Source organism: Oncorhynchus mykiss, chromosome 18 (genome assembly GCF_013265735.2).
Source record: "Oncorhynchus mykiss isolate Arlee chromosome 18, USDA_OmykA_1.1, whole genome shotgun sequence".
In the NCBI taxonomy this organism is placed as follows: Eukaryota; Metazoa; Chordata; class Actinopteri; order Salmoniformes; family Salmonidae; genus Oncorhynchus; species Oncorhynchus mykiss.
In genome coordinates this window covers 39,451,820-39,595,998 of record NC_048582.1, presented here as the reverse complement: position 1 = coordinate 39,595,998, position 144,179 = coordinate 39,451,820, and the positions used below count along the sequence as shown (strand labels likewise).

Sequence of the window (144,179 nt, the reverse complement as noted above, 5' to 3'; positions counted from 1 at the left end):
GCTTTTTTTTTTGAGGGAATCATCAGTGAATCACTAACAGCCCAAAACATCTATTAATCAATTGAGGTAGATGTCTCGTTTGTTATTGATTGTATATGTCTTATTTTCAGGATCCCATTATCACTGTGGCAATGGTTATCCTTTCCCTGGTTCACTGTGCTGTGTTTGCTCTGAGCGGTGCAGCAGGTAACTCACACAGCAAACCAAGAAAACACCTCATCCTCATATGACATCTAAAATGATACAGCTCACATTATATACTGGGAAAGTGACATTTCTTCATAGTAGTTACATCTCTTTTCTAGAGGATACAAATGTCATGGAAACCCACATGGAACAGAGCCAACCTGCTGGTAAGTGCTCGATGTTGTTACATCGTCTTCAATGAATGAGCAACTTGTGATGGCTTTTTCTGAGTGCGGAACTACAACACCGTGATGGGTGAAACCTGGTGCATGAAGAAATCAGATTTCTCAACTTGCTCAACACAGTGCATTGGTAATGTTAGGCTTCAATGAGTTGGTTCTGATCATGTCTTGCCTCATCACAGAGACGGTGGGGAGGATGAGCAGGAGCTCCCCCCCTCCTCGCTGGCTCAAATACGGGGCACTGTGTTTTATGTCTGTCCCTTCCGGGAAGATGTGGATGAATGCTGAGGTGCATTTTAACCTGATGCACCCTTGAAATGTTTTGGCGTAGCTATATCAGACTGATCATATAGACATACACCAGGTATCACCAATCACAGTGTTGCAGTTCCACACTGGATTATATGTTGAAAATGCATCCAATTTCTTCTTAACTGACTTGCCTAGTTAAATGAAGGTAAAATATAAATTAAAAAAATCCATGTGGCAAGAACACAAAATCCATAGCTGAAATTATTTTGTAGTTAAAAAAAACAACTTCCATTCTAAAATATATATGTGATATTATATCCTGTCCTCTTTGTCTCTAGTGGGACTGTGAGCAATTCGGAGCAAAACTTGCATCCGTCCACACCTCTGAAGAGTGTAGTTTTGTGCACAAGGTGATCAGACAGAGGACTTTGCCCCTGCCTGGATTTGGAGGATCTGATGCTGTTCAGGTAGAATTTGTTTATTTAACTACACAAGTCAGTTAAGAATTCTTATTTAAATTGTAGCCTAGGAACTGTGGGTTAACTGCCTTTTTCTGGGGCAGAGCGGCAGATTTTTACCTTGTCAGCTCGGGGATTCAATCTTGCAACCTTTTTGGTTACGCGCTCCAGCAGGTGTATCTCACTGATCATCCCTAAAGCCAACACCTCATTTGGCCGCCTTTCGTTCCAGTTCTCTGCTGCATGTGACTGGAACGAATTGCAAAAATCGCTGAAGTTAAATAGCCCACCCAATTTACCTACCTCATCCCCATACTGTTTATATTTATTTACTTTTCTGCTCTTTTGCACACCAGTATCTCTACCTGTACATGACCATCTGATAATTTATCACTCCAGTGTTAATCTGCAAAATTGTAATTATTCGCCTACCTCCTCATGCCTTTTGCACACAATGTATATAGACTCTCTTTTTTTTCTACTGTGTTATTGACTTGTTAATTGTTCACTCCATGTGTAACTCTGTGTTGTCTGTTCACACTGCTATGCTTTATCTTGGCCAGGTCGCAGTTGTAAATGAGAACTTGTTCTCAACTAGCCTACCTGGTTAAATAAAGGTGAAATAAAAATGAATAAAAAACTAGTCCAACGCTCTAACCACAAGGCAACCTGCCGCCCCAGAATGTTCATCAATGCAGTCAGATCTAAGTTTGGGAAATCTTAACACAGTATTCTAGGCCAACACTAGAGTTATTTTTGCCTATGTAATATCTACTGGCAACAATTTGATTGTTTCTATTCTATGGTGATGTTTCTTTGACACTGAGATGACGTTTTCCCCACAGAACCAAGAGTGACGGCTCCAAAATTTGACTACAGGAAGTGGCTCAAAAGGGCAACCAAGTAATGTTAGTGGCAGTGAGCCATGCATGATGATGAACTGACGAGGTACAGTAATCATACAATGTGAAACCCTTAACACTTATCACCCTATCCTTAAATTACATTGAACTTTTATTTATAGTGTGTTTACCAAACAGGTCTGACAAGGACGTTAAAAACAAGACTAAATCCGCCATTGTCTGTTAAGTCCATTTCCATTGCATCAGCAGTACTATTTTGGGAAGTCTTCTGCGAGTCTAGCTCGTGCCCTTGTAATCAAGTGAAGAGAGCATGTATATCCCTTGTAATCCTCTTCAGTTGAAAAAGGCCGGAATGATGTTCACTGAGAACGTGTAGGTCCATCTGTGTGCTCCAAAACGACATGTTAAATCTGCCAACTAGACCTTTTGTAATACACTTTTTTTTCATGAAAACTATACAGTATTCTTATAGAATGTGAATATGTGGTGGGCTTATGGTTTTTAGGAATCATAGTCAAGCATGAGGTTTAACTTAAGGGGGCTTTTCCGATCATGTAAGTAGGCTCTCGTCAATCTTGTCAGTTATGCTAATCACGTCAAATGTCATTGTGAAATTCTGCCGATAATACATAAATAATATCCCTAATATTTTGTGTAGATGTCCCGCTGTGATGTGGGTGCATTTGAAGATTAGGTACAGTACATTGTAACACTAAGTGCTGTTTTTGGATGCGGTCTTCATTGTTGCACATCAAGATAAGTCAAGCCAATGAAGAGTGGTACAGTGTTGGTGATGCAGTGCACTATTGCATCACGAATAATTTACTGTACCCCTCTTGAGCCGTTCTCCCCTCAGTGACATATAGACATTCGACCTACAGAGGAGCGGCCGTTGTACCATAGGAACCACAAGTAAAAGTGTTTCTGAGCTCGATGGCGTCGCAAGCAACTCCAACTGTCTGGCTTGCAGTACAGTCAGGCCACGTTGACACAATAAAGCAAATAATGCAGCTACTAAGAATACCTGCAAATGTTTTAGGTAAAAATGGTAAAAATGCATCCATAAGGAATGATGCTTGACAAGACAAAGACAATATTCATTTCTAATAGATAAATTGTGTCAATATCTCTAACAAAATCGGGGTAACCATCTGCACAAAATAATATTTGAACGTAAATGTCGATCTACACTTAGGCCCTCGACTATTTCTTTCCACGCTCATCTTTCCACAAGTTGTGAGGTTGTATCTAGCACACCAGGGGGCGACATTGCATAAGGTTGAAATGGATGAATAAATCCCGGCGCTATATTGAAGAGTTTCACTTGTTAGGCTTGGATGGATATCACAGTTAATTTATTTATGAGAATGTTTATAGAAAGGTTAGGCCACTGATTTTACAAGAGACAAATATGTACCATGAAATGCACTGAAATGTTTAGGCCTGTGTAATATAGTGCTGTTTATTTGTTCATTGCATCATGTAGACTACTCATTCATAGCTAGGGCCTGAATTGCCAAATAACCCTACAGACAAACAGAAGAAAATCAAGGAGGACTAAGGTTTGAATAAACCTAGGCCAGAGATGGTCTATAATTTTGTAACATGCTTTGCCTAGAACTTTGTCATACACACAGTAACACCATACAAGAAGGCCCTACAGCACGGATCATCAACTAGATTCAGCCGCTGGCCAATTATTTTTTGGAGCGGATGGTCTGGTTTCCGGAACATTATACATTATATTTTTAGACTGCATATTGGCCGCAAGAAGCCTAAACAGAGATAGTATTTGACTAAAACATCATTTCAAACCTTGATTACATTTGGGAACATTGTCCTGCGTAGGGTGCGGTCTTTCGGACTGGATGCTAAAACAGGTGTCCTGACTCTCTGTGGTCATTCAAAATCCCATGGTGCTTATTGTGAGAGTAGGGGTGTTCATCCTGGTGTCATGGCTAAATTCCCAACCTGGCCACCTAATCATCCCCCTCATTCCTAATGGGCATATATCACTCCTCACCCCTCCAACTGATAGCTGATGTGTGGTGAGAGTTCTGGCACAAAAATGGCCACCGTGCATCACTGAGGTGGGTGCTACACATTGATGGTGGATAAGGTGAGTTTCCCCCGTACTATGTAAAGCACTTTGAGTACCTCAGTTGGTAGAAAAGGGCTATACAAATCCAATCAATGATTGGATGAGTAGGTGTTCTAAAACTTTTGACCGGTAGCCAGTTTCATCATAGCGCTTGATGGTTTTTGCGACTGCACTTGAAGAAACTTTCAAAGTTCATGAAATTTTCCACATTGACTAACCTTCATGTCTTAAAGTAATGATGGGCTGTCATTTCTCTTTGTTTATTTGAGCTGTTCTCACCATAATATGGACTTGGTCTTTTACTGCCTAGAAGGCCAGCATCCCGGAGGAGCCTCTTCACTGTTGACGTTGCGACTGGTGTTTTGGGGGTACTATTTAATGAAGTTGCCAGTTGAGGACTTGTGAGGCATCTGTTTCTTAAACTAGACACTCTAATGTACGTACTTGCCCTCTTGCTCAGTTGTGCCTCCCAAGTTTGCGCTGTTCTGTGAAGGGATTAGTACACAGCGTTGTACGAGATCTTTCGTTTCTTGGCAATTTCTCGCATGGAATAGCCTTCATTTCTCAGAACAAGAATAGACTGACGAGTTTCAGAAGAAAGTTATTTGTTTCTGGCCATTTTGAGCCTGTAATCAAACCCACAAATGCTGATGCTCCAGATACTCAACTAGCCTAAAGAAGGCCAGTTTTATTTATTCTTTAATCAGGACAACAGTTTTCAGCTGTGCTAACATAATTGCAAAAGTGTTTTCTAATGATCAATTAGCCTTTTAAAATGCTAAACTTTGATTATCTAACACAACGTGCCATTGGAACACAGGAGTGATGGTTGCTGATAATGGGCCTCTGTACACCTATGTAGATATTCTATTAAAGAAAATCAGCCGTTTCCAGTTACAATAGTCATTTACAACATTAATAATGTCTACACTGTATTTCTGATCAATTTGATGTTCTAAGTGACCCCAAAGTTTTGAACGGAGGTGTATACTGTATATATATATATATATATATATATATATATATAATTTATTTTTATTTATTTTTTGCTCAGAAAACTTGGGCCAAATAAAATGGGCCGCCAGTAGGGGAACCTTGCCCTATGTACTTTTTTTCACCCCCAATTACTTTCGGACACCTTCAGTCCTGCAGGCCAGTTCAGTGTTTCTCCACTCAGTATGTAAAGATGTTTTGCCTGGTTACAACCTGAGCATGCGTTTTACTGCTAATGTTCCCCCCCAAAAATATACAAATAAATATCAGTAAAAGAAGATCTGCCCTCAAGTACAGTGTTAGAGAGGACAAGCAAGCTCGAGTGCCAAACCTTTTAGAGGATTAAAAACAAACTGGTTTCATCTCCTTGGAAATTCCTCACCGTTTGCACATTACAAGCCTGGGGGCCTCGTTGCACAATCCATCAGTATTGGCTTTGCACGCTGAAGGCTGCTGTCAGCAATGGTGCCAACTGCTTGTCATTCTGTAACTCTGTCAGCACAGGTGTGATGGAACAGCTGTCTACAATATTTCAACCTTTCTCTGTAGTTTTATACAACCTTCTACGAACTACAAACAGCTTTTTGCCAAGATGCAAAATCAAAGAAAAGGCTTATATTCAACAAGACCCACCCCCTCAGGTCACAAACAAGTTCACGGGCAGCACTTTTGACTGGAAGAGGAATGTAAGATTAATGTAGTGAGTGATTAGTGATCAATGAGTAAATAGATGAAACATTGTTGACAGACATGCTTTTCTCTCACACTGCCACACATATTAGAATTCACCCAACCGAGGTGATCAAATATTGGCATTGAATTTAGGCTTTTAGACGTGTCGTCGATGTCCACTTTGTTAAACAGTGAACCCCTGGGAGCAACACCGAGCTCTGAGGTTAAGATGACATTGTCAGTCAACACAGTCAAAGCATTTTGAGCTGGGAAACATATCAATCTCAGATCTCTCACATCCCATTGGAGTTGTGGCTGGTATTGCGCTCGCTTGTTACATGGGAACAGGAAATGACCTCTGTTCCACAGCGTTTAAAACACATTTAGCTCCAAGATTCCCGAGTCCTATCAAGGGCACAAAGTGGAATTGTTATTAATGGCACCAGACACGTGCAGACGCTCATGCATGCGCACGGGCACACACACACACACCAATGGAAACCAAATGGTGCAGCATGTGTCTGTGTGATCCACTCTGCTGTCAGGGTCATAGTCTGTGTATTGTGTGTGCATGATTGCGTGTGTGTGATTGTGTGTGTGTATGTGTATACGGAGGCACAGGCAGAGCGGGTCCCTAGCCAAACAGTTAGCGAACTGCCATCTGTTTTACCCTCACACAGAGAATCCAAGGAGGGAGCAGGGAGGAGGAGACAAAAGATAGAGAAATTCACACGGACTGTTTCACACCCACTGACCCCCTAAAGGGAAACAGCTAATATGCAGCCAACCTCAGTATGTCAGCTTACCAGCATTATACATCACTAAGCATTCACTGTGATAGGGAGGGAGAAGGCTGACAGCTGTATGTGAGCCAATTTAACTGTGTGTCTGTGTGTCTGTCTGCCTCTGTGTGTGTGTGTGCGTTTTAATTGGATTGCAGTCTTGTGAGTGTTTGTGTGTGTATAATGTGTGCATTCCTCTCAGACGTAGGTATGGACCACTCCTCCCTCTACTTGTTCTCCACCTGCTGCCCGATATTCAACTCTCTGGAGGTGGTAATCTCCTCAGCTCATCTGCCAACCTGTCAACACACAGGAGACTGTCCCTGTAGCCCCTCCTACACCACAGGCTGAGGTACTGCACTCAAAGGAGATGTCCCTCGATGGCCATGTTTGAAAGGACCAAAACGGCAACATCGACAGACTTTATGATCAAGATTACGAACATGAGCTATTTGTTCTTTGTGTAGGATTAGGAATAGCCCCTCTTGGGGCTAGGGGGCAGAATTTTCCCATTTGGATAAATAGCGTGCCCAATTTCAACTTCCTGCTACTTCATGCCAGGAATATAAGATATGCATATTATTCATATATTTGGATAGAAAACACTCTGAAGTTTCTAAAACTGTTTGAATCATGTCTGTGAGTATAACAGAACTTATGTAGCAGGCAAAACCCCAAGGACTAACTGTTCAGAATTATTATTTTTTGTCATTGCCAATGGATGTTGGGGCGGCAGGGTAGCCTAGTGGTTAGAGCGTTGGACTAGTAACCGGAAGATTGCAAGTTCAAACCCCGGAGCTGACAAGGTACAAAGCTGTCGTTCTGCCCCTGAACAGGCCGTTAACCCACTGTTCTGTTATCGAAAATAAGATTTTGTTCTTAACTGACTTGCCTAGTTAAATAAAGGTAAAATTAAAAAGAATATATATATTTCTTAGGAACCTGTTTTCAGTTCCTACCGCTTCCACTGGATGTCTTTGGAATTTGGTTGAGGTTATTCCTTTGTGCAATGAAGAAGTAGGCCAACTGGGTACACTGTTGAAAGTTGCGCAAGACGTGAAAAGTGGTGCTGGTTTGTTTTCATTCCTGTATTGAACACAGATTGCCCCGTCTACAATTTGATCGATTATTAACGTTTAAAAATACATAAAGTTGTATTACAAAAGTAGTTTGTTTGTATTTTGGCAAAGTTTATAGGCAACTTTTGAAATATTTTGTAGTGACGTTGCATTTTTTGTAAGGTGTTTTTTTCTGGATCAAACACGCTTTATAAATTGACATGTAAAAATTAAATTGACATGTAAAAATTGACATGTAAAAATTAAATTGACATGTAAAAATTCAATTGACATGTAAAAATCGGACATGTTGGCTAGATTCACAACGAGTGTAGCTTTAATTGAATATCTTACATGTGTGATTTAATGAAAGTTTGAATTTTATAGTATTTTATTTGAATCTGACGCTCTGCATTTTCCCTGGCTATTGGCCAGTTGAGACATTTGCGTCCCGCCTATCCCTAACTAGTTTAAGGGTTAAAATCATGGAAAGTGGTTCAAATTGGATTTGTTCGATAAATCCGTCCTTTCTAGCATGGTCAGATATCGTGATGACCAAGAACTCTTTACAAGGAAAAAGTGTTGGTATCATCCTAGCCTGCTTTCATCAGATTTTAGACCTTGGGTGTGTCCCAAATGGCACCATGTTTCCTTTATAGTGTACTATTTTTGACCAGGGCCCTAGGGTGGCATTTGAGATGCAGACCCAGATGTATGTAATCTCTAGTCACTGACATGAATCGATCATGTAAGTGTCCGTGAGGGAGAAAAAAGAAAAAGTAGACCCGGCAGCCCTTGAGGACTGTGGTGCGTGACACACCCTGAGCATTGTGTTGCTATGAAAACTAGCCCCTAGCTACCTATTATCCTTAGCAACAGACTAATCAGCTAGCGACAGGTTTGCACTGATGATAAGCGCTCAAACGCCTCCGTAGCATCAAAACACTCATTAAGCGAACACAAAGGAAACTCCAGGGTCTCACATTCGATACACTGTTAGCGTATTAGAGTTTGGGTCCGGGTCTTGTTCTGGTTCTGGGGGCTGTTGAACTTAAACAGAGAAGATCCAAGATAGAGTCTGGAGTCAGTCGGACGCCCTGTCACTCTCTTCTCCATGAGGTTGTGCAGGTAAGGCAAGTTTGGGTTCATCGTGAAGGTTCTCTTTTGGGGTCTATGTTGGTGCTTGAATGGTGCATTTTGAGATTGAAGCGTCACTCCGGAACTCTAGGACATCACCACAGACATACAGTAGAGTAATAAAATAAATACTTGAAGTTGCTTTCAGTCGAAACACAAACAAAATATACCTTCACTGGAGTGTAGTGGTGGAGGAGGGAAGGGTCTTCTCTGGAGTGTAGTGGTGGAGGGGGGAAGGGTCTTCACTGGAGTGTAGTGGTGGAGGAGGGAAGGGTCTTCTCTGGAGTGTAGTGGTGGAGGGGGGAAGGGTCTTCACTGGAGTGTAGTGGTGGAGGGGGGAAGGGTCTTCTCTGGAGTGTAGTGGTGGAGGAGGGAAGGGTCTTCACTGGAGTGTAGTGGTGGAGGGGGGAAGGGTCTTCACTGGAGTGTAGTGGTGGAGGAGGGAAGGGTCTTCACTGGAGTGTAGTGGTGGAGGAGGGAAGGGTCTTCACTGGAGTGTAGTGGTGGAGGGGGGAAGGGTCTTCTCTGGAGTGTAGTGGTGGAGGGGGGAAGGGTCTTCTCTGGAGTGTAGTGGTGGAGGAGGGAAGGGTCTTCACTGGAGTGTAGTGGTGGAGGGGGGAAGGGTCTTCTCTGGAGTGTAGTGGTGGAGGAGGGAAGGGTCTTCTCTGGAGTGTAGTGGTGGAGGAGGGAAGGGTCTTCTCTGGAGTGTAGTGGTGGAGGAGGGAAGGGTCTTCACTGGAGTGTAGTGGTGGAGGGGGGAAGGGTCTTCTCTGGAGTGTAGTGGTGGAGGAGGGAAGGGTCTTCTCTGGAGTGTAGTGGTGGAGGAGGGAAGGGTCTTCACTGGAGTGTAGTGGTGGAGGGGGGAAGGGTCTTCTCTGGAGTGTAGTGGTGGAGGAGGGAAGGGTCTTCACTGGAGTGTAGTGGTGGAGGGGGGAAGGGTCTTCTCTGGAGTGTAGTGGTGGAGGAGGGAAGGGTCTTCTCTGGAGTGTAGTGGTGGAGGAGGGAAGGGTCTTCTCTGGAGTGTAGTGGTGGAGGAGGGAAGGGTCTTCACTGGAGTGTAGTGGTGGAGGGGGGAAGGGTCTTCTCTGGAGTGTAGTGGTGGAGGAGGGAAGGGTCTTCACTGGAGTGTAGTGGTGGAGGAGGGAAGGGTCTTCACTGGAGTGTAGTGGTGGAGGAGGGAAGGGTCTTCTCTGGAGTGTAGTGGTGGAGGAGGGAAGGGTCTTCTCTGGAGTGTAGTGGTGGAGGGGGGAAGGGTCTTCTCTGGAGTGTAGTGGTGGAGGGGGGAAGGGTCTTCTCTGGAGTGTAGTGGTGGAGGAGGGAAGGGTCTTCACTGGAGTGTAGTGGTGGAGGAGGGAAGGGTCTTCTCTGGAGTGTAGTGGTGGAGGGGGGAAGGGTCTCCTCTGGAGTGTAGTGGTGGAGGGGGAAGGGTCTTCTCTGCCACTCATCCCAGCTGAAAGAATTATGGAAGTCAATTGTGTAAAATAATGAACTTATAAGTAGGTAGGCACAAAACCCAAGAACACTTTTTGAAACGGAAGGGGTGCCCCAGGAAATGATCCAATCAGAACAAAGATTAGCATTTTCCGTTTCAAAATGGTTTGCTACGTTGTACTCTACTGAACACAGTTTCTTTAGGAAGCCTACCGTTGTTGCTTTTCAACTGGAACCGAGGCTTAGTTATATTGCTGCCCACCCGGTGTGTGGAGCCCTCTGAGTCCCCTTCCCCTCTGTCTCAGTGCTGCCTGCGGTGGTATAGGTACTTGATAGTGTTCATAAAGCTCTCTCTCCACACGTCACAGTGATGTAGCTCCCCCGCCAAGCCGTGGCAGCTTCAACGCCAAATCAGTGCTGAAGTCACAGGCCGTGCAGATGGAGGTCTGGCTCGAGGAGGAATCAGTTGGATTGGAACTACAGGCAGCAGGGTTTGTAAACATGGGAGTGTTGAGGAAGGAATACTGTTTTTGATTCTAATTCAGTCTCAATGCTATCCATGGCTTGGCGGGGGCGCTACATTACTGTGACGTGTGTGGACAGAAATGTTTGAACACTACCAAGTACCTCTACCACCGAGACAGAGGGGAAGGGGACTCAGAGGGCTCCACACATCATGTGGACCGCAATATACCTAGGCCTCTGTTCCAGTGGAAAAACAACAACGGTAGGTACTAGGTAGGCTTCCTAAAGGAGCATGGAGAGCTGTGCTGTGTTCAGTCGAGTACAATGTAGCAAAACATTTTGAAACGGAAACGCAAATCTGTGTTTTCGTTGGATAATTTCCTGGGGCACCTCTTTTTTTTAAAGGTTTTCTCACATTTTGTGCCTACTTATTTATGTGGATGAGTTTATTGACCGTAATTCTTTCAGCTGTGGTGAGTGGCAGAGAACAGACCCCAACCCATTCACCCCTCACCACCATAACTACCTCCATCCTCCCCAACCCTTCCACTTCCCTAAGCTGCCGCTTGCGCACCAACATCCAGGCCCACACTGGCCTCAAGCCCTTTAAGTGTGACCTCTGCCCCAAGATGTTCGCTTGGAACAGATTGTCTACAGCGCCCGCAAGCCAGACACCTACCTACCTGCGCTGCGGCAAAAGCACGCTCAAAGACCCACCACCTGCTCCACGAGTCCCAGGACTCCTTCAACCAAGATGGCGGAGTGGTGAAAGAGGAAATGGTCAAGTATGAGGGCATGGAGAAGGGGCACAGTGTGGTCAATGATGGAGACCCAAAGAACCGAAAGTACCCAAACAATTTTCGATACAAATGGCGCAATGTTTCCGATGTCCACGCTGCTTCCGATTGTCCTCCCAGGTGCCTGTTCACAGGTATGTCTGGCCATCAATTCAATTCAATTAGGCCTGAATTCAGTTCAATGCAATTCAACTATATGTACCCCTTAAGGGCAATTATGCCCCTCTCTCTGCCTGTTGAGATGTGGCCTCTTAGTTGAGGTGTTTAAAAAAAAAAAAAAAACTGGTAATTCCATTGTAACACGGCACAAAACTAGGTTGATTAACGATTGCTCTTCATTCAGACCAGTACAATACTCTACCGCTTTGAGGCAATTAAGAAGGTGTTATCATGGAGAGCACAAGAGCATAATTACATATATCCTTCCCAGTGGTCGTACAATACAGTTGAACACAAAGGCAAGGCCTGTGTTCATACATACAGAACCATCAGACTGTACCTTTGACAACATTCTGTATGAATTCATGTGCACTGAGATACAAGGTGGCATATGCAACGACGAAATGGGAAAGTGCTCAGTCAATGAGGGAATTCTACAAGTAATACTCTTATTATTACTAGACGTATGACTCGATGGCTATGCAACATTACTTCCCCCGCCATCATGGACAAATTCCAGTCTAATACGACAAGCAAAAGGAATAGATTAGAAGTCGATGTACAATTCCTTGCCTGTGGTCAAACGTATTTCAACAGTGATAGGTGTACTCCAATGCCATTCTTTGATTTATCTTGCCCGCGGATATGATTTGACAGTGTAATCACATTGAGAGACCAGTCTGGTGGACGCGCCATCACATGGCTACACAGGACACAGGCCGCACACACACACACACACACACGGACCTACCATTACATGACTAGCCCCTTAGCAACATGGCTGAAGGCCGGGGGTTTCTTTTTTTTGCTCTTCCCCACCCATCATAGACACCAGGGGCGTATTCATTATGGCACACGGTAGCAAAACTTTTTTTTTTTTGAAACGGAAAACAAATCCAAGCCGTTCTTGTTAGACTACTCCATGTAGTCCCTCCCCGTTTCAGCCGGTTTTCTTCTATTTGGTGCCTATTGAACACAGTCCCAGCACAGTGCCAGGGCCTGCCCACAGCTCTGCCCGAGCAGAAATAACCCCCAACCGACCTCTCACTCAAGAGTTACTGTGTAGGGAGGTGGAAGGACTGACACTGCGCCGCGACTCATTGACTTTCATTGAGAAGGTTTCTGATTGCGCTGCAGCAACTAGCTAATAGCTAATGACGTCCCTTAACAAAGAGTTGCAGTCTGTTTTGGAATGAGTGCCCAGTAATTAACTGGTCCTGATGATCTCTAAAACTAAGAGCATTGTATTTGGTAGAAATCATTCCCTAAGTTATAGGACTGAGCTGAATCTGGTAATGAGCGTATGGGCTGTTGAGGAGACTTGGTGTTACCTCAAGAAAGCGGACCGTGTTATATAGCGCTATGTTGCATGGAGCTCCCTTCCCTCTCATATTACTCAAATGAAGAGCAAACCTGGTTTCAAAGAACAGATAAAGAAACACCTCACAATGTCTCTCCACCATTTGACCTAGACATTTTGTGTGTATGTGTTGATATGTAGGCTATGTGTGCCGTTTTAAAACGTATGTAGTCCTGTCCTTGAGCTGTTGTTGTCTATTCATGTTCTGTATTTTGTCATGTTTCATGTTTTGTGTGGACCCCAGGAAGAGTAGCTGCTGCTTTCACAACAGCTGATGGGGATCCTAATAAAATACCAACTACCAAATTAGACTGCCTCATCATCCACTAAGACAGTTTACCACAAACACACACAGACAACAACAACGCCACTTTAATTACACAGCACTGTACTGTATATTCGAGGCAGTGTCAGAGGAAGACCCAGACATTTTTCAAAGACTCCAAGTCTAATGACTTAAATCATAGTCTGTTCTCTCTGCTAAGTCTCCTCAACAGCTTCTAACCCCAAGCCATAAGACTGCTGACCAATTAATCAAATGACCACCCAGACTATTTGCATTGGCACCCCTACCGACCCTGACCTACGTGTACAAATGACCTTGACTAACCTGTACTCCCGCACATTGACTCGGTACCATGTTAATATTTACTTTTTTCGTTTTTTACCTTAGTTCACTGAGTAAATCTTTTCTTCAGTCTATTTTCTTAAAAGTGCGTTGTTGGTTAGGGGGCTTGTAAAGTAAGCATTTCACGGTGACCTGTTGTATTCGGCACGTGATGAATCTGTTGTGTTAGTCAACAGAGCCATGACCTGTGGAGCAAAGCTTCAATAGAGCTAGGGCCTATTTTCCAGAATTTCCGCCTGGCTGGCACAAACTCAGTCTGTTGGCACACAATGAAGGGGACAAGCGCTTACTCATTTGACTTTTCTATTGAACATACTTCTTTCCGTATGAAATGTTATAGTTGATTTACATTTGAGGATACTTGAGGATTAAATAGAAACGTAGATTGACAAAGTTTAGCGGTAGCTTTTTTTGACTCCTTCGTCTGCATGTTGAACGAGTGGATTACTGAAATCGGTGGCGCCAACTAAACAGACTTTTTTTGGATATAAAGAAGGATTTTATCTAACAAAACGACCATTCATGTTGTAGCTGGGACCCTTGGGATTGCAAACACATGCTGGCTTATTGTGAATTGCATATAGGACCATGATTAGTGTCGGGAGTATTTCCTGGTCTGGTCATGTGGTAAGGAAAGACTCCTGGCATTATGTTGAATTGGAAATACACTACATGACCAAAAGTATGTGGACACCTGCTCGTCGGAACATCTCATTTCAAAATCATGGGCATTAATATGTAATTGGTCTCCCCTTTTCTGCTACAACAGCCACAATTATTCTGGTAAGGCTTTCCACTAGATGTAGGAACATTGCTGTGGAGACTTGTTTCCATTCAGCCACTAGCATTAGTGAGGTCGGGCACTGATGTTGGGCGATTAAGGCTGGCTCACAGTCGGCGTTCCAATTCATCCCAAAGGTGTTTGATGGGGTTGGTCAGGGCTCTGTGCAGGCCAGTCAAGTTCTTCCACACTGATCTTGACAAACCTTTTCTGTATGGACCTCACTTTGTGCATGGGGGCATTGTCATGCTGGAACAGGAAAGGGCCTTCCCCAAGCTGTTGCCAAAATGTTGGAAGCACAGAATTGTTTAGAATGTCATTGTATGCTGTAGATTTCACCTCACTGGAACTAAGAGGCCTAGCCCGAACCATGAAAAACAGCTCCAGACAATTTTTCCTCCTCCACAAAACCTTAGTTGTCACTGTGCATTCAGGCAGGTAGCATTCTCCTGGAATCCGCCAAGCCCAGATTTGTCCGTCGGACTGCCAGATGGTGAAGCGTGCGTGATTCATCACTTCAGAGAACGCATTTCCACTGCTCCAGAGTCCAATGGCTGCGAGATTTACACCAATCCAGTCGATGCTTGGCAATGCACATGGTGACCTTAGGCTTGTGTGTGAATGCTCGGCCATGGAAACCCATTTCATAAAGCTCCCGACGAACAGCTCTTGTGCTGATGTTGCTTCCAGAGGCAGTTTGGAACTCGGTAGTGAGTGTTGCAACCCAAAAACAGATGGGTTTTACACGCTACGCGCTTCAGTAGTTGGCGGTCCCGTTCTGTGAGCTTGTGTGCCTACCACTTTGCGGCTGAGCCGTTGTTGCTCCTAGACCTTTCCACTTCACAATAACAGCACTTACAGTTGACCGGGGCAGCTCTAACATGGGAGAAATTGAACGTACTGACTTGTTGGAAAGGTGGCATCCTATGAAGGTGCCATGTTGAAAGTCACTGAGCTCTTTAGTAAGGCCATTTTACTGCCAATGTCTGTCTATTGAGATTGCATGGCTGTGTGCTCAATATTATACACCTGTCAGCAACAGGTGTGGCTGAAACAGCCGAATCCACTAATTTGAAGGGGTGTCCACATACTTTTGTAAATATAGCATAGGTGCTTTTCACTTGAAACATTATCTTCATATTTCAAAGTGTCTCTTTTTCCCCATCAGATACTCTCACATGGGGAAGCAACCACTCACCTGCTCCATCTGTGGTGAACACTTCTTCCACAAGAGCAGCCTGAAGCATCCTCTGACACACCATGCTCAGAGTAATACTAATGGTGTGTGTGTGTGTGTGTGTGTGGATTTCTTTACCAGTCGGTGCCCTCAAATCTTGATTTAATCTTTTATCTGCATGGTGTTGATAGCCCTGCGTGATGTCATCTTGTGTGTTTGACTTTGCGTGGGTGGCTCTTCAAGATGCTTGCCTGTTGCTTTGCGTATGCACCCGTATCTACGCCAGCCTCTGTGCCATATGCACCTCCCTACGTCTAGTCTGTCTTCTGTTCCCTCGGCTAAGCGATGGATCGTGCCCGCACTGATAAAGTCAGCTAGCATTCACATCCATTCATATCCATATGAGCTGTTATCCGCTAACTAAAAGTATAAGAGAAAAGACTTGGAGGAGCAGCAAATCCGAGCGAGGGCGCCCCCACTTCCCACAATCCCGTACAACAGCCGCCATCCCTGCCGCCCTGTGTCACAACACACAATCTATTTTAATACAGCGCATTGTGCGTTTCACAGGCCGTGACCTGACGATTTTTACGTGATTTATTTTGTTATTTTGCTGTCCTTATTAAATCACGCCGGCTCGGGCCCAGTAAGCGAGGTCGTCGGGGGCAATGTTGCAACACAACTTACAAGGCCTCACGCAGTCACCTCGTTCTTGTGCATATTCCCCCTTTTCACTTTGACTAATGAATTTCCCCACCACCACTTTATTCACCCCTTAATTAATTACGTTGGTGTATCTGGTAGAAGTTGTTGCCTGAATAGACGGAAGATTTTATACCTTCACCTATTTCAATGCATTGACGTCTTTGACCTCTGACCTGAAAGGGACTCTCCCCCGTGTGGATTCTAAGGTGGGCGATGAGTGATGAGCGGCTGGGGAAGTCCTTACCACAGTAATTGCAGTGAAAGGGATGGGGCTTAGGGACGTTGGCGGTGGCCACCGGTGCCGGGCAGTGGGTGAGGAGGTGCTCCTCCAGAAGGCAGCCGTGGCGTAGCGCCGTCTGCAGGGGATCATGGGGCAGCGCAGGAAGGGGGAGGAGTCTGTCCGGCGTGGGACAGTCTGTGGATGTCCAGGCCTTCCTGGGTGACACAGTGGTAGCGGCAGATCTCACAGTTCAGAAGCCCTGTGGTCCTCTCTCGCCTTCCGCCTCGGCCATGGCCTCTACCTCTGTCCTGGCCCCTACCTCTGTCCTGGCCCGTTTCCCTAACAACCAGGCCGATGTCCACCTTTCTTGCACGAAGAAGTCAGTTAGTGAGATTACATGGCACAGGAGAACCCATGTTAAGTGAGCATACGAAGACAACAGGGTTAAGGGTTAAGAAAGCCGTTTACAAACGTTGACATTTCTATGGGCGACAATATCAAAGAACTCTACATCATACAATGACAAGGAACAATTCCAAAGTCCTAATTAAACCAAAAGAGTACACAGGCTAGATCCTAATACAATAAGATGTTATGAAAACACTTCGATAGGTTTAGGGTGGCAAAATTCCCTGCTGATTCCAGAAATCCTCCAACTGTAATTTCAGAAATACAAGGGAATTTTGGGGAATTTTTAATGATTTAAAACAAGCTGAAACAAAGTCAACCGAAATGCCAGTTACAGACAACCAAATTGTCTGTCTTTAGTCCCCTTCAACAGCTTGTTGTACTGGCGATTTATAGAGAAGAGTATTTGGTAACACTCCAGGCTTTGGGTGTCGAGTATAAAGCTCTTAGCAGCTCATTAGACCCCTATTAATCGTTGAACACTCTGGGCCAGTGTCTAAAAGACATTTTAAGGTTGCTAAGGCCTTGTATTTTTATTTGCAAAGCTTTTCGGTGTTCACATGAACAATAACCTATCAGTTTTATGTACAGATGTGTAGAATTCCTTTTGAAGGAAGTTATTTCTAACAATGTTTTGAAGACAACCCTCTAGGGCGGTGGTATTCAAAACGCGGTGGGGTCGGCCCATCCAAAAATTAAGAGTACAGATTAATGTATGGGACAATACACAAACGTTTTTGAGAAAGATAATTTGACAAATAGAATTGAGTAAATGTTTTTTTTTCTCTTCATTTTTATAAGATGAAATATAATTAATTGAATTTAAGGACCCCTTTAGGTATCCCACTTTTTTCTGTTAAAATAATTTGCAATTACCGCATTGAAACTCACTGAATACATGAAAAAACAGTCAGGTGGAAGTATGTTTTGAAGTGTCTGAAATATGAGAAATATAAGACAGCTCAGGAATATATATACCCTAAACAAAAACATAAATGCAAAATGTAAAGTGTTGGTCCCATGTTTCATAAGCTGAAATAAAATACCTCAAATGTTCCATATGCACAAACATTATTTCTCTCAAATGTTCCATCCCTGTTAGTGAGCATTTCTCATTGCTAAGATAATCCATTCACCTCAGAGGTGTGGCATATCAAGAAGCTGATTAAACAGCATGATCATTACACTGTTGCACCTTGTGCTGGGGACAATGAAAGGCCATTCTAAAATGCCACACAACACAATGCCACAGATGTCTCAAGTTTTGCGGTAGTGTGCAATTGTGGCATGCTGACTGCAGGAATGTCCACCAGAGCTGTTGCCATAGAGTTTAATGTTAATTTCTCTACCATAAGCCACCTCCAACGTCATTTTAGAGAATTTGGAAGTATGTCCAACTGGACTCAAAACCGCAGATCACATGTAACCAAGCATGCCCTGAGACCAGTCACCCAGACAGTTTCTGCAATTTCTGCACAATGTCACGTTTCTTCAAAATCAAACCCAGAAGCAGACCAGGACAAGGAGAGTAGGAAGAAGGTGAGTATTTATTTACAAGTGAATGTGACTGGGTAGATATATCCAGGTGGCGTAGCGGGCAGCGGTGGTGAGTTGATGGGAGTAAATAGGTGGATCCAATGGGGAAGCGGAATCCTCCGACGACCAGGCTGGAATGGGGTAAATGATCCAGGTGAGTAACTGAAGACAGAACAAACGGAGGTAAGTTTAAGGCAAGCAATACGTAAAAAAAACAACAAAACAATTTCTATCCAACTTGAGGCTGAATCTATTGCACAACATACTGTTCATGGCTAACGATCCAGCAGGGAATGGATGTCAGGTCCGGGCTTATGAAGAGGAGAGATGATGATCAGGACCAGGTGTGCAGATAGCTGATGGGATACAGGTGCGGGTAATCAGAACTCCCAACTGGCTACATTGCCCGGCAACCAGACAGGGTGCGTTCCAGGACGCCGGAAAAAACACTCCAGGACAGAACACAGGCAAAAAACAGATTCAGGAAACGGGATTCGTGACACACAAACTGTCAGAGTCTAATCTGCGTGCCATCTCCTCATGTTTCAGGACGATAATGCACGGCCCCATGTCAACAAGGATCTGTACACAATTCCTGGAAGTTGAAAATGTCCCTGTTCTTCCATGGCCTGCACACACACAAGACATGTCAACCATTGATCATGTTTGGGATGCTCTGGATAAACGTCTACGACAGCGTGTTCCAGTTCCCGTCAATACCCAGCAACTTCGCACAGCCGTTGAAGAGGAGTGGGACAACATTCCACAGGCCTGATCAACTCTATGTGAAGGAGATGTGTCGCGCTACATGAGGCAAATGGTGGTCACACCAGATACTGACTGGCTTTCTGATCGACGCCCCTTCCTTTTTTTTTAAAGGTGTCTGTGACAAACATATATCTGTATTCCTAGTCATGTGAAATCCATAGATTAGGGCTTAATACATTTATTTCTTTATATGAACTATAACTTGTTGCATGTCGCGTAAATTTTTTTGTTCAGTGTACATATATACTTACATTTGTACGTGGAACTGCCCTATATTTTCATGAAGACACATTTTCGGGATTTCTCCTGGTTTGATAAACACAGCCGTAGCTCTGCCATCCTCAACCACAGATGGGGAAGGCCAACATCGGCGGATGCTGTGGTTTGAGACACAGCCCATGCAAATACGACATCTGATATCTCTAGCTAAACAGGCTGATTTTGATGGGGATTTTGAAATCATTAGTTTTCAAGCTGGATTTGACACGGTGCATTCAGAATCAGTTGTATTTCTTTTAGTAAAACACTCTCTTTCCATTTAAATGTTCCTCCCTTTTGTAGGGAGATAGCATGGCAGTTGGCCTTAATCTGTCTGTCAAGAGATTTAACGTTTTCTTTGGCAAGACAAATGTAAGCCAATCGCTAAAGTACTTGCTTGACATTATTTGTCTGTATCTATATAGTTGTACTATGTTACCAGTCAACAGGGGCACGTGTTCCCTTTGCTCCGAGTGAGAATTACGAACACGGTGAGCTGAAAGTCTGTGAATCACAAAGCCCACTTACGAAAAGAGTCCCCAAAGGTAGGTAAACTAGGCCTCGGTTCAAATAGAGAGAGATTGTTTGGCATGGAGAAGCTATTTGGTGGTGTATTTGTGGTAACAAGTCCACTGACAGCAGTCGATGTGGTGCAAGGAAGGTGTAAAGGTGCTGACTTTTGGCAGCTGTCTTGGTTAAAGAGGCAACCAAGCCCTAATGGTGTCAGTCCCAGGCTTAATTCTCAGAATTCTGAGCCCTGGTCAGAGTGGAACTCCAATTGACCCGGGTTTCTTTTTCCAGGAGCATGTCTGCAATGCGGGCAGGTAGACAGTTAAGTCAATGAGACACTTGTACTTCCAAATGAAGCATCAAGCTCTAAGTGCTTTCACTTCCTATGGCTTGTATGGATCGCGGGGGCGTTGATAAAACCAAATTGCCTCTGTTGAACTGATATTCCTGAGATTAAGGATACGGGTTTTATTTAGTGAGATCATGAATGAATGACTCTAAAGTGCGGACATATTTACCTGTTTCACACTAACGTGCTGACATATTTACCTGTTTCACACTAATGTGCGGAGATATTTGCCTGTTTCACACTAACGTGCGGACATATTTACCTGTTTCACACTAACGTGCTGACATATTTACCTGTTTCACACTAACGCGCGGAGATATTTGCGTGTTTCACACTAACGTGCTGACGTATTTACCTGTTTCACACTAACGTGCTGACGTATTTACCTGTTTCACACTAACGTGCGGACATATTTACTTATTTCACACTAACGTGCTGACATATTTACCTGTTTCACACTAACGTGCAGAGATATTTGCGTGTTTCACACTAACGTGTGGAGATATTGACCTGTTTCACACTAAAGTACGGACATATTTACCTGTTTCACACTAACATGCTGCCATAATGACCTGTTTCACACTAACGTGCAGACATATTTACCTGTTTCACACTAACGTGCAGACATTTACCTGTTTCCCACTAACATTCTGCCATAATGACCTGTTTCACACTGACGTGCTGACGTATTTACCTGTTTCACACTAACATGCTGCCATAATGACCTGTTTCACACTGATGTGCTGACATATTTACATGTTTCACACTGACGTGCTGACATTTACCTGTTTCACACTAACATGCTGACATATTTACCTGTTTCACACTAAAGTACGGACATATTTACCTGTTTCACACTAACATGCTGCCATAATGACCTGTTTCACACTGACGTGCTGACGTATTCACCTGTTTCACACTAACATGCTGACATATTTACCTGTTTCACACTAACATGCTGACATATTTACCTGTTTCACACTAACATGCTGACATATTTACCTGTTTCACACTAACGTGCTAACATATTTACCTGTTTCACGCTAACATGCTGACATATTTACCTGTTTCACACTAACGTGCTGACGTATTTACCTGTTTCACACTAACGTGCTGACGTATTTACCTGTTTCACACTAACGTGCTGACGTATTTACCTGTTTCACACTAACGTGCTGACGTATTTACCTGTTTCACACTAACGTGCTGACGTATTTACCTGTTTCACACTAACGTGCTGACGTATTTACCTGTTTCACACTAACATGCTGACGTATTTACCTGTTTCACACTAATGTGCTGACATATTTACCTGTTTCACACTAACATGCTGACATATTTACCTGTTTCACACTAACGTGCTGACGTATTTACCTGTTTCACACTAACGTGCTGACGTATTTACCTGTTTCACACTAACGTGCTGACGTATTTACCTGTTTCACACTAATGTGCTAACATATTTACCTGTTTCACGCTAACATGCTGACATATTTACCTGCTTCACACTAACGTGCTGACATATTTACCTGTTTCACACTAACGTGCTAACATATTTACCTGTTTCACACTAACGTGCTGACATATTTACCTGTTTCACACTAACGTGCTGACATATTTACCTGTTTCACACTAACATGCTGACATATTTACCTGTTTCACACTAACATGCTGACATATTTACCTTTTTCACAGTGATCACCCGAAAAACACTGTGATGGTTTGGATATTTTCTTTTCACATTGTCATTTTAAAGCACGGTTCCAGCAACTATGGTGAATGCGTAACCTGGCCAGCTCAGTACAGCTTGGCTCGGTTTGGCTCAGTAGTGTGGAAATCTCTAAAGAGCATTAAAAACAACTATTTTGCTGTGTCTTAATCTGAATGTTCTGAATGTTCAGCAAACGTCAACAATTCTTGGATACAAACATCGGTGCCTTGAGACAGGGCATGATGAACTTGAGACAGGGCATGATGAACTTGAGACAGGGCATGATGAACTTGAGACAGGGCATGATGAACTTGAGACAGGGCATGATGAACTTGAGACAGGGCATGGTGCACTTGAGACAGGGCATGGTGCACTTGAGACAGGGCATGATGAACTTGAGACAGGGCATGATGAACTTGAGACAGGGCATGATGAACTTGAGACAGGGCATGATGAACTTGAGACAGGGCATGTTGAACTTCAGACAGGGCATGATGAACTTGAGACAGGGCATGATGAACTTGAGACAGGGCATGATGAACTTGAGACAGGGCATGGTGCACTTGAGACAGGGCATGATGAACTTGAGACAGGGCATGATGAACTTGAGACAGGGCATGATGAACTTGAGACAGGGCATGATGAACTTGAGACAGGGCATGATGAACTTGAGACAGGGCATGATGAACTTGAGACAGGGCATGATGAACTTGAGACAGGGCATGATGAACTTGAGACAGGGCATGATGAACTTGAGACAGGGCATTATGAACTTGAGACAGGGCATGATGAACTTGAGACAGGGCATGGTGCACTTGCCACTTACTCCATGTTTCTACTAAATTAAGTAGTGAAAGCCTCTAACAACTCTTTCCACTGATTTGTGTGACAGATTTTTGTTGTTGTTGTTGATTGATTAGGATCTCCATTAGCTGACTCCAATGTAGACATCTAGTCTTACTGGGGGTCCAACACATAACGAAAAATACATTACAGACAAAAGACTTTACAATTGACATACATTTAAAAACATTAACATGTAGCGTGTGTGTGTGTGTGTGTGTGTGTGTGTGTGATAATTAAATGCACCCACATGCGGTCCCAGGTCTAAATTAGGCCCAGATTAATAGTGGAACAATGACAAATCGCAGTGGAACTGGCTTTGAGGTCCAGAGTTGAGTTTGAGGGATCTAGACGGTGGTGAGACGGAGTGTTTAACCTCCCAAATGTTTGTGCCAAGTCTTGTCACATTTCACGTAACCATTTTGTCCATGTAAACATCAATGTTGCAACTCCTTTTTGACATTTCGGAGCTTCAATGAATCATTGGATCATTTAACATTCGGACGTTCAGAGTTTATTTCTGCTCAACCGTGCTTTCAGAATTTATATTATGGCTATTCGTCATAGTTACTTCATTTTGTCTTCTTCGCACCTCAAATTTGGACGATGACCTAGAGTAGCCACACAAACAAGATAGATTATCTCATCTAGGCAGTACGGTAGTGAAATCTCAGCAATTCATTTTCTCAGACATTTCATATTTCACAATTTGCGTCATGCTAAATACGCCATATCGTGACGCTAATGACAGTTGTTCCCACAAAGGGGAGGCTTTAACATGTAGACGTGTGAAAACTGGTTTGAGAGGATGTATTCTTCCTGGTATGAGGGGACATGTCCTTCCTGTTTTGAGAGGATGTATTCTTCCTGGTATGAGGGGACATGTCCTTCCTGTTTTGAGAGGATGTATTCTTCCTGGTTTGAGGGGACATGTCCTTCCTGTTTTGAGGGGACACTCTTCCTGTTCATCTTTTCCCTGTTGTTTTTAGTCTAGAATTATATCCTCACATTTACAGTCGTACACGCTGTTATTTTCTGCACATAATTCAAGTACTGTGTACCATCTTTTTGACCTGTGGTTCTCCTGGCAAAGCCCCCAATTGCTTGTATTTCTGCCCACCCTGGCCACGACCTATGCCTTCTCCACGCGCATGTGGGTCCCAAGTGTGTGCCTCCAAACATCTTCATTCTCATACTGCACCCCCCCCCCCCCCCCCATACCTCGACATCACCGCGCTTCATTGCTTCCCTCCCCCTCTCGCTATCCTCCCCTCCGTCTCAATCCTCTTTCACTCTACACTCTCTTATTCACTTTGTTGCTCCCTCAATGCGTCGCTCTCCTGCTCCCTCTCTTCCCTCCTTTCCTCTCTCTCTCTCGCTCACTCACTCATTGATAGTAGAGCGTATGTGACCGGCATGCTGAGAGCCTAATCATTATTCCACAGGCGAGGTATGGCGCCGGGGCTGAATGTCAGTTCTCCTCTTTTCTACCCCCTCTCTCTTTTTCTATCTCTCTCCCTCACCCACTGTTCTCCGGCTTTCTCCTTCATAGTCTTCCTAACGCACCTTTCTGACGTTCTCTCTCTCTCTCTCTCCCTCTTTCTCTATCGCTCTCTCTGGCTTCCCCCTCCATAGTGTTCTCAGGCTGTGGTGAACAGTGGGACCACACAGACGGGCCTGGAAAGGAGAGGACAGTATGAGTGAAGGGGGACGATTAAAACACCACAGTTGTTACATGTAGATAAGGGGACTTGGGTAGCGCACTGCCCTTAAGCAGGGGACACTAATGTCAAGCTGTGTGTGTGTGTGTGTGTGTGAATGCATTAGTGTGTGCTGGTATGTTACTGTGTGTGTGTGTGTGTGTGTAGATGTGTGTTAATTTTTTGTATGTGTGTGTAGCTAGACATTTGTATTACATCTAGGCTGCGTTGATTTCATGATCGGTCGTGTCTCATCCTTCTGAATATCTAGGTAGTATTGATTCATTCTTTTTTTTATTACATCTAGGCTGACTCTGATCAGTTTTATAGTTTCAATTCTGACATACTAGATATCCCGGTCATCTATCATCCTTCTGAATATCTAAGCAGCATTGATTTCATGATCGGTCGTGTCTCATCCTGAATATCTAAGCAGCATTGATTTCATGATCGGTCGTGTCTCATCCTGAATATCTAGGCAGCATTGATTTCATGATCGGTCGTGTCTCATCCTTCTGAATATCTAGGTAGTATTGATTTCATGATCGGTCGAGTCTCATCCTTCTGAATATCTAGGTAGTATTGATTTCATGATCGGTCGAGTCTCATCCTTATGAAAATCTAGGTAGTATTGATTTCATGATCGGTCGAGTCTCATCCTTATGAAAATCTAGGTAGTATTGATTTCATGATCGGTCGTGACTCAATTTGTTCTTATTTATTTGGTATAAATTTGCATCACCTCACATTCGATTTCCCCCAATTTATTTCCTCTTTCAGTTGTTCTCGTTTTCTCTCGTCCTGATCTCATATAAAGATCTGAAGCTAGCTATGCTCTTTATGTCCATAACGTCCCAGTAAGTGGTTCTCATTTCCTGCTTTATCCTAAGCACCCAGTGGCAGTTACAACATAGAAATACCCTGAATAGTGCCAGACCCAATGAAAATGGATATAGAGATGTGTGCACCATTGATTTTGGGAGCTTTCCATAGCAAATGTGTTATTGTGTTATTGTGCCTGTTTTTGTGGTGTGTGTGTGGGGTGTGTGTGTGTGTGTGTGTGTGTGTGTGTGTGAATGAGTGAGAGAGAGAGAGAGACAGGGGGGGGGAGTGAAGTACCTACACATCATGCCCCAGGGGGACTCTACTTTGAGAGGGAGAGAGGATGAAAGAGGGGAGAAAGGAGGATAAGGGAGGTAAGTGTCATGTATTGTAAGGGACGGTACGTAACACTCCTGTAGGGCATAAGGTTTATGAGCCCTGTCTCCCCCTGTGATCAGGCATTCCCTTTCCCTCTATCCTATCCTCACTGGATGCTGCCACACACACACACACACACACACACACACACACACACACACACACACACACACACACACACACACACACACACACACACACACACACACGCGCCATCCGTGATGGATTTCTTCTCTCACATAACCATCTGCCTTATGTTTTTTTAACCGCAGGTTGAGTCTGTCTGTGTGTGCTTGTGTGTGTGTGTGTGCATGTGTGTGTACACTGTATGCTTGCGTTTGTTACTGTGATTTATAAACATAATATTATGTGCTTTGTAGTGTGTGGATAGAAATGGATATGCCTGTGTGTTTGTGCAGGGAATTTCAGTGTGGTTCTATGTCAGGGTGTTACTAGTAGGAAACAGCATCTCCACCCCGATGATCCTCAACACTGGGGCCCCACAATGGTGCGTTCTCAGCCCTCTCCTGTACTCCCTGTTCACCCAGGACTGCGTGGCCATGCACGCCTCCAACTCAATCATCAAGTTTGCAAATGACACCACAGTGGTAGGCTTGACTACCAACAACAACGAGACGGCCTACAGGGAGGAGGTGTGGGCCCTCGGAGTGTGGTGTCAGGAAAATAACCTCACACTCAACGGCAACAAAACAAAGGAGATGATCGTGGACTTCAGGAAACAGCAGAGGGAAACACATCATCGGGACAGTAGTGGAGAAGGTGGAAAGTTTTAAGTTCCTCGGCGTACACATCACAAACAAACTGAAACGGTCCACCCACACAGACAGCGTGGTGAAGAAGGCGCAGCAGCGCCTCTTCAACCTCAGGAGGCTGAAGAAATTTGGCTTGTCACCTAAAACACTCACAAACTTTTACAGATGCACAATCGAGAGCATCCTGTCGGGCTGTATCACCGCCTGGTACGGCAACTGCACCGCCCTCAACCGCAAGGCTCTCCAGAGGGTAGTGCGTTCTGCACAACGCGTCACCGGGGGCAAACTACCTGCCCTCCAGGACACCTACACCACCTGATGTCACAGGAAGACCAAAAAGATCATCAAGGACATCAACCACCCAAGCCACTGCCTGTTCACCCCGCTGTCATCCAGAAGGCGAGGTCAGTACAGGTGCATCAAAGCTGGGACTCAGAGACTGAAAAACAGGCCATCAGACTGTTTAACAGCCATCACTAACATAGAGAGGCTGCTGCCAACATACAGACTCAAATCTCTGACCACTTAAATAAATGGACTTAATAAAAGTATCCCTAGTCACTTTAGTTTTTTACAATCACTTTGGCACTAATTTTGGAACCTTCATATCATTTTTCAAAACTGTAGACACAAAACTCACAACCAATGATCAAAATGAAACATTTTCAAAACTGTAACACTTTTCCCAATTACTTGGATACAATACACATAAAGCTATGATCATTTTTTGTTCGTTGAACTAAAATCACCTGTTCAAAATGACACAACTTAAAATCAAAGTATTACCATTTCAAAATGCAACTCACACTTTACAATCTGAGATGACTGTCTATTCATTTCATTACAATGATCTAACTATCAATTGATACAACTGCTCAAAATGATAAGTAACTGTTGCGTTACTCTTAATGCATAGTTTTATGGAAACTGACGAACGATATTCCATGTGAAAGTTTCAGGATAACGAGATCCATTGATACCAATTACTGTGGAACATGAACCAATTGGACTACATTATCTATATCTATGGTAATATTTCATCATCATTCTTTATCAGACACTGTTTCTATGGTCCCATGTACCACTTTTCCAGACCATGTTTTCAGATTTGACATTACTGTACACTCACCGGCCACTTTATTAGGTACACCTATCTAATACTAGGACCCCATTTTGCCTCCACAACAGCCTGAATTATTCACGGTGTTGTACGTTAAGAGATGCCCTTCTGCACACCACTGTTTTAAACAGCTGTTATTTGAGCGTTTGTGGCCTTTCTGTTAGCTTGAATGAGTCTGGACATTCTCCTCTGACCTCTCTCATTAAGAAGGTGTTTTTTCCCACAGAACTGCCGCTCACTGAATGTGTTTTGTTTATCGCACCATTCTCTGTAAACTCTAGAGACTGTAGTGCGTACAAATCCCAGGAAGGCAGCTGTTTCTGAGATGCTGGAATCACTATGTGTGGCATCAACAATCATACCACGGTCAAAGTTGCCCATTCTAATGTTAGGTCGAACAACAACTAAAGCTCTCTACTCTATATACTCTATATTTTGAGTTGCAGGCAGCCACATGATTCGCTGTTCGAATGTAACCTTCCTTGATGGGCTAAATCAGGCCTGTAGAGCTGATGGCACGACCTATGTCATTGTGTGGGATAATGTCAGGTTCCACCATGCTCAAATGGTGCAAGCATGGTTTCAGACCCATCCACAATTTACCACCCTGTACTCACCCCCATACTCTCATTTCCTAAAACCCAAATGAATAATTTTTCTCCACATGGGGGTGGAAGGTATATGATAGGCGCCCTCGCGAACAAGCCGCCCTTCTCCAGGCCATGGATGACGCATGCAATGACACCACTGCAGACCAGTGTCAGGCCTGGATTTGCCCAAAGAATCTTCCCAAGATGTTTGGCTAATGAAAACATCCATTGTGATGTGGATGAGAACCTGTGGCCAAATCCACAAGACAGGGTTGATGGAAATATAGAAGTACAGTAATCAATCCTTTGTTCAGCTTTTTACAGTAAGCCAGGTGAGGAACACTGCAGTTGATGTTTTACTGTAGTTTTTTTTATTTTTTGTAGCTAATTATTTTTGCTCTGATTCAAAGGAACCTATGAATGATTTTATTGTATTTCATCAATAAATGTCAGATTTTGTTCAATGATTCCACTGTGTCTGTAGTATTCTCTTTACTAGTCCTTTTACAGTGATGTATTTACGTGTAGTACCATAAACAAACATATATCACATATTTTGTACTACAATATTTAATGATTGTACTAACAACTACACAGTGAAACTATCGGTATATTGTGTGTGGGTGATCTAAATGAATGTTTCCTATGGTATTTCATGATAAATTAGTTATTCGAACCAATGATTCTGCAAGTGCAAGGTTTCTTTAAAGATATGAATGCACTGTGCAATGTTTTGAACATGGGACAGCCTGTGTTTCAAGTGATGACAGTTTTGAGTTTTGTGTCTAGAGTTTTGAAAAATGACCACAAGGTTCTGAAATTAATGTTTACACATCCTACATTACTCATCTCATCTCTTATCTATATACTGTATTCTACACCATCTACTGCATCTGGCCTATGCCGCACGGCCATCGCTCATCCATGTATTTATATGTACGTATTCTCATTCATCCCTTTACATTTGTGTGTATAAGGTAGTTGTTGTGGAATTGTTAGATTACTTGTTGGTTATTACTACATTGTCGTAACTAGAAGCACAAGCATTTTGCTACACTTGCATTAACATCTGCTAACCATGTGTATGTGACCAATACAATGTGATTTGATTTTGTACTGTGCGCGTATGTTACTATATGCCTGTGTGTCTGTCTGTGTTTTAGTGTGTGTGTTTTAGCGTGTGTGTGTTTGTGCGCCCATGAGAGAGAGGCGGGCTGATGTTTATTTTATGTTGTGTCCTTGATTGACAGTAGGGGATGAAAGGGTGGCAGCCAGTTGATATTTATCTTTTGAGAGAGAGAGAGAGAGAGAGAGAGAGAGTGAGAGAGAGAGAGAGACGATTGGACTGGAGAGAGCTGAAGAGGTATGGAGGTACAATGAAGAGAGAGAGAGAGAGCAAGGAGCTTGCTGGTAGTGCTGAATGCAGTCCGTTCCTTCGCTAGCCCCACAGGAAATACAGCGAGCCCAATACTGAGGGACAGCAGGACAAGAGGCGTTAGATAGAAAAAAGAGGAGTCAAAAAGAACAGGGGAACAGTTACACAGCTTTCACTCATCTCCAAATGGACTGGTCTTTATGAAGAAAAGGAGCACCACAGAAGCCCAGAGAGGAGGGGGTCGATTCCTGTCATCTTCTTGTGACAGCCTGTGGAGCCGTAACCAGGGTGTCATTGCGACAGCGTTTGCTCTGCATTTTATTTGAGTGTGTGTATCCGTCTACCTGTCAATAGAGTCTGGAGCTGTGATTGGCTTCATGGAAAGAAAGTGATCTGTCGTTCTGTTCGTAAAAGGGTATTTGGACAGGACGGATTTTGGGGGATTCGGGGAATGCTTAAAGGACACAGACCTGATAGGGTCATAGTGTCTCTATTGCGCCTGCAACGCGCAACTCTGCTCTTCTCTCCTCTGCTCCTCTCCTCGGCTTTCTCCCTCGTTTCCCCCCCTTCCTCCTCCTCCCATTCTCTCCTTTCGCTCTCTTTTTCCCGTTGCTGGCACACACGCTGGTAATAGCCGTCCGTTTGGCATTTGGCTGAGGGCTCCCTCACTCGCTCTCCGTGGCAACCGCTAACTGCTGATCTAGCAGGGGCTAACCGTTCGTTCGCCCATGGAAAGGGGACTGAGATGGGTGAGTGTGGGTTTTTCCCTCTCCTCTTTTCTCCCCCTTCTCCCCCTCATCTCCTCCTCCTCCCTCTCTCTCATCCCCGTTCTTATTTCTGTTACATCTTTATCTCGCTGGTCGTTATTTGTCCATTGTTCTCCATCAATCAACCCCCCCCCCCCCCCCCCCCCCCTTCCTATATCGACTATGGTCATCCATCAGCCATTTTATCGCCCCCCCCTCTGTCTTTCGCTCCCCTCTTTCCCTCGTTTCTTTCGTCACTCATTCCCGCCATCACCCACCCAGCCACCCATCGAGGGTGCATACATACTGTATGAACGAGCCTGGATGTCAACCGACGTTCAACCGGTCAAAAACCGCCACTCACAGCGAACTCCCCACCCCCGGTTCTCCACATAATCCCACTCCCTTCTTCACCCCCCAAGTTCCCTCACCCCTACTCAACCTCCATGATTACCCCCAAACCACTAACCACCAGCATCATCTCAGCTCCATAGACTCATATTTTTGGTCAGTGTCTGAAAAGCCATAAGGACTGTAATGGCTGTACGCTAATGCTAACACTAGATGGCACTCGGGGTGACGGGGTCATAATAGCACAAGCTGTGTTCTGTTACTGAGATCACCATCACTCTGTGTGCCTCCGTTGGGTTGCTGCAGCGGGTCTAAATAGCGGGAGGCAGGGTCCTGTTGTCCCGCAGGCTGCAGGCGACGTTCTGGAATAGAACACAGCAATGACAAACCAGTGTCTGTTCAATAACGCTATAGCTACACCTCAGGGGGGATGTGTTGAGTTCTCGTGCACATACACAGACTTACGTTCGTTCGCACGCACGCACGCACACACACACACACACACACCCTGGCACACATTCTTTATCAAGATGCCTACAACCATGATGCAGAAAGGGGTACAGACACACACACCTACTGCTTTGCCATCTGGCTGTACCACAGGTTTCTCCATTCTGAGACGTAAATGGTGCTTTACCGTATGAAGACACAAAGATGACCCTGTGACTAAAACAACGTGAAGCCTAACGAATAATGACACAAATGAGAGAGAACTGTGATTTACAAACAATGACTCATGGGTTTGGAAACAGAAGTCCTAAATTACATTGAAATATTGGAGATGATATCAGAGCAAACCAGCACTTATTTTGTCTAGGCCTCAATATATAACCCAGATGATGTAAACAGAGATGCTTAGGAGACATTACTCATTTTTAAAAGGCTTGTGATATTTTTTTTTTACCTTTATTTAACTCGGCAAGTCAGTTAAGAACATATTCTTATTTTCAATGATGGCCTAGGAACAGTGGGTTAACTTGTTCAGGGGCAGAACGACAGATTTTTACCTTGTCAGCTCGGGGGATCCAATCTTGCAACCTTTTGGTTACTAGTCCAACGCTCTAACCACTAGGCTACCCTGCCGCAGTTGAACCTGTATCTTTCCCACTGGAAAGTTGCCCCTAAGCACAGATCCAGGGACAGTTTATGTTTAATCTCTGAGAGGTTTACGGTCAGGGCAGGGATAAGGAAAAGCTGATCTGAGATATGCTATTAGGGGCATCCTCCGCCTGTGACCTCTCCATCCAGCTAATTTGCCTGCCATCACCATTCACCGTCACGCCACATGAACTCCAAACTCCTACTCACCGTACACACCACACACACACTTTCAGTTCTCACACATTCAAACATCTATCTATCTGTCTCCCAGGAGTTGGAAGCATCCACACAAAGAATTCGCTCACAATAGCTACATGCGAGCTGTTGTGCTCTGCAGATGCACTTTCGGCTGGAGTGTTGCAGTGAAGCCGGGTAGCTCCATTTGCTAAGTGCTAAATCAGACTGTAGTTGCTAGTTGGTAGCTACATGCGGAACACAAGAGGCCACTTGACCGCCGTCCCCCGCTAAGGCGTGCAAGCTGTGCGCGTTCGGCTCCCGCTGCCACTGATGGCGTTACGTAAAGGGCGCTAGCGTTAGGCAAATGTTAGTCAAAATGTTGGTAGAATGGTAGAATCTCCAATGTCCACCGCTGTGGCTACACCTTCAAACACATTCCCCCCCCCTCCTTTTTGAACAGCCTCTGCATTTTCTGAAATGAACGCCCTTGGTGGTAATGTATATGATATGACCGCGCTGCTAATGTCATGGCAACAGTGAGGAAACATTGAGACAGCGTACGTTTGAAGCAGTGCGGCCTTTTAAGTACAGAGTGTAAATGTTGATGTTACAGGGAAGATACCATAGAGTCCTCCTTGTCTGTGTAAGCACTTACTTAGAAGAGCATTCGCTATATGTACAAAAGTATGTGGACACGCCCTTGATTCGGCTATTTCAGCCACACCCGTTGCTGACGGTTGGCCTTATAGAAGAGCTCAGTGACTTTCAACGTGGCACCGTTAAGAGATTCCACCTTTCCAACCATTTTTGATTTAACTAGGCAAGTCAGTTAAGAACAAATTCTTATTTTCAATGACGGCCTAGGAACAGTGACAGCCTAGGAACTTCGTCTGCTCAGAGGAGTCGATCTTGCAACCTTTCGGTTACTAGGCCAACGCTCTAACCACTAGGCTACCTGCCGCCCTGTCAAGTAGTCAAACAAGTCAATTAGTCAAATTTCTGCCCTGCTCGAGCTGCCCCCATCAACTGTAAGTGCCGTTACTTGTGAAGTGCAAATGTCTAGGAGCAACAATGGCTCAGCTGCGAAGTGATAGGCCACACAAGCACACAGAACGGGACCGCAGAGTGCTGAAACGTGTAGCGGGTAAAAATCGTCTGTCCTCGGTTGCAATGTCAGCACAATAGCTTTTTCTTGAGAGCTTCATGAAATGGGTTTCCATGACTGAGCAGCCGCTCACAAGCCTAAGATCACCATGTGCAATGCCAACCGTCAACTGGGGGGGGGGGGGGGGGGGGGGGTGTAAAGCTCACCGCCATTGGACTCTGGAGGAGTGGAAACACATTCTCTGGAGTGATGAATCACGCTTCACCATCTGGCAGTCCGACGGACGAATCTGGGTTTGGCGGCTGCCAGGAGAACCTGCCCGAATGCATAGTGCCAACTGTAAAGTTTGGTGGAGGAGGAATAATGGTCTGGGGCTGTATTTCATGGTTTGGGCTAGGCCCCTTAGTTCCAGTGAGGAGAAATCTTAACACTACAGCATGCAATGACATTCTAGACGATTCTGTGCTTCCAACTTTGTGGAAACAGTTTGGAGAAGGCCCTTTCCTGTTTCAGCATGACAATGCCCCCGTGCACAAAGCAAGGTTCATACAGAAATGGTTTGTCGAGATCCATGTGGAAGAACTTGACTGGCCTGCACAGAGCCCTGACCTCAACCCCATCGAACACCTTTGGGATGAATTGGAACACCGACTGCGATCCAGGCCTAATCGCCCGACATCAGTGCCCCGACCTCGTGAATGCTCTTGTGGTTGAATGGAAGCAAGCCCCTGCAAGTCCCCAGTCACCTGAGCCACGGCGTGTTCACACTGTTGCCACCTGGTACACAGTCTCGGACCAGCAGGCTACGAGGATTCTACTACCACTAGACCCATCTGACTGCTGAACAGCTAACTCTAGCTGCCTCCCTGCACAGAACTGCACCTTAGAGACTAGTTTCATCTCAGAGACTATCTGCCCTTTAGAGTCTATTTCCACCGACGACCCGCACATCCAACCCTTACACACAAACCCAGCCACACGCACTCAAAACTCACACACAGGCATACACACAGTCAATGCTGCTTTTTCTACAATATTTGTAAGTACGGTTCATTATGACCGTGTAGTAAGTACTATGCATACTACGTCTCATATTGCTCCTATTGCTTGTTGTTCTTGACTTGTTATTGATATTATTGTTACTGACTAATGTTCTGCGTTGTTGAGGGAGTTAGCCCAAAAGCGCTTCAACGCACCCTTTATACCTGCTGTAAACTGCATGAGACATATAATGTTATACTAACATTCATTCCCGAGTTGAACAAATAGTGTTGTTTACCTCGAAAACAAAGTATGATTCAAGTCAGCGGAACCACACATTTAAAATTGGATGAACAATGATAGTTTGCATAACTACAAAGGTGGCTGTGCCTGCTATACATTTCTTATGAAATTGATGTTGTAATTGAACACGGCCCCCTGACAAATAAATGGAATAAGTCCCATAAAATGCGGCCTTTTTACAGTGCATTTTCTGGGAGATGGTGAATAATGACTGGGTATACAATACAGTATGATGTTGAAATGCTGAAACGCACTCTGTCTCTCTCTCTGTCTCTCTCTCTCTGTCTCTCTCTCTTTCTCTTTTTCTCTCTTTCACTACAGATCCCGAATCACTCCTGGAGACCTTTTCACCTGGCGTCCATTTCCTGCCCTGACAAGGACCACACTTCCCTCCATGGGGCCACTCTTCTGTGTGATAACCTCTAGAGTACCCCGCATCCTTCACACCTAAAGACTTTGCATCAAGCTTGCTTCCTTTCGGTGGTGCCATGGCAACCCGTTCCGTTCACAGCCTCAGTGTTTTGCTGCCACGTTGAGTGACGAGCGGATTTGGGTAATTTTTTTATGTATGATGACAAGTGGATGTGAGAACTAAAAGACAGGAAAACCATTGGTACCCGTGAATTTCCTGCCAAGATGTCTCACACGAGGTGATGCGGCTGTCATGTAGGAAGTACAGTAATGTATTGGATTCCGAAAATCCTTTAGTTCCAGATAATCTTGTTTCAACATAAACACTCTTTGTATCCTTCTGTGATCTACAAAGCAGTGGATTCACTCTCACAACCCAGAACTGAGCGATCGTTTGAAATTGCAACTAGGTTATTATCTGCCCATCTCTTTCATATTCCCATCATTTCACGTATGCTTTTGAGTAGCCTAATTATGTTTGGCTTACTCTAAGAGACTGCGTGAAAATCTTCCGCCCTCCCGGTGAGAAGTACACCTGAAACAAACCAATTACAACAACAACAAAAGGTGTAGATAAGGAAGGGAGAGGTAGAAAGAGAGAGATTAACCAAGAGTGTCAAGCGGGGGAACAGGTGTGGAGTGTCTAAAAGAGAAAAGTGAGAGAGAGGCCGGCTGACATTTTCAGAAGCCCGGTTATAGAGGAGAGGGGAGAGAAAGGAGAGAATCCGTAGGGATGGTTGAGCAGGGGGATGGATAGAGTGGGGGGTCTGGGTAAGGATCAGGGGGCCATTTCAGTCAGATAGTGGGGTAACGGTGGGATCCCAACCTTTAGACTGACACCCACCCAGTGTCATTGGCATTCTCTGCACTGCCTTCCTTGCTATTCGTCAGGCGAAGGGGAGAGTGTAAGAGAACAAAAAGAGAGAGGGGGGTGGGGGAGTGAAAGAGAGAGAGCAAAAACGAGTGCTTCTGAATGATTGTACTGTCGCCACAACCGGGGCCAATTAAGAGAATTGCATTATATGCCTTAATCTTGCCAGTCAAGTGGGATAGATATAGACAGAGAGAGGAAGAGAGAGGGAACCCGAAAGAGAGAGGGGTACAGGTGCCACAGACAGATGTCATTATCGCCTTCCTCTTTAATTTAGTTTTTTTCTTTTCATCTCGGAACGAGATCCCTTTTGAGGACTGTTCGCCCCGTTCGCCGCAAGGGAAGGCGGGAGAATGAAAGAGTTATTTTTTTCCAATTGAAACAGAACGTTCTTTTTCCTCCCGGCTCTTTTATTTGTTAACAGCACACACTCGTTCATTCTGCCGTCTGTTCATCGCTCCACCAGGGCAGAAAGCTAGATACTTCACCTTCACCTCCGTCTAAATCCCCTTTCCCCACTGCTGTTGGATATTTTTCACTCCTGTAGAAAATGCATCATTTTGCACCCTGAGGGAATCATTTCCTATTAAAGAACAAACCCAGGGGTTGGACATTACTCCTATATAGGTTTCCCCCGTAATACACCGTATCACCATATCAAAAAGAATAGACTACTTGGTGAAAAGAAACAGAAAACCCTCCCAAAGCCCAGAGACCCAGTCCCTCACGACACCCCCCAACTCCTTTCTCTTCCTCCCCTCCCTCCGCTCCTCTCGGATCTTACTCCTCTCGCTCCATTCCTTTTATCCGTGGGGGCATCCCACTCCCCGCCGGGACTAAGCCGGCTTGCATCCGCGGGAATCTTTTGATATCGGCTCCTGGTGTCGTCTGATTCATTCTGTGAGTATACCTCTCTTTCCTCTCGCTCTCCCCTCTCAGTTGGTGTGTGAGTGCGCCATTGTGTGTCTACTCTACAGGTACCTTGCCTCCTGTTAAGGCGTCTCTCCCTTCGTTTGATTATAGTGGCGAGCTTGTAGTAAGTAATGCTCTCTAGTAAAGGGTAGACCGGTTTAGTCGGTGTGTGTGTGTGTGTTTTTTTTTGTGTATGTGTGTGAGATGTATTTACATGTGAGGAAGGCAGTAGTGTTGATGATGAATGATGCACCTGAGGTACTTTGTGCATGATTGTAGATAATTATAAACTGGGTGGTTTGAGCCCTGAATGCTGATTGGCTGAATGCTGTGGTATATCAGACCGTATACCACAGGTATGACAAAACATATATTTTTACTGCTCTATTTAGGTTGGTAACCAGTTTATAATAGCAATAAGGCAACTCGGGGGTTTGTGATAAATGGCCAATATACCACGGCTAAGGGCTGTGTCCTAGCACACTGCGTTGAGTCACGCTTAAGAAGAGCCCTTAGCCGTGGTATATTGGCCATATACCACACCCCTTTGGGCCTTATTGCTTAATTATACAGGTATGGTTGTGTCTTCTCTGCAATGTGCTTGTGTTAATTATGTGTGTGTTCGTTTTTTCCTTTTATATGTGTTTGATGGAATGTGTTGATTTACAAGCTTTCAGTCTGCACTCCCCAAAAATATTTTGGCTGCCCTTAAGTTTTGCTCTTATCATATTTTGTGAACATTACACAATCAATTCATGTTTTCTGGCGGAATGTAATCGTCTCTTTTAGAATTTACTTAACTCGGTGGGACTTGATGTGCACCAGATTCATTCATGTAGAAATGAACTGATCAAATTTCGTTTGGTCACAGAGTTTTTTCTTTTTTGGGGGACAGACCTCATTAGACTAATACCCAGCATGCTTTGCAATCAGACATTTGTACATTTACATTTACATTTTGGTCATTAAGCAGACACTTTTATCGAGAGTGACTTCAGTCAGTGCATTCAACCAAGTTAGATAAACAATCACATGTACAAAGTAAAACGTTTATGTAACCATTACTGAGAATGTTGTTGTAGTTAAAGCGATACTTCGGGATTTTGCATGCAAGCAGATACCCATAGGTTACAAGTCATTGTGCTAACACTAATTAGCATTGACCTGTGAAACTAGAGCTAACTTCCTTCACTGGACACAGAGACATAAAAATGGTTTGCACGAGATAATCTGACTCTTGGGAAGCAGATAAATGGAATTGCCAAAATCCTGAAGTATCCCTTTAAACTGGTATGTTGGTTGATACGCTGTACCTTCAACCCTGTTGGTTTAGGAGCTGGTAGAAAAGCTCATGGATGAGCAAGAAGCAGATGGGAGTGCAAAGCTCCCTACTTAAATCTTTGTTTGTTGTTGATTTTAAAAAAAGTTAATAAATGCTTTTTTTTAATTTAGCAGTTAGGATGAATGCAACTCAGAGCTTAAACTGACACAATTGTTTCATTTGGGAGGTACTTCTAATTAGGTCAACATGATTGCCTGAGTAGATCTGTGTCAATCATTTAATGTAAAAAATAACCTGTTTCCATTAGGTGTAACTACTGTCCAAAATGGAATTGTGTGTGTGTGTATCAGGATTGGGCTCATTTCGAATTGATGGCAGTCAATTCGGGAAGTGATTTGAATTTAAAATTCAGAAAATTAAAAACATTTGAAACAACTACTTTTCACTTTATTGAGAAGTTGTTGAAAATAAATGCCCTTTTTTTTGGTTTATTGAATTGTAATTGTTGTTTACTTCCTGAATTGACTGCCTTCAATTCGAGTAGATCCCAACCCTGGTGTGTATGTGGCTTTTGATGTACTGTGTATGCCAAAGCAAGACCTACACTTTACATGATGTGTACTAAGTGTTTACCACTCCACCTTCACTAGAAAAACATCTTATCATACAGAGTGTGCATAACATCCAAATGTAAAAAAACATGACATGCTAAATAGTCCACGTGGCAGCAGAACTATACTCACACCATACATTGTATTAACCCTGGGATAGTAATTGATGGGCCCACCGAATGTAATTCCACCACATCCAAGGCCTATAGATAGATGGACAATCTGCACCGACAGCATTTCCGAGAAGCACCAAGGACGCTATTTCTGCCAATAAGTAACCGTGGGATATGTTATGATTAAGATCATTTTTCTTTGTGCTCTTTCAGTCCAACTCCACTGACACCTCTTAGCTCTGCAGAGCTCTGTATATTGTAGAGTGCTAAGACCTCCTCTATCACTGTCCAGGCCACACACTGGGCCTTGTCGATAATTCGAAAGCTATATTGATATTCTGCTTGAACTAGATGGAGGAAAATCACTCCCTTTTACAGTTAATCGCTTAGATGGAAATGGCCTCTTTTTTCACCCCAGACAAAACTCTTACCCGGAAAAGTCAGGGAGTTTGTGCTATAGCTTGAGAATTGAATAAGAATTGTCAATCTATTATCCATTATTCTGGTTTCAGAGTTGATATTATGCAGTTTGACGCTACGGAGTTGGCGCTACGGAGTTGGCGTTTCAGAATGTATGTTTTTGAGGTCATCTTTTGATGTGTGGGGAATATCAGTCATCAGAAATCAAATGGCTTTATGTTGATTAACAACAGCTGCATGAACTTGGACACGTAATCATTCAGTTATGGTGATTCATGTTAGCGATCAGATTGTTTTGTTAAAATTGGTGAGGATTTCTGTCAGTCACACAGAACACCACTCTGTTGATGAATTCATAATGATACATGTCAGATCTATCTGGATTCATCTACCCATGCATGTTCGTGAAAATGAAGGATGAACCACAATGCAGCCTACATGTCCAATGTTATACAACACGTCTGTGTTTCCAATTGATTAGCAGTGGGTATAAGTCAAGTATGTATATGAACGATATTCAAATTCCAGATTGTGTGTCGCTAGGAATTATCATTTGAATGGGCATCAATTATGTTTTCCTCCAAAAACAATTGAATTGAAGTCCTCTATTCTTCTCAACCTTGGCAACACTTTCTAAGTACCATCTCACAGGAGACAAAGGGGTCCACATTCGCAGCCAGATAGAAATACACATCACAGACACTTCTGCGAGGGCGCTGAGAGCCGATATCAGTCATAGGAAGTAAGATAGTAGGTTATGATTAGTTAGAGTGATTATAGGCCTGGTGGCCTTACATCAGCTGATGAGCACCTTGGCTTGGAGTGTGTGCAGCACTGAACTCATGTCTCTGAGCTGAGCTGCTTAGTCAATGCCGCTCGCTGGAGCGGGGCGCTGCTTCTACTGTGGCACGTTGCTGGCTTGTCAGGCTCTGCAGCCACACAGCTCAGCACATGCTGCACACACTGCCACTAGAAACACACACACGCACAGATGCGCACACACACACACGAAGAAGCACTGTCCAGCTGTATGGAAGGCGGAGGACAGTGGAAAAGGACAGGAGTTTGGGTCAAAGCATGTCCTCGTGGGACAGCCTCAGCTGGGTTTTGTCACCATGCTATTGGTGGATCGGATCGTTCCATTTTGTTAGCAATTTGTCACATAGTTGATGTCGGCAGTAAAGGATGTCCCAGTCGGCCAGTGGCAGAAGTGACAAATATAGAGTTCTAGAGCCTTCCTATGTGCTGGGATGTCAGCATTGCAGTCAAATCGAGAGAGTGAGGACTAAAAACGCATTCCCATGGTGTCCTCTTCTATTGCTGCGCAGTCCATCTTTGTTGACACCTTTTGGAATTTTGAAATCCTCCTGACCTCTCTTACAGACAATGAGGTAGAACTACCTTTTTCATGTAATAATTTACGCATCAAAGATCATCCTTTGGCATTTTCTTCAGAATGGGCTAGCGACAAAAAGTTTAAAGGCCCAATGCAGCCGTTTTTATCTCAATATCAAATCATTTCTGGGATAATAAATTAAGCACGTTACTGTGATTTCTCAAGCAAGAATTTTGCTAGGACTGTCTGGGAGTGGTCTGAGTGGGGAGGGTAAAACTGAAAACAAGCTGTTATTGGCAGACAGGTTTGGAACTCTCTTGGTCTATCAACTTATTCATCGCCTAGTGATGTCACCAGGCAGGCCAAAACTCCACCCCACCCAAAACAGGGTGAATTTTCAGGCGGTCTTTTCAAACCGCTCTTACACTAAAAGGGCATTATCATCATTTTTACAATTTCAAAGTATTATTCCAACCTCATAGTGTGGAAATATATGTAAAACACAGGAAATCACATTTTTGTCTGCACTGGGCCTTTAAGAGATGGATTCGAAAAGACTACAATTAGTCTTTTCACAGTAAGGGGTGTAAATGTGTATTCAAATGAGTCATTCCTCATATTTAAATGGTATTACCCAGAGCAAATTGACAATAAACCAGCGTATTCATATTTTGAGATGTGCAGCTTTGTCAAGGACTTTGTTTGGGAAGGTTGCGGTTCAGTCAGTGCCTGGTTATGTGGTTGATTATTGTTGAAAAGATTGCTGATCTGCAATTGTCACATCTTTGTGTAAAATATCCAGATTTTTCTTAGTTTACCTGTGTGTTGGGTGCTGTAGAGTGGAATGAATCAATCAAAAGGATTGGTAGAATAAATAAACCACATTTGGAATAGAACAGTTGTCATAGTTACCTTTGTAGGTATAGAAAAATGTCAAGCTTTATTAGGGAATCATACAAAAAACAGCTATTCACTTACTTCTGATTCCAGTAATATTCAGTGACAACAAAAGCCTAATCGTGAGTGTGCAAAAGTGGTGCAGGTAGCCTTCACAGGGTCCTCCCATCAGCATTGGCCAAGCATCAATGTCTCAATGTTGTAGCAAGGCCATTACTTAGTAAACAGCTCTGACATTCACTGACAAGGGACAGTTCACCCACAAGGTATAATGGCTAACCAGCTAGCTAATGACATCAGTGTTCACCTCCAAACAGATGTTCGTTCGTCCACAAACTCTGTTCTACTGACAAGGTCTCTACTAACTAAGAAGGGTTGCCGTTTGGCGGCTACAGACCGTTTCAGTAATGACATCGCCACCACAGATGACAGTTACTAACCTCAATTTCGACTTCAAATAAGACTTCAACTCCGACTCAGCTGTTCCACTGTTCATACCGGACCCTATTCCTTTGTTCCACTGGGTACTAAAACGATGCATGCGTAGAGACGGGAGACAATATGTAGTCCTGGTGAAATTGAGGCGAAGAGGAAACCGAACGGCGCTCCTATCTGTTTTATAAGCAAATGTCCGGTCACTGGAGAATAAGATGGATGAGCTTCGTTCGAGAGTCTCGTATCAGAAAGACTTTAAGAGCTGCAATATTATAGGTCTTACTGAAACGTGGCTGGAGGATGGCACTATGCACGTGGTACTCGGTGGATTGTCCCATGCAGCTTCAGGATCATACAGCGGCTTCGGGGAAGTCAAAAAGGAGGGGGAGTGTGTTTTTTCATAAATAACAACTGGTGGGCTGCTTCAAGTATGAAGGGAATCTCGAGCTTTTGCTCATCTGATATAGGAAAACCTCATGGTAGGTTGTAGACACTTATCTATCAAGAGAGTTCTCATCCGTAATTATCACAGCTGTCTACAAGCCAACACAACTATGGACGCTAAAACTCTAGACCTCTTTTAATCTACCGAAAGAAACGCTTACTAGGTCTTCCCTCTCCCCTTATTTGGCAAATCTGACCATGACTCCATTCTCCCGCTTCCTGTTTACACGCAAAAGCTCAAACAGGAAGTACCAGTAATGCACTCAATACGGAAGTGGTTGGATTAAGGAGAAGCGAGGCTACAAGACTATTTTGGTGGTACTGTACAGACTGGGCTATGTTCCAGGATTAATCCGATAGCATTGACCACAACAGTCATAGGCTTCATCAATAAGTGCATTGACAATGTAATCCCCACAGTGACTATAAGAATGTATCCAAAGCAAAAACCATGCATTACAGGCAATATCCGCGCTGGGCTAAAGGCTAGAGTTACCTTTTCCAAGGAACGGGACACGGACATGGATGCATACAAAAAAGCCTGCTACAACCTCCGTGACATCAAACATGCAAGAGGACAATATCATCTCAGACACCCCCTAGACCCACTCCAATTCGCATACTGTCTCCACAGGTGACACAATCTCAATTGTACTTCACACTGCTCTCTCCCACCTGGACAAGAGGGGAAATAATTATCGGAGAATTCTGTTCATAGACTACACCTCAGCGTTAAAAACACCATAGTCTCCAAGCTCATCACCAAGCTAGGGTCCCTGGGACAGAAATTCTGGACTTCCTGATGAGCCAGCCCGATGTGGTGAGGGTAGGCAACAACACCTCCACCATGCTGACTCTCAACACGGGAGCCCTTCAGGGGTGTGTGCTTAGTCCCCTCTTTTATTCCCTGTTCACCCACGACTGCGTGGCCACTTACGACTCCAACACCATCATCAAGTTTTCTGACAACACGACGGTATACGGCGATGAGTCAGCCTACAGGGATGTCTGAGACTTAGCAGTTTGGTACCTAGAACAACAACCTCCTCCTAAATGTCAGTAAAACCAAGGAGCTACGTAATTGTGGATTATAGGAGAAAGAGGGGAGAGCACTCCCCATACACACTGATGTAGCTATTGTGGAGTGGGTCGAGAGCTTCAAGTTCCTTGGCATCCACACACACCTGCACAGTCATGAAAAGGGCACGGCAGTGCCTCGTCCCCCTCAGGAGGCGGAAAAGAGTTGGCATGTGCACTCGTATCCTCAAAATGTTTTACAGCTGAACCATTTAGAGCATCTTGATGGGCTGCATCCCCACTCGGTATGGCAAATGCACCGCCCATGCCTGCAAAGCGCTACAGAGGGTGGTGCGAACAGCCCAGTGCATCACTGGGGCTGAGCTCTCTGCCATCCAGGATCTCTATATCAGGTGGTGTCAGAAGAAGGCATGAAAATGTGTTAAAGACTCCAGCCACCAAAGCCATAGACAGTTCACCAACAGGTTCCGAGACAGCTTCTACCCCCAAGCCATAAGACTGCTAAATAGTCTGCTAAATAGTAAAGGAATGGTACCTGAACTGTCTGACCTGACACTATCTTGCACTGATTCTATGTACACTCACTAGACTAAATATACACACTCACACACGCTACATTGACACCCACACAAAACCCACACACACATTCACATACACTACACATGCATACACACACACATATCGCCACAACCCAAACACACAATCATACACACACACACACTTTTACACTTATCATTTGCTGCTGCTACTCTGTTCCTTATTTTACTCTTATTATTATTATCTATCTTGGTGCCTAGTCACTTTACCCTGCCTTCATGTACATATCTACCTCAAATACCTCGTACCTCTGCACATTGATCTGGTACTGGTACTGTAATTAGCTCCATTCTTGTGTGTTTTATTTTATTCTTACGGTAAAGTCAACACCCGTTTTATTTGGCGCTTGTGACTCAAACATTCAAAAGGCACTCGCAGGTCTGAGCTATCCTGCTCCACCCACATCCGTTCAACGCATTGACTGGGGTTGGAGACGAGGGGAAAATAAACCTGTTGCCAAATATAGCCATGTGCATTTCACAAGTATTCTAATCAAATGTGTTCATAAAACGTATTAAAAACACGTCTGTAAACCCACGATGAGGACATCGACCGGTCGAGTAAGTTTCCATAAATCATTGGGTACAGTTGCAAGAAAAAAATGTCAGATCGGCTGAAGTGGTGGCAAATCGGTACATGTGACAAATAAAATTGGATTTGATTGGATTAGCTCTTTGCCTTTGTTATCGGTCAGCTGGAAGGGCCTTGGACTCTTCAATTCCGAACGGATTTCCCAAGGCTCTGCCAGGCCGTCCCACACTCATCATTACTGGCCTTGGGAAGGCATTCATCTCTATGGGCCAAAAGAACTGGAGAAGAAAATCAATGGCCATCTCCCAATAGATTTAACGACTCCTTTTGCTTGTCGGCTTTACTTTAGGACCACTGGTTGGTGAAGGTAACAGACAGGCTTCTTCCACCATATTGTGCTCAAGTATGAGGCACTGTGAGACCTGAGTTCATGAAAGAACATGATGAGTAAAGAGAGCTGTTTTAAACTATTGGAGCACAGCCAATGCCTTCAAGCTAATGTATTTTTGTCCGGCATATTTGTCCAGCCAGACTCTGTGCATATGGAAGAGAGATGAGCTATGCATCAAATACATGCCAAATAAATGGCTCATCAATAAGGACCAAACTTGGGTTAAAATACAAGTTTATTTGAGTATGTGTTTTTTTAAATACTTATTTTCTGTGTATTTGAGTATTTTCGAATAATGTGGCCTGAATCAACTACTTTTGTAAGGGGTGCGAATCTGGTGGCAGGGAAGTCAGACGCAGGAAAGCAGAACTTGATAATAGCCGGAGCAGTTTAATAGTAAAACCAACGGCATAAGAAATACAAAGTATGGGCACAATAACCTGACGCGCACCAGTCAAACAAGGAGAGGCTTCGACTTCGGGAGAAGTCGTGACAACTTCTTATGAATAGCTTACTACAGTATTTGAAAGCCTTTTCAAATACTTATTTCAAATACAACTTTCAAATTCCTGGGCTAAATGCATGGGAGTGTATCTGAATTATTGTATTTGAGTATTTTCAAATACTTTCCAATATTCAACTGTCTTTTCAAATACAAAATATCTTAATACTTACTTCCAAATGTATTTAAAAGTAATGAAATACCCTATTTGAACCCAGGTCTGATAAGGATAAGGACGCCAATGGAGTCCGACACATATTTACATACATTTAAAAACATTAACGTACGTGTGTGTGTGTGTGTGTGTGTGCATTTATCAGTTACGCATACATGTCGTTACTTATACACAACAAATACAAATAGGTCACATGAGGGAGACGGTTTGTGCGGTGAGGTGTTGCTTTATTTGTTTTTTGAAACCAGGTTTGCTGTTCACTTGCACTATATAAGACGGAAGGATGCACTCATGGCTCTCTATAATACTGTTCTTTACTTGAATTTGTTCTGGACCCGGGGACCATGAAAAGACCCCTGGTGGCATGTCTGGTGGGGTAAGTGTGTGAGTCAGTGCTGTGTGTAAGTTGACTATGCAAACAATTTGGAATTTTCAACACGTTAATGTCTGTTATAGAAACAAGAAGTGATGCAAGTCAGTCGTTCCTCAACTCTCAGCCAAGAGGGACTGTCATGCGTAGTATTTATATTAGCCCTCTGATTACAACGTGCTGCTCTGTTCTGGGCCAGCTCCAGCTTAACTAGGACTTTCTTTGCAGCACTTGACCATATGACTGGACAATAATGAAGATAAGACAAAACTAGAGCCTGCAGGACTTGCTTGTTGGAGTGTGGTGTCAAAAAAGCTCTTTATTACAGACAGACCTCTCCCCAGCTTTACAACCATTGAATCGATATGTTATGACCATGACAGTTTAAAATCTAAGGTAACACCAAGTCATTTAGTCTCCTCACCTTGTTCAACAACCACACCATTCATTGCCAGATTCAGCTAAAACTTAGGAAATTGTTTGTACCAAATACAATACAATACTTAATAATCAGGACCAGAGTATTACTGGCCACCCAATCCAAAACAGAATGCAACTCTTTGTTAAGGGTTTCAGTGACTTCATTAGCTGTGGTTGCTGATGCGTATATGGTTGAATCATCAGCATACATGGACAATATACTTTGTTTAATGCTAGTGGCCGGTCATTGGTAAAGATATTAAAAGAGGGCTTAGAGAGCTGCCTTCCGGTACACCACACTTCACATGTTTGACATTAGCGAAGCTTCCATTAAAGAAAACCTTCTGAGTTCTATTAGATAAGTATATACGGTTGAAAAGCCATAACACATACTGTATGTTTCCTCAACAACAGGTTATGGTGAATAATATCAAAGGTTTCACTGAAATCTAACAGAACACCTCGCACAATCTTCCTATTATCAATTTCCTTCAACCAATCCTCAGTAATTTGTGTTAGTGAAGTACATGTTGAGATACCTTCTCTATAAGCATGGTGAAAGTATATTGTTCATTTGTTTACACAGAAATAGCATTGTATTTGGTCAAACACCATTTTTCCAACAGTTTGTCAAGAGCTGGCAGCAAGCTGATAGGTCTGCTGTTAGAGCCAGTAAAGGCCGCTTTACCACTCTTGGGTAGCGAAATGACTTTTGCTTTTGCTTGGCTATAGTCAGCTTCCATCCTCAGTAGCTTTCCCTCTAAGTTATCAATGCCAGGAGGTTTGTCATTATTGGTCGATAACAATAATTTTTCCACCTCTCTCTCACTAACTTTACAAACATCAAACTTTTGTTTCATTCTACATTTTTTATGCATGAGTATGATGGCTCACTGTTCATTGTTGGCATTTCCTGCCTAAGTTTGCCCACTTTGTCAATGAAGTAATCATTCAAATAATTGGAAACATCAAATGGTTTGGTGATGAATAAGCCATCTGACTCGAGGAAAGATGGAGTTTAATTTGTCTTTCTGTCTATTTTTTTCCATCATTATTTATATAATTGATCTTGGCTTCATAATACAGTATCATCTTCTTTTTGTTGTTTCGTCTCATCATTTCTAAATTCATGGTGAGTCAGCCAGTCAGATGTGCAGCCAGACTAAGTAGTCGCTCCTTCTGCCCCATCTCTTTCAACCATACAGTTTTTCAAATTTCTCATCAATCCATGGAGCCTTAACAGTTCTAACAGTCAGTTTCAATTCAAATTTTATTGGTCACATACAAGTGTTTAGCAGATGTTATTGCGGGTGCAGTGAAATGTTTGTGTTTATAGCTCCAACAGTGCAGTACTGTCTAACAAGTAATATCTAACAATACACACAATCTAAGTAAAGGAATGAAATTAAGAATATATAAATATTTGGACGAGCAATGTCAGAGCGGCATAGACTAAGCTACAGTAGAATAGAATACAGTATATACATATGAGATGAGTAATGCACAATCTGTAAACATTATTAAAGTGGCCTGTGATTTTAAGTCTATGTATATAGGGCAGCAGCCTCTGAGGTGTTACTGATGGCTATTTAACAGTCTGATGGCCTTGAGATAGAAGCTGTTTTCCAGTCTCTGTCCCAGCTTTGATGCACCTGTACTGACCTCGCCTTCTGGATAATAGCGGGGTGAAGAGGTAGTGGCTCGGGTGGTTGCTGTCCTTGATGATCTTTTGGCCTTCCTGTGACATCGGGTGCTAACCCTAACCCTGTGGTTGCGGACGGTTGCCGTACCAGGCAGGGATACAGCCCGACAGGATGCTCTCAAATGTGCATCTGTAAAAGTTTGTGAGGGTTTTAGGTGCCAAGCCACATTTCTTCAGCCTCCCGAGGTTCAAGAGGAGCTGTTGCGCCTTCTTCATCACACTCCCAGGGCCCTCACCTCTTCCCTGTAGGCTGTCTCGTCATTGTTGGTAATCAGACCTACTACTGTTGTGTCGTCTGCAAACTTGATGATTGAGTTGGAGGCGTGCATGGCCACGCAGTCATGGGTGAACAGGGAGTACAGGAGGGGGCTGAGCGCGCATCCTTGTGGGGCGCCAGTGTTGAGGATCAGCGAAGTGGAGGTGTTGTTTCCTTCCTTCAACACCTGGGGGCGGCCATTCAGGAAGTCCAGGACCCAGTTGTACAGGGCGGGGTTCAGACCCATGGCCTCGAGCTTAATGATGAGCTTGGAAGGTACTATGGTGCTGAAAGCTGAGCTATAGTCAATGAACAGCATTCTTACATAGATATTTCTCTTGTCCAGATGGGATAGAGCAGTGTGCAGTGCGATGGCGATTGCGTCATCTGTGGATCTATTGGGAAGGTAAGCAAATTGAAATGGGTCTAGGGTTTCGGGCAAGGTAGAGGTGATAGGATCCTTGATTAGTCTCTCAAAGCACTTCAGGATGACAGAAGAGAGTGCTACGGGGTGATAATCATTTAGTTCAGTGACCTTCGCTTTCTTGGGTACAGGAACAATGGTGGACATCTTGAAGCACGTGGAGACAACAGACTAGAATAGGGAGAGATTAAATATGTCCGTAAACACACCAGCCAGCTGGTCCACACATGCTCTGAGGTCGCGGCTAAGGATGCCATCTGGGCCGGCAGCCTTGCGAGGGTTAACACACTTAAACATCTTACTCACGTCGGCCACGGAGAAGGAGAGCCCACAGTCCTTGGTAGTGGGCTGTGTGTTATCCTCAAAGGGGGCCAACAAAGGTTTTTTTGATTGTCCGGAAGCAAGACGTCGGTGTCCGTGACGTGGCTGGTTTTCCATTTGTAGTCCGTGATTGTCTGTAAAACCTGCCACATACGTCTCGTGTCTGAGTCGTTGGATTACGACTCCATTTGTCTCTATACTGACATTTTGCCTGTTTGATTGCCTTACGGCAGGAATAACTACATTGTTTGTATTAGGTCATATTCACAGTCACCTTGCCATGGTTAAATGTGATGGTTTGCGCTTTAAGTTTTGCGTGAATGCTGCCATCTATCCACGGTTTCTGGTTAGGGTAGGTTTTAATAGTCACAGTGGGTACAACATCTCCTACAACACTTCCTGATAAACTCAATTGCCTTATCTGTGTATTCGTCTATTTTGTTCTCGGAGGCTACCAGGAACATATCCCAGTCCGCGTGATCAAAAGCAATTTTAAAGCATGAATTCTGATTGGTCAGACCAGCGTTGAATAGTCCTTAGCATGGGTACTTCCTGTTTGAATTTCTGCCTATAGGAAGGCAGGAGCAAAATGCAGTCGTGATCTGATTTGCCGAAGGGAGGGTGGCGGAGGGCCTTGTTGGCATCCCGGAAGTTGGAGTTGCAGGGGTTGAGTGTTTTAGCAGCACAAGTACTACAGTCAATGATTTGACAGAATTTCGGTAACGATTTCCTCAAATTTGCTTTGTTAAAATCTCCAGCTACAATTAATGCAGCCTCAAGTAATGCAGCCTCAGGATATGTGGTTTCCAGTTTGCATACAGTCCAGTGAAGTTCTTTGAGGGCCGCCGTGGTATCGGGTTGAGGGGGTTATATACACGACTGCAACTATAACCGAAGAGAATTATCTTGGGAGGTAATACGGTCGGCATTTGATTGTGAGGTATTCTAGGTCGGGTGAACAAAAGGACTTGAGTTACTTTATGTTATCACAATCACACCATAAGTAGTTAATTATGAAATATACACCCCTGCCCTTCTTCTTCCCGGAGAGATAATTATTATTGTCTGCGCAATAAACTGAGAACCCAACTGGCTGAACGGACTCAGACAGTATATCCCGAGAGCCATGTTTTCTTGAAACAGATTATGTTACAATCCCTGATGTCTCTCTGGAAGGAAATCCTCTCCCTTAGCTCATCAACTTTATTTTCCAGAGACTGAACATTAGCGAGTAATATACTCGGAAGCGGTGGGGTTTATGTGCGCCACCTGAGTCGGACTAAAACTCTACTCCGAGTACCTCTTTTCCGCCGGCGGTGTTTTGGAACAGCCTCTGGAATCAGTTCAATTGCCTCTTATACACTATTTTAGGCCCAGCTTTTGGAACTTTGGCATTCCTGGATATGGCTGGCCACTATATTGTGATAAATGCATCCAATGGGTATGGATACAGCTTTAGAACAAAGTTCTACAGTATTAGTAAAAATGTCATCAATACATGTGGATGACCTTGTTCCTGTAGTGTTTGTAAACACCCTGGTAGGTTGATTAATAACCTGATCCAGATTACAGGAAATGGTTACAGTGAGAAACTTCCTCTTGAGCGGAAAGCTTGATGAAAACCAGGTCCCTTAGAAAGTATACCTCTCTGTTTACATCACATACACTTTCAAGCATTTCACACCTATTATTTAGATACTGACTGTTAGCACTTGGTAGCCTATAACAACACCCCAAAATAAATGTTTTTAGATGTGCCAGGTGAACCTGCAACCACAACACTTCAATAACACTTGAAATAATGTTTTCTCTAATCATTACAGGGATATGGCTCTAAATATATACAGCAACACCTCCCCCATAAGCATTCCTGTCTCTTCTATAGATGTTATATCCTTGTATTGCTACTGCTGTATCATCAAATGAATTATCTAAGTGTGTCTAGGAAATGGCTAGTATATGAACCTTATCTGATGTTAGCAAGTTATTGATTTCATGAACCTTATTTCTAAGGCTGCATATATTACTATAGGCCATTTTTAGCCCTTTCCTGGGTAGCTTAACAGAGATAAACATAATATGAGAAATCGCAAACAAAGCCAAAGAAAAATATATACATTCAGCAGTCCATTAATCAGTTGGTGTGTGTAAGTGTGTGTGTGTGCTGTGGGGTTGAAGCTACGAATCCACAGGCTTGGCTCTCTCATCCCTTCCAGGCTTTTGGGAGGGAGGGTGAAAAATAAGCATGTCATAGCAGATGTAAGCAATGTCCCTACGCGATCTGGCAGCTTTCATGGCTGGGATAAGTTTTTTCCTCTTCTGACGCACAGCTTCAGGATAGTCCTCGTTGAGGAAGTTGTACCTTCCTCTCAAGTTCTTGGCTCTTCCGGAACCGCTACAGTACCTTGTCCTTGAACCTCAGGAACTTGTCCACTATTGGACTGGGCCTGTCACCTGGGCCATTGGTGAGTTTTCGAGTCCTGTGAGTGCGCTCCACCTCAATCTTCCGTTTCTCCGAGACCATTTCCCTCCCTTTGCAACAACGTTGTTCTGTCTTGACTGTCCCTAGAGATAATCTGATTTCTCATACAGAACTATCTTTTCTCAATGACTTACCAATTGCAGTCATCTTGCCATTCCCATGTTTAAACTGATTGAATTGAATTGAATTTATTTTGGGTAACAGACATATACAACGAAATGTACAATGTGGACCCAGAGGATGTCACTTGAAAGTATTAATTAAAACACTTGTTTCCACAGTGGTCCTCGATGGTAAAAACAATAACACACACAATGATTAAAAGACAAGACAAAATTACAAACAACCATAAATACATTAATTTACACTCCCATCCTAAAAAGTGTCACTATTCACTGAACCTTTCCCGAACCTTAAAAATCTACCATGTTCTTTTCACATTTCAACCTTTAAAAAACGCTCTCTTCATTGCACATCATACCTATCATTCAAATAAATACACCTGACCAGCAGTAGGGAGGCACAAGGGGTAGCGGAGTGGTTTCTCTTACTTATACAACCTTGTGCAAATGAAAACCTTTGCCTGATTTTGAAAGCTATTTCTTAGCTTGATCTCTAAGGGGAGGCAAATGTCTGTATGAAAAACATGCTCCTCGCAGTACTGTTTACTCTTGGGATTTTACAAGACATATCACTAGCTCTGGTATTGTAACTGTGTTGGTTATAGACCATATCAATGTATTTTTTCATATAAGCTGGGGCACGATTATTTAAGATGTCAAACATTTCATTAGGTTTAAGTTGGTCAACTCTGGACTCCAAAGGCGACAAGCCCACCTCCCGGAACTCCTGCACCCCTCCCTATATGGTCCTAGGGGGTCATTAAGCATATACCTGATAACATTACCTTGCATGACCTGCATTCTCTTTTTCATTTTTTTTGATAGCCCACTAAACCAAGCAGAGCAGGCATAATAAATATGACTCTGAGTCAAGGTTGAGACAAGCAGTTTTTAAAAATCTTAAAAATTTCAATTTGTTTGCCATTTGAGAAATACTTTTAGCAGCAATCAGGTCTCCAGAAAGGGATTGGTCTAAGGACACACACATATAAGTTGCACTTGGTTTAGATTCAATCTCATTGCCTGCACAGTTTACCTTGATCTTGTCAGCCCTAAGCAATACTGAGCTGACTCTGTGAGAACTGCAAACTGTTCTTCAGGTCCTGAACCTCTCTGGTCAGGTTGTCCATTATTTTATTGGTTGACTCCACCAGTATTTGGACCCAACACTTGAAGCTATTTTCTTGTTGTTGCTTGTAGAACTATTTTTTGTTAGTTTAAAAGACCCTTCACCTGTGATAGAGAGACTCCACTGTCCTTTTGTCTTTATCATGGTAGCAACGTAGGTTACGCGATTCCTCCTGGCAGTTCCAGACAGGGCAGGATGCAGGAGAGATTGGAAACAACAACAACAAACAGCAGAGTTCTAGACAGCCACAAGCCACTATGGCTAAGACAATCCCGCTAGCTTGATAGGCAGCTAGCTAAGAAGAAAAGTGTTGCCACATTTTTCGTCACAGTAACCAGGTTCCCATCGGATAAAATATGTCATGACGGGTCAGAGTTTTTTCTATTTAACCTAAGAACAAATGATTATTTACAATGACGGCCTACCCCGGCCAAACCCTAACCCGGACGACGCTGGGCCAATTGTGCACTGCCCTATGGGACTCCCAATCACGGAGTACAGCCTGGAATCAAACCAGGGTCTGTAGTGATGCTTCTAGCACGGAGATGCAGTGCCTTAGACCGCTGTGCCACTTGGGAGTGGATGGAAACAGCAAATATGTCAGTCAACTTTCAAAATGTCGACAAAACAGAATACTCTAGACAAGATGGGAGATTTTTGTGTCAGTAAAATGTATAATGCTAGAAATGGCGGTGGAAACGTGCTTATGCGCAAATATTGATATAATAACCATCAAGCGATATGTTACGTGGTCCTCCCACTATGACTCGGGGCAGCGTGCAGTTTGTTAGGCTACAGATTCAATAAGTTACGATGAAATTCACAGGGGGGTGAAAGTGCACGGTGGTGAGCTTGATACTCCTTTCCACTGAATATTTATTCATTTTCTGGCGACATGCCATGTAAAAATAGTTATTTTTAAGTGCACTACGTAACCATGCACAGGCGTTTATATCCGCAACAAGTCCATTCCTACACAGTGTTTGTGCGTCACCTCTTGTACGTCACCTCTACAAAGACATTGTGGGGATCAGACTCCCATAATTGACCTACAGTAAAAGAGGAAAAGAGGCCAGATAGATACTGCATCTCAGGGTAAATCGCTTGTGGGTTGAGAGGTGGTTATTTGACTGCAGTCTATTCCCTGTGACCAGGGACCCTTTTAAGCCTGGTCTATGATGACCGCTTTGGCCGCTGCAATAGGGACCAATCAAAAGCCATTGATTAGCTGTCAGTGCTGCTGTGTACTCCCCCCCCCCCCCCCCCCCCCCCCCCCCCGTAGCCAAACAGCCTTTCGACAGCCACAGTGGTAGGGAGGTAACTAATGTGTTATTGAAATGGTACAGGAACTGGATGGGGCTTTTAGGGTTTTTTAGAACATTGCGTAAAGGTGGATATGATTATGTGAATAAGCCATTGTCATAACTTTACTTTCATTAATGTGATGACTGTTATTTATCTAATCAACTAACTATGTTTAATTTTTACCAGATTAAATCAATCATGCTAACAATTAACTCATTAGGATTTGGGGCACCACGAGAGCGGTTGTTTAAAGAGTTATCATCTCCAGAATTAAACTCTAAAGGTCTTTACCTATCACACCCATAAAACAGTCAACGTATTAATCATCACCTCGTAACCTATCATCATTCATTTTCTTAGTCAACCGTGTATTCTGTTTTGTTGTGTTCTTGAACGTAGCCCTTTTTCTTTGTGTTCTTGAACATAGCCATGTCTTTGATTTTTGTTCATTGATTTCACCTAGTTACTCACCTGGTCTCATCAGCTCCTTATTTAGTTCAGTTCATTCTGTATGTGCCTTTGTGAGGTATTGTTCGTTTTGACTCTACTAAGCCTTTTCCTAGCTTGTTTGTGAGAACCAGTTATATATAGCCTTCAGTCCTAGTTTTGATTCACCTGCCTGTTTGCCAACCTGTGTATGACCATTGCCTGCATGTGACCACGATTTCTGCCTTCTGCGAAGGCATAATAAACACCTGTTGCGCTCTGCAAGTGAATCCTTTTCTCCCTGAGTATTCATTACATTTAGAAACTTCTCTCACAGTAATCCTATACTTTGGACACAAACTGCCGCCCGTTTGGAGTAAGAAATCATGAATTAAATTATTCTTTGAAGATCGGTGGTTCTCAGTGGGGTGATGAGAGTAGTAGAATACGGTGGTTTGGAGAGTAGTAGAATACGATGGTTTGAAGAGTAATAGAATACGATGGTTTGAAGAGTAGTAGAATGGTCCCATTTAAATGAGCTTTTCTAGATACCTTACTTAGGACAACTAGTCAGCCATACCAGTGATTGTCCGGGAGGTGACGTTATCGTCTCTACCTTGTGTTGAGATTGAGTTTGAACCACTTTGGACGTGAGCTGGAGCTAAACATCTCTCTGGTCTGATATGTTCATTCTTAACCCACCATTTTATACAGTTCATTTAAAAGGGGCGGTGGGTGAGGCTGAGACACTCTCTGACTTCACTCAAGTTACAGAAAGTTACAAAGTTACAGAAACAATTTCCTCTTACAGTTTCTAAGATCACATCCCTCTCTTAACAAATACACTTTCATCATTTTTCATATTTCCTACACAATGTGGAGGATGGAGAATTCGTACAGTTAGTGTATATACTTTTCAAGTTACAGTATTTTTTAATGACATTACAAAATAACAACCCGAAATTACATTATTACTCTTTAGATTGCCTCTGACCATCCCCCACGTTGTATGTTGAAATATTGTTCTAGTATTCACTTTAGGACGTGTTAGAGTTTCGGCGGGAAAACGTCTGTGAAACAAAGTTCACCCTCTGTGGGTGAGAGAGGGTCTGGCTGAAGTCATCCACCGCAAAACTGATCCAACCCATCTGGATCCTCACAGGACAATCATGATACCATGTTGTTTGCTGGGAAAGAAGTGTTAAGGTTTAGTAAAAATTTGAATTCAGAAATGTGTTATTCCAAGAAGAGTGAGACAATCATTTAACATTTCGAGAGATGAATGTGCTATTACAAACAGAGAAATGTTGAACTAAATTGATAATGTTATCATTGTATGTCACACTCTTGATGTGCTCAGACATGGTACTAAGATATAATACGAGCTAGACTCCAGGAACTTTCAATAATGCAATAGAGGTTTTGATTCCAGAGACAGGATTATTACCAGCGATATTCAGTCATCTACGTGACAAATCAGTGGCAGTGGGTGCCATTTAAGATGAAGGAGGATGATTTTTTTTTTGTGAACATGACCTTATTTCTATTACAGTGTATTGGATGACTGTCATTCATATTCCATTCATCCAGCTCAATGTAACACTGATGGGTTTATGCTACTAGATGATACTCTACTTTCCCTGTACCCATCATGAGGTAGCTAAGACCTAGCCTATGAATGAATGTTTACAACGTGGGTGCACACAGGTCGAAAGAATTTTGAGTAATGTAGGTGACAGACAGTGTCACATCAATACCACCGTGCACACTCTTGCCTGCATCTAGCTGTTCTAGGGAGTAATCATTGTTCCAACAATTGCAAACGAGAGTTTCTATAAGACAAATTCAGGTATGTTTATCCTCGTTTCGTTCCGTTTAAGAAACGTTTCTCAACAGAATCGGCAGAATGAATCTGTACTTTACTATTTATATGTTTGACAACTTTTACTTTTATTTCACTACATTCCTAAAGAAAATGTGGTACTTTTTACTCCACACATTTTCCCTGACTCCTAAAAGTACTCGTTACATTTTTGCCTGCTTAACAGGACAGGGAAATGGTCTAATTCACACACTTACAGTGCATTCGGAAAGTATTCAGACCCCTTCCATTTTTCTACATTTTGTTACATTACAGCCTTATTCTAAAAGTGCTTAAATTAATTGTTTCCCTCATCAATCTACACACAATACCCCATAATAACAAAACAAAAACAGTTAAAAAAAAAAATGTTGAGCAAATTTATAAAAAATAAAATAATAATTGACATAAGTATTCAGACCCTTTGCTATGAGACTCGAAATTGAGCTCAGGTGCATCCTGTTTCCATTGATCATCCTTGAGATGTTTCTACAAGTTGATTGGAGTCCACCTGTGGTAAATTCAATTGATTGGACATGATTTGGAAAGGCACATGCCTGTCTATATAAAGGTCCTACAGTTGACAGTGCATGTCAGAGCAAAAACCAAGCCATGAGGTCGAAGGATTGTGTCGAGGCACAGATCTGGGGAAGGGTACCAACATATTTCTGCAGCATTGATGGTCCCAAAGAACACAGTGGCCTCCATCATTCTTAAATGGAAGCAGTTTGGAACCACCAAGACTCTTCCTAGAGCTGGCCACCCGGCCAAGCTGAGCAATTGGGGTGGAAGGGCCTTGGTCAGGGTGGTGATCAAGAACCCGATAGTCACTCTGACAGAGCTCCAGAGTTCCTCTGTGGGCATAGGCGAATCTTCCAGAATCACAACCATCTCTGCAGCACTTCACCTATCAGGCCTTTATGGTAGAGTGGCCAGACGGAAGCCACTCCTCAGTAAAGGCACTTGACAGCCAACTTGGACTTTGCCAAAAGGCACCTAAAGGACTCTCAGACCATGAGAAACAAGACTCATGAAATGGCTGCACCATTCCATATTGTGGTGTACCTTATAGATGTTAGTATGTCAGTAAAGCAATATAGCATAACAGTAGCCGTGCATCAAAATAAAAACACTATTTGGCAAGCACGGAACCCCATTATCCATCTAAAGAATCACACTATTTGGCAAGCACAGAAACGATTAGATCGCAATATTTCAACCATTAATTTATCATTGAGAAAGTTATGGTTACTAAAATATGAATATTTGATAAAATACATATACATCCTTTATAAATCATTTAACTAACTACCACCTCATTAACTTCTAGTAAATTATTTACAAGGTACTTCATATCCAGAGTACTAGCTAGTTATAAACCACTTATAAGCTGTTATCTATTTACAAATCTGCTTATTAACTAAATACAAACCCTTTCATAGCTTCTAGTAACTACTTATAAACCCTTTATAAGCCCTTTGAGTTACCTTCATGTAAAGGGCTACCAACAAAGGGACATGGTTGTGGTTTTTGTGGTGATGCTCTCTCCAATGCAGTGGCAGAGCCTGTCTGGTTGGTTGGGCTGGTGCATCGGTTCTCCAGAATGATGGGTCTAATTTTCAGACGTTGTGAGAACACCTCTGAGATTTTTCAGGCCGCACAATTCTTTGAAGTGCTCCTTATTGGCATATCATAAATAAACATGAGCTTTGGATTAAGGAGGCTAAGCACACAGGATGGAGCAAGGAATAATCATATGCTCCTGTATGTTGTGGCCAATGTTTTGCATGTTTTGTGTGTGTGTGCGCGTGTGTGCGTGTGTACGTGTGTACGTGTGTGCGTGTGTGAGTGTCTATGGGTGTGAATGGGATGTTTATGGATGTTTGGATCTCATTTTGGATGTGTGTGTGTGGATGTTTAATCTTCTTCTAAAACGATGAAATCAAGCTGTTACAGTACATAGAGTTAGCGTAGCCAATCTTTTCCTTTGATCTAGTTGAATTCATTTTTTTTAAAAACACACAATTCATTTGATGTTGTAAGGCAGGGGTGTCAAACTCATTCCATGGAGGGCGTTGTGTCTGCGGGTTTTTGGTTGTTCCTTTCAATTAAGACCTAGACAACCAGGTGAGGGGAGTTCATTACTAATCAGTGACTTTAATTCATCAATCAAGTACAAGGGAGGAGTGAAAACCCGTACACTCGGCCCTCCGTGGAATGAGTTTGACACGTGTTGTAAGGGGGTCAGAAAATGCTCAGAATAGCTCATTGAAAAAAAGTAATTGCATACAGTTTCCATATAACCGAATTACCAGGTAGATGAAAAGATAATCAAGCACAGAGTCAACTGGAATGTCGTGGAATATGAAAAGGTTTAAAGATAAATGGATAAGAGGATAATAGGAGACTATCTAGATAGTAATGTCTATCAGCTTCAACTGGTCAATTCTACAAGTAGATGGGATGCCCAAAGAATCAATATATCTATGCAAATGTACTTTAATATGCACATCTCATCTTATATTATGGCATTTTGTATATCTCCTTTAGTCACCCAGGTGTATCCCATATACACTATATACAGTACACAAAAGTATGTGGACACCCCTTCAAATGAGTGGATTCGGCTATTTCAGCCACACCCATTTGTTGACAAGTGTATAAAATCAAGCACACAGCCATGCAATCTCCGTTGACAGTTCGTAAAATTTCTGCCCTGCTAGAGGTTCCCCGGTCAACTGTAAGGGCTGTTTTTGTGAAGTGGAACAACAACGCCTAGGAGCATCAATGCTTTGCGAAATGCCAAGTGTCGTCTGGAGTGGTGTAAAGCTCGCCGCCATTTGACTCTGGAGCAGTGGAAACGCGTTCTCTGGAGTGGTGAATCACACTTCACCATCTGGCAGTCCGACGGATGAATCTGGGTTTGGCGGATGAGAGGAAAATGCTACCTGCCCCAATGCATAGTGACAATTGTAAAGTTTGGTGGAGGAGGAATAATGGTCTGAGGCTGTTTTTTCATGGTTCGGGCCCCTTAGTGCCAGTGAAGGGAAATCTTAACGCTAGACGATTCTGTAGTTCCAACTTTGTGGCAAAAGTTTTGGGAAGGCTCTTTCCTGTTTCCCGTGCACAAAGCGAGGCCCATACAGAAGTGGTTTGCCGAGATCGGTGTGGAAGAACTTGACCTGCCTGCACCGAGCCCTGACCTCAACTCCATCGAACACCTGAATTGGAACGCCGACTGTGAGCCAGGCTTAATCGGGCCAACATCCGTGCCTGACCTCACTAATGCTATTGTGGCTGAAGTCCCTGCAGCAATGTTCCAACATCTAGTGGAAAGCCTTCCCAGAAGAGTGGAGGCTGTTATAGCAGCAAAAGGGGGATCAGCTCCATATCAATGCCCATGATTTTGGATAGAGATGTTTGAGCAGGTGTCCACATACCTTTGGTCATGTAGTATACTCTGACTGTCACATGCCTTTACTTCACTGCACCTATCCTGTGTATGTGACAATAAAAATTCCTGTCTTATTTCTACCATAAATAAATACATTAAAGTCATTGAAAAGATAGAGTACTTGTACAATTATACATGATCCCCTCATGGGATTGCAGTAGCCTATGAGAGGCCCACGGCTAAGATTAGTTAATGGTTTCATTCCGGGCACCATATCATATCTAGGTAAGCATATGGAGTAACCCCAAGTGCTTACTAGGAAAAGCAATAGAAGCCATTGACCTCCAAATCTCACTTAGGGCCCCCAGAAGGCCAGGGCCGGGCCTGTGTCGAGGTGCTGCTCAGAATTTATCTTGTAAATGTGGAAATCTTTGCTTTGGTTTTCTGTAATGATCTTGACTGAGGTCACCATTCTGGGGCATGGTACATCTTGGCACACAATGAGGTCATTTATGCTAAGCGAGGTTAAGAGAATCCCCACATTACATCCGTCAACAAGATGAGGCGGACATAATACACGGATTACCCCGGCCTGAGGGACATTTATCTTCATTCAACCACACGACTCCATTATGTACCCTTGTAATGGCAAGAATGAAAAGATCACAACACTATGAGTTATACGTTGGCACTTTATTTTACAGCCCGATTAAGCTAGTACTAACCTGGTATTGTCACAACTTCCCCCGGAGTCGGTCCCTCTCCTTGTTCGAGCAGCGTTCGGCGGTCTACGTCACCGGCCTTCTAGCCATCACCAATCCACTTTTCATTTTCCATTTGTTTTGTCTTTGGTTTTTACACACCTGATTTCAATTCCCCCATTACATGTTCATTATTTAACCCTCTGGTTTCCCCCATGTTTGTGTGCATGTTTGTTCTATGTTGGTGGCTGTATCTGACGGCTGGTATGTTGTTTCCCGGGTTTTGTATTTGCACCCGTTTTATTCGTGGTACCGGTATATTTCACACCGTTGTATTGTTTCTATACTGGTGTTTTTTTGTGTATTAAATACCTTGTCCACGCATCTCAACTCTCCTGCGCCTGACTCCTTTTCACCAGTTACCCAAAGCCTTGACAGGTACGTATTAACTCAGAAACTATGTGGTAAAATGTATCATTTCGGATATTAGGGATGGCTCGAAATTTACAGAATGGTTACTTGGAGGAAAATGGAGGAGGGTCATGATTTTTCAATTTCAGTCAAGAGGAGGGTTTAGTGTATATATATTATTTGTCCAGGGGATGGTCATGTAATTTGTAATTTATGAATTTTCTATATTTCTCAGTGTTTTAGAATTATGCTTATTAGGCTATATTGACGTGTGCCTGATGCTACCCCTCGTCTCTTATTCTCCGCTGGGCGCGCAATATCAAGTGTGCCTATATGCTATTTAGTGTGGTCTCAATCAAAAGATTCATAGCCTATAGGCTACAAAGTGCATGCTCGGAGAAGCGCAGAGAAAAGTTAAATTTCTAAGATAGCTGCTGGGATGGTGTAAATAACACTAGGCTGCATTACACACTGCAATGGACATTCCAACCCTGAGCCCCGGCCTGCTCTCCTCTTGCTAATCTAACACTTTTTTTGTGTGCTGCCTAACCAATGGCTGTGCTGTGTGTAGGCCTAAGGTGGCTGTTCAGGAGGAGAGTCAAAGGCTTCTTCCGAAAATAATTGTTGATTAGGCCTAGCCTATAGACACTTCAAACTCAACTCTGGACCTCGAAGCCAGTTCGACTGCATTTTCTTTCATTGTTTTCCCTTTAATCAGGGACTGATTTAGGACCTGGGACACCAGGTGTGGGTAATTAATGATCATGTAGAACAGAAAACCGACAGGGTCCGGACCTCGTAGGGTAAGAGTGCAGTATAGACTATGTTCTGTTCACTTTGAGAAGGAGAGTGCAAAGATGAGGACTGGAGGTCAGCTTTGGTAGCTTGCTACTACTATAATTGATTTGATTAAAAACAATGTTTCTTGCCCATTAGGTATTTATCAGAGTTATTGAGATCACAATGAGCCAGATTCGAGTAACTTACATTGTGGTGCTGGAACTTGAAGCAGCAGCCGTGGCACAATAAATCGGAAATGGACAAGCCATGGTGCTGAAAGTAGGCCCATTCATGTAGGCATAATTAATTTAAACCGTCTTAATTTGAATTAGACATGACTAACTACGAGTGCCTTGTGTTGCAGTCTATTTGCTCCTGTTTAAGAAATAAGAAATACCTGTTTGACAGACAAAATTAGGCTATTGGCTGCTTTGTCCAATTCCTCCACCCAACATGCACTCTTTAAATCGCTTACCCCTGTGTCATTGAATGGCTTTAAAGTTAAAAACCACGACTCAAATTGAGGGGGCATGAAACTACTTTTATTAATAAATATAAAGGAAAAAAAGCACAGGCCTACGCCTTGTTAGCTTAATATGTTGAATCAAATAAAACTGATCAGATGATATAAAGGGATCTACAGTGTTTTTGGTCCGCAACGCTTCATGCTACAAGCTGTAACTCTGATGGAGATATCTTTGTTTCCTTTCTTTGACATTCAAAGGCTGAGCTACAACCTTCTATAGGCGAGGAGACAAAGAACTAGACGTTGCTTGGGAAGTAATCTAATTCTGTCCCTATCTTTTGAAAGTACCATGCTCAGATACCTAATGATGCCTCAGATTTAATTATTTGCAAACGGAAAATGTTGCAAACGAGTCACACTTATTTGTCAGTAGAGGAATATGATGAGCCTCTAATTTTGGTAATTTTTGTGCTATTAAAAAAAGATACTGCTAATATGTAAAATGACGTAGATTTGCATGACATGTTTATAAAATAAAATCAATTCTCAGATCTCCAAATACAGTGATAGATTTATGCAATGCTTTTACGATAAAGGAGATCTTTCCACCCCTACTCTTGTCCAAGGTGGTCTGCGAACCCACAACCTTTCCAGCCCGCAGCCCTGTGTGCGATCAAAATTCCTGAGCTGCCATGTAATGCTTACAGGACAAAGAGCAGTTTCTAAAACGGCATAAATAAGGCTCTGGTCTGTCCAAGAAGTGAGGGTAAACTGTAGACATGTTCTCTGTTATCTACTTTGTTTTAATTATTGTTTTGGGCATAGGGGAGGGTTTTTCAAGCGTTCAGGGAGGGTTTAGGTCAAATATATTTTGCTGAAGGGAGGGCCATCCATTTTAATTTCAGAGAGGTCCGATTTTCTCCATGTAACCCTTATTATAAACAACGTTCTCTCCCTTGCCTGCCTCTTGGGTGACAAAATTTCAGGAACGTTCAATAAAATCCCTGATTTTCCCGAAATCCCGGTTGGAAGATCCCCGGAATGAGGAGGGAGTAAGCAGGAAACCTGTAAGCTTCCAACCGGGATTTCTGGAAAACCAGGGAATTTATTAAAGGTTCCTCGAATTTATTTTGCAACCCTACTCCCCTCAAAGAATTAAAAACAAATGGTGACTACCTGGTACCAAATGGTAACCCTTTACTCAATGAATCTTAAAGGAACTGACGTGCTACTGCTATGCAATTAGGTTATTACTGTTTTACTGTAGAAAGTAATTTAATATATGGTGATATATGCCATTTAACAATATCTAAGTGGTAAACTGGTAAACATGATAGGTAAGCAGCGGTCTATAAAGGAAAGCGTCACCGACTATGCTTTCATTCATCCTTTAGATGAGATGAAGTTGTTTTTGTGTTTTTGTAGGCGAATTTACTTGCCTGTGTGCCTGTATGATTGTAGTTGTTACACGGCAAAAGGTGATGTTAGTTATTTATTTTTTTACCAGAGAGAGAGAGAGAGAGCTCAAAGTTGAAACACTTTCGTTATGGAAATATCTCGGCGGCTCGACAACTCTGTAAATAAAGTAACCCACTCCTATCCACAGAGATGATCCTTTGACACCAGGCGTATACAGTATAGCAATTTGGTTTCTGTGTTTTTCTTGGCTCCTCTCAAAATCGATGGTGTCATCCTCTCTCCGAGTATTTTGGTGCGTAGGTGCACCCGTTTGTGAGTGAGCGAGCGAGCGTGTGCATGTGCCTAGAAGTTTAGAGCTCATGCCCATTCGTTTAGAATAGGCTACACATGTATAGTTACAGTACATGCAATACTTATGGCTCCGTGTCCGGATGTTGGTGCTTAGATACTGAGAGAGTCTGTATTGTGTGCCTACAGGTTGAGAATACGTGTGCAGATGCCTGTGAGTTAAGAGTACGCTACACGTGTATATGATTAATGCAATACAAATGTGTGTGTGTCCGTGTTTGGACTTTTGCGTGCGTCAGAGAGAGAAATGTGTGAATGTACGTGGGTATGTGTGTTTTAGTGTGTGTTGATGTCTCATCATCCCAATACTGTATGTGCAAATGTCCTTTTGAGCGGCCACATTTCTCCTAAGAGGACTGCTGCAGAATGGACAGTGAGAGAAGAGAGACAATGACGAACACTATTTGAATCCACTCGCCCGAGGCTCTCCCGGTTACACACGCAATATAAAAGTCCATAGCACAGAGCTATGTATTCAAAGACACTGAGCTTTATGAATGCAAAAGGAACTTCGCTTCACACAGTCCATGGTGCAGTGTTCTAAGTGTTGCTCTGCCATTGTTTCTGAAGACACACAAATGCCAGGGTTTACATTAACTATACTGAAAGTGAATGAAAATTTTAGGAAAAAAACGAACTGTGAAAGTCCAAGAGAAGACAAGGAAGGGAACAATGTTCTGCAGGCCATATTCCTGTCCATTCTGTCTGATTTGCACTGTAAGTGCTACAAGTACATATGAAAAGCACGATAGACAATGTGATCATTTATAATAATGGATGACAAATGTTTTAATGAATAGCTCGGAGTGGAGAGGTAAAGGCAAAGCTAAAGGAAGCCTATTGTGACTGACAATGGATGACTTGCTGTAGCTGCCTTTTGTCATTGTCAGTATGATTGATTGACAGGGTTGGTTGGAAGATGATATATGAATGCGCTTTTTCGGGCCTTGGGGACAAGGTGAAGTGACATGAAAAAGCACAAGGTCTTTGGAGCCAGGGACAAGGGCACATCCTGCGTGTCTCTGTCTACGTGTGTGTGTGTGTGTGTTCGTGCGTGTATGGATGGGTGCGTCCGTGTGTGTGTGTCGGCATGCATGTGTGCTTGCATGTGTATTCTATTCAGAACATGAGCTTCTGCCAGGTTTCAGACTTGGCATGGCACTCGCTGCCTCTGGAGCTATCCGTTGTGAGCGTGAAAAAAACAAACATTTTTGATCTTAATTACTGGCGGTGAAAGAGGGAGAGGCAGGAGGACAAAGAGGTAAGCTGAGCTTTGTTCCAATAATCTAAACCTGTCAACCATTATCCATTCCTTGGCTCCCGCCTTTTCCTCAAGACCTCAAAGCCATGAGGAATATCCCGAATATCTAATCAGTCCTAGCCATAAAGATGTGCAGTTCTAGATATTTTATCTTTATGGTCCTAGCTATCACCTGTCAGTGGGTTTGAGAGAAAGCGTACATACGGAGATAGAAGGGCAGACGTGAAGTGAACTGATAGACTGAGTAAAGAGAAAGGCAGACATGTCAAGTGAAGTGGTAGACTGAGTAAAGAGAAAGGCAGGAGGGTGAAGTGGTAGACTGAGTAAAGAGAAAGGCAGGAGGGTGAAGTGAAGTGGTAGACTGAGTAAAGAGAAAGGCAGGAGGGTGAAGTGAAGTGGTAGACTGAGTAAAGAGAAAGGCAGGAGGGTGAAGTGAAGTGGTAGACTGAGTAAAGAGAAAGGCAGGAGGGTGAAGTGAAGTGGTAGACTGAGTAAAGAGAAAGGCAGGAGGGGGAAGTGAAGTGGTAGACTGAGTAAAGAGAAAGGCAGGAGGGTGACGTGAAGACAAAAGAGAGCACACAGTCTGAAACCCCAAAGGGCCCGTTGTAGTCACCGCAAAAAGTCAAAGCGAGTGCAACAGACGAAGCTTTAAACAGAATGCAACACATGCGTTGGTAACAAACAAACACAGAGGGAGGTGGGCGGGAGAGGAAGGAGAGGAGAGGAGAGAGGGGGGTGTTTCAGACGATTTGTTTGCTTCTAAGGTGGAACGCAAATCTGACAGGTATAACAATGGGAGCATGAATCTGTGTCATTTATTAAATGCGAGTCTTGAAATGGCGTGCGATAGGCGCTCCCGATTAGCCCAGCGTGGTGCAGTCAATGGATTCTCCTCGCTGGCTACCATTAATAGCTATTGTTTCCCTAAGCGCTCACATTGGTCAGAGAGAAGAGGGCGATGAGACTTGAAGTATACAGTGAGGTTATGGACGGGTGACACTCACAAAAACATGTAGATGGAAAATAACACACACACACACACACACACACACACACAAGCAATATACTGGATATCAAGTATATAGTATATATTGTATCAAGTATATATTGTTTGCAATGGACACATATCTATACAGTACAAATAGATGGAAATAAAAACCACTGATGAAATAGATAGATACAGCAACTAATGATAGCCCCCCTCGAAAGTTAACTGTAGGTCTTCTAGCAGTGACCAGGGCTCTCCAACCCTGTAGGTTTTTGCCCAACCCCCACTTGTAACTAACATGATTCAGTTTATCATCCAGCTAATTAGTAGAATCAGGTGTGTGAGATTAGAAATGGAGGGAACAGGGTTGGAGAGTCCTGCACTAGACACACTACAAGTATTGTCGGTTCCTTTTCTGATCCCTAGGCCAAACCACTGACTGTCTCCTTTGTGTGCGATCGTTGCGGTGAAGGTTTTATGCTCTCTGACTTTGTGTTTTCAGCTAGTCAATATTGAGCGACGATTGTCCGGCCCTGAGACTACAGAGAAGAAACGTCCCACAGTGTGGTTTCAATCGACCCGTTTGACAAGCGTTTCGCCACGCTTCACAACACACACCGTTGATCCACGACAGAGACACTCTTTTCTTGGAGCAGAAGCTTCCAACATTCAACTTTTCCCATTTTGAGTGTGTTGAGTTACTCGCTCAAACTAACTCGTAGCCTTGTACAGTTGCAGTTACCTTTCCTAGCCGTTGATGACTCACTCACTCACTTACTCGGGTGTCTATCTGTCACTCCAATAGTCACTCATCCTCTCACTTACACACTCACCAACTCCATCTCTCGCTAAAGTTATATTACCGATTCTATCTCTAACACACGTCCACACATAGGCACACAGGCACACAGGCACACAGGCACACAATCACACGTACACAGGCAGGCTGCTCATCAAAATGACCAAGATGGCATTTGCCATTTTGCTCTCCTCCTCCCTCTCTCCTTTCTTCCTCTTTCCCTCCCTCGCTCATTCTTTTCCACACTGCTGCCGTGGCAACAGAGAACCAGGAGGGAGATAGAGATAGATGGAAAGGAAGAAGAGAGGGAGAGAATTGGTCAAAATGAGATTGGCGTCAGGGTCCAGCAATGGTGTGAATCAGAGACGGGGGGTAGAATGAGAGAGGGAAAGGTGGAGGGGGTAGAGGGGAGAGATGTGGGGGTCTCGGTCTGCACAGAGTCTGTTGCGTAATTCCTCCACCCTGTCGACCAGAGCTAAAAATGGCAATTTTTTATGGCAAGCAATCATTCCGTTTGAAAAACACTGAACAAAAACACACCCGTCACACAAGTGACTGCAGTGAAGGACAGCGGGTGGATTTCATTATGCAATGAAGGCTTACAAAAGCGATTTGCATGTGTGGAGTGTATGTGTGTGTGAAGTGTGTGTGCATTGTGTGATTATGCAGGTCCTTGTGTGCATGAGCAGGTAGTCAATTATCAGTGTATGAGCGGGAGCATGCATGGAATTTTGTGTGTGTGTGTTAAGAGCTAGTATGTGCATGAGGGTATCTGTGTGTGTATACTGTGTCAGTGTGAGGGCAGGTATTTTTGTGCGAGAGGAGAGACTATTCTCTCTCAGTCTTTGTAATTAAATGTGAAATGTACTCAGTGCGGCAGGACTACATAACGCTCCCTCGTCGTGTTCATTACACAAACAAAAGTCCACCAATCAGGGGCTGTGAACAAGCAGCTGTGTACAAATGCGTATCCCTGCATTCAAAAGGTCTCCTGGAGGCCAACACTGACTACAACCTCATTAACAGGAAGCAAAATCTCGCTCCGGCGCCAGAATCCATGATTAAAGCCCATATTTACCTCCCTTAAATAACAGGATATCAATTTGCTGCAGGGCATTAGCTCCAAATAGGCCTTTATGCACTATTACTTTGCCAGGAAGTCAAGGCGGCTTCTTAGCAGTTAAACATATGCAGGGTTGGGGAGTAACGGATTACAAAAATAATTATATCTGTAATCCGTTACGTCACTAGCAAAAATATTGTAATCAGATTACAGATACTTTTGGAAAAACTAGATGATTACTTCAAGGATTACTTTTAAATTCAGAAAGGATGTTTGCAGATTTTTGGGGGGGACACTTCTCTGTTTTCTCAATAACATTCAAATCAGCATTGAAAAAAGGCGCAAGTTTAAGTTTGTTCCACCTGAGCGAGTCTGACCATAAGTCAGAGACCACTATGATGACACACCAAATGGGTTTGATGGATCGCTGGAAAAGAGCAGGAATAGGCTTTTGTAGGCTACAGTCCAAGCTATGTCTTCCAATGGTGTGATTGCTGTTGGCATCCAGAGATGACCTAACTTGAATAAATGCTTAGAGGTAAGGATGACAGCAGTGGTGTAGTCTAACACTTATTATTGATATCTACATAGCGCATTGATGTGAATCACACTGCTGCTCTCTCATTTAGTTATTTGCGCCTTACAGTTTGTGGTTGTTGTGGATGGCTGTTCACAAATCTAAATGTGTATTTGAACCCAATAATGGTGAAATTCAAGAAGTTTAAGCTCCCTATCAATCATTGTTTTTTTAAACCAGTGGACAGCCAGTGAAAAATGCCTATGGAATGAAAGTGGGGCTGTTATTGCTCAATGTAATTCATGCTGATAAAAATAAAATAAAAATCCATAGGCCTAATGGACATATGCTCAATTTCGCACACTTTTGATAGACAATCTGTAGTTGTTACATCTATTTTTGGACATAAATGATATATATTAATGTAAAGATGTCATTTAGTTGTATTATATGTAGTAGAAAGCGATGGGTTAGAAGAAGCCTACATAACCAACCCATAAAGTAAAATTTTACATCCACATATGACCAGCTATGTAAACTTTAACATTGATTTATTCTGCCATAGATGTCGTTCAATCTTCTAATGCCTCTTAAGGGGAAAGTAATCTAAAAGTAACTGAATGTAATCAGATTACATTACTGAGTTTGGGGTCATCCAAAAGTTACTTTACTGATTGCAATTTTGGAAGGTAACTAGTAACTGTAACGGATTACATTTAGAAAGTAACCTACCCAACCCTGAACCTACAGTATGTTTGTCTAAGTATCTGTTCATATACATGTGTGTTTGAGTGAGTATCAGTTTGGATATGTGACTTTTGCCAAGTAAATGCAAGTTCATACACTAGCAAAGCAGAAATAGTAGACTGAATGACTAAATGGTTGAGTATTATGCAGAGACTATGTGTTTTGGCAAAGCATACTTGCCCTTACACTGCACTGCATGTTCTCCCTAGGGGGTACTTATTAGGCAGGTCCCTCTCTACACTGCTCTCCATTCAGTGAGCTGAGTAGTGTTGCAGAAGAAAGGGCCCGTTTCAGAATCAGCCTATTGATTTGCTTCGCAAATCCACCACCGCAGGCTAGTCCCGTGTGTGTCGTTCTGACTGCACCGTGGTTATACGCCTGAATCGGTGTGGGAGTGTATGTACCGCAGACATTGTCCTACTTTACGCCTGGTTTGACAATAGCTGGTGGATGGAGGTGGACAGTGCAGAATCTCAATGAGCCTTCGTCTGTTGCCCGTGTCTATGATTCAGCATTTCAACCCCCTCCTCTTTCTTCACATCCTTCTCATCCCCCTGTCCTGCCTCCCAACAGGCAGTCTCCCTGGGGACATGATCCGAGGACGCCCCTCCCCCCTTCACCCTGTTTGATCAGAGGGGGCTAGTGCTCTGCCTGTCAGACCGGTGGGTTAGCATTACGCTACACAGGGCCATATGCTCTCGTGAAAGAAGGATACAGAAAGGGAGGGGGCAGAGAAAGAATAGGAGGAGAGGAGAAGGAAGCCTTAGGGAGGACGGGGAGTGAATGAAAGAACTGGGAAAGACTGTGAAAAGAGGGAGATAAGAGATAAGCAAGTGAAAACACTCAGAAGGATTGCTCTGAAATTTGTGAAACCTGTTATGGCCAGTCGCTACCTGTTGTAGCTAGTTGCGAACTGTTGTTGCTGGTTGCGACCTGTTGTGGCCAGTTATTTTGACCCATATAACACCTGTTGGTTGATTTTGTCTACTGCCTCTTTTTGAAATGACATGTTTTTCAAATGAGCTAATGACATCTGAAAGATAGGTGCGAAGGAGATGGGTTGATAGGTTGAAGACGTGAATTCTTTGGAATCACATCAAAACAAGACCTTTGAAAACTTGAGAAAATACTTCAAAGAAATCCTTTCCTTAACAATATAGTTATTTTCACACTGATGTGTAGTTTCTCATTACTCTGAACAAAGAAAGCCTTTCCTTAACAATATAGTTATTTTCACACTGATGTGTAGTTTCTCATTACTCTGAACAAAGAAAGCCTTTCCTTAACAATATAGTTATTTTCACACTGATGTGTAGTTTCTCATTACTCTGAACAAAGAAAGCCTTTCCTTAACAATATAGTTATTTTCACACTGATGTGTAGTTTCTCATTACTCTGAACAAAGAAAGCCTTTCCTTAACAATATAGTTATTTTCACACTGATGTGTAGTTTCTCATTACTCTGAACAAAGAAAGCCTTTCCTTAACAATATAGTTATTTTCACACTGATGTGTAGTTTCTCATTACTCTGAACAAAGAAAGCCTTTCCTTAACAATATAGTTATTTTCACACTGATGTGTAGTTTCTCATTACTCTGAACAAAGAAAGGGAATCATGGTCGGTGATATATATATATATATATATATTTTTTACCTTACTTAGATTTCTATGGCAACATACAGATGTAGGATCTTAATTTGAGCCAGTTTACTACACAAGGAAAATAATCCAGGAAATATGAATTTATTATGTGGATTATAATGAATGGACATTTTTGTTAGGCCAAATCAATTCTGAAATATTGGAGTGGAAAAAAAAACTTTAGAAGCCTTTAAAAAAAAATCTAATACACGACAAGTTTGCATTTCTTGCTTTGCTGGAGAATTCTCAGCAACAAAAGAGTTATCAAATTAAGATCCTACGTCTGTAGGGGCTAATGCTTCAATCAAAAACGGATTGAAATCAAAAAGAAGATTATCCTGTTTTTGTAGCATTTTGAAAAAGACAGATTTAATCGAATGTTTGGTTGAAACCTAACTGCAATGTCTTTGTACATGCTGTTCACATTTGTAAGGTGCAATCTACAGGAGTAGAGTGGTTTCATGGCCTTTGATCTCTTAGTTAATGGCCTTAGAAGATAAGTCAGAAGAAAGTCAGTGAGCATAATGATAATAATGCAATTAACACCAGTGGTGGTGTTCAATGTACACTGTGTATACAAAACGTTAAGATCACCTGCTCTTTCCATGACATAGACTGACCAGTTGAAAGATATGATCCCTTGTTGACGTCACTTGTTGAATACACTTCAATCGAATGAAAGGGAGGAGACAGGTTAAATAAGGATTTGCAAGCCTCCAGACAATTGAGACATGAATTGTGTATGTTGGGCCATTCAGAGGGTGAATGGGCAAGACAAAATATTTAAGTGTGTTTGAACGGGGTATGGTAATAGCTGCCAGGCACACCGGTTTGTTTCAAGAACTGCAACGCTGCTGGGCTTTTCACACTCAACAGTTTCCCGTGTGTATCAAGAGCGGTCCACCACCCGAAGGACATCCAGCCAACCTGACAGAACTGTGGGAAACATTGGCATCAACATGGGCCAACATGAGACTCAAAAAATGTCTGTATTAATACAGTACCGTGACAGAGAAGTTAAAACCATACTGCACATCATGCAACATCTGACACATTCTACCGCATACGCTCAGTGTGATCCTAGAGCACAGGGTGGCTTCATCCTGTGCACATGCTCAGTGTGATTGGTCTGCTGACCGGTAATTTACAGTAATGCAGGGGTGGCGGAACGAGATTTTGACAGGGGGTGAGGGGAACACTGTAAAAATGTGTTCTCTTGTTAATGCGGCATGAACACAACCAGGCATGTTGTTTTCATCTGACTGTCAAGCAAATCACTTCAGGACGTAGGCTACTTGCGCACGTTCGATCCACTATAATGATTCCAGCATGTAAAACAGTGCAATTTGATGAATAGAAAGAGATGAGATTAAAACAACAAAGGTATAATGGCATTTGGCGATCTTCATTAGGCACACTTGTAGCCTGAATTGATTGATGCCTCCACCTGCTGTCCTCATGTGTCACGTCCCGGCCAGTCATCTTTGCCTACTCACCACTATTTTAGGTATGCAAATAATATAATTTCCGACATTTGGTAGGCTATTTGTCAGTCAACTTGTCTATAATTAAATAGGCCTTACATGCAGCTTCTCTTCTGTCATGACTTGTTGCCCTAGAAGACAGTGCTCACCAGAACAATGTAATAAATCCATAGAATGAACGCACCAATAATAAGACGAATCCAACACAAGTTTTCTTTGTGACATTATTCGGATAGTCCAACTGTAAACGCTCTACAGACTATCAGTAACATTTCAACTAGCTATCTACTAACCCTAACCTTAAACCTTATCCTAAACTTAAACCCCTGCCCTAAGCCTAGCCCTAAATTGAACCCTAACCATAACCTGAGCAAGCAGTTGCATATCAACAGATAGTTTGTTGATAGTGTGACCATCTGTAGAGTTCTTCCATTTGTGTTCGCAGAGCAAGGACTTGCAGGGCCCTGGGAGAAAATGCAATAGCCTACCTCTAAAACAATGGAAAGATTTTCTCTGCAACATTTCCAAATTATTTCAGTTTGACCATTTTCAAGGAAATGAAAAGGTGTGAAAAACTATCCAAAATGAATCTCATTAGATTTCAGTTAGTCTTGGATATTGTATGTGGTAGCCTACTGCCAGCTTTTACGGCACTGACAAAGACAGCACGTTTGCACGGTCCCTCACCTTGCATTCGGCATTCTCTCAAGATGCTGAAAGAAATGCATCTTATTTCTCCACTCCTATTCCTGAGACAAAATGAACATTTGTTTTATCGTTATACCGCAATAACTACTATTATATTAGGCTACATATGAGAGTTATAGGCATTTAGTCTGGGTCCATATTTCACTTCACTTACTAGCGGCTTCCTCACTCCCCTACTTCCGTAATCTCTGGGGGGAGGGGGGGGGGTGTGTGCTAGGGAGAGTAGCCAATATGACAGAAGCTCACAGTCTTGGGCACAGTATCTGCTCGGACACCCTTTAATGTGATGAGTCATTATGGATTAACTATGATAAAGGCCACCCAGGACACACCGTGGCAGAACAGGGTCACCAAGCTCCACCAGGCCTGAACTATCACTGTCTGACGGCCGCTATGTCAGAGGAATCACTAAATAAAGAGTTTAGTTTTCCTTCAATTTGATATTGCTATGGCTGACACCACAGTAATTAGGCCTTTGCATAAATCAACTAGTTATAAATGAATGTATGTACATTGAACAAAAATATAAACGCAACATGTAAAGTGTTGGTTCAATGTTTCACGAGCTGAAATAAAATATCCAATACATTATCCATGGGCAGAAGAAGCTTATTTCTCTCAAATTTTGTGCACACATTTGTTTACATCGTTGTTAGGGAGCCTTTCATCTTTGCCAAGATAATCCATTCACCTGACAGGTGTGGCACATCAAGAAGCTGATTAAACAGCATTATCATTACACAGGTGCACCTTGTGTTGGGGACAATAGCATTTGCAGTTTTGTCATACAACACAATGCCACAGATGTCTCAACTTCTGATGGAGCGTGCAATTGACATGCTGACTGCAGGAATGTCCACCAGAGCTGTTGCCAGAGAATTGAATGTTCATTTCTTTACCATAAGCATTCTCCAACGTTGTTTTTGAGAATTTGTCAGTATGTCCAACCGGCCTCACAACTGCAGACCACGTGTATGGCGTCATGTGAGCGAACGGTTTGCTGATGTCAACGTTGTGCTGTGCCCCACGGTGGCGGTGGGGTTATGGTATAGGCAGGCATAAGCTACGGGCAACGAATACAATTGCATTTTAACAGAGATACCATGACAAGATCCTGATGCTCATTTTGAGGCCTATTTCTTTCAAAGTATCTGTGACCAACAGATGCATATCTGTATTCCCAGTCATGGAATCCATAGATTAGGGCCTCATGTATTTATTTCAATTGACTGATTTCCTGATATGAAGTGTAACTCAGTCAAATCTTTGAAATGGTTGAATGATGTGTTTAGATTTTTGTTCAGTGTATATTATTGTACATGTATGTACAGGTAACTGACAAAATAAAGGAAACATAGGGCATCGGGCCACCACAAACCATCCAGAACAGCTTCAATGCACCTTGGCATAGATTCTGAAAGTGTCTGGAACCCTATTGGATGGATGCGACACCCTTCTTCCATAAACAAAATCCATAATTTGGCACCAGAATCTCCCATAAATCTCCCATCAACTGGGTTGAGATCTGGTGAAAGACACTCACACTGATACAGCACACACACACACACACACTTTAAACCCCTTTGCTTCTTTGAGACCCCTCTTTGAAAGTCACTGAGATCTATTCTTTTAGCCATGGTAGCCAAAATAATGGGCAACAGGGCATTTGTATACAGTACATGACCATAAGCACGGTTGGGATGTGAATTGCTTAATTAACTCCGGAACCACACCTGTGTGGAAGCAACCTTCGTTTGATACACTTTATATCCCTCTTTCATTCAAGTGTTTCCTTTGTTCTGGCAGTTCCCTGTAGATGTAGGCTTCCTTGGTCATGAACACATACAATGCATTGATAGGCTGGCATGTGTAAGCAGTCAGTGGAGATTTAGCTAACCACTGAAGATTACGTTGGATAAAAGGCGTCTTTTGCTCTCCAGCCCAGGTGGTAGTCAAACCGATTACATGAACAAGAGGAGCCGGGGAGGAGGTCATTGCTGAGAAGCGTGTTAAAATATAGATCATAGTGCTAGCTCTGCCTTGACGTCAACGGGTTATATCTGCCTCCCAGCTAATGTCTTCTGCATCAAACAAAACAACAAAAGAGATCCTAAACTGTACGCTTCTTCTCTCGACCTCTCGTTTAGGGAAGGCAGCGAAAGACACCCCGGCTAAGAGTGGCGAGCATTACTCATCCTCTCTCTCTGTCGACTCAAAACATCTCGATGTTACTCATCATTGTGTTCTGTTCGATTGAAATGTGGATAACTGTCAGTTTGGGTATAAAATGGAAGGCTAGGCTATCACCTTTCTGTTTTGCAGCCTGTGGCTCGGGGCGTTGCGGAGAGCAGTAGTGGTGAGACTGAATGCAGTGTTGGCTATAGACAGCATCTGGAGATGGCTTGGTTGGGGGTTGAGGGCTGGATGCGAGCGAGCGAGCGAGGGGCTGGTGGCGGGATGGTCTCCAATGGCCCGTGTCGCTCCAGCTGTCACTCAGTGCCCCCAGGACTCTCCGCTCACACCTTGTCATCTCCTCTGTTACTCAGGGACAGCTGAGAGAGAGGGCAAAAGACAGGCAGAAAGTGAGAGAGATTGAGGAAAAAAGGGGGAGGGAGCCCATAGGCCTACATAGTCATTGGGAGAGAGTGTATGAAAGAGAGAAAGGGAGACGGACAATGGCTAAGAGAGAGAGAGAAAGACAGTCTTTCTTGACTAAGATAACACCGTTTGCAGCCGTCCTTTGATATAGAATAGATATTGTCAGAATGGAGGAGATTAACGGGAACTCAAAACCTGCCAAATGTGCCTTCTTATAAAATAATCAACCATAAGCCCCACATATCATACAATCTTGCCTTATGTATTGGATGAAACATAGGTGATATTATCAACACAATTTACTTTGTAATTGGTGAATGGGATTGTGTGGTTATGGCAATAGATAAAGATGCAGAAATCGCTCCCCATTTCCTGGTTGCTAAAGTTGGAATAGTTTGCCTAATTTCAGAATACGTGACAAAACAAGCAATAGTGTGGAATATTATTGTACCATCTAAACCGCTGTGAAATATAGTTTCCCAAACCAAAGATATTGTATTTTCAGTTGTTTGAAACCGGTGTTAAAAAAAAAACACAACTGAAGAACATGAAGCATAGAAATAGCACACATAGAACAGAGCTACTGCTTCTTAGTCTTGTTTTCAATGAGAAAAGCAGATCTATAAGTCACATTCTATGTGAATTTGGTCGGGTTGCCCAAAAAGTTACATATTGCCGTTTTAAAGTGTAGTAGTAATAACAGTCGTTGTAGTGTAGTAGAATAAGAGCATCTGCTAAATGACTAAAATGTCAATGTAGTAGTAGTTTACTGGATCGGCCATTTCATGCAGCGTACACAGTCTAACAATAGCTTTAAGCACTTCATTTGGCCGTGTGTGTGGATAGCTCTGCATGTCCTTTGATTTACACAGTGTGCTACAAAGGGATATACCTCAATCCCCTTACTGCCCAAAAAATTTAAACCAAGATTCAAGAGAAAAGGAGGGAATAAGAGAGGATGATATGAGAGACTTAATAGCCTATAATACAATTGATATTTTACAGAGAAGTCTGGGTCTGTGGGTCTCAGCTGGGGCTCTTGTTACTGCACTAGTGATATGCCTGAAATTGGGTCTGCATTCACGCTGCTTTATACCTGTAATCCGGCTTTGCTTCTAGTACCTGGCTGTAATCTGCAGGCATTTTAGTAGTAATCTACCTCAAATGTGTAACGGCATTCAGAGGTGGAAGAAGGATCGGACCAAAGCGCAGCGTGGTAAGTGTTCATGATGTAATATTTAATGAATCGAACAATGGAATATAAAACAATAAACGAACAGTGAACGAATGAAAACCGAAACAGTACCGTGTGGACCAAACACTCACACCGGAAAACAAACACCCACAAACCAAAAGTGAAACCCAGGCTACCTAAGTATGATTCTCAATCAGAGACAACGAACGACACCTGCCTCTGATTGAGCAGCATACTAGGCTGAACACAAAAAACAACATAGAAAAACAAACAGACTGCCCACCCCAACTCACGCCCTGACCATACTAAAACAAAGAATAAAATAACAGAACTATGGTCAGAGCGTGACAAAATGCTTCTTTTCCGTTTAACCTCGCTGAAATGGTCCAAAATTATTGACAACAATATTTGTTTTAAAGAATGTATCAAATAAATAAAACATTTTCTGACATTAGTTTAGACTAATGTAATTGCTCAGAGAAACACACTACCGTTCAAAAGTTTGGGGTCACATAGAAATGTCCTTGTTTTTGAAAGAAAAGCAAAAAAAAATTGTCCATTAAAATAACATCAAATTGATCAGAAATACAGTGTAGAAATGGTTAATGTTGTAAATTACTATTGTAGCTGGAAACGGCAGATTTTTTATTAAATATCTACAGAGGCCCATTATCAGAAACCATCACTCCAGTGTTCCAATGACACGTTGTGTTAGCTAATCCAAGTTTATCATTTTAAAAGGCTAATTGATCATTAGAAAACCCTTTTGCAACTTTGTTAGCACAGCTGAAAACTGTTGTTTTGATTAAAGAAGCAATAAAACTGGCCTTCTTTAGACTAGTTGAGTATCTGGAGCATCAGCACTTGTGGGTTCGATTACAGGCTCAAAATGGACAGAAACAAAGACTTTCTTCTGAAATTCGTCAGTCTACTCTTGTTCTGAAAAATGAAGGCTATTCCATGGGAGAAATTGCCAAGAAACTGAAGATCTGGTACAACGTGGTGTACTACTCCCTTCACAGAACAGCGCAAACTGTCTCTAACCAGAATCGAAATAGGAGTAGGAGGTCCCGGTGCCAAACTGAGCAAAAGGACAAGTACATTAGAGTGTCTAGTTTGAGAAACAGACGCCTCACAAGTCCTCAACTGGCAGCTTCATTAAATAGTACCCGCAAAACACCAGTCTTCTATTCAAACTAGACACTCTAATGTACTTGTCCTCTTGCTCAGTTGTGCACCGGGGCCTCCCACTCCTCTTTCTATTCTGGTAAGAGACAGTTTGCGCAGTTCTGTGAAGGGAGTACTACACAGAGTTGTACGAGATCTTCAGTTCCTTGGCAATTTCTCACCTGGAATAGCCTTAATTTCTCAGAACCAGAGTGGTGGTGATACAGCCCGACAGGAAGCTCTCAATGGTGCATTTGTAAAAGTTTGTGAGTGTCTTAGGGGCCAAGACAAATTTCTTCAGCTTTCTGAGATTGAAGAGGCGCTGCTGCACCTTCTTCGCCACACTGTCTGTGTGGGTGGACCATTTCAGATTGTCAGTGATATGTACGCAGAGGTACTTGAAGCTTTTCACCTTCTCCACTGCGGTCCCATCGATGTGGATGGGGGCATGCTCCCTCGGCTGTCTCCTGAAGTCCACTATCAGCGCTTTTGTTTTGTTGATGTTGAGGAAGAGGTTATTTTCCTGGCACCACTCCCAGGGCCCTCACGTCCTCCTTGTAGGCTGTCTTGTCATTGTTGGTAATCAGGCCTACTACTATTGTATTATCTGCAAACGTAATGATTGAGTTGGAGTCGTGCGTGGCCACGCATTCATGGGTGAACAGGGAGTACAGGAGGGGGCTGAGCACCCATCCTTGTGGTGCCCCTGTGTTGAGGATCAGCTTAGTGGAGGTGTTGTTTCCAACCTTCACCAACTGGGGGCAGTCTGTCAGGAAGTCCAGGACCCAGTTGCACAGGGCGGGGTTCAGACCCAGGGACCTGAGCTTAATGATGAGCTTGGAGGGTACACTATGGTGTTGAAGGCTGAGCTGTAGTCAATCAACAGCATTCTTACATAGGTGTTCCTCTTGTGCAGATGGGATAGGGCAGAGTGCAGTGCAACGGCGATTGCATCGTCTGTGGATCTATTGGGGTGGGTCTAGGGTCTCAGTTAAGTTGGCGAAAATGTTCCTGTTTTAAAGCAGATTTCCTGTAATTCTACACATATTATCATGGGGCAGAGAGAAAGATGTGTAGTTGTATAGCTAATCTCATGCTATTCTACACATTGTGCAATGAGACTGAGAGAATTTTGCATTTTTAAAACTAAATTCCTGCTATTTTAGGGAAAATGTAGCAGTTTTACAGCTAATTCCATTTTTTTTAGATCCGCCTATACAATCGGAGGTGTGTGGTACGTCAGTGTCTAAGATCCCTCCCAACGTGTTCTCCATCTCATAAAACATTTTCAAAAAAGGCTCAGTGCCATTAGCCTTACAAGGTGAGGTGTTGAAAGGTACTCAAAACAGGGTTGTCCATAATTTTGACCCCTACTTTTTGAGGAAAATTATTATTACTTGTTAAACAAAATATGTTTCCCTGAGCAATTGCAGTAGTATCAAATAATATAATTTCCCATTTTTGTTTAGCATACAATAGCTCCGTATTTTGAATGATTTATTTTATATTATATCATATTTCCTCATCTTTATCGAGGGTGACAGCAATTTCGGGGGCCACTGTAGTAGGTCAAGTTGTATGCATATGGATTACAACAAGAGGGAGGCTGATTCGTACAAACTCAATTTGAATTTGATAAATCTTTCTCATCCACTACAGAACGAAATCCCCAAAGATTTGCGCCGCTTCTTACTGACCAATGAGCCTTGTAAATGTAGAAAGCAAGATATGCTTAAACATTCTGGTTTTTAAATATGTTTTGGGAGGAAAAAATAGAACGATGTTGATAGAAATCAACGAGGGTCGATGATGAGGCTATTGACGAATGTAAAAATGTAAGCGTTATTCATTTCGGGATATGACATTTTACTCTAACTACTTCCATGCTCCAGTGTGACCTATTGAAGAATCACCACTGTCTCCCCCCTTCTCTAAACCTCTCTTGCTCCCTCTCTCCCCTTCTCTTCATCCACCCTTCCCTCCCTCCTTCTCTGTTCCCCTCCGTGTTAATCTACCACTTTGTTTTGATTCATCTCTCTTTCAGTACAAATCCTGGCCACCTCTTCCCCTACGCTTTGTACAGCGTTACACGAGGAGCCGCATGTCTACATTTCCTTGTTTGCAGTAGACATAAAATATGGATATCAGACCGTATCAAACAAACTGTGATTTCCTCTAATAGGCCATTTCAAAAGAACCAAAGCACTGACAGAGAGAGAGTGAGAAGGGAGAGGAGGAAGAGAGGAGAGAAGAAAGGCGATCCAGGGATTTTTCACTCAGTACTCGCTACCCAGCACAACTGTACAGTTTTTTTCTCCCCTCCACTATCCACCCCGCGGATGGTGTGTTTCATAACCACAGGCTGTGATTAATGACAGACTTGGTATTTAGCGCCCAGATCTGACCATTTTGGAAAATGACATTCTGACAGAAAGCAAAAAGAGGACATTATTGCCATGCGGGAGGCGGAATGCTCTTTAAGCCATTTAATTTACCTCCCATAAATCTAGCCTACTCACCCTTTTTTCTTTGGATGCAGAGGGGAGATAAGAGAGGATGGTAAAGGGGCCTTGGTGGGGGGGAGGAGGGGGGGGGGGGGAGCGGGATCAGGTACATTTCCATCAAACACTAGCCAGCCTGTAATGAATCTGATATGACACACGTTGGATGATGCAGATAACAAAGCATGAGGGAAATGTTTCCCTCTTCCTCAGCCTCTCAGAGTATATGCAATTTACTGAGTGTGAAATTGTAAAATGTTTGTTTCTTTTCCCGATGGTATTTACAGTTCTTATACCAATTGACAAGTCTGAACATTCAGAGGCTGTGTTTACACAGGCAGCCCAATTCTGTATTTTAGATGTTTTATAATTGGTCTTTTGACCAATCAGAACAGCCCTGAAAAAGTGCGGATGTGAAAAGATCTGATGTGATTGGTCAAAAAAACAATTAGTGGTTCAAAAAGATCACAGTTATGCTGCCGGTGTAAACCATACTAGCACACATGATGATGTAAGCCTATAGAATGAAGTAACAGACATGCTATACATACTAAGTAGGGAGTAAGTATGTATACTGAGTATGTATACTACATATGGTAGGTTTCAATTAAGCCTGGCTGCATGGCACTTCAAACCGAAAACAATCCCTCTATTTATCTGTTGCACAGATTGTGAGGGCATGGCAAAGCTGGTAGAATACGCTGCTGGCGGCAGAAGCTAGTGGCATATGGAGTGACTCGGTCGCTATAGGGACAGCCCGGGCGTTCGCAGCATTCCCTTTGTTTCCACGGCGATGGAGGTAATTAAGAGGAAGTGTGTCCTTAGCGACTCCAGAGGGGTCATTCCCAGCTCTGCTAACTAACTCTCAATGTAAATACTTAATGTACAACAGTTTTCATAAAGCATGCAGCAATGAAAACAACCATGATGCTACTACTGCACTGGGATCCCGCTGCTAGCTATCGGCTCCCTGCTTTTTACAAAAACTGTCTCAATCCCACTTCCTCTTACATCAACCAATTCCAAGAACTGTGTCCTCTGTCAAATCATCCAACTAGAAGGATTGAGAGCGATAAAGAGAGAGAGGGCATTCTCTGTCAAGTACAGTAGCGCGTAACTCCATATCGCAGAGCGGAAGAACCTGCCATAGCTCGGGGGCCATTTTGTTTAATTTTAGCTGCACTCTGACTAACTCATATTAGACTTAGCATGGCTCTACTTTTTATAGGAGTGGTGGATGTGGGGAAGGCTCTAGGGGTGTTAGACTGTCATTTGGCTCGCTGCTGACAGTGAAAGACTGGCAGAGAGCCTACTTTTGCAATTGCAATTTTAATGCACCCCAAATTAGTGAGTCTCTAGTAGCATCCACAATGTTATGACTAGCTCAGTCAGTGGCCCCTTAATTGAATGTGTCTCTGCATGTTCTGTCAGGCGTAGAGTCAACTTACTCTGTACATCCCATGATGTTAGCTATCTTCACTCCTTGGCCAAGCCCCTGTTAAATGTACCTTAATTGAATGTGTCTCTGTGTAAGGTATCTTCTTGTTATAGGTTGTACTGTGGACATTTTTACCAGGCTTAGAATCTGTTTACTATGTACATCCCTTGTAGCTAGCTAGCTCTCTGTATTCTTTAGCCAAGTTCGTGCTTGTAGAATTGAGAACGTTTTCTCAGAACCAGTCAAGGTTGTGTTGTGTTCCATCCTTAGAACCTTGCCATACATGTGTAACCTTGGTCAAGTTGGACAGAAAATGTTCTTTTTTCCTCAAATTTGACCAATTTCTGTGCTCTCTAGGCTCACATTTTATATTGCAGTTACCCTCCTGCCCATATATAAAATATATCCACCATCCCCCTCTCCTCCCCATCTACCTCTTTCCCCCCACTTTCGTTCTGTCTTCGCTGACACTGTATAATCTCACTCATTCCCTGCTGGTGTGATGTCTCATGTTCTCCTCTGCAGCTGAGCGCAGTCAGGCCACAGAGGTTCAGCCTCACCTTCGCACTGTAGAAGCAATACCCTCTCCTTCCTTCCTTCCTTCCTTCCTTCCTTCCTTCCTTCCTTCCTCCATGTTTGTGATCGAGTGCTTTAACAACGATTGGAGTAGAGAAACGCAAGAGAACCTGGAAAGAACAGCTGAAGCAATATAGAATAGAGGCACAGTGCATGATTTTGATCCATTTATTCACAAACCCTATATATACAGTACAGCCTACAGTGCAGCCAACTGTACACATACACAGTTGGTACCAACAATGGAACAGCCATTTGTTGGACTGTGCAATACATTAACAATACAGTTGAGTGTCCAGGTGGTTTTCCCTAACCATCTGTGTCAGACAATGGGCCGCCGTTTAAACTAACGCAATTAGTGGAGTCAATGTAAACAATATAGCTAGTTACCACCATTCACCATCCACTGCCCATTCCAAATCAATTTGGCTCACTCTTTCATTTCCTGTTTGTGCCGCATGTGGTGGCATGCTAGCTGTCGGAAGAAAGCACAGCGGTAAGGGCGTGCTCGTGTTGAACCCATGCCACTGTTTGTAGGGAGAAATTTATGTCATGTGCCTCGGGCTAAATGAAAGGATTACCATGTCATTATAGCATTTGAGTCAGCAAGACGGCTCCATGATGCCGGCAAAGCAAAACAAAACCGTCTTATCCCCCAGGAATATAATACTAATATTCTATATTTAGGGACGGTATTGAGTCCCATTACCCAACAGACTAACAATTGATCCGGATGGATTCTTTTAAATATGTTATTGGACCATAAACATATTTGGCTCATTAAACTATAAGGTCCAAATAATGATGATCCATGCTGCTTTGAAAATATACCAATTTATCAAGCCTACAAGCAATACAAGACTCTATTATTATGGTGGGAGAATGTAATACAGTTTTAAATAACTCAATGAATCGCAAATGGCATGCCCTGATCTGCTTCACCTGTCCTTGTGCTTGTCTCCACCCCTCTCCAGGTGTTGCCCATCTTCCCTATTATCCCCTGTGTATTTATACCTGTGTTCTCTGTCTGCTTGTTGCCAGTTCGTCTTGTTCGTTCAAGCTTACCAGAGTTTTTCCTGTCAGCTCATTTAGTTTCCCGGCCTCTCTTTGCTAGTCCTCCCAGTTTGACCTTTGCCTTTCCTGACCCTGAGCCTGCCTGTCGTCCTCTACCTTTGCTCCACCTCTGGTTTACTGAACCCTGCCTGTCCCTGACCCTGAGTCCGCCTGCCGTCCTGTACCTTTGCCTTACCCTGGATTTCTCGACCCCTGCCTGCCTTGACCTGTCTTTGTCTGCCCCTGTTTGCTACAATAAACAGTGTTACTTCAACAGTTTGCATCTGGGTCTTACGTTGACCCCTGATAGTTTATAATGTGGTTTCCTTTCCTATCACCCTCATGCACGAATATCATGGATATATTGGAATGAGTGGATATACAGTATGGAGGCTTAAATATCCTGACCTAGTGAGATATACATGGCATAGGCTCAATCAAGTCATCTTGATTAAATTATGTAATTCTTAAAATTGTTGATAGGGGTCAAATTTGCTCTTACAGAATTTCCATGTGGGAGAGGATAGTGGACATTTAATCAAAGCCTATTGGATAAAAACATTTTTTGACTAGACCCAAAAAATGTATAACTGACTTTTTCCAACATACCATAGGTACAGCAAGATCCCCTTGTTGCTTGGCCTTTAGAGGCAATTGAATACTCATCTTTAAAACAAAAGCAATTTAGGTGAAAATAGTTAATATTCGCAAAGGACATTGAGGGACTAATAGTACAGATACAGTGCCTTGCGAAAGTATTCGGCCCCCTTGAACTTTGTGACCTTTTGCCACATTTCAGGCTTCAAACATATATAAAACTGTATGTTTTTGTGAAGAATCAACAACAAGTGGGACACAATCATGAAGTGGAACGACATTTTTTGGATATTTCAAACTTTAACAAATCAAAAACTGAAAAATTGGGCGTGCAAAATTATTCAGCCCCTTTACTTTCAGTGCAGCAAACTCTCTCCAGAAGTTCAGCGAGGATCTCTGAATGATCCAATGTTGACCTAAATGACTAATGATGATAAATACAATCCACCTGTGTGTAATCAAGTCTCCGTATAAATGCACCTGCACTCAGATAGTCTCAGAGGTCCGTTAAAAGCGCAGAGAGCATCATGAAGAACAAGGAACACACCAGGCAGGTCCGAGATACTGTTGTGAAGAAGTTTAAAGCCGGATTTGGATACAAAAAGATTTCCCAAGCTTTAAACATCCCAAGGAGCACTGTGCAAGCAATACTATTGAAATGGAAGGAGTATCAGACCACTGCAAATCTACCAAGACCTGGCCGTCCCTCTAAACTTTCAGCTCATACAAGGAGAAGACTGATCAGAGATGCAGCCAAGAGGCCCATGATCACTCTGGATGAACTGCAGAGATCTACAGCTGAGGTGGGAGACTCTGTCCATAGGACAACAATCAGTCGTATATTGCACAAATCTGGCCTTTATGGAAGAGTGGCAAGAAGAAAGCCATTTCTTAAAGATATCCATAAAAAGTGTTGTTTAAAGTTTGCCACAAGCCACCTGGGAGACACACCAAACATGTGGAAGAAGGTGCTCTGGTCAGATGAAACCAAAATTGAACTTTTTGGCCACAATGCAAAACGTTATGTTTGGCGTAAAAGCAACACAGCTGAACACACCATCCCCACTGTCAAACATGGTGGTGGCAGCATCATGGTTTGGGCCTGCTTTTCTTCAGCAGGGACAGGGAAGATGGTTAAAATTGATGGGAAGATGGATCGAGCCAAATACAGGACCATTCTGGAAGAAAACCTGATGGAGTCTGCAAAAGACCTGAGACTGGGACGGAGATTTGCCTTCCAACAAGACAATGATCCAAAACATAAAGCAAAATCTACAATGGAATGGTTCAAAAATAAACATATCCAGGTGTTAGAATGGCCAAGTCAAAGTCCAGGCCTGAATCCAATCGAGAATCTGTGGAAAGAACTGAAAACTGCTGTTCACAAATGCTCTCCATCCAACCTCACTGAGCTCGAGCTGTTTTGCAAGGAGGAATGGGAAAAAATGTCAGTCTCTCGATGTGCAAAACTGATAGAGACATACCCCAAGTGACTTACAGCTGTAATCGCAGCAAAAGGTGGCACTACAAAGTATTAACTTAAGGGGGCTGAATAATTTTGCACGCCCAATTTTTCAGTTCTTGATTTGTTAAAAAAGTTTGAAATATCCAATAAATGTCGTTCCACTTCATGATTGTGTCCCACTTGTTGTTGATTCTTCACAAAAAAATACAGTTTTATATCTTTATGTTTGAAGCCTGAAATGTGGCAAAAGGTCGCAAAGTTCAAGGGGGCCGAATACTTTCGCAAGGCACTGTAGATAACAAAAAAAACTGTACCATAGAGGCACAAAATAAGTTAGAGGAACGTATTCAAGAGAGATTAAGTGTAACATTTTTTTTTTTAATTAAGCGTACTGGATGGAATATGGGGAAACATGCCCCAAATTATTTTTTAATCTTCAACATAGAAATGCTACCAAAAATGATTTACTAAAACGTATTACAAATGATGGAGTCACCCATGATTCACTAAGCAATATTTTGAAAGAGGAACCAAAGAACTTTAAGAATAAGTTTTCATTTCAGTTTCCTCCATCTCCACTAACCAAAGTTCATTTCTATTAATAATGTACAAATAACGCTGTACAGAAAGATTCATGTGAAGGCCAAATTACAGAGGTGGAACCTGATGCAATTAAAGCCTTTAACTATACCGGCCGTGAGGTACACAGCTGTGAGGTACACAGCCTGGAGGCATATCAAACCTTTTTTGATGTACTCAAAAAAGGTTTGTTATTGTTTTAATCACTCCTGTAAAAATGGTAGATTATCAGATACTCAACCAGGTTTTATTTCACTATTACTAATTCAGGACTCAGGGTGGTAAACATTTTTATTTTTTTTTCTCTCCAGGTAGGTTAGTTGAGAACAAGTTCTCATTTGCAACTGCAACCTGGCCAAGAAAAAATATAAAGATCCAGTCCATAAAAAAAATTGGATGCCCCTTCAGTGTTGTGCCACAAAAAAATGAGCAAAATGCATAGCGCATAGAATTAAAAAGGCATTGTCGGATATTATTCATCCTAATCACTCAGGTTTTTTTACATGGATGATACATTGGAGATAATATCAGACAAGTACTGGAAACAATAGAACACTATGAAATATCTGGGAAACCACGCCTGGTATTCATAGCTGACTTTAAAAAGGCTTTTGATAAGGTAAGACTGGAGTTTATACTGAACAGAAATATAAACGCAACATGTAAAATGTTGGTCCCATGTTTCATGAGATGAAATAAAATATTCTTTACACAGGTGCACTTTCTGCTAGGAACAATAACAGGCCACTCTAAAATGTGCAATTTTGTTTACATCCTTGTTATTGACCAGTTCTTCTTCGCCAAGATAATCCATTCACTTGACAGGTGTGGCATATCAAAAAGCTGATTAAACGTCATTATCTTTACATTACACAGGTCCACCTTGTGCTGGGGACAATAAAAGGCCACTCTAAAATGTGCAGTTTTGTCACACAACACAATGCCACAGAGGTCAAGGTTTGAGGGAACTAGCAATTTGCAGGCTGACTGCAGAGTGTTAATTTCTCCACCATAAGCCGCCTCCGTTGTTTTAGAGAATTTGGCAGGACGGCCTCACAACCACAGACCATGTGTAACCATGACAGCCCAGGACCTCCACATCCGGCTTCTTCACCTGTGGGATTATCTGAGACCAGCCACCCGGACAGTAGATGAAACTGTGGGTTTGCACAACCCGAATAATTTTGAACTGTCAGAAACCTTCTCAGGGAAGCTCATCTGCGTGCTTGTTGTCCTCACCAGGGTCTTGACCTGACTGGAGTTCGGTGTCGTAGCCGACTTCAGTGGGAAAATGCTCACCTTCGATGGTCACTGGCATGCTGGAGAAGTGTGCTCTTCACGAATGAAGCCCGGTTTCAACTGTAATGGGCAGATGGCAGACAGTATGTAAAAGAGTGTTGGAGGCTGCATCAGATGATCTGGCCTCCACAATCATCAACCCAATTGAGATGAGTTGGACCACAGATTGAAGGAAAAGCAGCCAACAAGTGCTCCTTCAAGACTGTTGGAAAAGCATTCCAGGTGAAGCTGGTTGAGAGAATGCCAAGAGTGTGCAAAGCTGTCATCAAGGCAAAGGGTGGCTACTTTGAAGAATTTCAAATATATATTGATTTGTTTAACACTTTTTTGTTTTTTGATTCTATATGTGTTATTTCATAGGTTTTATGTCTTCACTATTATTCTACTATGTAGAAAATAGTAAAAATAAAGAAAAACCCTGGAATGAGTAGGTGTGTCCAAACTTTTGACTGGTACTGTATATATATATGTGTGTGTAGTAGCAGGTTCAAGGGTGTGGGTTTCCACGTCACCAAGTTCAATAACAAAACATGCACCAGTAGCACAACTAGAATGCAAATAGGGAGTTTATTAGGGATTTTGGTACACTAGGGAAGAAGGGGGAATTCACCAATCACCTCACAGGCCACAAGCCGTTCTCGGTGTTCGTTCCATTTTCCAGGGGTAATCCTCACACTCGGGTCCTTAGCCAATTTGGTCCTGTACCCAAGGGGTGTAGTCCGACAGTCCAGGTCACAACGGGTAATCACACAGATATTGTTCTCTCTTCTCCCACTCTTCATATAGCACTTTGTTCTCTCCTTACTCTGCCCCTTTGTGCAGACTGCTTCTTCCTTTATCCCCAAGCACTCCCTGGCTTAACGTCCACAGCCTCGCTTTGTTGGGGGCTCGGGGGTGGAGCCAGCGACCTGCAAGATATCTCCCCTCAGTAACCACTCCCCTCACCTCTCCCTGCCATCTACCACAATATATTTATTTTTAAAAAGATATATGGGGGATTGGAAATGATGCAGACAATTACGTTGATAGAAGCCACAATTTATGTTCAAAATGAAAGCTGATGCACCCCTATACATTTTTTTTTTTTTAATAAATAAAAAACTTTCCTTCGTAACTTTCAGTATTTGCGGGGCTATCTTCCTCCACATTAGTGTAGTTTATGGCAACTACTTTTTACTTGAAAGGCAGAGCTAATGTTAACTCAAGTTTTTTTTTAAGCCTCTTTAAACTGGACCAAAAAACACTTTCAAAGCAGCAGAAATAATGTGAGGTAGATTTTTTATCAGGACCGTATTGTTTAACACGGTAAAGAGCTTTCAGATAAGATTTAACGAGGAGAAAACGCCATGTTGATATTTGCCATTTTATTCGTAGGAAAGTAACTCATCTTTGTAATCCCCTCTTGATTTTAAAAGGGTAACCGCTGTTTTGGTGAACAGCTGAGGGATGGGTCTGGTGATCTGTAACCACTCAAATTCATAGACAGAGCTATGGATGCAATGACTCACCATCGATCAACACATTTCTGACCATGTTCTGTAAACAAAGGATATATTTTGGGTTCTGATGGGGTATGACAGTTTAACTAAGCTCATGAGGTGTTTAGAAGTTCTACTCTTCAAGACTCAATGGCTATATGTATCATTAATTTAAAAGTCCCCAAAAAATGGATGTGGCAATCAAAGATTGCCTCTTTAAGCTAACGCACCCAGAGGTGCCATGTTTTGTAGCAGTGTACTGTAACAGCAGGCTCACTACATGGCACCACTTATAGCCTAGCGGAAGATCCTAATTAATTAGGATCATTATAATATTTATTTCTACCAGGCACCATTTCTCATTTTCTCCTACAATTTGTACCGTGTCTATTCCTACTATATTTTCTGTCACTCAGTGCAGCTGTCTCTTGTGCTCTCTCTCTCTCTCTTCCTCCAATATTAGCTCCATTCGCTTTCTTTATCTATTACCGCTCATCTCACTCTCTCGCACTCCTCAGCCTCTTGCCTCGTCAGCCTGTCCTACTCAACTCTTTCAATTCAAATTATTTTTGGAATCCAGTTTAAATGCACGCAGGAAGGCGTGTCCTTGTCAGGACAAATAAGCAAATTTGGCAGGGGTAACAAATCAGACAGTTGACAAAACAACTCGCTGTCCAGAGTACAGATGAAATTATGGGATGTGATGGAACGATATTAGATTTGTTTTACCCCGTGGCTACATCCTGTGTTCAGTTATGCCGGCACTCCCTAAATCTCACTACTGTAGCTGTAATCTACTTTGAAGATTTTTTACACATTTTGCCATCCCTCCCCAACTAATTATCCTATTTTTCTACACCTTTATCTCTCCTTTTTTCTCTCGCTCCATTTCTCTCTCTCTCTCCTGGCTTCCCCTATTTCTTTGTGCTCGCTGTGTGCTCTTTAAGTTTTCCTTGAGTGACTAATTCTGGTAACCATGTGAGTTTCTATGTGAGTGGGACCTATCTGTGTGTGCTGCCTCCTTTTTTTAAAAATGTAATTTTACCCCTTTTTCGTGGTATCCAATTAGTACTATCTTGTCTCATTGCTACAACTCCCGTAATGGCTCGGGAGAGACGAAGGTTGAATGTCATGCGTCCTCCGATACACAACCCAACCAGCCATACTGCTTCTTAACACAGCGCGCATCCAACCCGGAAGCCAGCCGCACCAATGTGCCGGAGGCTACACCGTGCACCTGGCAACCTTGGCTAGCGCGCACTGCGCCCGGCCCGCCACAGGAGTCGCTGGTGCGCGATGAGACAAAGAGATCCCTACCGACCAATCCCTCCCTAACCCGGACGACGCTAGGCCAATTGTGCGTCACCCCACGGACCTCCCGGTCGCGGCCGGTTACGACAGAGCCTGGGCGCGAACCCAGGGACTCTGATGGCACAGCTGGCGCTGCAGTACAGCGCCCTTAACCACTGCGCCACTGTGTGCTGCCTCCTTACCTCTGAAATATAGACATGAAGTCCTGGGGAGCATCTCAATTACGTACTCCACACGTCCTCTCTCCTCACCTCCTTCGAGTAGCAAGGACCCATTGGAGTAGAAGGTCAGAGGGGAGGGGCCTCTGGCTTGTTCATCCAATGGATTTTAAGGAGGCGAGGAGAGAGGATGCGAGGAGTACGCAACTGAGATTCTCCCCTAGTCAGGTGTGTATTATATCACTTATCTCCAGCCATATATTATGTCATATAGTTGTATATTATGTTATAATGAGTCCTCCCATCCAGCAGGTGGTGGACCAGGCAGCCAGAAGACCGTTCTCCATGAGGAGTAGTGGAAGATGCCGGCTCTGCCAGCGCTGCTGCTGTCGATTTACTTCCTCTTACTGTTGCTGACCATGGCCCCGCTCTCTTTCACCCAGGCTCCCGCACTCTCCTCTGTCAGAATGGGTGGGATTTCTACTAGTTACCACAGCCACAAAGTCAAAATGGGCTATATCATAAATGGGATTACAAATGTAGAATGTAATAAAAATATAGGACAGAACACACGACAAGAGAGACACGACAACACTACATAAAGAGAGACCTAAGACAACAACATAGCATGGTAGTGACACATGAAAACACAGTATGGTAGCAACACAACATGACAACAACATGGTAGCAACACAACACGGCAGCAGCACAACATGGTAGCAGCACAAAACGTGGTACAAACATTATTGGGCACAGACAACGGCACAAAGGGCAAGGAGGTAGAGACAACAATACATCACGCGAAGCAGCCACAACTGTCAGTAAGAGTGTCAGTAAGAGTGTCTGGTAACACAGGAAGTTGCAGTACAGTACAGTTCACAGTACAATTTTCTATCAATGTCTCCATGGATACGCATACTGTAGGCTAATTGAAGATCAGGAAGATAAGGCTTGGATCAGAGAATGCCTCATTCCTCAGTAATTGTAATGTAAACAAGGGCCGTTACCATAAGGATGATAGGATCATTTATGAACTCATTTGGTTATGTACATCTCGCTGACTTCACCGATGTGATCATCATTCAGTGATCGTCCTAAATGTCAGATGACAGGTTGTCCAGTTTTCCCCCTGAATAACCTTTCCTTGAAAATGGCTCTAGTCCGTGTGATTCTCTGTGACTCACCCCATGTATCCATTTTGCAGATGGGTTGAATGTTAGTCAAAAGGTCAGCCTCATTGGAACATAGATCAGATAGACTTACTTTGAAAGGAATCACAAAACCCAACAGTGGATTTGAATCCATCTGCCCCCGGGTCTGGTTTTTCATGCTCCTTTATCTTCTCGTCTGTCTTTCTATCATTCTATTTATCCCCCCAGCGGCCATTTTGGACGACCAGTCGGTGTGTGGGCGAGGGGAGCGGCTAGCGCTGGCCCTGGCCAGGGAGAACATTAACAGTATTTTTGAGGGCCAGTCCAGAGCCCGGGTGGAGGTGGACATCTTCGAGCTGCAGAAGGACTCACAGTACGACACCACCGATACCAGTAAGCATGATCAGTACAAACCCCTATTTTCTAAATTGAGCTGGATAGACATTTTATTCATTCAAATGTGACCGACGGGTTTCAAACCCAGGTCGAATCCTGAGTACCGCAAGAATGTATTAGCCCGCTGAGCTAATGCCAATGTTCCACTTATTGTCACCTATATCTGGATAGACACTTTACGCATACACATTTGACAGAATGGGTTCAAACCAATATCTCCTGAGTGCCACAAGACTGTTAGCCCTCTGAGCTAAAGACAAGACATTATCTCAGAGGAGCTAATGCAAGTCTTCTGATCCCAGGCAAGGTTACTCATCACATGAGTTAAACCGACATACACTCACACACTCACAGTGTACCGCTGACAGAAGTAATTGTCTTGGAGAAGGACGAATCGACCGAGTAAGCTAAGTGTGTGTGTCCGAGATCCATTATTTTTCACCTCATAGCCTTTTGTACTCCCACCATCACAACGGGAGGCAATATGGTAGTGGGTGTTAACAGTTGCTCTTTAAACAGTGAGTGATCTGCAAGTATTCATGTGCAAACACACTCACACACACATACACACCACAGGAGGTTGGTGGCACCTTAATTGGGGAGGACGGGCTTGTGGTAATGGCTGGAGCGGAATTGGTGGAATGGTATCAAATACATGGTTTGATGCCATCCCATTTACTCCGTTCCAGCCATTATTGTGCCCTTTCCTCCCCTCAACAGCCTCCACTGATACACACACACACATTGCTGATCTGTCTCGGATCTGGGAGAGCCGTACAGGTTTTCTGAACAGAATAATAACACTCATCTCCAATAGACATAGTGTGGATTCAGATTACCGTTATGGCTACAATTAATCAAAAGTGTCCAGCATTGACTCTTAACTTGATATATCATCCAAGAACTGGACAGAGACAGAACTGGACCTCGTCCAAGACATTGACTCTTCCGTCTTGCTGGTAAATTCTCTCTCCTTACTAATTCCCCCCTTTCTCACTCCCTCCTGTCTGTCTGTCTGTCTGTCTGTCTGTCTGTCTGTCTGTCTGTCTGTCTGTCTGTCTCTGTCCCCTCGTTTCTTCCCCTCCCCCATCTCGCTGCTGTCTCCTCTCTATCTCCCCTCTGTCTCAGTGTGTCAGATATTGCCAAAGGGGGTGGTCTCTGTGATTGGCCCCGCCTCCAGTCCTGCCTCAGGGTCAACTGTCAGTCACATCTGTGGAGAGAAGGAGGTGAGCTAGCTATGTCCTCTAAACCACATTCACACTGCTACTCATACTATATCCCCAAACTCCCATAAACCACTACTCCACTACTTGTCTGCTTACTGGATGATTACCAATCATTGAAAGGACTGGATAGGTTTCGGATATTTTGTTTATACCTATCCTGCTGGGATTTACTTACTAAGGAAGTGTACTCTCAGATTATTAGGTACACCCATCTAGTACCGGGTCGGACCACCCTTTGCCTCCAGAACAGCCTGAATTATTCTGGGTGTATTCTACAAGGTGTCTGAAACGTTACACAGGGATGTTGGTCCATGCTGACGCGATGGCATCACACAGTTGCTGCAGATTGGACGGTGGTACATTCATGCTGTTAACAGCCCGTTCCATCTCATCCCATTATGCTTTATTGGGTTGAGGTCTGGGGACTGACCAGGACACTCTAGTAAACTGAACTCACTGTCAAGTTCCAGGCAATGTTTGTGATTGCGTGCCCACTGGAGCCGCTTCTTCTTGTTTTTAGCTGAAAGGTGTGGAACTTGGTGTGTTCGGATGTTGCAATAGCCCATCTGTGACAAGGATCGACAAGTTGTGGGTCCCGAGATGCCGTTCTTCACACCAATGTTGTACTGTGCTGTTATTTATCTGTTTATGGCCCACCTGTCAGCTTACACGATTCTTGCCATTCTCCTTCGACCTCTCTCATCAACAAGCTGTTTTCGTCCACAGGACTGCCGCTGACTGGATGTTTTTTGTTTGTCGCACCATTCTCTGTAAACCCTAGACACTGTCGTGAGTGAAAAGCCCAAGACGGTGGCAGTCTCTGAGATACTGGAACTGTCGTGCCTGGCACCGACAATCATACCACGCTCAAAGTCGCTTAGGTCACTCGTTTTGCCCATTCTAACATTCAACTGAACAGTAACTGAATGCCTGGATGCCTGTCTGCCTGAGGGAGCAATCAATTTTCATGAACGGTTGGTGTACCTAATAAACTGGCTGGTGACTGTATGTAGCACTGCTATAAATTCAAATCAAACTTTATTTGTCACATATACAACAAGTATAGACCTTACCGTGAAATGCTTATTTACATCCATTAACCAACAGTGCAGATTATGGGGGTAGAAGCTGTTAAGGAGCCTTTTGGACCTAGACTTGGTGCTCCGGTACCGCTCGCCTTGCGGTAGCAGAGACAACAGTCTATGACTTGGGTGACTGGAGTCTCTGACAATTTTATGGGCTTTCCTCTGACACCCCCTATTATATAGGTCCTGGATGGCAGGAATCTTGGCCCCAGTGATGTACTGGGCCTTACGCACTACCCTCTGTAGCGCCTTACGGTCAGATGCCGAGCAGTTGCCATACCAGGTGGTGATGCAACCATCTCGATGGTGCAGCTGTAGAACTTTTTGAGGATCTGGGGACCCATGCCAAATCTTTTCAGTCTCCTGAGGGGGAAAAGGTTTTGTCGTGCACTCTTCATGACTGTCTTGGTGTGTTTGAACCATGATGGTTCCTTGGTGATGAGGATACCAAGGAACTTGAAACTCTCGACCCGCTCCACTACAGCCCCGTAGATGTTAATGGGGTCCTGTTCGCCCCACCTTTTCCTGTAGTCCATGATCAGCTCCTTTGTCTTGATCACATTGAGGGAGAGGTTGTTGTCCTGGCTGTCTCATAATTGTCGGTGATCAGGCCTACTACCACTGTTGTGTTGTTAGCAAACTTAATGATGGTGTTTGCTTTGGATAAAAGCCTCTGCTAAATGGCATATGTTTTAAGTCCTTTCAGGTCAGTTGATGTTAGGGAGAGGAGACGTGGAAACAGTTCATGTTGGGACACAGCCCCACATCACTCTAGGAAATGTCCTCTCTGACCTCTCTCTCTCGGTCATAGTTTAGTGAACTCTGTAATGAGTTAACTGTGGCTCATTCAGTTCGAACCTGCATGGTCACACTTCGGTCATGCAGAGATTTAACCTGGTTAATACTCCTTCTTTCACTAGCTATGATAATGAATCAGTCTTAAACCGTGGTTAGATTACGATCTCTCGTCACATAAATCTGCAATGGGATGCTGTCAATCATCTACCAATGGAAATCTCTTCAGGCACTTTCACATTAGATTTCATTTCAGTACGGGCCAAGCAGCATTTCATCCCAGGGGCGAAACAATTCAGACCTGGCCCTTAGCCAGATGAAGTCAAACAAGGGTTTATAATCTCGCAATAGGAAGAAAATGCAAATGTGGAAAAAATAGAGCCTGTTTACCGTCTATGGATGAACTACCAGTATATAAACAGCTTTTGCTTTGCTTGGGTTGAATTGGGTTGAATATGTCAATGTGATGGACAGTGCATGATAATAATGTCCAGGGTAAAAGCTTGAATGCTTTTTAAATCTCAATATCAAATAATGACCTTACTGTAATAGTTCTCAAGCAAGAATTTTGCTAGGACTGTCTGGGAGTGGTCTGAGTGACGGGGGACAGGGGTAGAGATATGTCATCTGAAAACTAGCTGTTATTGGCAGATGTCTTAAACTCTATGGTGATGGCACCAGGCATGCAAAACCTGCTGATTTAGAAGGTCTTGTGTAGATTGTATTTTCAACCAGCAACTATCAGGAAATATCCCCGATCAAATGTTTTCCCACTTTTTACAGTGTTAGTTTCATCAGCAGTTGTACAATATGATACAAAACACAGGAAAATATCATTTTGACTGCACTGGGCCTTTAAACCCAACCCCTTCATCTCCCTTCCTTTACTCTTTGTGTATGATAATAATCATTTTGCTTATTATAGTATATACAAGTATGATAATAATAATCAATTATCATCATACGTGACCATCCTTTATAACATGCTCACATAAACAATTGTGCACACTTCCCATGATTGATTCATGATGCCTAAAAGAGCATTTATAACGCCTTATGTTGCCTGCTGTCTCAGATCCCTCATGTGAAGGTGGGCCCGGAGGAGACGCCCAAACTCCCATACCTCCGCTTCGCCTCGGTCAGTCTCTACCCCAGCAACGAGGACCTGAGTCTGGCTATTGGGGCCATCCTCCGCTCTTTCAGCTACCCCACCGCCAGCCTCATATGCGCCAAGGCAGAATGTGAGTGTATATGCCTCAGGTTGTCTGATACTGCATGCATGTTCCTATAGTTCCCTACTTGTAGAATTCCGTACTACAATATTTCCCTACGTACACATTTTGTGGAAAGGGTTCTACATGGAACCCAAAAGTGTTCTATCTGGAAACAAAATGGTGCTATCTTGAACCTAAAATGGTCCTTTGGCTGTCCCCATGGGAGAACCTTTTGAAGAACCCTTTTTGGTTCCACCCTTTCCACAGAATATTTTACATGGAACCACAAAGGGTTCTACCTGGAACCAAAAAGGGTTCTCCTAGGGGGACACCTGAAGAACCCTTTTGGAACACTTTTTTTCTAAGAGTGTACAGTCTACTTCCTTTACCTCCATACATCAACTCTCCACGGTTACGGTTTGATCTGAACAAAGGTTGAGTGTGAGTGCAGGATGTTTGATACTGCATTTGTCTCATGCTTCTAGATCTTGATTATTGTTGCAGTATCACCTTTGTGAGCGTGGAAAGTGTATAAGAAATTATACATTGTATACGTTGTCAAATGAGATGACCTGCATTGCTGTTTTCCTCAAGGTGCATGTTTACAGTTGAGTCATTTAGCAGATGCTCTTATCCAGAGCGACTAACATGAGCAATTAGGGTTAAGAGCCTTGCTTAAGGACACATCGACAGATTTTTCACCTAGTCGGCTCGGGAATTCAAACCAGTGACCTTTCGGTTACTGGCCCAATGCTCTTAACCACTAGGCTACCTGCCGCCTCCATGTAATCCTTTATTTAGCAGGTTCAAGTAGTCCAAGTAGCTTCAAGTAGTGCATATGTAACCGATGTGAAATGGCTAGCTAGTTAGCGGTGATGCGCGCTAATAGCGTTTCAATCGGTGACTTCACTTGCTCTGAGACCTTGAAGTAGTAGCTCAGCAAGGGCTGCGGCTTTTGTGGCGAGACGGGTCACGATGCTTCGTTGAGTGTCAGTTGTTGATGTGTGCAGAGGGTCCCTGGTTCAAGCCCAGGTAGGGGCGAGGAGAGGGACGGAAGCTATACTGTTACACATAGCTATCTGTTGAGGTTCATGTATTGTGCGTATGTTTTGACGCTTTAGACTTGTCAGCGTACAGCCGATGCCCCCAAAGCTTCAGCAGAGCAGTAGTGCGTATCATTTTGCATTGGTCTGATGCTCCTCTCTTCAAATAATACAACTCCAACAAAGACCCTGAACTGTACAAGAGTACTCCAGTAGCCTGGAGCCATTCATACAACCCCTCTATCACCCTCCCATCATTCCTCCTGCGTTCCAGTGTCCCCTGCACACAGAGTGCAGCCGCCCAGCCAGTCCAGGTGGTGGATTAGCCCAGCTCCCCTCCATAGTGGCTTATGCCTTCCACTTATGAGCTGCTGCTCTACTCGACTGCTCAGGTCTAGGCCAAGGTTGGGTGTGCCGAACGCATCTTTTAACAGTCCGCGCCACCCTCCCTCTTTATGGAGCCCACTATTTTCCACTTGGCTGGTCTAGTCTGCGCTCTGTGTAATGTTCTTTCGCAAAATGGTGTCTATTCTTTCCTCTTCCCTTGGTTTTTCTTGCTTTATTTTCCAGTCAGCTATATTGCCACTGTATTGGTTTGTCTGTTCCCTGTTCAAGGCGCAGATTATCAAGGTCAGGCATGTGATAGACTCGTTTCTGGATAGAGTAACTCACTGGTCACTGAATGTTATGAAAAGGGGTCGGAAGTAAAGGTGGACATGTACTTTCTGTCCAGGGATGAAGAGGAGGATGGTCCTCCTCATTCATTTCAGGAAAAAGTTAAACAATTTAACACGTTCAGAAATCCTTCTTGTAACTCAAATGATACCTTCGTTTACACACCTCACCTAAATATCTGATTAAACATACTGGTAACAGAGAATGTGAAAATATGTGTCAACAGCACCAGCTAGACATGTACAGTTACCTTCTGGTTGCCAAAGTAGATTTAACGCTACTACACAGCATAATATAAAGTGATGGGGGGGACAGAGAAATAGAGCAAAATATAATGTTTTTCCGGTAGCAGTAATCAAAATGTATTTTGAAATAGCAATACAGTGCTATAGTACTCTGTAATGTTTGGTTGAGGTATCACAAAGTATGTGTTTCATCAAGCCTCTGAAGTGCTCCGCCTCCACCCCCTAGGCCTGCTGCGATTGGAGGAGCTGGTGCGGCGCTTCCTGATCTCCCGGGAAACACTGTCCGTTAGGATGCTGGACGAAAGCCTGGACCCCACCCCCCTGCTAAAGGAGATTAGAGACGATAAAGTGGCTACTATCATCATCGACGCCAATGCTTCCATCTCCTACCTCATCCTCAGAAAGGTCAGGACCCTCACCAGGCTACAGTCACAAAGACAACTAACAACAGTGTGGTCCTCTGTAGCTCAGGTGAAAGAGCAGGGCGCTTGCAATGCCAGCATCGTGGGTTTGATTCTCGGGACCACCCGTACGTAAAATATATGCATGCATGACTGTAAGTCACTTTTGGACGCATGACTGTAAGTCACGGAATATACTAGTATTATATATTTAAGAAATAAGGTCCAAGAGGGTGTGGTATACAGTATGGCCTATATACCACGGCTAAGGGCTGTTCAAACATGACGCAATGCAGTGTGCCTGGATACAGCCCTTAGCCGTGGTATACTGGCCAATTACCACAAACCTCAGAGGTGCCTTATTGCTATTATAAACTGGTTAACAATCTAATTAGAACAGTACAAATAACTGTTTTGTCATACCCGTGGTATACGGTCTGATATACCACGGATGTCAGCCAATCAGCATTCAGGGCTCGAACTATCCAGTTTATAATACAGTTTAAAATCTTTCAAAGAATCAAGTAGCACATTATTTGAAGGTTACCTAGAGCTACATAAGGACTTCATAACACATGTATAATTCACACATAACACATTTGTAAGCAGCACATAAGCATTCCATAAATGCTTATGTCAAGTTGATAATTGTATCATAGCAATGTCACCATGATATAATTCATCTACTTGAAGGCGTTGACATGAGAATTTATTACATTCAAGAAATGCTTAAGCACTGCTTATGAATCTGCTATATCTGAAATATTCATGTATTAGCAGATCCTTATGTAGGTTCGCCTTGCCCAGCTCAATGTCATTCTCATAGCACATAGCACCATTTATCCTACTCAATATTGTGGCCAGAAGGCACATTATATATGTATGCTTTGAAATGATGTATTATCCTATTCTGTAGTCTACTGGTGGCACCAGTACTGTAAGCTATGTAAACGCTAGATGTAGTGTTCACGTATGCTATGTGTATGCACGTGTAATCAACTGTCAAAAATAGCAGATATGCGCTGTCAGCTTTCAACGGTCAAAGTTCTACATGCCAAACACCTGCTCATATGTCTAAAGCTAGCAGACTTGTTACCTGAATGCCATATGATAAAGTTACTGCATCACCCACAGTGTGCAGTGCAATTCAGTGTATCAGCACTGTTACAATGCCCCCCCCCCCCTCCCCCCTCTCTCCTTTTCCACCCCTCAGGCATCAGAACTGGGGATGACATCAGCGTTTTACAAGTACATACTCACCACAATGGTAAGAGCATACCAATCAAAATTCTCCTCCCCTCCCTCTCCGTACCCTACCCACAATCCTCTCTGCTCGGCCTGTGGACGGCTATCGCGGCAGATCTCATCTGAAATGCATGATGGGAGTGCACCGCTTGTCATCATTATTTCTGTGCCTGGCGCATGCCCTTGTGCGAGGTGACTTACATAGCTAGTAATATTTTCTACATCGTATCCCGTCCCGTCTACAGTGCAGGGTATTTTTGCTGTGGTACTTACAAGGGCGCACGCCTCACACACCCAAGTGAGAAACGGCAGTTCCCTGAACACTGGAGAGGGACCAGAAATCTCTAAATCATTACCCTTTTCATTTTCATAGCTGAATGGCACGCCGCTCTACTGTCTGGAACTAGAACCGTTGGTGTCCTGCCTCCCGGTACCAAAACGCTGTCCCTGTATTGTACCATGGTCTCCTTAGTGTATTCAGCTACTGTGAGATGCTGTGGTAAACTGTTACTACCGCTGTCCAACTGCAATGAATTTTTCCAGAGTCGTATTTCAGATAGGCTGTATTTCAAAATTATTTTAAAGAGAAGAAAGATGTACTTACTTACTACCCCTTTCTACCCCTGTTCCACGCTGCTATCTCATACCTCACTGTCAGTGGCGGTCAGTGCCGTTTATAAGCATGTCCTTATTTCTATTACAGCTTGTTGGATGACTGTCGTTCATATTCCATTCACCCAGTTCAATGTAACATCAATAGGTTTAGGCTACTACATGATACAAACATGTTCCCTATACCCATCATGAGGTTTCTACAAACTAGCCCATGAATGAAAGTTTACAACATAGGTGCACACAGGTCTAGAGAATTTTGCGATGACAGACAGTGACACATGGACGGACAGTGACACATTCAATACCTCCTTGCACACTCTTGCCTGCATCTAGTTTATCTAGGGTGTAATCATTAGTCCAACAGTTGCAAATGAGAGTTTCTATTCGACAAATTCAGGCATTTTTATCCCCGTTTCATTGTTTCCGTTTAAGAAACGTTTTACAACAGAATCGGCAGAAGGAATACACATCCCTGATCACGCATCAACACAGTTCACTTTCATAGCAGCCACGTTGCATTCCTTCTCACCTCTATGCACTCTCCTCCTCTCACCTTTTCCCTTTGTTTGTGGACTTCAATGAACAACATATCAGCTGTATGTGACCAGGCGAAAAAACCTTTCCAAACCATGTCATAACCGCTACACACAGCCTACATCATTGTCCCCATATTTGCCAAAGTAACATCCTAGTCAATATAGCTAATAGAACAAATGCGTTAGTAAACCCGCTACAATCATGCAGTAAGGTTACATTGTACAGTCAGTAAGCAGTTAGGCAATATATTAATAAAACCAAAAGCTTACCTTGACTTGGAAAAGTTTCAGTGTTGTGTGGGATAGTCATAGCCAGCTAGCTAACATAGCATCCCTCTGTTTGAGCCGGGTGTTTGAGTAATTAAACTAGCCAGCTGCATTTGCTAGCTAAGTAAGTGAAACTGAAAGTGAAAAAATGACAATCTCTCTCACTTGCTTCTCCATTTTTGAAGAAATTAATTTGTTCAAAACTGTTCAACTATTGTCTTTCTCTCTTTTTGAGTAAACTGCTCACCACATTTTATGCACTGCAGTGCTAGATAGCTGTAGCTTATGCTTTCAGTACTAGATTAATTCTCTGATCCTTTGATTGGGTGTCAGTTCATGCTGCAAGAGCACCATGGTGCTACCCTACAGAGTGCCCCCCCCCCTCTTTTGTCAATCAGGACTTTCCCCTGCTGCGATTGGACGACGTGGTGGATGACCAATCCAACATCGTAGGTTTCTCCATGCTCAACAGCAGTCATCCCTTCTACCTGGAGTTCATCAGGAGTCTCAACCTGTCCTGGAGGGAGGGCTGTGACCTCAGCCCCTACCCTGGCCCGTCGGTGAGAACCGGAATCCTTGTATGTGGTTGTACTCATACACTATTACTGTGACTAACACTCATACTCATACTCACTCTCTTTCATAAACTGTAACTCATATCTTCTTCAAACACTCATATATTGTGTAGTCTTACTGTCACTCGTATTCTAATTATTTACCAGCACTCATATACTTGTTACTCATATCGTTTTCTCATACACTGTCACATACTGTTACTGCTGTCACTCATATACTGCTACAGTAATTTACTCATATACGGTCAGCTAAGTATGTTTGTTCTCCCTACTGCTAAGTTATCCACGTGCTGTTACCTGTATACTCTCGACTATGATAACTTATACTGATATAGTATTATATATGTTATACTATAACAGTGTAATGACATCCAGTTCTACATTCTCACTCATGCACTTACATTTATGCGTACATTTCTAAGTCATACACAGCGGAGGGGGCTGGTGGGACGAGCTATAGGAGGACGGTCTCTTTGTAATGGCTGGAATGGAACGGTATCAAACCCATCAAACATATTGAAACCACATGTTTGACTCCGTTCCATGAATTCTAATCCAGCCATTACAATGAGCCCGTTATCCTATAGCTCCTCCCAGCAGCCCCCTCTGATTGACAGACTTTATCACTATTCCTTTTTACACGGTCAAACTGCCAGTTGAAGTACACATATTGTCATGCTGTCACTCACAGTCTGCGTGATTCTCACTCTGCCAGGTTGACTGAGGCCTGACCAGATGTCCTTAATTTTTAAAGGGATACTTCGGCATTATGGCAATGAGGCTCTTTATCTAGTCAGGTGAACTCATGGATACCATTTTTATGTCTCTGCGTGCACCTATCGCAACTGCTAACTAGCGTTAGCACAATGACTGGAAGTCTATGGATATCCTATTAGTATCTGCTAGCCTGCTAGCATGCTAGCAGATACCCATAGACTTTCAGTCATTGCGCTAATACTTGTTAGCATTGGCTCGCAAAACTACCTCTAACTTCCTTCATACTAGACACAGAGACATACAAATGATATACACGAGTTAATCTGACTCTGAGGAAGTAGATAAAAGGCCTCGTATCCAAAATCCTGAAATATCCCTTTAAGGTTTGATTGAATCACACAGCTTTGGCACAGACCACAGTGCCACCTTGTTGACTGAGTAGCGTTACATCTATCCCAACGTTTCTCACTCTTTTTGTCTTTCTTTCTCGAGCTTCATGCCTGCCTCTCTCATCTTTCTCTCCATCTCTTCGCTTTCCTTCCCTCCCTCCCTACATCTTTCTTACTCTCTCTCACATTTGTATCAACTATTCTCTTACTCTCTGCTTCCTTCCTTCCCTCCCTCCCCCCTATCCCCTTCGCCCCTTCTCTCTCTCTCTCTCTCTCTCTCTCTCCCACAGCTGTCGTCGGCTCTTATGTTTGATGCGGTGCATGTGGTGGTGGGGGCGGTGCGTGAGCTCAACCGGAGTCAGGAGATTGGAGTGAAGCCGCTCAGCTGCACCACTCCTCAGATCTGGCAACACGGCACCAGCCTGATGAACTACCTGCGCATGGTACCCACACATGCTCTCTCTTTACCCAACGCTGTCCCAACGCTGTCCCAACTATCCCGTTTTGTATTAGCCAACTGATTCATTTGTTAAGGCGACAACGTAATGTTGTTGACTACAGAAACCGTTAGTTCACCTGTGTGTCCCAACTAGCCAGTAGTGCCACCTGCATATAAGCCAACTGATTGCTGTCTTGACTAGGAAACAATGTAACATTGTTTAACCTTTTCCTGCAGTGGGCTAAATCAGGATAGAGTGTCTCTTGATAGTCTTAAGTACACACATGGTTATGGGCTTGAAAAAAAGAAGGCACCTGTACCATGTTAGATATAGAATTGAAATGTATTATTATTATCATACATCACAGAAGACTGAAATATAACAAAACTGTTTGACATAGAAACACCGGATCTTCTGCTGTTTTTTTTAAATTATGTTGATTAATTATGAAATCATAAAAATTATTAATAACATTCCACCTATGAGGCCACTAGGTCATTTGACTGCAGGAAAGAGCTACGACAGGTTGTGTCCCAATAGGTCCAACGCTTAGTTGAAGTATGCAACATGGCATGGTACATTCACCTGTTACTGAACACTCTCCCAACCAGCCTGGCTAGCTATTTATGCGTTTTCCACCTTAGCCAACTCGTTCTCCTGCCAAGGCAGCAATGTAATGTTGTTGAGTACAGAACAGTCAGGTACCAATAGATTCCATGCTTCGCTAAGACATGGCCGCCTTTGGTCCTGAACTACAGAAGTAACAAGGGTTGTGGGACAAATCCATGTAAATTCAGTACATTTGCGGAATGAATGGAATTTCAGCTCATTAAATAAATGTGATTGAATTGTTCAATTCATGAAGTGAATCCTGAATTATTGAGCAATTGACTGAAACGGATTGGAATTTACCCCAACCATACCAGTAGGCTAACTAGTGAATAGCACAGCTCCACTTCGCAGTACATTAGAGCTTGAAGCACTGTCCTATAACCTTCCTGTCGCCTTTGAGCGTTTCGGTCGTTGCCATGTATACCACTGCTCTTGTTTTGTGGCTGTTGTTGCTGTTAGGGTGGTTGGTGTGTGTTGTGGTTTTGATGGTATTCTTCCTATCGTCATTGTTGCGCTCTGCTGGGCAGCGTATTTTCTCTATTTTCTCTCCATCCTCTCTCTCTCCTTCCTTCCTTCCTTCCTTCCTTCCTTCCTTCCTTCCTTCCTTCCTTCCTCCTATCCTATCGGAGTCTACCACTTCTTATCTTTCCCCCATCTGTTTCTCCCCTCATCTCTCTCCGTCTCAGACAATGTTTTCTCGCTCTCCGCATCATTCCATCATTCCTACACTCTCTTTGGCAGTGGTTCCACTCCTTTCCCCCTTTCTCCCCCATCCTTCCCCCGCTTTGTTGTTCCTCGTTTGGGCATCTCTTGTTCTCTTTTAGGGTGTAATTCATCCTGAATCTCTCTTCACACCCTCTGTCTTGCTTGCCTGCCTTTTGTTTTAGCCATACATCTCTCTGTCTTTCTCGCCACTGTCAAGCCTAGCTATTGTCTGTCTGTTTGTCTGTGCCGAATCTTTCCCTCTCCCTTTCTCTCTGTTCCTCTGTCCCTCTTCTCTTTCGGTTCCACATAATTCTTCTCTCTATTTGCCGCTCTCTCTCTCTGGCTACTTGAAATAATAAATGTATGTTTTTCTCTCTATCTTGCTTCCCCTCCCTCCCTCCCTCCCTCCCTCCCTCCCTCCCTCCCTCCCTCCCTCCCTCCCTCCCTCCCTGTCTCTCACTCTCTGTCTCTCACTCTCTGTCTCTCTGGCTCACTCTCTCTTTATGTCTCTCACTCTCTGTCTCTGTCTCTCTCTCTCTCTCTCTCTCTCTCTCTCTCTGGCTCACTCTCTCTCTATGTCTCTCACTCTCTGTCTCTCTGGCTCTCTCTCTCACTCTCTCTCTCTCTGGCTCTCTTTCTGTCTCTCACTCTCTGTCTCTCACTCTCTGTCTCTCTGGCTCACTCTCTGTCTATGTCTCTCACTCTCTGTCTCTCTCTCTCTCTCTCTTTCTGGCTCACTCTCTCTCTATGTCTCTCACTCTCTGGCTCTCTGGCTCTCTCTCTCACTCTCTCTCTCTCTGGCTCTCTCTCTCTCTCTCTCTCTCTCTCTCTCTCTCTCTCTCTGTCTCTCTCTCTCTCTGTCTCTCTCTCTGTCTCTCTCTCTCTCTCTGTCTCTCTCTCTCTGTCTCTCTGTCTCTCTCTCTCTGTCTCTTTGTCTCTCTCAGGTGGAGTATGATGGGTTGACCGGCAGGGTGGAGTTCAACAGCAAAGGCCAGAGGACAAACTACACCCTGAGAATCCTGGAGAAGCACCGTGGGGGTCATAAAGAGGTCAAGGGATCATGGGTTCAAATGTCACTGGGTCATGGTGGGGTCGGGGGGGAATGGCTCAATTTAGGAGTTGATTTGACAAGCACAATACATTTTGACTAAAACATACACATTGATCATGGGTTCAACCTTATTCTCTATCTCTTCCTCTTCATCCCCCTCTCCCCTCTTTCTTTCCCTCGTCATCCCTGTGTATAGATCGGGATCTGGTACTCTAACAACACATTGGCGATGAACTCGACATCTCTGGACATCAACATGTCAGAGACGTTGGCTAACAAGACGCTCATCGTCACCACCATATTGGTAAAGACATATTGGTTTCGCACATTTGCATTGGTAGATGTGAAACTGTTGGTTTTCTGTTAGCCATTTTGGGTCAAACAAACATTTCTCAAGTGTTCAAGATTAATTTGAGGGCGGCAGGTAGCCTAGTGGTTAGAGCGTTGGACCAGTAACTGAAAGGTTGCTGCATCGAATCCCCGAGCTGACGAGGTAAGAATCTGTCATTCTGACCCTGAACAAGGCAGGTCACCCACTGTTCCCCGGTAGGCCGTCATTGTAAATAAGAATTTGTTCTTAACTGACTTGCCGAGTTAAATAAAGGTTAAAAAAAATAAAAAATTAAATTACATAAAATTGACCAAGAACTAAAAAGGAGCCAGTTAGGGGTACACTAATAATTTAATTGTACAGTAACTTGTAATATCAGTTCTATACACCTCATCAAGTCAGTGCTAAGTACTGTAGATGTTAATGTCATTCATGGCTAATAAGTCACATATAGCCCCTTAATGACAAATCATTTCGCCAGTGACCTCTATGCAAGAAATTACAATATATGTAAATGTGGGTATGTGCTCGCATTACAAGTAAAGAGTCAGCTCCTTCAGGACACTGTTCCTTCTTTGAATAATGATGAAGAAATATTCAGCAGCTGTTGGTAGGATGTTTACTTCAAAGATATGTATTACATGTAGATTTCCATTTCAGTCACTGAGCACCCAATCTTATCCAGAGCGACTTAGTCAGTACAATCATCTTAGAGGCAGCTTTGAGAGACAACCACATATCACAGTCATAGTAAGCAAATGTATTCCTTAATAAGTGTCTGTTAGCAAAGTCAGTGCTACATATAATAACAAAAGACAAGCGGGGGGGGGGGGGGTATTCTTTTTTAATTAATTTTTTTAAATCAACACGTTTCAGGAAAATGCCTTCGCCTTCTTTGAATTATAGCTCTTGAAGGACCTTTTGATGTCCTTCTATTGCAGGAGAACCCGTATGTGATGCATAAGTCCAACTACCAGGAGCTGCGGGGAAACGACCGGTACCAGGGCTTCTGTGTGGACATGCTAAGAGAGCTGTCGGACTTGTTGAAGTTCTCCTTCAGGATCAAGCTGGTGGATGACGGGCTGTACGGAGCGCCTGAACCGAATGGATCCTGGACAGGCATGGTGGGAGAGCTCATCAATAGGGTAAGCGCACATACACACACACGCACGCAGGCACACCGTCTAGACGACTGGCTGTAAAAGTGGGTCAATGAGGTGGGTCGTCAATCAGTCAAAGGCAGCCTGTGATCGCCACGATAACTCATGAGAAGGCTGTCTAAAATCCTTGGTCGTAGAGAGCTATAGGGACAGGCAGTCTTTGCCCCTGCTCTGCGCTACAATACGTGATGCAATTAGTCTAAAATTGTGATGATTAGTTGATTCATCGAATCGGGTGTTAGTGCTGGGATTGAGCAAAAACCCGTTGAGCACTCTAGGACCATGGTTGGTGACAACGGATCGAAAGGGTGGGAAGTCATGCGTCTCAATCAAAGTCTGCTGATCGCCAGGTTAACCTGTAGCTCTCGGAGAACTTCCCGGGCTCAAAGATATGCTTATTGAAACAGTCAGATCATTGAAAGGGCATGTGACGAGACGTGTCTGTCAGGGGCTGGTATGTCAACTGAAGCTGACACTCGACATTTATCAAACATAACCCAAAGAGTGTGTATCAAGGTGGCTTTCACTGGCACCCACCTGCAGTTCAGAGGAGGGGTTGAGCAGGGACCGGTCCCTGAGGAAGGGGGAGCACTTCCTCAGGGTCACTTTGTGACGCAGAGCAAAATGTACCAGAATCCGCAAGGCACTTAATGCTCCTTCGACTGCTATTGCCATAGTAACAACACGGTGTCTAGCACTACTGTTGCTGCTACGTTTGTGACTGATAGCGATAGGTCCGCCACAACGCCATAGACTCACCCGTTACTTCTACCGCCACTGCTGTTGCCACAACTAAAAAGGACAATTGCAATTACCGATGCTATCTGTGTGATTGCTGGCCCTATCTCGACTCCCGATAGCATCTAATAATGCCGTTACTGAAAATGGTAATGATAATGATGATGGCATCCATAATGACCTGACTTTCCCCCAGTGTGAGTGGAGCTGGTGGGGTAGTGGAGCCGTGCGTGACCTATCCGGCGCGTTAAGAGCTTAATCAAATGTCTCTCTGTCGCTAATTATACAGTGGTGCAGCCTGTGATGCCCTAGCGTAGGTTGGCACGCACACACCCTGATGAACGCACGTGTACACACACGTGTGTGTGTATACACTTAGAAAAAAAAGGGTTCCAAAAGGGTTCTTCGGATGTCCCCATAGGAGAACCCTTTTTGGTTCCAGGTAAAACCCCTTTTTGGTTCTAGGTAGAATCATTTTGGGTTCCATGTAGAATCCTCTGTGGAAAGGGTTTTTACATGTAACCAACAATGGTTCTTCAAAGGGGTTCTCCTATGGAACCTTTTGGGTTCTAGATAGCACTTTTCTTTCTAAGAGTGTACACACTGTAAGTGCACACACACATGCGCTCATGTGGAGTGAACACGCTCTTGGTGGCACACACGGAGAGACACACACTAATGGATATGCAGAGTGAGCCCTCACACACAAAGTTATGTAAATTCCATGAAAATATACACTCACTAGATTTTTTTAATATGCATACTTATGCAGTAAGCACACACACACACACACACACAAACACACACACACACACACACACACACACACACACACAAACTAGCATTGCCTAAACAGTTCATTGAATAACACACTAACCCACCCCCTTCTCTCCCTCTCTGATACGGCATGATGAAAGTGGGTGAAACTCGTTAACGAGTCTGTCCTCGTTAATCAATTAAACTGTAGTTAAGGAACTGAGAGGTGTCTGGGGTCTTGTTTTTGTTGGAGCAGCCATGCACTCTATGATGACTATGCCCTCTATGGTGTGTCCCGCCCCTCTCCTTCCTCTAGACCTCCCTCTTGAAGACTCTTCCCCTCCTGCTTTCCTACATGTCAAGACTGCTTTCAAGTCCTCCTCGATAACATCCTTTTACATTTTTTTTTATATATCTCTCTGCTCTCTCTTCGACTCCCCTCTGTCTTATATCTCTCTCCCTCAATATTTTTCTCTCACTCTGTTGTCTTTTCTCTCTCTCTCTCCCTTCTCTCTCTCTCTCCCTTCCCTCTCTCTCCTTATCTCTCTCTCTCTCACACTTTCTTTCTCTGTCTCTCTCTCTCTGTCCCTCTATCCCCCCCCCCCCTCGCCATCCCTCTCTCCTACAGAAAGCAGACCTGGCGGTAGCTGGGTTCACCATCACCTCAGAGAGGGAGAAGGTCATAGACTTCTCCAAACCCTTCATGTCCCTGGGCATCAGCATCCTGTACAGAGTCCATTTGGTAAGATGACCACGGAGACCAGTCCATTTAGTTATGATATACCACTAATTGTTCTGCACTGTCATTGAGTACAGATTATGTGTGCTGTACTACGTTGGTGCTTTTCCACTGTGAGAGTTGTCACGGCTCTTGCCATGTCCTTAGTGTCATTCCTAGCTATGAAAAAGCAATGGAAAGCAATGGAAAGCCTCCAGCTGGACCAGGGGTGCAGTGGAATGTACACTGTTTTATACATTGTTGTTACTACCTCGGCTAACACTTTATTTGTGTGCCTATAAACTGTTTATAGACCGTGATAAAATGGTCTGTTAAGCATTAGCAAAATGTCTATCAGACGTGGATGTATTTAGTCCCATAGGCGAGTACATTGCATGTATCAATCATTTCTTATGAGGACCCGTAATCATATACAAGTCATGAATAAGGATGTATTCAAACTATGATCATGATGAGTATTTTAACGTCTGCTGATAAAGTGTCACCCCCAACCGGATTCATCCAAAATGCAATTATCACATATGGACAACAAACAAAACAAACCACATTACTCTGTAGCCTAATACATTCCATTATCAATGTAATTACTCAAGCTGTCGTGGGTCGTATTCATTAGGTACCAAATGGAAGAAAATGGACTGAAACAACTTGTTTCCATTTTTCTGCTGCAAAACCTTTTGCTCTGTTGAGTCCTAATGAATACGACCTTGTACTCACATTGCCCAGTCTGTGATGCAATCAATGCCAATACTCTGCCCCATTGTGTTTGAAATCTGAACTGCACCGTCCGCTATTGATCTCCGTTAACACTAACTTTGTCCTCGTCCTCCAATCAGGGACGGAAGCCAGGTTATTTCTCCTTCCTGGACCCGTTCTCTCCGGCCGTGTGGCTCTTCATGCTGCTGGCCTACCTGGCTGTCAGCTGTGTGCTCTTCCTAGCCGCCAGGTAGCTAACTACGCCACCTAGTGGGCTGGGGGACACCTCAACCTGCATATACACTGGTTAGAGTAGCCTGGTGGTCCTATATCTGTTGGCTATGCAGCACAAACAGATCTGGGACCAGAGGTTATACAAGTCTTCTTTCCCTCATCTACTTATCTAATAGAGAGAAGCTAAATGCAATTTTGGGGATATTTTTTTAACGCATTAAGACACGATGCTAGTATGTGTGAATCATGTGTTGAAGACATAAATCATATGTCGAAGCTCATAGTCCACCTCTCTCACTGTCCACCTCCCAGGTTGAGTCCGTATGAGTGGTACAACTCCCACCCGTGTCCTATGGGGCGAAAGGACATGCTGGAGAACCAGTACACCCTGGGTAACAGCCTGTGGTTCCCCGTGGGAGGCTTCATGCAGCAGGGCTCTGAGATTATGCCCCGCGCCCTGTCCACGCGCTGCGTCTCCGGGGTCTGGTGAGTGTGGGAGGGGGGTTTTTGGCACGTGTGTGTGTGTCTATCTACAGTATCAATCTCTATATTTCTTCCTCCGCTCTTCCTCCACTTTACTCTTCTCTCAAAGCTACTGTTCATCAGATCAAGCAGATGGCAGTCATATACTGATGGGAATTATATTATGCCGCAGTATTACACCCAACCTCACCACTTCTCACTCTAGTTTGTTAGCTCCGTTAACTCTGAATTGTCTTGATACTGCAATGCACTGCTCAGAATAAAACTGGGTTCAACCTAAAGGGTAAAGTAGTGCAATAAGTTACTTTTTTTGAAAACTATGTAGATGCTCAGACGATCAACAAACGTTTCATTATATCAGTGCAACAGCATTCTGTGAATGGGAAGAGTTCAACAATTTGTCATTTTGACCTTCACAAGGATTCAGAAAAAGAGCAGAACTTTGAGGTGTAATAAAATGGGATAGTCTCCTGGACACAAATGAAGCCTATTTCTGGACTAGGGTTCTGGTAACTTACCCACATTTCCCAGGTTTCCCTGAAATCCTGGGTGGAAGATTCCAAGAATCAGGAAGGAATAACTAGTGAAAAAGCAGGAAATGCAACCAGGATTTTTTGAAAAAAAATGGCATTTTGGGAAAGGTACCACAATTCTGCCACCATATTCTGGACAACAACTAAGATCCTATTGTAAGGGTTGTCGTCGGTGGAAGAAGGATTGGACCAAAGCGCAGCGTGGTAAGTCTTCATGATGATATTTCATTGAAAGGAACTGAACACTGAAATACAAAACAACAAATGATGTGAACAAAACGAAAACCGAAACAGTAACGTGTGGCCCAAACACTCACACAGAAACAAACACCCACAAACCAAAAGTGAAACCCAGGCTACCTAAGTATGATTCTCAATCAGAGACAACTAACGACACCTGCCTCTGATTGAGAACCATACTAGGCCGAACACAAAAACCAACAGACTGCCCACCCCAACTCACGCCCTGACCATACTAAAACAAAGAATAAAATAACAGAACTATGGTCAGAACATGACAGTATCCCCCCCCAAAGGTGCGGACTCCGGCCGCAAAACCTGAATCTATAGGGAAAGGGTCTGGGTGGGCGTCTGTCCGCGGTGGCGGCTCTGGCGCGGGGCGTGGACCCCACTTCACCACAGTTTTTGTCCGCCTCCTCAACCGCCCCCGTGCCCTCTTACGAGCGGCGACCCTCGCCGCCGACCTCCGACTGGGGACCCTAGCCATGGGTCCCGAATGGACGGGAGATTCCGGCAGCGCTGGACAGGCGGGAGATTCCGGAGGCGCCGGACAGGCGGGAGACTCCGGCGGCTCCTGGCTGGCTGACGGCTCTGGCGGCTCCTGGCTGGATGGCGGCTCTGGCGGCTCCTGGCTGGCTGGCGGCTCTGTCGGCTCAGGACAGACGGGAGACTCTGGTGGCTCAGGACAGACGGGAGACTCTGGCGGCTCAGGACAGACGGGAGACTCTGGCGGCGCTGGGCAGGAGAAAGGCTCTGGCAGCGCTGGACAGGCGGGAGCACCTGTCCGGGGAAGACGGAGAGACAGCCTGGTGCGGGGGGCTGCCACCGGAGGGCTGGTGTGTGGAGGTGGCACCTGATAGACCGGACCGTGCAGGCGCACTGGAGCTCTTGAGCACCGAGCCTGCCCAACCTTACCTGGTTGAATGCTCCCTAAAGCCAGGCCAGTGCTCCCTCGTATCGCTGGCTCCTCTCTCCATCTGCCTCTGCTCTCCTAGCTGCCTCCACCTGTTCCCATGGGAGGCGATCCCTTCCAGCCAGGATCTCCTCCCATGTGTAGCGACCCTTGCAGTCCAAAACGTCCTCCCATGTCCAGGAGTCCTGACATCGCTGCTGCTACCTGCTACTGCTGCCCGTTACCACGCTGCTTGGTCCTTTTGTGGTGGGTGTTTCTGTAAGGGTTGTGGTCGGTGGAAGAAGGATCGGACCAAAGCGCAGCATGGTAAGTGTTCATGATGATATTTAATTGAAACGAACTGAACACTGAAATACAAAACAATAAACGATGTGAACAAAACGAAAACCGAAACAGTACCGTGTGACCCAAACATTCACACGGAAACAAACACCCACAAACCAAAAGTGAAACCCAGGCTACCTAAGTATGATTCTCAATCAGAGACAACTAACGACACATGCCTCTGATTGAGAACCATACTAGGCCGAACACAAAAACCAACAGACTGCCCACCCCAACTCACGCCCTGACCATACTAAAACAAAGACTAAAATAACAGAACTATGGTCAGAACGTGACACCTATAGATATCTTTTTTTAGTCCAGGACTAGGCTAGGCTTAACTTTGCCATAGTGTAACTCGTGGTAATATGCCTGTCCCCTGTCTCTCCATCCCAGGTGGGCATTTACTCTTATCATCATCTCCTCCTACACGGCCAACCTGGCAGCCTTCCTCACTGTTCAGAGGATGGAGGTGCCCATCGAGTCTCCTGACGACCTGGCTGACCAGACAAACATCCAGTATGGTACCATCCAAGGGGGCTCCACCATGACCTTCTTCATGGTAGGGATTGTATGCTGTGTGTGTGTGTGGGGGGGGGGGGGTGCAGGACATGTGAACAGATCATACATGTATGTTTAGAATTGCAGGAAATCTGCTTTAAATATGAAAAAGTCTCATTGCAATATGTGTAGAATTGCGGGAAATTTGCTTTAAAACAGCTACCTTTTCTCTCAGCTTCATGGAAAAATGTGTAAAATGGCATGAGATTAGCTATAAAACTGCAACAAAAAAATGTGGTTGGGGCCTTGTTCAGACGGGCGGGGGGGGGGGGGGGGTTCCATTCTAAGCTGCGCTATGCCACTGGTGCAGGGGTGTGTGTGTGTGTGTGTGTGTGTGTGTGTGTGTGTGTGTGTGTGAGAGAGAGGGGATGGGGGTTCATGTGTATGTGTTGGGGGTATCACAAAAAGTTCAAACCCCTTCTTGTCTTGCCATGACAACCTTCAACACACCCATCAACAGAACTCGCGCTACCAGACGTACCAGCGCATGTGGAACTACATGCACTCCAAGCAGCCCAGTGTGTTTGTGAAGAGCACGGAGGAGGGCATCGCCCGCGTGGTCAACTCCAAATACGCCTTCCTGCTGGAGAGCACCATGAACAAGTACCACCGCCGCCTCAACTGTAACCTCACCCAAATAGGCGGTCTTCTCGACACCAAGGGCTATGGCATCGGCATGCCCCTGGGTGAGTGGAGAGGGAGTGTGGTCGGGGGGGTAGGGGAGAAGGAGTGAGGACTGCCATCAAAATGCCACTGAGTGAGTGTTGGAGAGGGTGGAGGAGAGAGAATGAGGGAAGGAGAGAAGGATGGGTTAGGAGGCATGCTGGACACCAAGAGTCACGGTTTCACACCCTAACCACCAAGAGCTCTATTCTTATTTGGTGTCATTTCCCTGGAACTTATCATGTTATTACACTTCTCTCATTTTATTTTGATGATAAACCTAAATATGAACTTGCATGTTCTTGCTGGAGGCCCACTTTAACATCAAACCCACCTGGTTTAGATGGATTCCTGGCTATGTATTACAGCCTCGGGACATTTTTCCCCAAAGAATTCCCAGAATTTCAAAACATCAAAGTAGGCCTCAGACATACAGTATCACATTTCCCTCAAGGACTGACCAGGGATACGGTTCCTCTTTCTTTCATCAACATGCCTTTACATTGCCTTCCAGCTCAAAGGTCAGAAATAACTCACATCTCATCACCCAACATTTTCTTTTAAGAAGCCTGTCGCCATGGCTACAGTTGCTTCTTCCTCAGCAACTTTGATGTTACACAAGTAGGTGGTCCTCAGCGACAGATTTATTAAGGACAGGCTTGGATCCTTGTTTTTTTGGGGGGAAGTATGTATTTACACGACTCCAGCTATGTGGGAGTTATTTCGCCTTCCCTATTAGCCGGGGGTGGAATTGGGATGGAACGCTTGGGAACAGAGATCCCACAGTGAAAATCTCAGGGGGAACATTTTGACATTTAACATTTTGTTAGTGGAGATCCATCTGTGGAGTTCACAGATGGTTCCATCCCAGCTAACTAGCCTATTACTGAATATTAACAGTATGTCTGGCTGGCCTACCTTACAACCTCTGACTTACATGTACAGTATAATTGGTGTTTGTTGTATTTGCACAACAGCATGGATGCCAACCTCTAAGGTTACAGTTGGCTCACATGTAGTGCAGAGTCCCAATTATAAATTTCTCTCTCTCTCCCTCCCTTCCTCTCGCTCACTCACCCCCTCCCTCATTTTCTTTCTCCATCACCACGTTCTCTACCTCTTTTTAAAGCCCTCTCTATTCCCAATCCTCTCTTGCGTCCTCCATCTTGATTCGATTCAATTCAATTAACTTTATTGGCACGATTTGTCACTATCTTTAATCGCCAAGCAATGACACAGGAAGTTAAATCAATAATGAGGACATGGTGATACACAATTAGCAACAGTAATATTGTTCTCTCTCTCTTTCACTCCTTCTCTCCCTCCTTGTCCATCTGTCTGTCTCTCTCTCGCTCCCTCTCTCCTTTCCTCCCGCACTCTGTAACTCTCTCTCTCCCGCCCTCTTTCACTCCTTCTCTCCCTCCTTGTCCGTCTGTCTCTCTCTCTCTCCCTCTCTCCTTTCCTCCCTCTCTCTGTAACACTCTCTCTCTCCCGCACTCTCTCTCTTTTTCTCCCCCACCCTCTATCTCTCTCCCTCCTCCCCCTCTTCCTCAGGCTCGCCGTTTAAAGAGGAGATCACTCTGGGGGTGTTACAGCTGGCAGAGAACAACAGGCTGGAGATCCTGAAGAGGAGGTGGTGGGAAGGGGGGCAGTGCCCCAAGGAGGAGGACCACCGAGCCAAGGGTGGGTACAGCACCACCTGTGTCAGTAGTTTTTATTTGATTTAACCTTTACTTAAACCAGGAAGTCCCATTGAGGTCAGATGACTTCTTTCGCAATGGAGACCTGGCAAAGTACCAGCACTAATGATCAGGGGGCCCCCCATCAAGCGTTTCAAAGTGGGCCTGCTCATCTGGGATCACTTTTTCCTTTTTGATCTTAATCAATAAGATTAAATGGACAGGGTGGAGCTGATCCTAGATCAGCACTCCTACTCCGAGAGGCTTGAAAATGAATGGAACACTTGTGGGGAAATGAAATAGGACCCTAACCCTCACACACCCTCACAGCCCAGCATATCGTATACCTTAAGTTAGGCTAGTAAATACACAACTTTTCCATCCAGGAGTGGCTCTCCGTCAGGTCCTGTTCTTGGTAACGACTGCCCAGCAACCGTCAGCCGCCATGCTAACCGCTGAGATAATGTTTATTTGTTCCAAACCAGCTCCTATGCAGTCACATTAGAATTGCACACGACTACTGTACATAATACCATTTGTACACAATACAATTGCTGACATTTCCTCAAGTAGTAGCAAGCACTTGTTCCTCAGATACTCATAAAGTCCATGTATTTTTTGGTGTCGCAGAATCGTGGTATACAAGTGAATTGATACGTGTAGTCCATTCTATTCCCATCACAATGACTCACAGCTGGAAATGACATTTGCGTTAGATGTGTGTGTGTGTGTGTGTGTGTGTGTGTGTGTGTGTGTGTGTGTGTGTGAATGTGTGTTGGGTTTATTATGCCTCATCCTTAAGGATGGATTCCGCAGTAGGGGGAAACTGAGTCACTGTCCACCCCACCACCGCTGTTATTGTTTTGTTGAGGAAGCACACGGGGGGGGGGGGGGGGGGGGGGGGGGGGGGGGCATGCAATGATGCCTGAGGAGAAAAACAGTGTTGGTTTAAGAACAAAACTAATTTGGAAGATTTATTTGATTAGTGTCATGATTACTGCATTTTACCAGGGGGATATAAATGTCTACATGGTGTGTGTGTTTGTGTTCCAAAAGCACATTTTGTTTTTGTATTTCCCCCTTTTCTGAAGTGTTTCTTATTTTTCATTTCTGCAGTTTCCTTTTGGGACATCTGCTAACCCTTCTCCCATTCCAAATGCTTAGATAGCTACAAGCAACAGACTGGACGATATAGACCCAGACACGCTAGCACGCTAGATGTTGTTTGTGGTTTGCATATTTGGCAGCCCCGCAGTAAGACACATGTGCGACCCAAATGGCACTCTATACCTATATAGTGCACTACTTTTTAACCAGACACACTCGTTACAGTTGAGTCATCCATGGGATAAATGAGTGCCCTCAGGTTAAAGCAGGGAGACTTGAGCCTTTGTTTTGATACACTCAACATAACAAGGGTACTTGCTCAGAGCATTCTTATGAGACATTTTGAGGATAAACAAAACAAACAAACATGTAAAACCTTCGTGTTGAATATTCTGTCTTTGAAATAGAACAGGAAGAGCTGAAGGGGATTCGTGTGGTTGATTGACTTATTAAGTCAATGAATGCAGGCTTGTTGAATTGTACACACCCACAACAAATCAAATTTGTCACATTTATTTTTATTTATTTATTTCACCTTTATTTAACCAGGTAGGCAAGTTGAGAACAAGTTCTCATTTACAATTGCGACCTGGCCAAGATAAAGCAAAGCAGTTCGACACATACAACGTGTCATGTATTGTCATGTTGTGTCTTGTTTCTGTCCTTTCTCTTCACCCTGTCTCCCTCTGCTGGTCGTTTTAGGTTACCTTTTCTCCCCCTCTTTCCCCCAGCTGTTCCTTGTCTCCTCCTAACTACCTCGTCACCCCTTTTCCCACCTGTTCCCTTTTTCCCTCTGATTAGTCCTCTATATCTCTCTCTGTTTTTGTTTCTGTCTTTGTCGGATTCTTGTTTGTGTTATTCATGCCTGAACCAGACTATCGTCATCGTGTTTGCTGCAACCTTGTCCTGTCCTGTCGGAATCTGCCGGTCCATCTGAGCCTACGTATGTTTTGTTATTAAAGAAGCTCTGTTTACGTTAATTCGCTTTTGGGTCCTCATTCACGCACCGTAACAGAAGAATCCGACCAAGAATGGACCCAGCGACTTCGGATCCTCTCCACTCAGCCGTCGAGATCCAGGGAGCGATGCTAGGCAGACACGAGCAGGAATTGTCTGCTGCTCGACATGCCGTTGAGACCCTGGCCACCCAAGTCTCCAACCTCACAGAACAGGTTCACCATCTCCGCCTCGATCCACCGGCCACTTCCAGGGCTTTCGAATCTCCGGAGCCCAGAATCAATAACCCGCCGTGTTACTCTGGGGAGCCCACTGAATGCCGCTCGTTCCTCACCCAGTGTGATATTGTGTTTTCTCTCCAGCCCAACACTTACTCCAGGAGCACTGCTCGTGTCGCCTACGTCATATCTCTCCTTACTGGACGGGCTCGTGAGTGGGGCACGGCAATCTGGGAGGCAAGGGCTGAGTGTACTAACCAGTATCAGGACTTTAAGGAGGAGATGATACGGGTTTTTGATCGATCTGTTTTTGGGGAGGAGGCTTCCAGGGTCCTGTCTTCCCTATGTCAAGGTAATCGATCCATAACAGACTACTCTATTGAGTTTCGCACTCTTGCTGCCTCCAGTGGCTGGAACGAGCCGGCTTTGCTCGCTCGTTTTCTGGAGGGTCTCCGCGCAGAGGTAAAGGATGAGATTCTCTCCCGGGAGGTTCCTTCCAGCGTGGATTCCTTGATTGAACTCGCTATTCGCATTGAGCGACGGGTTGATCTTCGTCACCGAGCTCGTGGAAAGGAGCTTGCGTTCTCTGTTGCCCCCCTCTCCGCATCACTACCATCTTCCTCTGCCGGCTCGGGTGCTGAGCCTATGCAGCTGGGAGGTATCCGCATCTCGACTAAGGAGAGGGAACGGAGAATCACCAACCGCCTCTGTCTCTATTGCGGTTCTGCTGGTCATTTTGTCACTTCATGTCCAGTAAAAGCCAGAGCTCATCAGTAAGCGGAGGGCTACTGGTGAGCGCTACTACTCCTGTCTCTCCTTCAAGATCCTGCACTACCTTGTCGGTCCATCTACGCTGGACCGGTTCGTCAGCTTCCTGCAGTGCCTTAATAGACTCTGGGGCGGAGGGCTGTTTTATGGACGAGACCTGGGCTCGGGAACATGACATTCCTCTCAGACAGTTAAGGGAGTCCACGGCCTTGTTCGCCCTGGATGGTAGTCCTCTCCCCAGGATTCAGCGTGAGACGCTACCTTTAACCCTCACTGTTTCTGGTAATCATAGCGAAACCATTTCTTTTTTAATTTTTCGTTCACCTTTTACACCTGTTGTTTTGGGCCATCCCTGGCTAGTTTGTCATAATCCTTCCATTAATTGGTCTAGTAATTCTATCCTCTCCTGGAACGTCTCTTGTCATGTGAAATGTTTAATGTCTGCTATCCCTCCTGTTTCCTCTGTCTCTTCTTCACAGGAGGAGCCTGGTGATTTGACAGGGGTGCCGGAGGAATATCACGATCTGCGCACGGTGTTCAGTCGGTCCAGGGCCACCTCTCTTCCTCCACACCGGTCGTATGATTGTAGTATTGATCTCCTTCCGGGAACCACTCCCCCCCGGGGTAGACTATACTCTCTGTCGGCTCCCGAACGTAAGGCTCTCGAAGATTATTTGTCTGTAGCTCTTGCCGCCGGTACCATAGTTCCCTCCTCCTCTCCCGCCGGAGCGGGGTTTTTTTTTTGTTAAGAAGAAGGACGGGTCCCTGCGCCCCTGCATAGATTATCGAGGGCTGAATGACATAACAGTGAAGAATCGTTATCCGCTTCCTCTTATGTCTTCAGCCTTCGAGATCCTGCAGGGAGCCAGGTTTTTCACTAAGTTGGACCTTCGTAACGCTTACCATCTCATGCGCATCAGGGAGGGGGACGAGTGGAAGACGGCGTTTAACACTCCGTTAGGGCACTTTGAATACCGGGTTCTTCCTTTCGGCCTCGCTAACGCTCCAGCTGTCTTTCAGGCATTAGTCAATGATGTCCTGAGAGACATGCTGAACATCTTTGTTTTCGTTTACCTTGACGATATCCTGATTTTTTCACCGTCACTCCAGATTCATGTTCAGCACGTTCGACGTGTCCTCCAGCGCCTTTTAGAGAATTGTCTTTTTGTGAAGGCTGAGAAGTGCTCTTTTCATGCCTCCTCCGTCACATTTCTCGGTTCTGTTATTTCCGCTGAAGGCATTAAGATGGATCCCGCTAAGGTCCAAGCTGTCATTGATTGGCCCGTCCCTAAGTCACGCGTCGAGCTGCAGCGCTTTCTCGGCTTCGCGAACTTCTATCGTCGTTTCATCCGTAATTTCGGTCAGGTGGCAGCTCCTCTCACAGCCCTTACTTCTGTCAAGACGTGCTTTAAGTGGTCCGTTTCCGCCCAGGGAGCTTTTGATCTCCTCAAGAATCGTTTTACATCCGCACCTATCCTTGTTACACCTGACGTCACTAGACAGTTCGTTGTCGAGGTTGACGCGTCAGAGGTGGGCGTGGGAGCCATTCTTTCTCAGCGCTCCCTCTCTGACGACAAGGTCCACCCTTGCGCGTATTTTTCTCATCGCCTGTCGCCGTCGGAACGTAACTATGATGTGGGAAACCGCGAACTGCTCGCCATCCGCTTAGCCCTAGGCGAATGGCGACAGTGGTTGGAGGGGGCGACCGTTCCTTTTGTCGTTTGGACTGACCATAGGAACCTTGAGTACATCCGTTCTGCCAAACGACTTAATGCGCGTCAGGCGCGCTGGGCGCTGTTTTTCGCTCGTTTCGAGTTCGTGATTTCTTATCGTCCGGGCTCTAAGAACACCAAGCCTGATGCTTTATCTCGTCTCTTCAGTTCTTCAGTAGCCTCCACTGACCCCGAGGGGATTCTCCCTGAGGGGCGTGTTGTCGGGTTGACTGTCTGGGGAATTGAGAGGCAGGTAAAGCAAGCACTCACTCAAACTCCGTCGCCGCGCGCTTGTCCTAGGAACCTTCTTTTCGTTCCCGTTCCTACTCGTCTGGCCGTTCTTCAGTGGGCTCACTCTGCCAAGTTAGCCGGCCACCCTGGCGTTCGGGGTACGCTTGCTTCCATTCGCCAGCGTTTTTGGTGGCCCACCCGGGAGCATGACACGCGTCGCTTCGTGGCTGCTTGTTCGGTCTGCGCGCAGACTAAGTCCGGTAACTCTCCTCCTGCCGGCCGTCTCAGGCCGCTTCCCATTCCCTCTCGACCGTGGTCTCACATCGCCTTAGATTTTGTCACCGGACTGCCTTCGTCAGCGGGGAAGACTGTTATTCTTACGGTTGTCGACAGGTTCTCTAAGGCGGCTCATTTTATTCCCCTTGCTAAGCTTCCTTCTGCTAAAGAGACGGCACAAATCATCATCGAGAATGTTTTCAGAATTCATGGCCTTCCGTCAGACGTCGTTTCGGACAGAGGTCCGCAATTCACGTCTCAATTTTGGAGGGAGTTTTGCCGTTTGATTGGGGCTTCCGTCAGTCTCTCTTCCGGCTTTCACCCCCAGTCTAACGGTCAAGCAGAACGGGCCAATCAGACTATTGGTCGCATCTTACGCAGTCTTTCTTTTCGCAACCCTGCGTCTTGGTCAGAACAGCTCCCCTGGGCAGAATACGCCCACAACTCGCTTCCTTCGTCTGCGACCGGGCTATCTCCTTTTCAGAGTAGCCTCGGGTACCAGCCTCCGCTGTTCTCATCTCAGTTCGCCGAGTCCAGCGTCCCCTCCGCTCAGGCTTTTGTCCAACGTTGCGAGCGCACCTGGAAGAGGGTCAGGTCTGCACTTTGCCGTTATAGGGCGCAGACTGTGAGAGCTGCTAATAAGCGTAGAACTAAGAGTCCTAGATATTGTCGCGGTCAGAGAGTTTGGCTCTCCACTCAGAACCTTCCCCTTAAGACCGCTTCTCGCAAGTTGACCCCGCGGTTCATTGGTCCGTTCCGTATTTCTCAGATCATTAATCCTGTCGCAGTGCGACTTCTTCTTCCGCGATATCTTCGTCGCGTCCACCCGGTCTTCCATGTCTCCTGTGTCAAGCCCGTTCTTCGCGCCCCCGCTCGTCTTCCCCCCCCCCCCCCCCCATCCTTGTCGAGGGCGCACCCATCTACAGGGTCCGTAGGATTTTGGACATGCGTCCTCGGGGCCGTGGTCATCAGTACCTAGTAGATTGGGAGGGGTACGGTCCTGAGGAGAGGAGTTGGGTTCCCTCTCGGGACGTGCTGGACCGTGCGCTGATCGATGATTTCCTCCGTTGCCGCCAGGTTTCCTCCTCGAGTGCGCCAGGAGGCGCTCGGTGAGTGGGGGGGTACTGTCATGTATTGTCATGTTGTGTCTTGTTTCTGTCCTTTCTCTTCACCCTGTCTCCCTCTGCTGGTCGTTTTAGGTTACCTTTTCTCCCCCTCTTTCCCCCAGCTGTTCCTTGTCTCCTCCTAACTACCTCGTCACCCCTTTTCCCACCTGTTCCCTTTTTCCCTCTGATTAGTCCTCTATATCTCTCTCTGTTTTTGTTTCTGTCTTTGTCGGATTCTTGTTTGTGTTATTCATGCCTGAACCAGACTATCGTCATCGTGTTTGCTGCAACCTTGTCCTGTCCTGTCGGAATCTGCCGGTCCATCTGAGCCTACGTATGTTTTGTTATTAAAGAAGCTCTGTTTACGTTAATTCGCTTTTGGGTCCTCATTCACGCACCGTAACACAACGACACAGAGTTACACATGGAGTAAAACAAATATACAGTCAATAATACAGTATAAACAAGTCTATATACGATGTGAGCAAATGAGGTGAGATAAAGGCAAAAAAAGGCCATGGTGGCAAAGTAAATACAATATAGCAAGTAAAACACTGGAATGGTAGATTTGCAATGGAAGAATGTGCAAAGTAGAAATAAAAATAATGGGGTGCAAAGGAGCAAAATAAATAAATAAATAAAATACAGTAGGGAAAGAGGTAGTTGTTTGGGCTAAATTATAGGTGGGCTATGTACAGGTGCAGTAATCTGTGAGCTGCTCTGACAGTTGGTGCTTAAAGCTAGTGAGGGAGATAAGTGTTTCCAGTTTCAGAGATTTTTGTAGTTCGTTCCAGTCATTGGCAGCAGAGAACTGGAAGGAGAGGCGGCCAAAGAAAGAATTGGTTTTGGGGGTGACTAGAGAGATATACCTGCTGGAGCGTGTGCTACAGGTGGGAGATGCTATGGTGACCAGCGAGCTGAGATAAGGGGGGACTTTACCTAGCAGGGTCTTGTAGATGACATGGAGCCAGTGGGTTTGGCGACGAGTATGAAGCAAGGGCCATCCAACGAGAGCGTACAGGTCGCAATGGTGGGTAGTATATGGGGCTTTGGTGACAAAACGGATTGCACTGTGATAGACTGCATCCAATTTGTTGAGTAGGGTATTGGAGGCTATTTTGTAAATGACATCGCCAAAGTCGAGGATTGGTAGGATGGTCAGTTTTACAAGGATATGTTTGGCAGCATGAGTGAAGGATGCTTTGTTGCGAAATAGGAAGCCAATTCTAGATTTAACTTTGGATTGGAGATGTTTGATATGGGTCTGGAAGGAGAGTTTACAGTCTAACCAGACACCTAAGTATTTGTAGTTGTCCACGTATTCTAAGTCAGAGCCGTCCAGAGTAGTGATGTTGGACAGGCGGGCAGGTGCAGGTAGAGATCAGTTGAAGAGCATGCATTTAGTTTTACTTGTATTTAAGAGCAATTGGAGGCCACGGAAGGAGAGTTGTATGGCATTGAAGCTTGCCTGGAGGGTTGTTAACACAGTGTCCAAAGAAGGGCCGGAAGTATACAGAATGGTGTTGTCTGCGTAGCGGTGGATCAGAGACTCACCAGCAGCAAGAGCGACCTCATTGATGTATACAGAGAAGAGAGTCGGTCCAAGAATTGAACCCTGTGGCACCCCCATAGACTGCCAGAAGTCCGGACAGCAGACCCTCCGATTTGACACACTGAACTCTATCAGAAAAGTAGTTGGTGAACCAGGCGAGGCAATCATTTGAGAAACCAAGGCTGTTGAGTCTGCCGATGAGGATGTGGTGATTGACAGAGTCGAAAGCCTTGGCCAGATCAATGAATACGGCTGCACAGTAATGTTTCTTATCGATGGCGGTTAAGATATCATTTAGGACCTTGAGCGTGGCTGAGGTGCACCCATGACCAGCTCTGAAACCAGATTGCATAGCAGAGAAGGTATGGTGAGATTCGAAATGGTCGGTAATCTGTTTGTTAACTTGGCTTTCGAATACTTTAGAAAGGCATGGTAGGATAGATATAGGTCTGTAGCAGTTTGAGTCAAGAGTGTCCCCCCCTTTGAAGAGGGGGATGACCGCAGCTGCTTTCCAATCTTTGGGAATCTCAGACGACACGAAAGAGAGGTTGAACAGGCTAGTAATAGGGGTGGCAACAAAAGAGAAAAAGGTCTGTAACCATTAAGAAGCAGAGAAGAGTATCCAAGAAGAATAATAGGGAGGAGGCTTCTAATGTTAACATGCATGAAACCAAGGCTATTACGGTTACAGAAGTCGTCAAAAGAGAGCGCCTGGGGTATAGGAGTGGAGCTAGGCACTGCAGGGCCTGGATTCACCTCTACATCGCCAGAGGAACAGAGGAGGAGTAAAATAAGGGTACGGCTAAAAGCAATGAGAATTGGTCGTCTAGAACGTCTGGAACAGAGAGTAAAAGGAGGTTTCTGGGGGCGATAAAATAGCATCAAGGTATAATGTACAGACAAAGTATGGTAGGATGTGAATACAGTGGAGGTAAACCTAGGTATTGAGTGATGAATAGAGAAATATTGTCTCTAGAAACATCATTGAAACCAGGAGATGTCATTGCATGTGTGGGTGGTGGAACTAATCGGTTGGATAAGGTATAGTGAGCAGGACTAGAGGCTCTACAGTGAAATAAGCCAATAAACACTAACCAGAACAGCAATGGACAAGGCTTATTGGAGAGGCATGCTTTGTCGAGTGATCAAAAGGGTCCAGTGAGTAGAGAGGTTGGTTGGGGGTCACGGCGATTTAGACAGCTAGCCAGGCCATCGGTAGCAAGCTAGCATAGGATGGAGGTCTGTTATTAGCCAAAATGCGCCAGGTGGTACTGGTTAGTCGAGGTCATTTGTACATGTAGGCTAGGGGTAGTGACTATGTATAGATAATAACAGCGAGTAGCAGCAGTGTAAAAACAAAGTGGGGCGGGGGTCAATGTAAATAGTCCGGGTGGCCGTTTGATTCATTGTTCAGCAGTCTCATGGCTTGGGGGTAGAAGCTGTTAAGGAGACTTTTAGACCTAGGCTTAACGCTCCGGTACCGCTTGCCGTGCGGTAGCAGAGAGAACGGTCCATGACTTGGGTGACTGAAGTCTTTGGCAACACACACACTCCCTGTAGGAACATTAGGCCGCTTAAGGTTCCCAGAGCTTTTCGCCCCCCTAAGGCTTTGTATAGAGAGTGTGAAAATGACCTTATGATCCTGTGGAGGCTATTTCATCGTGTCCTGGGCTTTTTCTGTGCCCTATGTGTGTGCCGGGGTAATCACAAATATCTGTGTGCGTGTCGTGCATGTGTATGTCCTTACACACAGCCCTACCATTCCCTCTCTGTCCGTGTTGTTCGAACTGTGTACATAATTCCTCTGTTCCTCCACAGGTCTGGGCATGGAGAACATCGGGGGCATCTTCGTGGTGTTGATCTGCGGCCTCATCATCGCTGTGTTCGTGGCCGTCATGGAGTTTGTGTGGTCCACCCGCCGCTCGGCAGAGACAGACGAGGTACGCCCTCACTCCTGCCCCGGCCAAAACCACAGACGCACTCCAGTAGGTTACTATGGCAACACAACTCCAGCTCGCCCGGCCGCTCGCGCTCTCTCTCTCTCTCTCTCCCTCTCTCTCTCGTGTGGTGTGTAGTGCAGTGGGTGTTGTGCTTCGGCGTCGTCGTGTTGTTGTGTATATGGCTGCATGCAAACAGAGGGTGATGGTCGACATCTGCGTTTTCCTTTCTCTGTCCTTTGTTTCTCTCCATTTCTCTCTCGCTCCCTCGTCTCTCTAGCTCTCTCTCTAGGATGTCTGTGATTCAGTTCTCCCTCCCCCTTTCTCTCTCTCTCTCTCTCTCTCTCTCTCTCTCTCTCTCTCTCTCACACTCCTCTGTCTCTGTCTCTATGTTTTGTGTTGGTCATTGTTATTCCTCCCGCTAGTCCATTGTGTTGTTTATTTCATTGCCGTCTGGGTAAAAAGCTGTTTGTGACTTTCATTTGCCCCTACTTTATCTCTGCTCGCTGCTTTCTTTGTATTTGTGATTCCTGTCTCCGTTGTCGCTCCGTCTTTAGCTTCGTTCTGTATGTGAGATCCTTTTGAATGCGTGTCAGTGTCACTGGAGGTAGCTACTTATTTGTCATATTGCCATTGCCCAGAGGTCACACCGTATTTGAACAGTGCAACAAGTTTAGTAAACCTCTGAAGATTTTCCTCTGTCCTTCTCCCACACATTCACACGATCATCCCCTTCTCTCTTTATCTCCCTATCCTGCCTCTCCCTCTCTCTGTCGTTCTCTCTCCCTCCCTCTCTCGCTCCATCTTCCTCTTCTCTCTCGCCTAGGTGTCAGTGTGTCAGGAGATGCTGACTGAGTTCCGCAACGCCATCTCCTGTAAGAAGAGCTCACGCTCTCGGCGGCGGCGTCCCTTGGCCAGCACTGGCGGCGTCTTGCGCCACCCCACCCGCCTCCAGCTGGGTGTCCCGAGACCCATTCGCCTAGTCCGCGAGATGCGCCTCAGCAACGGCAAGCTGTACAGCAGCTCGGGCCACCTGACTGGTGGAGGGGGAGCAGCAGGGGGGGGGTGTGGGGCCGTAGGGGGGGGGCCCTCAGACATGGGTCCGGGGCCACAGCGCCTCCTGGAGGACCCGCTGGGTGCCAACACCACAACACCCCCTCCCCTGCCCGAGGCTGCCACGGCGCCACCCTCCCGGAGCTGTGCCCATGTGCGGATCTGCCAGGAGTGTCGGCGCATCCAAAGCCTGAGGTCAGCATCGTCCTTCTCACGCATCCCGCCCCACCTCGGCCCACACTCTTCCATGTCCCTGCCCCGCCTCACTCCACCCCCTCCACCCTCATCCACCAACACCGACAGCGAGGGGGGCGGCTGCGGCACAGCGAGCCCCAAGCGACCCAAACCTAAGCCCACGCCCCCTCCGCGGCCCTTACCCCCGGCGAAGGCGCCCACCACAGACCTGCTGCTGGGGAAACAAGACTGAGGAGGGACGGAGGGATCGGACATGTGACAAGGGTCGAGGGTTAAAAGTCAAATGTCAGGGTTCAACAGAGAAACGCGTAGGAACGAGGAGCGGAAGGGGCTGTGAGCTTGTAGCGCATTGACACGGCAGGATCAAACCACTCTGACCCGTTTGAGGGGGTTATTATCCAGGGCAGAATTTGCGGCGACACCAACCTAGTCAAGGCCGTCCTCCTAAACCAGGAATCCTGCTAAGCAATGGATCAGGCTGTCTATGGAGTGGGAAATGACTTTTGACCACATATGACCGTTAGCTGCCTTTACGGTGCAGTGAGAGACCACGTGGTGACCGTTCAACAGTAAGCATAAGTGTGTTCAAGCTGCCTGGTTTGGCTTTTGACCTTCTCTTTCACTTGGATCTGATGGGAGGACTTGACCTATCCAACAAGCGCTGGAGAGATTCAGGGGACCATAGAGACTTCAAACACACAGAAACTCTTGTGTTTAAAGAAGTCGGTTCTCGCCAAGAAGATGCATATTTTTTTCCCCAGAGCAGCTGGAAGAGCTTGAACTTTGGAATTTGTGTTTTTGATTTGCTTTCTGTCAGAGTCTAACTCGCCTAATTTATTTTCTATCTTTCTTTCTTTCTTTCTTTCGAATATCTTTTTATTGCCGTCATTGGTTTCTTGGTCACTGTTTAGTTATTGACTCATGTTTTTGGTCTGTCATTAAAGATCCTTACGAAAGCCAATGTGGAGATCATGACCATTCGTGCGTAAATGAGGTCTCTTTCCCACCAGTCACAAGCCCGGGAACAAAGTTCAAAGGTCAATAGTCTAAAGAGGCCTTCTCTAAAACACATTCTGACAATACACCCAGATCACAGGACTCAATATTACAGTCCACGTTTGCTTGTCAGAGTAGCAGAGAGTGGCCTTGCCTTCCACTGATCAACAAGCCAGTTTTGCCACAGAGTTTTAAACACAGAGTTAGTGTATCATAGCCCCATCAAATTACAACGCAACAGAGCTACAGAGCACAGTTAAACAACACGGTACTTTGTGAATCCTTCAAACAGATCAGAATTCAATAAACTGGATATAAATAGCAAGAGAAAAGGAGAATGCCAAACTCAGCACAAGGAATGACAAATGAGACAAAAACGATGATTGCATACGTACAAAGCAGAACAGGAGAAACGTAATGCACAGTCCTGTCTGGCCAATGGTAAAAGGAAACCTGTGTTAATGTGTGTTCTGTGTGATTCATATGGGGGTCATAAGTGTGTATGTGTGTGTGTGTGTGAGTGCATACAGAGGAAAGAATGGTGTCGAAGTGTATTTTGTCATATTTAATGCTCTTTCTTTCTCTCTCATTTTCCCTCAGATTTCTATACCAGTGCTAAATGGATTATTAAGAAAATGACGACAAATGTATATTATTACGATTATATTGTTATTATTACTACTGTTGAAGTGTGGGGTACTGTAAGAGGGGCGTAGTCGTCTGATGTTAAATATATAGACACACAAAGGTATTTGGAATAAAATAAAAATAAACAGTATACAAACGTCTGAATCTTGTGTCGTTGCATATGTCCGTGCCGGTGTGTGCATGGACATAAACCTGATTTAATATCTAGAAGTTGCACTTTCCTGCTGTATCTAGTTGTGTTATCGGTGGTCTGTCACACAGGATGTTGTACACCGCACTGACAGACTCATACAAGGCCTCAACAATGCATTCTGTCTCAGTAGAAGGAGCTACAGTGCAGTAGAGTTCAGAATAAGAGTCGTTCAGTCGGTAAAAGTGACAAGTAGCATGCTTTTTTTCATGCTTTTTTCATGCTTTTTTTCATGCTTTTTTCATGCTTTTTCATGCTTTTTTCATGCTTTTTTCAAGCTTTTTTTCATGCTTTTTTTCATGCTTTTTTTCGTTCTTTTTTCATGGTTTTTTTCATGCTTTTATCATGCTTTTTTCATGCTTTTTTTTTAGTTCATTTTGAGGTCACGTTATGACTTTTCATGTCAGCTGTTGGTAAGATTACTGAATACATTATGACCGTTGCATTAAATAGGGGAGCGAAGAAAACAATGTTTCTTGATGTATTCGGTGGATATTCTCTGTCTTGCCACTGCAGATAGTTTAGGCCTATATCCACGCCTTCCACACTTGTAAAAACCAATCTCTCTCAGGATACTGCAATGGAGAGGGCATACTGCCAGCTGGCCCTTTTTGTTTGTGGTACTGGGAAAGAACATCACGTTCAACACCACCCTCAACCCCTCAGATGTGGTCAACTTTATCACTGTAGCATGGAATTTCAATGGTGGCAGTGGACTTGTACCTGTTGTCACTTCTGTGCCCAGAGGACAGACAGTTGAGGCTACGCAGGAAGTGTCATTGAATTCATCTGCCCGCGTCCCAACGTGGACCTTTCATGATGAAAGATAGCAGGATTATTCCCTACTTTCAGGCTTGTTTGTATATATATATATATATATATATATATATATATATATATATATATATATATATATATATATATATATATATATATATATATTTTTTACGATTACAAACTGCTATATCTGGTATTTTTTTGCATATGTCTGTGTTTTTGTGCGCAAAAATATTTTCATTTGGGACTGAGAGATTTTATAGATTTTCACAGTTCAACATCCCCTGGCCATCACCAGTCTAACACAGGATCAGTAGCGAACAGTGGAGTACAGCCACTCCACAGTGCTACTCTGTGCCACAGGGTGTCAGGCCTATAGCCAAGGCATTGAGGCAAACAGGAAAATATATTTCACGTAAAGGAGTTCTTAATTCACCCGACTCCTTAAGTCACAGGTTATGAGATACAGTTGAAGTCAGAAGTTTACATACACTTAGGTTGGAGTCATTAAAACGTGATTTTTCAACCACTCCACAAATTTCTTATTAACAAACTATAGTTTTGTCAGGTCGATTAGGACATCTACTTCGTGCATGACATGTCATTTGCTTGACATCATGGGAAAATAAAAAGAAATAAACCAAGACCTCAGAAAACAAATTGTAGACCTCCACAAGTCTGGTTCATCCTTCGGAGCAATTTCCAAACACCTGAAGGTACCACAAACAACAGTATTCAAGTATAAACACCAAGGTACCACACAGCCGTCATACCGCTCAGAAAGGAGACGCGCTCTGTCTCCTAGAGATGAACGTACTTTGGTGCGAAAAGGGCAAATCAATCCCAGAACAACAGCAAAGGACCTTGTGAAGATGAGGAAACAGGTACAAAAGTATCTTATATCCACAGTAAAACGAGTCCTATATTGACATAACCTGACAGGCCGCTCAGCAAGGAAGAAGCCACTGCTCCAAAACCGCCATAAAAAAGCCAGACTACGGTTTGCAACTGCACATGGGGACAAAGATGGTACTTTTTGGAGAAATGTCCCCTGGTCTGATGAAACAAAAATAGAACTGTTTGGCCATAATGACCATCATTATGTTTGGAGGAAAAAGGGGGAGGCTTGCAAGCCGAAGAACACCATCCCAACCATGATGCTGGGGTGGCAGCATCATGTTGTGGGGGTGCATTGCTGCAGTAGGGACTGGTGCACTTCACAAAATAGATCTCAAGACATCAGTCAGGAAGATAAAGCTTGGTCGCAAATGGGTCTCCCAAATCGACAATTACCCCAAGCATACTTCCAAAGTTGTGACAACAAAGTCAAGGTTCTGGAGTGGCCATCACAAACCCTGAGCTCAAATCCTATAGAAAACTTGTGGGCAGACCTGAAAAAGTGTGTGCGAGCAAGGAAGCCTACAAACCTGACTCAGTTACACCATCTCTGTCAGGAGGAATGGGCCAAAATTCACCCAACTTATTGTGGGAAGCTGTTGGAAGGCTACTCGAAACGTTTGACCCAAGTTAAACAATTTAAAGGCAATGCTACCAAATACTAATTGAGTGTATGTCAACTTCTAACCCACGGGGAATGTGATGAAAGAAATAAAAGCTGAAATAAATAATTCTCTCTACTATTATTCTTACATTTCACATTCTTAAAACAAAGTGGTGATCCTAACTGACCTAAGAAAGGGAATGTGTGTGTGTGTGTGTGTGTGTGTGTGTGTGTGTGTGTGTGTGTGTGTGTGTGTGTGTGTGTGTGTGTGTACGTACAGTGGGGCAAAAAAGTATTTAGTCAGACACCAATTGTGCAAGTTCTCCCACTTAAAAAGATGAGAGAGGCCTGTAATTTTCATCATAGGTACACTTCAACTATGACAGACAAAATTAGAAAAAGAAATCCAGAAAATCACATTGTAGGATTTTTAATTAATTTATTTGCAAATTAAGTATTTGGTCACTTACAAACAAGCAAGATTTCTGGCTCTCACAGACCTGTAACTTCTTCTTTAAGAGGCTCCTCTGTCCTCCACTCGTTACCTGTATTAATGGTACCTGCTTGAACTTGTTATCAGTATAAAAGACACCTGTCCACAACCCTAAACAGTCACACTCCAAACTCCACTATGGCCAAGACCAAAAGAGCTGTCAAAGGACACCAGAAACAAAATTGTAGACCTGCACCAGGCTGGGAAGACTGAATCTGCAATAGGTAAGCAGCTTTGTTTGAAGAAATCAACTGTGGGAGCAATTATTAGGAAATGGAAGACATACAAGACCACTGATAATCTCCCTCGATTTGGGGCTCCACGCAAGTTCTCACCCCGTGGGGTCAAAATGATCACAAGAACTGTGAGCAAAAATCCCAGAACCACACGGGGGGGACCTAGTGAATGACCTGCAGAGTGCTGGGACCAAAGTAACAAAGCCTACCATCAATAACACACTACGCCGCCAGGGACTCAAATCCTGCAGTGCCAGACGTGTCCCCCTGCTTAAGCCAGTACATGTCCAGGCCCGTCTGAAGTTTGCTAGAGAGCATTTGGATGATCCAGAAGAAGATTGGGAGAATGGCATATGGTCAGATGAAACCAAAATAGAGCTTTTTGGTAAAAACTCAACTCGCCGTGTTTGGAGGACAAAGAATGCTGAGTTGCATCCAAAGAACACCATACCTACTGTGAAGCATGGGGGTGGAAACATCATCCTTTGGGGCTGTTTTTCTGCAAAGGGCCAAGGACGACTGATCCGTGTAAAGGAAAGAATGAATGGGGCCATGTATCGTGAGATTTTGAGTGAAAACCTCCTTCCATCAGCAAGGGCATTGAAGATGAAATGTGGCTGGGTCTTTCAGCATGACAATGATCCCAAACACACCGCCCGGGCAACGAAGGAGTGGCTTCGTAAAAAAGCATTTCAAGGTCCTGGAGTGGCCTAGCCAGTCTCCAGATCTCAACCCCATAGAAAATCATTGGAGGGAGTTGAAAGTCTGTGTTGCCCAGCAACAGCCCCAAAACATCACTGCTCTAGAGGAGATCTGCATGGAGGACTGGGCCAACATACCAGCAACAGTGTGTGAAAACCTTGTGAAGACTTACAGAAAACGTTTGACCTCTGTCATTGCCAACAAAGGGTATATAACAAAGTATTGAGATAAACTTTTGTTATTGACAAAATACTTTATTTTCCACCATAATTTGCAAATAAATTCATTAAAAATCCTACAATGTGATTTTCTGGATTTTTTTTATTCTCAATTTTGTCTGTCATAGTTGAAGTGTACCTATGATGTAAATTACAGGCCTCTCTCATCTTTTTAAGTGGGAGAACTTGCACAATTGGTGGCTGACTAAATACTTTTTTGCCCCACTGTATGTATATATGTATGTATGTAGGTATGTAGGTAGTGTAGCAGGTTCAAGGGTGTGAGGTTTCCACGTCACCAAGTTCATGATGAAAGATAGCAGGATTATTCCCTACTTTCAGGCTTGTTTGTATATATATATATATATATATATATATATATATATATATATATATTTTTTTTAACGATTACAAACTGCTATATCTGGTATTTTTTTGCATATGTCTGTGTTTTTGTGCGCAAAAATATTTTCATTTGGGACTGAGAGATTTTATAGATTTTCACAGTTCAACATCCCCTGGCCATCACCAGTCTAACACAGGATCAGTAGCGAACAGTGGAGTACAGCCACTCCACAGTGCTACTCTGTGCCACAGGGTGTCAGGCCTATAGCCAAGGCATTGAGGCAAACAGGAAAATATATTTCACGTAAAGGAGTTCTTAATTCACCCGACTCCTTAAGTCACAGGTTATGAGATACAGTTGAAGTCAGAAGTTTACATACACTTAGGTTGGAGTCATTAAAACGTGATTTTTCAACCACTCCACAAATTTCTTATTAACAAACTATAGTTTTGTCAGGTCGATTAGGACATCTACTTCGTGCATGACATGTCATTTGCTTGACATCATGGGAAAATAAAAAGAAATAAACCAAGACCTCAGAAAACAAATTGTAGACCTCCACAAGTCTGGTTCATCCTTCGGAGCAATTTCCAAACACCTGAAGGTACCACAAACAACAGTATTCAAGTATAAACACCAAGGTACCACACAGCCGTCATACCGCTCAGAAAGGAGACGCGCTCTGTCTCCTAGAGATGAACGTACTTTGGTGCGAAAAGGGCAAATCAATCCCAGAACAACAGCAAAGGACCTTGTGAAGATGAGGAAACAGGTACAAAAGTATCTTATATCCACAGTAAAACGAGTCCTATATTGACATAACCTGACAGGCCGCTCAGCAAGGAAGAAGCCACTGCTCCAAAACCGCCATAAAAAAGCCAGACTACGGTTTGCAACTGCACATGGGGACAAAGATGGTACTTTTTGGAGAAATGTCCCCTGGTCTGATGAAACAAAAATAGAACTGTTTGGCCATAATGACCATCATTATGTTTGGAGGAAAAAGGGGGAGGCTTGCAAGCCGAAGAACACCATCCCAACCATGATGCTGGGGTGGCAGCATCATGTTGTGGGGGTGCATTGCTGCAGTAGGGACTGGTGCACTTCACAAAATAGATCTCAAGACATCAGTCAGGAAGATAAAGCTTGGTCGCAAATGGGTCTCCCAAATCGACAATTACCCCAAGCATACTTCCAAAGTTGTGACAACAAAGTCAAGGTTCTGGAGTGGCCATCACAAACCCTGAGCTCAAATCCTATAGAAAACTTGTGGGCAGACCTGAAAAAGTGTGTGCGAGCAAGGAAGCCTACAAACCTGACTCAGTTACACCATCTCTGTCAGGAGGAATGGGCCAAAATTCACCCAACTTATTGTGGGAAGCTGTTGGAAGGCTACTCGAAACGTTTGACCCAAGTTAAACAATTTAAAGGCAATGCTACCAAATACTAATTGAGTGTATGTCAACTTCTAACCCACGGGGAATGTGATGAAAGAAATAAAAGCTGAAATAAATAATTCTCTCTACTATTATTCTTACATTTCACATTCTTAAAACAAAGTGGTGATCCTAACTGACCTAAGAAAGGGAATGTGTGTGTGTGTGTGTGTGTGTGTGTGTGTGTGTGTGTGTGTGTGTGTGTGTGTGTGTGTGTGTGTGTGTGTACGTACAGTGGGGCAAAAAAGTATTTAGTCAGACACCAATTGTGCAAGTTCTCCCACTTAAAAAGATGAGAGAGGCCTGTAATTTTCATCATAGGTACACTTCAACTATGACAGACAAAATTAGAAAAAGAAATCCAGAAAATCACATTGTAGGATTTTTAATTAATTTATTTGCAAATTAAGTATTTGGTCACTTACAAACAAGCAAGATTTCTGGCTCTCACAGACCTGTAACTTCTTCTTTAAGAGGCTCCTCTGTCCTCCACTCGTTACCTGTATTAATGGTACCTGCTTGAACTTGTTATCAGTATAAAAGACACCTGTCCACAACCCTAAACAGTCACACTCCAAACTCCACTATGGCCAAGACCAAAAGAGCTGTCAAAGGACACCAGAAACAAAATTGTAGACCTGCACCAGGCTGGGAAGACTGAATCTGCAATAGGTAAGCAGCTTTGTTTGAAGAAATCAACTGTGGGAGCAATTATTAGGAAATGGAAGACATACAAGACCACTGATAATCTCCCTCGATTTGGGGCTCCACGCAAGTTCTCACCCCGTGGGGTCAAAATGATCACAAGAACTGTGAGCAAAAATCCCAGAACCACACGGGGGGGACCTAGTGAATGACCTGCAGAGTGCTGGGACCAAAGTAACAAAGCCTACCATCAATAACACACTACGCCGCCAGGGACTCAAATCCTGCAGTGCCAGACGTGTCCCCCTGCTTAAGCCAGTACATGTCCAGGCCCGTCTGAAGTTTGCTAGAGAGCATTTGGATGATCCAGAAGAAGATTGGGAGAATGGCATATGGTCAGATGAAACCAAAATAGAGCTTTTTGGTAAAAACTCAACTCGCCGTGTTTGGAGGACAAAGAATGCTGAGTTGCATCCAAAGAACACCATACCTACTGTGAAGCATGGGGGTGGAAACATCATCCTTTGGGGCTGTTTTTCTGCAAAGGGCCAAGGACGACTGATCCGTGTAAAGGAAAGAATGAATGGGGCCATGTATCGTGAGATTTTGAGTGAAAACCTCCTTCCATCAGCAAGGGCATTGAAGATGAAATGTGGCTGGGTCTTTCAGCATGACAATGATCCCAAACACACCGCCCGGGCAACGAAGGAGTGGCTTCGTAAAAAAGCATTTCAAGGTCCTGGAGTGGCCTAGCCAGTCTCCAGATCTCAACCCCATAGAAAATCATTGGAGGGAGTTGAAAGTCTGTGTTGCCCAGCAACAGCCCCAAAACATCACTGCTCTAGAGGAGATCTGCATGGAGGACTGGGCCAACATACCAGCAACAGTGTGTGAAAACCTTGTGAAGACTTACAGAAAACGTTTGACCTCTGTCATTGCCAACAAAGGGTATATAACAAAGTATTGAGATAAACTTTTGTTATTGACAAAATACTTTATTTTCCACCATAATTTGCAAATAAATTCATTAAAAATCCTACAATGTGATTTTCTGGATTTTTTTTATTCTCAATTTTGTCTGTCATAGTTGAAGTGTACCTATGATGTAAATTACAGGCCTCTCTCATCTTTTTAAGTGGGAGAACTTGCACAATTGGTGGCTGACTAAATACTTTTTTGCCCCACTGTATGTATATATGTATGTATGTAGGTATGTAGGTAGTGTAGCAGGTTCAAGGGTGTGAGGTTTCCACGTCACCAAGTTCAATAACCAAACACGCACAAGGAGCACAACTAGAATGCAAATGGGGAGTTCATTAGGGAGTTTTGCACACTGGTGAAAAGGGGGGAATTCACCAACCATTTCCCAGTCCACAATCCGTTCTCCTTGTCTGTTCCGTTCTCCAGGGGTAATCCTAAAACTCGGGTCTTCAGCCAATCCGGTTCGGTACACAGTTGGGGTAGTCAGACAGTCCAGGTCACAACGAGTAATCACACAGTTATTCCTCTTACTTCCCTCTCTGTTCTCTGCCCCGTTGTGCAGGCCGCTTCCTCTTTTATCCCCCAGTGCTCCCTGGCTTAATGATCCACAGGCTCGCCTGGGGCAGGAAGTCCATAAAATAGTCAAATAATATGCATAAATATATACATACATACACACTGCATATATACACATAGTGTACCTATTGTGGCAGACGGCAGGGAGAGGTGAGGGGGTGGAACCAGCGGGCTGCAAGATATCTCCCTTCAATAAACACTCCCCTCACTTCTCCCTGCCATCTGCCGCAGTAGGTATGTGTATATATGGCAGTGTGTATGTATGTATGTATATATGAATGTATATTATTTTACTGCTCTAGGGATGTAATTATTCTTTGGATGACCTTACTTACTATTATGTATTTTTTCACTCTTTATGTGATGCGCAATGCAGAGAACGCCGGAAGAAGAATGATCATTTAATTACCACAGTGAATTATTGTAATGTTTGTTTATGTGTCAATTAATCCTATAATGGATGGGTTGCCAATTGGCAATTTGACACGGAAAGAGACTATACTTTCTACTCTAGACCCTATAATTCATATTCTAGATTGGACAAATTTTTATATGCCCTCTATTTGCATGCATGTTGTCCAGTCATGTGCTATTGGCTCTATAGTAATTTCCGACCATGCCCCAGTGTATATAGATATTGAAATCGGCAAAACAGTTCCCAAAATGAGATATTGGAGACTTAATAAGTCTCTGCTTAACAATGAAGGATTCTGCTCTGTGATAAAAGATAAATGATCACATTACTGCCTCGACAATCAACTCTCTCCTGTTTGAGCTGCAACTGTCTGGGATGCTGCCAAAGCAACCATAAGGGGTCATATCATTTCCCATGCCTCTCTGATCAAGAAGCTTAGAATGGAAGAAGCATTTAGTAAAGCATTTAGAACTTTTTCATAAACAACCACCAACTCCGGAGAACTGGAATTCACTAAGTTGTGCTGAGGCCAAACTCAATTTAGAGCATACAAAGCATGCAAAAAAAAAACTGTTGTTTTTTTACCAAGCAAAAATAGAGTGAGTTTGGTAACCGTCTGAGCCGTCTACTTGCACACCAACTTTAAAAAGAACAGAATGAAAGATTGATTAAGTCTATAAGAATGGCAGATGGCTCCACTTATTATGATCAATTGCTTATCAATTATTTTCTTTTGCAACTTCTATACGTTCCTTTATACTTCACAATGTACAAGATCGAACAACGAAATTGCAAAATATCTGAATAAGATTATCTTGCCCATTATATCTGATGAGCATAGAAATAGACTAAATGCACCCTTTACTCCTGAATAGGTTTGGGACACTATTAAGGCAGTGCCTTCTGGCAAGGCAGCCGGCCTAGACGGCTTCTCGGCAGAGTTCGACAAGACGTTCTGGCCTGAGACATGCCCTATCTTCATGCCTGCTCTAAATAATATGTCTGAAAGAGACATCACCTGTCAGGGTACAAAATTAACATGGATAAATCCACGGCTTTACCTTTGAATATCCCTTCTACAATCAACTTAGAAACGATGGTCTGAAACAGGCTTAAAATACGTGGGCATATGTGTTACTCCAAATCTTAAAGACCTGTTTACTTCAAATGATATGCCTTTGCTCACAAAGATTAGACAGGATCCGAGTAACTGGTCTACCCTACCAACTCTCTTTTTGGCAGAATTAATGTCGTCAGGATGAATATCCTTCCACGGCTAAGTTACCTATTCCAAAATATTCCCTGCTGTCTATCTCAGTCCTTTTTTTTCAGAAAATGAATGCAAATATATCTGTGTTTTTGTGTTTATCTGGGACAAAAATAAACCTACAATCAAATGTACCAAGCTAATGAAGTCTGAGGATTTAGGAGGGGTCTCTTTTCCAAATCTGCAACTATATTACTGGTCTGCACAGATCAAGCACATGATTAGTTGGTGCCTAGACAGATGCCACTCACTCTAGGTTGGTAATGGAATCAATAGCATGTCATCCAAGAGCACTTCCTTACCATTTATTAATAGCTTTGAAAAGATCCAGTCTTTATCTGACAATGTCACAGTACATACTGTAATGCACTCTTAGCTTGGAAAGAAGCAAGGAGGTACTTGGTCACCGATTGCCCTTAATCCAGATTCCCCCCAAAGATTTCTTTAAAGTACCTACAACTTAGACATTTCATAGAGGGTCAGAAGAAAGCCGATCAACTTCAGTCATTTGAAAAGGTAGTTTAAAAACTATTTACGAAATCTACTGTTCGGAGAGGTTTAATCTCAGACATATATTCTATTTTATTGAACAGAAGTGCCTCATCCTATCTACTATCTTGAAGACATGTTTGGGAGAGAGACATTGGACATGCATTCGGTGAGGAAGAACGGGCTTCTATCTGCGAAAGGGTCCACCCCAAATGCACCTCCATAAGCATACAATAACTAGGTTTCAACATTTTTTATAGAACCTACTTTAAACCGGTCTGCCTTCACAGAATGTTTTCCAGTGCATCACATTTATGTTTTAAATGTAAACAGGATACTGGCACTCTTCGTGTATTTTTGTTTGGTACTGTCGCAGTATCCAGTCATGGAATGATATTCATTTACACATCTAAAAGATCTTGGGTAGACAATTAGCTTTTTCACCGAATGTGTATTTGCTCTACTTTGATTGTAAGGTTGTGTTTGATCCTGACTCTGAACATCTGTTCAATACCCTTGTATGTGCATATTGTTATTATTGTCCACACCTGAAGTACCATCTGCGATAATGTGGCTTTCTCTAGCTTCTGCTATCCTACCTCTAGAGAAACGTACCTTTGATTTATACCAGAGGTCTGATACATTTAGGAAAATCTGGTCTCCATTGGGATCCTATGTAGAAAAACTCCCATAAATTACCTATGTTACAATTGTGATGTTTTTAAAAAAAAAAATTTATGACTGCCTTTTTGTATAACGTTTTGCTCTATCCTTATTCATTTTTATTGTACTTGGTCTGTGTGGTGCAGTTTGTTTGGTTGTCTGTGTAACCCCTGTCAAAAGAAAATAACATTCAAAGAGAAAGATAATTACAAATAGTTACAAAACAGTTTGGACACACCTACTCATTCAAGGGTTTTTCTTTATTTCTACTATTTTCTACCTTGTGGAATAATAGTGAAGACATCAAAACTATGAAATAACATATGTGGAATCAGGTAGTAACCAAAAAAGTGTAAAACAAATCAAAACATATTTTGTATTTGAGATTCTTCAAAGTAGCCACCCTTTGCCTTGATGACAGCTTTGCACACTCTTAGCATTCTCTCAACCAGCCTCACGAGGAAGTCACCTGGAATGGATTTCAATTAGCAGGTGTGCCTTGTTAAAAGTTCACTTATGGAATTTCTTTCCTTAATGAGTTTGAGCTTTAAGTTGAGCTTTCAATTGTGTTGTGAAAAGGCAGGGGTGGTATTTAGAAGATAGCACTATTTGGTAAAATACCAAGTCCAAGGGCCTCCCAGGTGGCTCAGTGGTTAAGGGCGCTGTTCTGCAGGTCCGTGGGGCGACGCAGCGTTGTCCGGGTTAGGGAGGGTTTGGACGGTAGGGAAATCCTTGTCTCATCACGCACCAGGGACTCCTGCGCAGTGCGCGCTAACCAAGGTTGCACGGTGCACGGTGTTTCCTCCGACACATTGGTGCGGCTGGCTTCCGGGTTGGATGGCGCTGTGTTAAGAAGCAGTGCGGCTTGGTTGGGTTGTGTATCGGAGAACGCATGACTTTCAACCTTTGTCTCTCCCGAGCCCGTACGGGAGTTGTAGCGATGAGACAAGATAGTAGCTACTAAACAATTGGATACCACGAAATTGGGGAGAAAAAGGGGGTAAAATTCAACAAAAAATACAAATAAATAAATACCAAGTCCAAGGGCGGCAGGTAGTGGTTAAAGCGTTGGGCCAGTAACCGAAAGGTTGCTGGATAAAATCCTTGAAATCCTTGAAAGGTAAAGAGCTATTGTTCTGCCCCTGAACAAGGCAGTTATTGCCGTCATTATAAATAATATTTTGTTCTTAAAAGACTTGCCTAGTTAAATAAATAAAAATGTTAAGGCAAAAACAGCTCAAAGAGAAACTAAAGCTTTAAGATTACTTTAAGACATTAGTTAGTCAATGCAGAGAATGTCAAGAACTTTGATAGTTTTTTCAAGCGTAGTCGCAAAAACCATCAAGCACTATGATGAAACTGGCTCTCATGAGGACCGCCACAGGAAAGGAAGACCCAGAGTTACCTCTGCTGCAGAGGATAAGTTCATTAGAGTTAACGGCTTCAGAAATTGCAACCAAAATAAATGCTTCACAGGAGTTCAGGTAACAGACACATCTCAACATCAACTGTTCAGAGGAGACTGTGTGAATCAGGCCTTCATGGTCGAATTGCTGCAAAGAAACCACTACTAAAGGACACCAATAAGAAGAAGAGACTTGCTTGAGCCAAGAAACACGAACAATGGACATTAGACCGGTGGAAATCTGTCCTTTGATCTGATGAGTCCAAATTTTAGATTTTTGGTTCCAACTGCCGTGTCTTTGTGAGACGCAGAGTAGGTGAACGGATGATCTCTGCATTAAAGGTTGACCGATTATGATTTTTCAACGCCGATACCGATACCGATTATTGGAGGACCAAAAAAGCCGATACCGATACCGATTATTGGAGGACCAAAAAAGCCGATACCGATTAATCTGCCAATTTTTTTTATTATTTGTAATAATGACAATTACAACAATACTGAATGAACACTTATTTTAACTTAATATAATACATAAATAAAATCAATTTAGCCTCAAGTAAATAATGAAACATGTTCAATTTGGTTTAAATAATGCAAAAACAATGTGTTGAAGAGGAATGTAAAAGTGCAATATGTGCTATGTAAGAAAGCTAACGTTTCAGTTCCTTGCTCAGAACATGAGAACATATGAAAGCTGGTGGTTCCTTTTAACATGAGTCTTCAATATTCCCAGGTAAGAAGTTTTAGGTTGTAGTTATTATAGGAATTATAGGACTATTTCCCTCTATACCATTTGTATTTCATTAACCTTTGACTATTGGATGTTCTTATTGGCACTTTAGTATTGCCAGTGTAACTGCATAGCTTCCGTCCCTCTCCTTACTCCTCTCTGGGCTCGAACCAGCAACACAACGACAATTAGAGCTCGCTAATTAGCCAGCCATTTCACTTCGGTTACACAAGCCTCATCTCGGGAGTTGATAGGCTTGAAGTCATTAACAGCGCAATGCTTGACGCACAACAAAAAGCTGCTGGCAAAACTCACGAAAGCGCTGTTTGAATGAATGTTTACGCGCCTGCTTCTGCCTACCACCGCTCAGTCAGATACTTAGATACTTGTATGCTTGTTTGCTCAGTCAGATTATATGCAACGCAGGACACGCTAGATAATATCTAGTAATATCATCAACCATGTGTAGTTAACTAGTGATTATGATTTATTGTTTTTTATAAGATAAGTTTAATGCTAGCTAGCAACTTACCTTGGCTTACTGCATTCGCGTAACAGGCAGTCTCCTTGTGGAGTGCAATGAGAGAGAGGCAAGTCGTTATTGCATTGGACTAGTTAACTGTAAGGTTGCAAGATTGGATCCCTCGAGCTGACAAGGTAAAAAATCTGTCGTTCTGCCCCTGAACAAGGCAGTTAATCCACCGTTCCTAAGCCGTCATTGAAAATAAGAATGTGTTCTTAACTGACTTGCCTAGTTAAATGAAGGTATAAAACAATTAAAATAAAAAAAATAAATTGGCAAATTGGCTGGCGCCCAAAAATACAGATTTCCGATTGTTATGAAAACTTGAAATCGGCCCTAATTAATCGGCCATTCCGATGAATGGGTCGACCTCTGCTCTGCATGTGTGGTTCCCACGTGAAATACAGAGGAGGAGGTGTGATAGTGTATGGGTGCTTTGCTGGTGACACTGTCAAGGATTTATTTAGAATTCAATGCACACTTAACCAGCATGGCTACCACAGCATTCTGCAGCGATACGCCATCCCATCTGGTTTGCGCTTAATGGGACTATCATTTGTTTTTCAACAGGACAATGACCCAACACACCTCCAGGCTGTGTAAGGGCTATTTGACCAAGAAGAAGAGTGATGGTGTTTTGCATCAGATGGCCTGTCCTCCACAATCACCTGACCTCAACCCCATTGAGATGGTTTGGGATGAGTTGGACCGCAGACTGAAGGAAAAGCAGCCAACAAGTGCTCAGCATATGTGGGATCTCCTTCAAGTCTGTTGGAAAAGCATTCCAGGTGAAGCTGGTTGAGAGAATGCCAAGAGTGCACAAAGCTGTTATCAAGGCAAACTAGTGGTTACTTTGAAGAATCTAAAATATGTTTTGATTTGTTCAATACTTTTTTGCTTACTACATGATTCCATATGTGTCATTTCATAGTTTTGATGAATTCACTATTATTGTACAATGTAGAAAATAGTATAAATAAAGAAAAGCCCTTGAATGAGTAGGTGTGTCCAAACGTTTGACTAGTACTGTACATTGAATATTCCAGTTCCCACTGTCTCTACCTGTGGTGTTGGTGGTCACACAGGATGCCGTGCACTGTATTGGCACATCTATACAGGTCATGAGATATCTCAACGATTTACCATGTCTCAAGGATCTACGGTAGAATATAACTTTATTGTCCAGATTTTTTTACATTTTTTTTTTTACTTCTGTCTGATATTCTGCCTCCAAAACCTGGTCTCAGAAATTCCAGACCTAGAAACATGGTTCATGTGGGAGGCAACCCGTCTGCCTAAGGAAGACACGAACATTGTGCCCACAGTGCAACTGAACTGTCAAGATGAAACCTTGTCTAGCTTATTCCACTGGGTGTCAGCACTGTCAAGGCAGATCGCAAAATCAAACGTTCACCTTAAACAATTACAGTAGACTACCCTACAATGTTTTTTAGGGTTTGTGGGGTGAATATCTTTTGAAAAAATAAATAGATTTTTTTTTCTTAGAAATTGTTTCCCATGGTGAAAAAGTAAAGCCATTCCTACATTTCAAGCAGTAAATTATATTTAGTTTTTCTTAATTGGTGTGTTGCTAAATTCACAGTAATAGTAGCCGTACCATTCTATGAGCAAATATGATGACTTGTCATACATTGTTAGGCTGTTTGAAATATTTTGGGCACAGAACTAGACATAATTTCTTCGATATTTTTCATTCTCCGCAGTAGTAATAGTTGGTACTATGTCAAAATAGAGTGCAGTATGTGAATGGGTTGCAATCCATTCTAAGAGGCGGGTTTTCTGATGTTGACACCTTTACTGGGTGTGTACCATGAAGGAGTGTACTCATTCAGTTTGTAAAAGCGACAGGTAGCCCGCATTATTCTCTGTCGCAAGAAGGGTTCCAGACATCTGGGATGGATTTGTTTAATTTTAGGTCGCTTGTCATTTTGCTGTCAGCAGTTGGTAAGATTAATGAATATATAAATTATTGTTAGCCCTACATGTAATAGTGGACCGAAGAAAACAAAATGTTTGGAGATGTGTTGGGTCGGTTAGGTTTTGGAGGCGCCGTCTGAAGGCGCATTGACGTGGTTCTAGTAGAATGCCTTTTTCAGGCCAATAATATAGGCTACCATTACAAACATTTATTTA

General features: G+C 43.8%; 3 protein-coding genes across 10 annotated transcripts in view; 2 read left to right on the top strand and 1 right to left on the bottom strand.

Annotated features, from left to right (window-relative positions):
* Window positions 1-9,136: 9,136 nt before the first annotated feature.
* On the bottom strand, window positions 9,137-10,129 carry LOC118940977 (extensin-like). Its single transcript, XM_036951045.1, has one exon. It carries the CDS (start codon window positions 10,127-10,129, stop codon window positions 9,137-9,139), a length of 993 nt encoding a protein of 330 aa, XP_036806940.1.
* A 19,378-nt stretch (window positions 10,130-29,507) lies between these two features.
* LOC110496815 (glutamate receptor ionotropic, kainate 5) lies at window positions 29,508-128,573 on the top strand. Of its 7 annotated transcripts, none has more exons than XM_036952757.1 (21): window positions 29,508-30,297; window positions 34,634-36,494; window positions 90,550-90,711; window positions 91,620-91,784; window positions 92,916-93,013; window positions 95,969-96,134; window positions 98,297-98,475; window positions 99,685-99,738; window positions 101,533-101,712; window positions 103,106-103,258; window positions 105,517-105,621; window positions 105,820-105,927; window positions 106,896-107,099; window positions 109,237-109,350; window positions 110,184-110,293; window positions 110,590-110,763; window positions 113,167-113,332; window positions 113,792-114,017; window positions 115,549-115,677; window positions 125,419-125,540; window positions 126,364-128,573. In XM_036952757.1, exons 3-21 carry the CDS (start codon window positions 90,603-90,605, stop codon window positions 127,015-127,017), a joined length of 3,216 nt encoding a protein of 1,071 aa, XP_036808652.1. In that variant the 5' UTR covers window positions 29,508-30,297; window positions 34,634-36,494; window positions 90,550-90,602; the 3' UTR covers window positions 127,018-128,573. The 7 variants fall into 7 exon arrangements, with proteins under 7 accessions (XP_036808652.1, XP_036808648.1, XP_036808653.1 ...); XM_036952753.1 differs by having other exon boundaries at window positions 29,509-30,297; window positions 90,553-90,711; window positions 125,419-125,585; XM_036952758.1 differs by having other exon boundaries at window positions 29,509-30,297; window positions 101,533-101,694.
* A 15,261-nt stretch (window positions 128,574-143,834) lies between these two features.
* The window catches only part of LOC110496206 (carcinoembryonic antigen-related cell adhesion molecule 1), an 18,380-nt gene continuing 18,035 nt past the window's right edge, over window positions 143,835-144,179 (top strand). For both annotated transcript variants that reach the window (XR_005037469.1, XM_021571973.2), the window contains exon 1: window positions 143,835-143,990. Coding sequence is in view for 1 of the 2 variants with exons in the window: in XM_021571973.2 (XP_021427648.2) it covers window positions 143,942-143,990 (49 nt within the window). In the remaining variant the exon portion in view is untranslated. The remainder of the gene's footprint in view (window positions 143,991-144,179) is intronic.

What these genes read in the sequence shown, in the direction of transcription:
- LOC118940977 (XM_036951045.1), bottom strand. Translation starts at nt 10,129, where the DNA reads ATGAGTGGCAGAGAAGACCCTTCCCCCTCCACCACTACACTCCAGAGG.
- LOC110496815 (XM_036952753.1), top strand. Translation starts at nt 90,603, where the DNA reads ATGCCGGCTCTGCCAGCGCTGCTGCTGTCGATTTACTTCCTCTTACTG. An exon ending in ACTCTCCTCTGTCAGAATGG is followed by an intron (nt 90,712 to 91,619) that starts GTGGGATTTCTA and finishes TTATCCCCCCAG; the next exon opens with CGGCCATTTTGGACGACCAG. An exon ending in GTGCTCTTCCTAGCCGCCAG is followed by an intron (nt 110,294 to 110,589) that starts GTAGCTAACTAC and finishes TCCACCTCCCAG; the next exon opens with GTTGAGTCCGTATGAGTGGT.